Raw genomic sequence first — 144,179 nt, 5'->3', positions numbered from 1 at the left:
CTCCCCCGGTTGTCTGTTTTCTGTGTCCATTTGCTGCGTCTTGTTTCTTTGTCCCCTTCTGTTGTCGTCAGCAGCACGGGAAGTGTGGGCGGCGCCATTCCTCGGCAGGCTGCTCCCTCCTTCGCGCTGGGCGGCTCTCCTTATGGGCGCACTCCTTGCGCGTGGGGCTCCCCTACGCGGGGGACACCCCTGTGTAGCACAGCACTCCTTGCGCGCATCAGCACTGCGCATGGGCCAGCTCCACATGGGTCAAGGAGGCCCGGGGCTTGAACCGCGGACCTCCCAAGTGGTAGACGGACGCCCTAACCACTGGGCCAAAGTCCGTTTCCCTAGGTACTGTTCTTAAATGCACAGATCACCTAATGGCACAAAACAAAAATTGCTGCTCTCATATATTCTAATGAGGGGTGACAGATAAAATTTATAACACAGATTAGATGTTGATACCATAAAACATAGAAGATCGGTACTAGAGAGTTGTCAGGAACCATCGATTTTCATTTAAAAGGATGGGCAAGGAAGATTTTACTGAGAATGTGACATCTGAACAAGGCCCTCAAGGAGAAGAGGGAGAGGTGGATATCAGGAGGATAAGTACTAGAAAAAAACAACAATATACACATGCACTTGTATACATAACAATTGAATAAATACACATCAGATTTGAAACACGTTTCATTAGAGTATACTCTTCCTATCCATAATTCAGCATATTTTCTACTCCATTCTATACTATAACATTCAATTTCAACTGATGTAGACACTTTTATACAAGTTATATGCAGATTGTGAGAATCTATATTAGTGTTTTCTCAAGTATTTTAACCTCAATTCATACTAAGAAATAGATTTAACTTCATATTCCAATATAAGACATTCAGTCATTAATTCAACTGACATGTTTTTGAAGAATTGCAGTGTGCCAACAAATTCCCAGCCTTGATAGAATTTATGTTCTAGAGTGGGAGTATAAAACAATAAATAAATATATTTGATATGCTAAATGATTAGTTCTTTGACGAAAAAGTAGGAAAGGGAGATAGTTACCTGAAGAATGATTATGTTTTTAATACATACTTAATTGATTAAAAATATTTTTCCATGAGACAAAATTTACCTCTATCTCTAATGCAGTTTCATATTGTCTATTTTATTTCTTTTAAAATAGTAGTCCTATTTCACTGAATTGACCTCAAAAACCCTTGATAGCCAAATATGATTACTTTTTTTTACTTTTTTGACCAGTACTTTATTTTTTTTCTTCATTTTCTTTTAAATGTTACATTAAAAAAATATGAGGTCCCCATATATCCCCCATCCCCCTCACCCCACTCCTCCTACATCAACAACCTCTTCCATCATCGTGGCTACACCAACTGGAAACATACAGGAAAGGGAACACTGGAAAATGTAGTTCAGCCTAGCCAAGGTGAAGATTACAAATGTAATCTTGTAGGCTGAACTACATTTTCCAGTGTTCCCTTTCCTGTATGTTTCCAGTCAGTGTAGACCATAAAAGAAATGCTTGTGTGAAATTTGGAGAGCATAAGTGATTCAGCAGCCATTTTGTAGCTAGCTCACACACATTGCCACTGACCCATTGACTCACCTTATTGGCATAAAACAGCACTACGACTGTGGCCTCTTCACCTGGATGCTTCAGCTTCTCCAACTCCTCCATCAGGTGTGTGTGTTTACCTCTGTGATCAAGGGCCCTGGCTTAAGTCAATTGGTTAGGGTCTTTGGAGGCCAGTTGATCTTTTCAGTGTTCATTCAGGTCTGCTTGACAGTGGGCTCAGTGTCTCCCCAAATCCCCCTGTGATTGCTCAATTCTGAAATTCATACATTGAACAGAAACATTAGAAATTAGCAGAATCCCCTAATTTGACCCCTGGAGGAACTAGAAAAAGGACAATAAACTAATCCCAAACCAAGCAGAAGAAAATAAACAATAAATATTAGGACAGAAATAAAATGGAGCATAAAAAACAAAAGAGTATTAACAAAACAAATTTAGTTCTTTGAGATCAACAAAATTGAAAAATCCTTAGCTAGCCTAACAGAAAAAAGAGGATGCACATAAATAAAATAAAAATTGAGAAGGGTCACATTAACACTGATCCAGCAGAAATGAAGATATCATAAGAGGATACTGTTAACAACTGTATGGCAACAAACTTGACAACATTGAAAAAAAATTAGAATCCCTCTATTGGATCCCTGGCCCATCAAATGGAGGGATTTTAGATATTAGGGCCACCATCAAGTTGTTGAAAAAGATGCAGCAGTGGTCATTCCTACCATATTCCCATTCAATTTGCCTTATTTAGCCAAGTCAGTAGGCAGGTGGATTTTGCAGAATGACAATGGATTGTCATAAAATTAGGTGCTGAATCTATTTGTAGTTGCCTTTCCAGGTGTGGGTTTTCTTGCTCTAGAAAACCAGTATTTCCTAGAGCACCTTGTGTGCAGCTATTTAATTACCAAATGTTTGTTTTAATTCTGTACTTGGGTGGCAAAACTCTCCCTGAACATTGGGTGGGAATATCCACCCTCTTCAGCTGCTGGGACAAATTTACCACTCATGTGAGTGGGGTTCCTCTTGGCCCAAGGTGATGTCTTAATTCCAGATCTCAGCCTCCATGGTTTTCCTGTTGAAGCTATTTCCCCTTCAGTCCCTCATTTCCATGTCCCTTTTAGTCCAAGATGACAGTGGTTTTGTTCATAACACTCTCACAAAAAGCTTGTTGGTTTAAAATGCAAGAAGCAGGGGGTCCAAGCCATCAAAAAGTAAGACTTTCCACAAGTCTTTCCTAGATAACTGCATCTTCAAATCCTGACTTACAAGTTCCAAGTTTAGTTAAGTCTTCAAATGGGGAACTATCTTCTGGGAGCTTGATTTCCAGAGGCTTGGAATTTCCAGAATCAGTTTCTGTTTCCTTTGTGCCCAACAGTTCAGTCCTTGGCATATTTCTCTCATCTAGCATTTTGCAATAAGCTGCAAGGAGAAGTCAAGCCACATTCTCCAAGTTTACTTTGGTAAGTTCTTCAGCTAAATGCTCAGGCTTGCCAATTTCACATTCTGCCTTCCATAAAACATCAAGAGTTAATCTTGCTAAGTTCTCTGCAACTTTAAAACATGGATCTCTTTTCCCCTAGTTTCCAATAATAGTTTCATCATTTACTTCTATGGCATCATTAAAAAGTCTCTTTAGTGTCCATATTCATACCAACAGTCCCTGCAAAGCAATCTCAGCTTTTCTATCAAGTGTGTCACAATTCCTCCCAAAACATACCCCTTATCCATTTATAAAGCTGTTCCAGCATTTTGGTAATTGCAAAAGCACTTCCCCACTCTCTGGTACCAAATTCTGTATTAGCCAAAGGGGTACTGATGCAAAAATACCAGAAATTGGTTGTCTTTTATAAAGGGTATTTATTTGGGGTAAAAGCTTACAGCTATACAGGGCCATAAAGCATAAGTTACTACCCTCATCAAAGTCCTTTGCCACATGTTGAAGCAAGATGGCTGCCTATGTCTTTCAGGGTTCAGGCTTCCTAGGTTCCTCTCTTCCCAGGGCTTGCTTCTCTCCAGGTTCAGCGTTCTTCTCTTCCTAGGGCTGGCTTCCCTCTGGGCTCAGGGTTCCTCTCTTCGTGGGGCTTGCCTCTCTTTCCTCACAAAGAAACTTTTCTGCTTACTTCCCAGGGCTCCAGCTCAAGACTCCAGCATCAAAAATTCCAACACCTAAACTCCAACTTTCCTTTGCCATGTCTTCCATCTGTTAGTGGGTGGGGACTCAACACCCTATTGATGTGGCCCAATCTAAGCCCTAATCATAATTTAATCACACCCAGGTACAGACCAGTTTACAAACATAATCCAGTATCTGTTTTGGGAATTCATAAACCATATCAAACTGCTACAATACCCATTACCAAAGACTATCACAACCAGTTTGTTTTCACCTGGCAAATCCAGCAGTACATCTTCACTGTCCTACTTCAGGCATATATCAACTCTCCAACCCTATATCATAGTCTAGTTTACAGAGATCTGGATTGCTTTTTTTTCTTCATATGTGTTGCTGTTCTGTTATATTTCACCTAAGCAGAGATTAAGTACTCAGGACACATTGATAAGACACTTGTGTGCCTGAGGGTGGAAAACATGTTCCATGAAAATTTAGAGGCCTGCCATCTTGGTGAAATTTCTTTGGTTCCAGTGGTCTGAGCCATGTCAAGATACTCCTTCAAAGGTGAAGGATAAGTTGCTGCATCTAGTCCTACCTGCTACTAAGATAGAGGGACAATGTCTAGTGGACCACCTTGAATTTTGGAGAAAACATATGCCTCATTTTGTCATGGTACTCTGAGACATTTACTGAACAATGAGAAAAGTTATCAGTTGTGAGTGAGATCCAGAAAGCTCTACAACAGGTCCAGGTTACCATTAGGTAGCCATTAGGACAATATGACCAAGTAGATTCAATGTTGCTTGAACTGTTTGGTTATAGCACCTTTGGCAGGCTTTACAGGTGAATTACTGCATATCTTTAAGATTTTTGAGAAAATTTTTGCTATCCTCTGCAGCCAATTATTCATTTAAAGGATCAACTTTTGCCTTCCTACTGGCCTTTGAAGAGACTGAACACTTAAACATATGCTACAAAGTAGCTATGAGATCTTAGCTGCTCATCATGAACTGAGTGTTGTCTGATCCATCATACTATACAGTTGGGTGTTTTCAGCAACACTTCATCATTATGTGGAAATGACATAAAAGATGGCTTAAATGGGTCCTGAGGTCACCAATGTGCCCATATCCCTCATTAGTGCTACATTACTTTCTCTCAACCCAGGTGTGTTCTCTATGACCAATTGGCTGAAGGAAAAAGAAAAAATCTTTAAAGAAGCCAGAGGGAAAAACAACTTTTAAAGAAATACAGATAGGAATTACATTAGACTTCTGGTCAGAAATCAGGCAAGAAGAGCTTGGAGTAAAATATTTAAAATGTTGAAGGAAAACAACTGCCAACTGATAATCCAGTAACATTATCCTTCAAAAGTAAAGGTGAAATAAAGACTTTCTCAGATGACCAAAACCTGAGTGCACTCATCACTGAGATGGCTGCACTGTAGAAACTGTAAAAAACAACATTCTCAGGGAGAAGGAAAATGACATATCAGAAACAACAGGTCTACAAATGGAAAGAAAGAGCACTTGAGGAGGACTATATGAATATAAAATAAAATATTTTTCTTATTCTTAATTGATCTAAGAGATAATTTTCCTTTTAAAACAATAATAGTAGCACTGTATTGAGAGTTTATTTCACATGAATGACAGCAATGTCACAAGGGACAGCAGAGAGGAATTGGGAATACTCTTAAAAGGTACCTTCTCTGTACATGAAACAGTATAGAATTATTTAAAAGTTGATGTAGATTAGTTGTAAGTATACATTGAAAATTGTAGGGAAAGCAGTAATTTTTAAAGAAGTATAATTGATATGCTAAGAGAGGAGAGAAAATGTAATAAATTTCTCAAAACTAGACAAGGCAGAAAAAGGGGAAAATATAAAGAAAGTGAAAAAAAAAAAACCAGTTACAAATATGGTAGATATTTATGCAACTATACCAAGAATCATTACAAGTTCAAATGGACTATATACACCAACTGAAAGAGACTGGCAGAATGTATAAAAAACAAGACCTAACTATATGTTTTCTACAAGAAACCCACTTTAGGAGGATTGTGGGAAGATGGTAGAGGAGGAAGCTCCAGGAAACAATCACTCCACCAGATCAACTGTTAGGCAGAACTGTATGAATCAACTATTTTGAAACTTTGGACTCCAGTAGAAGACTGCAGCATCAAAGAAAGAGCAGGAGGAACAGGCTGGTAAATCATAAACATCAGTAAATTGCTCTTACCATGTGGCATTCCTGGTGCCCATCGCCCATTCTTGCAACAAGCTGTGATAGGCTCTGGTGCCTGGTTTATCTTGCTGATGTCATAAAGTTACATAAAAATCTATTTCTTCAAGATCTGGGGTGGGCACAGACTGATTGTTGAGCATGGCTTTTAGTGATTTAAGATGACTTAGGGCTTGGCTTTGAGTGTAGCCATTGTTCTAATATATCCCAGACAAAGGAGGTGGAAGAGACTTATGATAAACTTCCTCTGGCTGTGGAGAATAGTTGAAAGGATGGGAGGGTCAGGAAGGGACAGCTTTCGGGAGCCATGGAAGAAGCTCCTGGTTCCCATTCTGGCCCCTCCCTTATCCCCTCTCCTGGGAAGTTTGGAGCTGATCTGTCTTCTCTTTGTCAGTCTCTGGCCTATTTACTGCAGGAAAAAACTGACTTGGGAAATTCTTTTAGGTCATGCACCTTCTCTTAGAATTTGCCTTCTAAACAAAGGAAGCTTGAGAAAAAAAACCCACAAAAACCAAAAATAAACAAACATTATAAGAATTGTAAGAAACAATTGATGTGGATGGCCTGGGGCAAAAACTTACCTGCTTTAAATCTCAACATAAAAAACTGGGGAAAGGGAGAAGTTCTGTCTCTTGGAAAGTAGAGGGGATATTCAAACTACTGTAAACAGCAGAATGCCTAAGCATTCAAGAAAATCACTGTCATATCATTAGTTGTATACAAACTCAAGAAACAGACATCTCAGGGAATAAATCCCAGAGTTAACATTTGAAAATATTTGAATGTATAGTGTGCACCAAAGACTACAAGACAAAGAAAAAACAGGAAATGATGTCCCATCCAAAGGAAGAGGATAAAAATCTGGAAACACCAACAAAGATGAAGATGTGGACATACTGAACACAGACATTTTAAAAATGATCCTCAATATACTCAAGAAGAAAGGAAAATACAGAGGAAGTGCTATAAAGAGTATCAGGAAAACAACGAATAAACAAGATAATTTCAGTAAAGAGATGGAGATTTTTCAAAAGGAACCAAACAGAACTACTAGAGATGAGGACCACAAGAACAGAATTGAAAAATTGTCTGGAGGGTTTAAAAGCACATTGCAGTTTACAAAATAAAGAATCACTGAACTCAAAGACAAGACAATTAAAATGAGTCAGGGGAAGCAATTCCCAGGGCCTCCTGGTGAAAGGCAAGCTGACCCAGGTGGCAAGCTGGCCTGAGCAGAGTGCTGGCCTGCACGTGGCCCTTGCAGGAGTGCTGGTCCACTCGTTGAGTTGGCACAGCAAGATGTTGCAACAAAAAGATACACAAAGGAGAGACAGTAAGAGACACAGCAGACCAGGTAGCTGAGGTGACAAAAGATTAAGCATCCCTCTCCCACTCTGAAAGTTCCCAGGATCAGTTCCTAAAGCCATCTTAAGGGAAGGCAAGCAGAAACAGAAGAACACACAAAGAGCAGACAGCTCAAAACACTGAGGTGGGGGGGAGGGGATAAATAAAATAAATCTTAAAAAAAATAAAGTTAGGGTGAGGACTAAAAAAGGAAAAGAATTATAGAAAGCAAACTTAGTCTGAGAGACCTCTGGGATACTATTAGGCATACCAGTATAGGCATTATGGGAATCACAGATCAAAGGGAAAGAAGTAATATTCAAAGAAATAATAGCAGAAAACTTCCCAAACTTAGCAAAAGTCATGAGTATGTGCATTGAAGTACCTCAAAGAACACCAATCAGGATAAACTTGAAGAAAAACACATGCTCTGTGGTGGTTTGAAGCTGTATATACACCAGAAAAACATGTTCTTAAGTTTATCCATTCCTATCCAATGGGTTTAAGAACCCATTGTAGGATGATGATGGACAATGCCCATCCCAAAGAACAGAGAGTGTCTGCAACTGCAAGCAAGAAAGCTCTATCCATCTACCTATGAGATCTAAGCCCCTTCTCCATTAGAAGCAAGTGGACAACACCATCCCCAAATCCTCAAGATTGGGGAATGAAAAAGGAACTAAAGTAGACATTATTATTCTGGAATAGATGTATTATTATTTTAGCAATGGAAGAACTCTTATCATTGATGTAAAGGCAGTGGCCACCAGAGGTTCTGAGGTATGAGAGAGGAAAAATAGGTGTAATACGGAGGTATTTTTAGAACATTGGATTTGTCCTGCATGACATTGCTGATAGATACAGACCATTGTATATTTTGTCATAACTTACAAAATTGTGTGGGACAAAGTGTAATCTATAATTTAACCATGAGAAGTCCATTGTTAGTAGCAATGCTTCAGTATGGGTTCATCAATTGTAACAAATGTGCCACACTAACGAAGGATGTTAATGGGGTAAAGTGTGCTAGGGAGAGGGAGTGGGGCATATGGGAACCCCTCGTTTCTTATGTAACATTTATGTAATCTAAAGCTTCTTTAAAAATAAAAGAATATATATATATATACTTAGGACTATTTTACTTAGGACCTTTTGATGAGGCTTCTTCACTAAAGGTGTGACCCACCTCATTCAGGATGAGTCTTAGTCTTATTACTTTAGTCCTTTATAAATGGAATATATATAGAGAGGAGAAAGCTATAGAAGCAAGAAGCTGAAATCAGTGAAGCCTGGAAGAGAAGGGAATGTCCCGTAGGTGCCACCATATGCCTTGCAAGGATTGTGAGCAGCTGATCTTTGAGAAGAAAGCATTGAGAAGAAAGATGATGCCAGAATTTGGATATTTTTCTGCCCTCAAATTCATTACATGGTATTTCTTTAAGCAGATTGGGAAATTAAAATATCTTGATACATATTATCTCTTGAAAACAAAGGATGGAGAGAGTTATTAAAACTGTAAAAGAAAAAAGCAACATATGTACAGGGGAATCCCAATTAGATTGAATGCTGATTTTTCATCAGAAATCATGGAGTTAAGAAGGCAGTGGGTAGAAATACTTAAAGTGTAATGAAAACAAATACCAATCAACAATTTTATATCTGGGTGAAACTGTCTTTTCAAAATGAGGGAGAGATCAAGATATTCCCAGATAAACAAGAGCTAAGGGAGTTCATCACCACTAGACCTTCCCTACAATCAATACAACTGGAAGTTTTCAGACAAAAAGGAAAGGACACTAGAGAGTATTTCAAAAGTAGCATAAAGAAATAGACTCCTGGGAAACGGACTTTGGCCCAGTGGTTAGGGCGTCCGTCTACCATATGGGAGGTCCGCGGTTCAAACCCCGGGCCTCCTTGACCCGTGTGGAGCTGGCCCATGCGCAGTGCTGATGCGCACAAGGAGTGCTGTGCCACACAGGGGTGTCCCCCGCGTAGGGGAGCCCCACGCGCAAGGAGTGCACCCGTAAGGAGAGCCGCCCAGCGCGAAGGAGGGAGCAGCCTGCCGAGGAATGGCGCCGCCCACACTTCCCATGCCACTGACGACAACAGAAGCGGACAAAGAAACAAGACGCAGCAAAAAGACCAGAAAACAGACAACCGGGGAGGGGAGGGGAATTAAAATAAAATAAAAATAAATCTTAAAAAAAAAAAAAAAAAGAGTTTGTTGGTTAATCTCCATATATTTAAAAAAAAAAAAAAAAGAAATAGACTCCTGGTAAAGGTAACCATATGAGTAATTATAAATGCCAGTACTATTGTATTGAATTTTTTGGTGTATAATCCACATCCCACTTCCTGTGGGCACTAATATGCAAATGTGTAAAGAGCAGCAATAAATCAATGGTTTTGGACATACAATATGCAAATTGAAATAACTTAAAAATTAAAGAAAAGTTGCAAAAATAGTACAAAAATAATACATATAATAGAACTCCAACAAACCCCTTGTACATTGTAGGAGTTTGTATTGTTTATGAATTCCAAAAATAGATACTGGATTGTGTTTGTAAACTCATCTGTTCCTCTGGGCATATTAGATTGTATTAGATTCAGAGGTTTCTCTTTTACTTTATTAAATCATGAACTCATATTGAAGCATTCCTACTTAGCATGATCTATAGTTTGCATTATGGTTTATACTTTGCACCACACAATTTTATAGGTTTTGGCAAAATATATAATGGCTTGTATCCATCATTGCAATATCATGCAGGACAATTCCAATGTCTTAAAAATGCCCCTTCTCGTACCTATTCTTCCCTCTCCCTCCCCTCATAAAATCTGGTGACCACTGTTTCTATATCATTGTTATAAGTTCTTCCATTACTATCATAATAATGTCTACTTTAGTCCGTAGTTGCATTCCCCCCTTAGGTTTGTTCATTCCTCTATTTTGAGGATTTTGGAATGGTGATGCCCACTTTGCTTCTGATTGTGAGGGGATTTAGATCCCATGGGGCAGATGGATGGAACTGTCTTGCAGTTGTAGATACTCTTGCTTACTGGTCATTGTCGATCATCATCCTTTTGATAGTTGTCCTTGGTGAGTCTGATGAACTTGAGAGTAGGTGTTGGCTGCAACTCTGCTGAGAGTCAGGCCTCACCCAGTATATGAACAGCCAGAAGACTTAAGTCTCTGGGACATATATTTATTGGGTATAATATTAATTACAGGTTCAAATAAATAGGGCAGAAGAACCATGTATAGGAAAATTATAAATGAGTCTATGAAACCTTGGCAGAGATGGGTTATCATATATTCCAAGGTAAGGCACATTAATGGGGTGCTGATTTCATGGGGTTGTCTGTTATGCCTACAATGTCCAGGCATCTCTAAAGGCTCCAGGAGCACCCCTACTTGAGGCAGAGTTTAGTGCAGCAGACAGTGAGATTCTCCTGAGAAATGCATAAGCATAACCTCTGGAATGACCTCTCAACTCACTTTGAAATCTCTTAGCCATAAAAACTAATTTGCATTTAATATTTCCCCTTCCTGTCTAGGTCTTTCCCTAAATGCATTGTTAGTTGGTGCTTGGTATTAATCCCTTTGTGTCAGGGAGGCTTATCCCTGGTAATGATGTCCCATGTCTGGTGGAAGGCAGTGAATTTATATGCTGAGCTTGGCTTAGAGAGAGTCCACGTTTGAGCAAGAAAGAGACCTTCAGGAGATAACACTTAAGCAACATATATTACCAGGCCAAATTTTCATTTCACAAGGACAAGGTTCATAAGTACAAGCATCTGGAAAGTGGACTTGGCTCAGTGGTTAGGGCATCTGTCTACCACACAGGAGGTCCGCAGTTCAAACCCTGGGCCTCCTTGACCCCTGTGGAGCTGGCCCATGCACAGTGCTGATGTGCGCCAGGAGTGCCATGCAGGGGTGTCCCCCGTGTAGGGGAGCCCCATGCGCAAGGAGTGTGCCCCATAAGGAGAGCCGCCCAGTGCAAAAGAAAGTTCAGCCTGCCCAGGAATGGCACCGCACACATGGAGAACTGAAGCAGCAAGATGATGCAACAAAAAGAAACACAGATTCCCATGCCACTGACAAGAACAGAAGCAGACAAAGAAGAACACACAGCAAAATGGACACAGAGAACACACAACTGGGGGGGGAGGGGAGAGAAATAAATAAAAAAATAAAAATCTTTAAAATAAAAAAAAAAGTACAAGCATCAGTATCAAAGGTATGGTGCTTTGGTCCACCTTTCTTTGCTAGGCACTGCCCATGTACTCCAGAGATTTGCACCACTATATGAAAGAATGTGGCAGGACTCACCAGGATGGAAGTTCAATATTCCTTCAGTTATTTTTTGGGTCTTCACCCACTAAGACAACACTCCATGACTGTATGAATACACTCACACTCCATAGAGTCATGCCTCAGGCACATCCCCCACACACACACATCCCCTCCATTACTGACACCCTGGATGAATGATCCTACCTTACCACAGCAGCAACCCTTCTGCAACCCAAAGCCTTCCCCAAAACAAAGGCAACAAAAAATAATAACTTTTTTCATTAAAAAATAAAGGTTCTTTTTTTGCATTGTGTCCTTATCCCCATAAGATCTGTTATCTTTTATATATAGTGACTGTTTCTTCTGTATGCTCGAAATCCATCACACTCAGGAACACAAATTCCAAAGTGGGGCCTACTGACAAGGCACTGAATCCAGAGCCAACTGCCATGACCAAAGAAACTGTGTCTCCATAGCCCTCAGGAGCACCAGTACCTAGGGTTGTATATACTCTGGCTGTCTCTGGAATCCAGTTGAGGTGTGCATAAGTGCGACCCCTCTGATGACCTCCTAACTCTTTTTTGAAGACTCTTAGCCATTTAAATTCATTCATCTTTACCATTTCCCCCTTTTATTCAAGGTCTTTTTCTAGTTGCATCACTAGTTAGCGATTGGTAATAATCCCTCAGTGCCAGGGAGGCTCATACCTGGGAGTCCTGTCCCATGGTGGGGGGAGGGTAATGCATTTACATGCATTAGTCTGACTTAGAGAGTGGCCACATTTGAGCAACATGGAGCCTCTCAGGAGGTAACTCTTAGGCACCCTGCAGCTCTCAGCATAGTTCAAATTTCAGGCATACAAGCTCATAAGCATAGTCATCAGTATCAAGGGTTCATTATTGGACCATCCTTCTTCACTGGTCTTGGGGGATTGTTGCTGTTCAATTGGGGAATGTGACAGAGCTCCCCTGGCTAGGAAAATAGCACTACCTCAGTTGATGTTTGTAACTGTACCTACTATGAAAATAACCAATGAATATCTGAACATTTTTATATACCCTATATATACATGCCCTGGAGAACTCCTCCCCAACCATGTGTCCCCATTCAATAACACCCCACACCAGATTCCTCCCCTGCCATCATTGAGCACTTCTGTGGTCCAAAATTTCTTCAAAAATGAAGTCTATTATATTGCCAAATTCAATTAATAGCAAAATGAAATAGTAATGATAATTTTGAAGATCAGAAATAGAATACATATTAATTTAGAAAAACTAAAATTAAAAATAAATTGGGGTATTAAAAAATGAAAAATATAATAAAATTTCATTTTTGACATTTTGCCTTTCATCACTGTAATAGGTGTTGCCCTGTATGTACAATGACAAGACAATTTATTTTATTTCTTCCTCAGTGTCTACATACTTTTTTTTCTTCAAATTTTTTATTTTGTCTTCAAAATAAGTTTTAGATCACAGTAAAGTCGCATATACAATATAAGCGACTCCCATATATCCAACATCAAACCCTTTCCCCCTTCCCCAGGAATGATCTTTTCACATGTTCATCTTATATTTGCTGCAGCTGATGTACAGATATTGAAAGAGCTATCAAACATGGTTCCATTTTGGTTTACATTATGGTTTATATTTCAGACTACAATTCTCTAAAACTTTAGTTACATTATGGTTTACGTTATGGTTTATATTTTAGCCTATTGACTTTTATACATTTTTGGTGAAATTTAACATGTCTTATATCCATCATTGCATGATCTTGTGGAACACTTCCATTGCCCCCCAGTTACCCTGCTTTCATCTATTCTATTCCTCTCTCCCCCTCCCTTCAGGGCCCACAGTGACACCCAAGCTTCACTGCTTGAAGGACCAGATTCACAGATACTTGCAACAATGCTGAGGGCTTGACACGCACTTGTCCTCCCCCATTGGGAGCCACCAATTCTCTGGAGAGACACAATTCCCTCTGTTTGAGAACATCAGGTCTCCCCAGGATGTGGGTATACCTCCCCACTCATTGTATGGGTCTCCACCCAATGATAAAACACACTATGACAACATGAGCACTCACACACTCCCTAGAAGCCTGTCCCTGTGCCAGGTGACCCCCCTTATGCACCTTAAACAGGAAGGACTTATTATATTTTCTAAAGAGTTTACATTATAGTTTCAACTACATACCAGACAATCTCCCATGTTCAACTGTTCCCCAAACCCTTTCCCCAATTCCTTGGGCCATCTGACTCATCATCCCCACCCTATCCCCCTCAAGCCTGCAAAGCCCTGCCCGATAGTATCCCTATGCCCTCATCTTATCCCTTCCCTGTACAAATACTTACCTCCACTTTATCATAGATTTTGTATTCTTCTTGAGTGGAGTTGGATCATTCTCCAAGAGAGACTATATCATAAATCACAAAACAAACTTTGATAAATTCAAGAATATTGAAATCATGCAATGTATCTTCTCTGACCAAAGTGGAATGCAAATAAAAATCAGAAACAGGAAGAAATGGAAAATTCAAAAATGTGGAAATTAAACAACAATTTCATAAGCAACCAATGGTTTAAATAGGAAATTTGGAAATATCTTGAGGAAAATGGAAATATAACTTACCAAAACTTATAGAATGCTTAGATTTATTCCTAGATATTTGATTCTTTGTGTTGCTATTGTGCTATTGCACTCTGGCAGTGCTCAGAGGCAAATAAATAACTCTAAAACCTTGCATTGAATAATAAGAAAAATTTAAAATCAGAGAACCTAAAAACTGGAAGGACTAGAATAAGAGCAAACTATACCTGAAGTAAGGGGAAGGAAGATAATCTATGAACTATAGATGGTGGTAGTATTGTGACATATTATCTGAAGATTAGAGTGGAGATAGATGAAATAAAGAATACAAAATCAGTACAGAAGATCAACAAATCCAAGAGTTAGTTCCTTAAAAAAATTGATAAGATCTACAAACTTAGCTAGTCTTACGAAGACAGAAAGAGGACACAAATGACTAAATTCAGAAAATGAAAAGGGGCATTACTACCAATCACAATGAAATAAATTCAGAAAATGAAAAGGGGCATTACTACCAACCACAATGAAATAAAAAGAACTATAAGAGGATACTCTGAGCAACTATACAACAACAACAAATTAGATAACCTAGATAGAATTGGACAAACACCTAGAAACAAACTACCTACATTTACTCAAGAAGAAATAGAAGATCTCAGCAAACCAATAACTATTAAATGATTGAGTCAGTAATAAAAAAGAAAAAAATCCCAACAAAGAAAAGCCTAGGACCAGATGGCTTTACAGGTGAATTTTAGCACACATTAAAAGAATTAACAGTAATACTCCTCAAATTCTTCCAAATTATTGAATAGGAAGGAACTCACCCTAATTCCTTATATGAAGCCAACATCTCCCCCATACCAAAGCTAGATAAAGATACCACAAGAAAAGAAAGTTAGAGACCAACATTTCTTATGAATATAGCTGAAAAAATTCTCAACGCAATACTAGCAAACCTAATCCAACAGCATATGAAAAGAATTATACAATATGATCTAGTGGAACTTACCCCAGGTATACAAAGATGGGTCAACATAAGAATATCAGTTGTTATACTCCATATAAACAGAATGAAAGGACAAAACACATGATCATATCAATTGATACAGAAAAGTAATTTGATAAAATCCAGCACCCTTTCTTGATATAAACAATTACAAAACCTAGGGACAGAAGGAAATTTTCTAAATATGAGAAAAGTAAGATATGAAAAATTCACAGTTGACACCATACTTGTGAAAAATGAAATCTTCCCCTCTAGGATCAGGAACAATATGAGGATGCTCACTGTCACCACTGCTATTCATCAATATACTGAATGTTCTTGCCAGAGCAGTTAGGCAAGAAAAAAATAGAAGACATCCAAATTGGAAAGGAAGAAATAAAACTTTCCTATTTTCAGATGATATGATCCCTTATGGCGGAAATCATGAAAAATCCACAAAGCACCTAGAGCTAATAAATGAGCTCAGCATAGTGGCAGGGTACAAGATCAACATGCAGAACCTATAGTGTTTCTATACTCAAACAATGGACATTTGGAAGAAGAAATTTTAAAAAAGAATTACATTCACAATAGCAACACAAAGAATCAAATATCTAGGAATAAATCTAAGCAAGGGTGTAAAGGACTTATACTGAGAAAACTACAAAGCATTGCTAAAAGTAATCAAAGAAGACAAATAAATGGAAGGACATTCAGTGCTCATGGATTGGAAGATTAAATATTGTTAAGATGTCAGTTCTACCCAAGGCAATTTATAGATTCAATACAATCCCAAATCAAAATTCCAACAATCTTTGCAGAAATGGAAAAGCAGTCATCATTTTTTGATGTTTTAATTTATTTTATTTATATTTTTATTTGAGAAGTTGTGAGTTTAGAAAGCAATCATGCATACTATTCAGGATTTCCATACTCTACCCTACCACCAAGACCTTACATTGTTATGGCACATTTGTTATTAATATAACTGATGCAAAACCATAGTCACAGTACTACAGCTGTTTATATGCCATAGCTTATATTTGGTGCATTATTCCCACAAATCATATTAACAACATGTATTATTATATATTTGTTATAATCCAGGAGAAAACATGCTCATATTTATACTGTTAACCACAATCCCTCATTTCAGTAGGTGTTGACTTTGTTATATGACCCCCTGCCTTGTACAATCCATCGAAAGTGTATCCTTCATGGCTCTCAGTTTCATCAGAGTTGTGCTGTCATCATCTCAGTTCACTTAAGAGTGTTTTCAGTTCCAGTGCATGTAGATGACTATGGTTATCACGGAGACAGTCTTGACGGAGGAGCTTGATGAGGAAGAGCAGCTATTGGGAAGGCATCTCAAAGAGAAGGAGCTGGAGACCAAAATTCACGGTATGAAGAATGTTGTTCCCAAGAATTACAAAAAGCAGGGAAGCGGACTTGGCCCAGTGGTTAGGGCATCCGTCTACCACATGGGAGGTCTGCAGTTCAAACCCCGGGCCTCCTTGACCCGTGTGCAGCTGGCCCATTCGCAGTGCTGATGCGCGCAAGGAGTGCCGTGCCACACAGGGGTGTCCCCCACATAGGGGAGCCCCATGCGCAAGGAGTGCGCCCTGTAAGGACAGCCACCCAGCGTGAAAGAAAGTGCAGCCTGCCCAGGAATGGTGCTGCACACATGGAGAGCTGACACAAGAAGATGACGCAACAAAAGAAACACAGATTCCTGTGCCGCTGACAACAACAGAAGCAGACAAGAAGAACACGTGGCAAATAGACACAGAGAACAGACAACTGGGGTGGGGGGAAAGGGGAGATAGATAAATAAATAAATAAATAAATATTTTTAAAAAAGGAATTACAAAAAGCGGAGGAAGCCATTCATTGAATATGTTGCTAAATTGGAAGCAGAAATGGAACAAAAACATAAAGAGGAATTGGAACATTTGAAGCTGACTACTAAGAATTAGATTCTGTTGCTGTTAACATTTCAAACTTGGTTCTTAAGAGTCAGCAGCCTCGGATATCAAAAGCACAAAAGAGATAGGGGAAAAAGCTGCACTGGAAAACAGCGGAAAGAAAAGATAGCAGAAGCTGAAATTAGGAACTTATCAGGAGCCAGACATGCTGAAAGTAAAAACCTTGCTCAAATATTGGCAGCTAGACAGTTGGAAATTAAACAGATTCCATCTGATGGCCTCTGTATGTATAGAGCTATTGAAGATCAACTGAAAGAACAGGACTGCACTCTGACTGTAGTAGCTTTAAGAAGTCAAACTGCTAAGTACATGCAAAGCCATGTGGAAGACTCTGCCATTTTTAACAAACCCTAGTACAGGAGATATGTATACTTCAGAAGAGTTTGGAAAGCACTGTAATGATATTGTAAACATAGTTGCATGGGGAGGTCAGCTTGAGCTAAGAGCACTGTTTCATGTTTTACAAACATCAATAGAAGTAATATAGGCAGATACTCCTCCTTTCATAGTTGGTGAAGAATATCCCCCAAACCAACTAATACTTGTATATATGAGACATGAATATGGCTTAGGAGAAAACTAAAATTCTGTTATGCACAGAAAATACCAAACAGCTACTGAAAATTGCTACTAGCTTGTAAAACATCGAACAATTATATTTTAGTACACTGTGTGATCTGAGTATTCATACCAAGTGTTGGATTGTTTCAAACATTACTGAAAAACACAACTATGCTCATTCAGTTTTATGGCAGAGCTACTAACAGGTTTTTGAGAAATATGTCATATAAACTTTAAAACCAGTGTCCCTTTTTTTTTTTTATTATTATTATCTTTCTTTTAAAAAAAAACACATAAATCACACAAAATGTTACAATAAAAAATATAAGAGGGTCCCATATACCCCACTCCCCACACCCCCCACTCCTCCCACATTGACATCTTTCATTAGTACGGTACATTCATTGCATTTGATGAATATCTTTTGGAGCACTGCTACACTGCATGGATTATAGTTTATGTCATAGTTTACACTCTCTCCCAGTCCATTCAGGGGGTTATTGCAGGATATATAATGTCCTACATCTGTCCCTGCAATATCATTTAGGACAACGCCAAGTCCTGAAAATGCCCCAATATCACACCTCTTTTTCCCTGTCCCTGCCTTCAGCAACTCCTGTGGCCACCATCTCCACATCAATGACATAATTTCTTCCATTGTTAGATTCACAATAATTCTATACTAGAATACTTGTAAGTCCACTCTAATCCATATTTTATTCCTCTATCCTAAGGACCATGGGATGGTGATGTCCATTCCACCTCTAAATGGAGAGGGGGCTTAGATCCCACATGGCTGTGGATGGAATTCTCCTGCTTGTAGCTGTAGACTCTCTCAGTTCCCTGGTGTGGTGGTTGACCATTCTCACCTCCCTGTTAGCTGACCTGGGTAAGTCCAGTGAACTGGAGAGTAGGTGTTGCAACTCTGCTGAGGCTCAGGGCCCAGCTGGCACATAGACAGACCAGAGATTCAAGTCTCCTGAGCATACACCAACCCTAGCACCCACCACAGGTTCAGTAAAAAAGGCTTGCATAGAGAGGTCACATCTGAGTCCAACTCCATCATACTCAAGAGCACAAATTCCAAAGTAGGGTCCACTGGCAATGCACTGAATTCCAGAGCCATCTGTCATGACCATAGGATCTGGGTGTCTCCATAGCCTTCAGGAGCTCCACTACCTGGGGTTGTATCTACTTTTACTGTCTCTGAGATCCTGCTGAGATATGCATAAGTGTGACCCCTCTGATGACGTCCTGACTCATTTTGAAGTCTCTTAGCCATATAAACTCATTTGTCTTTACCACTTCCCCCTTTTATTCTAAGTCTGTTTTTATTTGCTTCACCAGTTGGTTCTTGGCAGTAATCCCTTGGCATCAGGGAGGCTCATTCCTGGGAGTCCTGTCCCATGTTGAGGGGAAGGTAATGCATTTACATGCTGAGTTTGGCTTAGGGATTGGCCACATTTGAGCAACATCAAGGTTCTCAGGAGGAAACTGTTAGGCACCTGCAGTGGTAGCTATTTTTTAATAAACATGCTGAGTAGAATTTTCTTGTTTATAGATGTATTTTTAAATTTTTATTAATATTCTTAAATGATCAATATGGTTGTGGTCAAGAAGGTTTGTGTAGTGCTTCTCTTATCTCATTAAACTTCAGATAAACATCACTTTAAATGTAAACTAAAATTGAAGTCTTTGAAAAATTGGCAACTGTTAATTTAAAAGCAGCATATACTAATTTAGTTTGTTGTGTGATGGTCTAATGGAAGTTTCATAAGCTTTCTTTGTCCTAACTCATCGAACTATATGCTAGAGTTTTAGAATATGTCTTTAAACAAAAATTTATCCACTTTAACATGTTTACAACTTGCAAAATGTAAAAGAACATGTGTAATTATAGTGAGCAATATAGTTTTTCTTATATTATCTGATGTTTGAGAAAATAAAAGATGAATTAATTAAATTAAAAAAAGAACATTTTCATTACTTCAACAGGAAAAATCCCATACCCCTTTATACACTCCCATTATTGGCCCTTAATTAGCATTGATATATTATACTACCTTCTTTGCCATTGCTGTAAAAAGATTTTAATATTACTGTTAACTATAGTTTATACATTTTTTCCATGTATCTACATATTCCTAACACTTTTTTTGTGATAGAGGAAAATCCTTGTGTTTATATTGTTAACCACAATCACATCTACCACTGAAATCACTGTTATACAGTCCCTAGATTATCCTCTAGTTCTCTTTCAATCGACATTAACCTCCCTAGACTACCAATAATACTCACTATACTGTATTACCATGAACTCTATCCATTTTCCCACATTTACAATACATCTTATTAAACATTCTATGTTCATTAAACATTCTGCATACATTCTGCATCAGCTGCCCCTTCTCAGTCCACATTCTGTTTCCTAGTAACCTAGTAACCTAAACTTCATGAGTTTAGTCATCATATTTAGTTCATGTTAGTGAAACTATACAATATTTGTCCTTTTGCATCTGGCATCTTTCATTCAACATAATGCCCTCAAAGTTGATCCATGTTGTCATATGCAGACTGACTTCCTTTCTTCTTACAGCTGAATAATATTCCATTGTATGTACATTACCACTTTTTTTATCCACTCATCAGTTGATGGACACTTGAGTTGTTTTGATTTTTTAGCAATTGTAAATAATGCCACTATGAAGATTCATGTGCAAGTGTCTGTTTAAGGCCTTGCTTTCACTTCTGACTATATTCCTAATAGCAGGATTGCTGGTTCATATGACATTTCTATGTATATCTTCCTGACAAACTGCAAAACTGTCCACAAAGAGGACAAAGACTGCACCTTTTACATTCCCACCAACCGTGAAGGAATGTTCTCCAGTACTTGTGTTTTTCTTTTTCTTTTCTTTTCTTCTTTTTTTAATAAAGCCCATTCTGTAAGGTGTGAAATGACATCTCTTTGTAGTTTTGATCTGCGTTTCCCTAATAACTAGTAATGTTCATAATATTTTCTTGTGCTTTTTTGCCATTTGTATATTTTGAAAAAATGTCTGTTCAAGTATTTTGCTCACTTTTTACTTGGGTCTCTTGTCCTTTTGTCATTGAGTTGTATGTTCTCTTTATATAACAGGGAGATCAAACTCTTACTGATCTCTGAAAATTTTCTCCCATTTAATAGACTACATTTCCACATTCTTTTTTTTTTTTAAATTAACAACTTTATTTCAAATTCACAAAAATAAAAGAACAAAAAGGCAGCTCAACAACTTAAGGAAATATTACTTATAAATTCTTTTTAAGGCACTTTTGTCTCATCTAATTCCAACTGCTAACTTAGTTGTTCCTCTGGTGTTGAGAAAGATACACAGATGAACACAGATTATTTAAATGATATATTCAAGGTCTTCTTATTAAAGAAAAAAATGAAGAGAAAAAAATTCTTAGTCTTATTTATATCTCACAAAATCAAACCTCATATTCTTTTTTCACCTTTAAGAATTGATATAGTATCAACTTTGCCTTTGCTACAAAAATATTGCAATGCGGTTGTTAACTATAACACATAAATCATGTTAGTTATATTTTTCTCATGTATAATTACATTTTTAACATGCAGTAGAATATTCCTGAATTTATATTACCAACCACAATCCTTTTGTGCATGTGTGTTTTACAATTGGCCTGTCTTTTAACCCTTTCAATTCCTGTTACTTATGTTCTTCATTTCTATACTCTTCTCCAGGGCACTCACCCTTGTCCCTTAATTTTTTATTTTTGTTTTTAAAGAAGCTTTAAATTACATAAATCTTACATAAAAAATATAAGGGATTTCCGTATGTTCTACTCCCTCCTTGTAGCAATTTGATATGGTTCATGAATTCGAAAAATAGATATTGGATTATATTTATAAACTGGCCTATACATGGGTGTGATTAAATTATGATTAGGGCTTTGAGTGGGCCACATTAGTAGGGTGTTGAGTCCACATCCCTTGGTGGGTGGGTCTCACAGACAAAAGACATGGCAAAGGACAGAGTTTGAGTGTTTGATGCTGGAGTTTTGAGCTGGGGCTGGGAAGTGAACACACAGGAGAAGAACACAGAGGTATAGAGATGGCTCCTTAGACATGGCTGAAGCCCTGGGGAGAGAGACAGAGCCAGTCGCCTAATAGTCTATGGCTGTACTTACAGAGAGACAAAGCCTAAAGAGCCTCATAGTCTATCACTGACCTTGTGGAGAAAACAGAGGAACTAAGCCCAGAGAGAAATGAACCCTAGGAAGAGAGGGACCCAGGAAGTCTAAACCCTGGCAGACATTGGCAGCCATCTTGCTCCAACACGTGGCAAAGGACTTTGGTGAGGGAAATAACTTATGCTTTATGGCCTGGTAACTGTAAGCTTCTACACCAAATAAATACCCTTTATAAAAACCAACTGATTTCTGGTATTTTTAATCAGCACCCCACTGGCTAATACACTCCCCCTCCCACACTTTCCCACATTAACAACAACCTTCATTAGTGTGACACATTTGTTAAAATTGATGAGCACATATTGAAGCATTGCTACTAACCATGGACTACAGTTTACAATTTAGTTTACACTCTGTGCCACACAATTTTGTAGGATATGACAAAATACACAAAATCTATGATGGCTTGTACCCGTCACTGCAGTGTCATGCAGGACCACTCCAATGTCCCAAAAATGCCCCCACATTACACCTATTCTTCCCTCTCCCAAACTTCAGAACCTCTGTTGGCCATTGCCTTTATAGCAATAAGAGTTCTTCCATTGCCAGAATATCAGTAAGTCTATAATACAGTAATAAGAAATCTACTTTAGTCCATTATTCCTTCCCCAATCTTTAGGATTTGGGAATGGTGATGCCCACTCAGTTTCTAATTGAGAGGGGGCCTAGGTCACATGGGGCAGATGGATAGAACTATCTTACTTGCAGCTGTAGACACTCTTTGTTCCTTGGAATGGGTATTGTCCATTATCATCTCCACGTTAGTTCTCCTAGGTGAGTCCAGTAAACTGGAGAATAGGTGTTGCAACTCTGCTGAGATTCAGGACTCAACTGGCACATGAATGGCCCAAAGATTTAACTCTCTGGGAAATATATTTAACACGTATAATGCTAATTATAGGTTCAAATAAAAGTGACAGAAGAGCCATGTAGAGAGAATTTATAAATCAATCTAAGTCTGTTACACTATGGAGCATAAATTCCAGAGTAAGGCTCACTGCCAGGGTGCCAAATTCCTGAGCTTATCTGTCTTGCTTATACTGTCTGGGTGTCTCTAGAGCCCTTAGGAGCCCCAATGTTTGAGGCACGATTTACTGTGACACTCCATGAGGTACTGCTGAGCTGTGTATTAGTGTAACCTCTGGAATGACCTCCTGACTCACTTTGAAATCTCTTAGCCATAACAATTCATTTGTATTTAATACTAACCCCTTTAGGTCAAGGTCTGATTCCAGATGCATTGCTAGTTGGTGCTTGGTAATAATCCCTTGGTGTCAGGGAGGATCATCCCTGGAAGTCATTTCCCACACTGGGTGGGGAAGGTAGTGTATTTATATGCTGGATTTGGCTTACAGAGAGGTCACATTTGACCAACAGGGAAGCTTTCAGGAGGTAACTTTTAGGCAGTATATAATACTAGACTAAGTTTCAATTTCACAAAAAAAGTTCAATGTCAATAGTATGACATAGTGGTCTGCCTTCCTTCACTAGACACTGCCTTTGTGCTCAGAGGATTCTTGCTGTTCTATCAGAGAATGTAGCAGGAATCCCCAGGATGGGAATTCAATTTTCTTTTGGTAATTGTGCACATCTCTACCCATTGAGACAAAGCCCCATGAACCCTCGAACATATTCATATGCCGTACAGGCACGCCCCAAGTGCACCCCTCCCTACACATCCCCCCACCATCAACACCCTGCACCAGTGATCCTCCCCTGCCACAGTTGTGACCATTTTGTGTTCCTAAACCTCTCCAAAAATGAAGCCAATGAAATAACCAAATAAAATTAGTAAGAAATGAAATAATAATAGTTTTTAAAATAATTTAAAATAACAAATAAAATACAAAATGTTTAAAAATTGAAATATTATTTTAAAAATTTTGGCATTGTGTCTTTTATCACTGAAAGATCTGTTGACTTGTATGTACAATAACAATTTCATATATCTCCCCAGTGTCTTATTTTTTTCCATTTTATTTTCAAAGGATTATGTTAGTCAATAGAAATTATAGGGGATTCCCATTTAACCCCATGTCCTCCCACTTTTCCACTCTCCCCTAATAACAATTTTTTATGAAAAAAAGGAATTTAATGCTCAAAAGTTCTGTAACAAAAGATACCACATTCTTTAAAAAGTGTGTAAAACACTAATATGACACTTATTTTACTATGAGATAAAAGCAAAACTGTATTCTTTGAAATACATCAGCTATTGACCCGTTTATTTTATGTTCTGTTAATGTGACTCAATTTGAGACATGAATAATGTCATTGAACAAATAAAACAGCCGGCAGAAAAACCCACAAAGGGCGAGTCCCAGGGCCCCGCGCCGGCACCCGCCCTGCCCCAGCCCGGCTGGCGCCTGGAGGGCAGCTCCCGCCGCTTTTCCCGGTTTCTTGGACACAGGCATAGGCTTTTCTTCTCCATTAGTTTCCAAACCACTCTCGTGCTAGATAGGCTCGCGTTAGGAAGCATGCGCACCTCATCTTTCCGCTGGTGTGTGCGTGTTTAAGTACTGTAACTCGAGCCTTTCTTGGGGCTAGGCGTTCCTTTTGTTTCGATATTTCCACATTCTTTTTCCTGCTTTTAACAAAACTTATCAGCAGCTTCTGTTACGTCAGTCGAAGCGAGACGCGGCCGCCCTGGAGGAAGCGGCCGAGGCTCCTGCCTGCGGGGGTCAGGGGCAGGGCGCGAGCTTTCTCCTCTCTTCCATCCGCCGGCCCACAGCCCCGGCCAGCGCCCGCCGGAAGCCCTCGACGGTGACGCACGGCGCCTGCGCCCAGAGCGCGTGCGCGAGGACGGCAGCTTCCGCAGGGCCCGCCCGCCGAGGCCCTCGCGCTTCCGGGCTATTTCACTTAGAAGGACACTCAACTTGGATACGTTGTTTTCGATGAAGCCAGTCATCTCCAGCTCCCGAAGCGTGAGCAGCTGCCGCCGAGGGTGTGTTATCTGACACTTCATTAGTTCTTCCGACAGGAGCGAGATTTTGAAGATGGCTGCCGCCGAGGGGGCGCCTATTGCTGCCTGATGTCGGCTCTGTCCACGAAGGCCGCGTCGATCCTCTCGGTGATGTTGGACGTGGCGAGTATCACCACGTTCGAGTGCCTTTTAACCTGGTCGATCTGGGTCAGGACGGCACTGACCACGCGGATGGCGTCCGAGGGCTCCGTGCCGGCCCCGCAGGCGTTGCGGGCTGCCGTGAGCCTTTCCGCCCCGTCGATCAGCACAAACACCAGAGCATCTTCGTCGTCAGTCGAGTCCTGGATCTTCTGGAACATCTTAGTCACCAGCTTGCCGCTTTCGGAAAACCACTTGGAAAAGAGGCCGTGACTGTTTATTTCAATTAACTGGCCAAATCGGTACCTGCTTGACAGTCTAATGGTCAGTTTCTGGGCCAATGCTTTACACAGGGATGTTTTTCCAGTTCCTGGAGGACCGTGCAGCAACAGAACTCGGTTCCAGGTTATCAAGTTGCTGTCAACGTTTCTGTCTGAAAACAGTAAGGTTGCCGTCACGTAATCGAGGAGGTGTGATTTAACCTCCACGTCATATACCAGGCTGTCCCAGAGACCATGGAATCCAGCCGCCGGCAGAACCCAGTGATTTGCTGCAATGACATTTTCTGTCTCTTCCTCCAAGTTTTCACTGCTGGGGCCATCCTCGTTGAGTTGGAAGATGTTAAGTGCGAGAGTACATGTGCTCAAATCAATGGGCTGTGGTTCTTTAGCTTTTAACTCTGTGTCAACGATAGACACAGATTGCACATTTCTGGCCAGAAAATGATCATCAAACTCAAGTCTATGTGTAATCACCAAACACAATGTTGTGTCTATTTAGCAGCATCCTAATGCTCAGCTTTATATCTTCTCTTTTCGCGGTGCTGCTGCTGAGCTGATGCACCTGCACGTGGATGGACAGCGACTCGGTCAGGCAGGGCAGCGCCTGCTTCAGGTCGCCCAGGACCTCGTCCATGGCGCCACCGCTGCAAGCAGCGGGGACCCGGCCGGAGCGTGCCTGCCGCCGCCTATTAATAACATTTTATGGGAGGATAGTACATTTGTTACAATTGGTGTACAAATTGCTACTAACCGTGGTCAATGTTTTACATTATGGTTTACATTTTGCACCATATACTTTTATAGGTTTCGATGAAATTTAAAATGCCCTTTATCTATTATTGCAAGATCATTCAGAACAATTCTAATGCCCTAACAATACCCTATGTTCCATCTATTCTATACTTCCCTCGCCCCCTCCTTGGACTATGGTAACCACTAACTTTCAAATTTTGAAGAATAAGATTCATATTTACTTGCAATAACATTGAGGGTTTGATATATTGGTCTGTTTTCTTTTATCAGGTACTGCCTATGTTCTTGAGGGATTCTTGTCCCTCTAATTCATAATGTGGCAGGATCCCCAAGGATGGGAGTTTAATATTTTCTTGTTTCTTATTTGGATCTCCATTCACTGAAATAACACACTATGACAAGATGAACACATACATATTCCATGGGAGCACACCCTAGGTGCGTCCTATCCCGTGTAACCCTCTCACCCCATGCCCTAAACCAATAATCATCCCCTGCTGTATTTGCTAAAAGAACATTCCCGAAATTGTAGTTTTAATCCCCAGAGTTTACCTGCTCCTTCCAACAACCTTCTCCCCAGTTCCATGGATAGTCCAGCATAATCCACCCCCAACCCCTCTCACAGATGAACACTGCTAACCCGCTGATCCCAATAACATCACCACACCACTCCCATGCCCATACATTGCCCAAACACACCCTTCTACTTTATCATAGATTTTGACCATATGAACCTTGTCTCAACACTCTCTACTCCCTCTCTGTTTCCTGTGACCCTCTCTTCTAGACTCTAGCTCTGTAAATCTGCTCAATTTGCTTAATTCATATCAGTGAGATCATGTAATATTTGTCCTTCGGTGCCTGGCTACTTCACTTAACATAAGGTCTTCAAGATTCATCAATGTTGTTTCATCTATTAATACTGCATTCTTTCATACAATTGAGTAACATTCCATTGTATGTATATACCACAGTTTGTTTACCCATTCATCTGTTGATGGACATTTTGGTTGCTTCCAACTTTTGGCAACAGTGAATAAAACCACTATGAACATTAGTGTGCGTATATCTGTTTGTGTCCCTGTTTTCAGTTCTTCTGGTTATATACCCATTAGTGGGATTACTGGATTATATGGCAGTTCTATAGTTAGTCCTGAGGAACAACCAGATTGTCCACAATGCCTGCACAATTCTGCATTCCCACCAGCAGTTGATAAGGGTTCCCATTCCTCCACATCTTCTCTAACACTTGTAGTACTCTGTATTTCTTAATAGCTGCCTGTCTAATGGTTATAGGTTGCTATCTCATTGTTATTCAATTTGCATTTCCCTAATAGCTAGTGATGTTGAGGATCTTTTCATGGGCTTTTAAACCATTTGTATTTCTTCTTTGGAGAAATGTCTATTCAAATCTCTTGCCCATTTTTTAAATTGGCTGTTTGTCTTTTTATTTTAGAGATGTAAGCTTTCTTTATATATGCTGGATATTAGGCCCTTATCAGATATATGGTTACCAAATATTTTCTCCCAGTGGGTAAGCTGCCTTTTCACTTTCTTGACAAACTCATTTGAAGTGCAAAATTTTTAAAATTTTACAGAAGTCTCATTTATCTATTTTTTTTTTTCATTGCTGGTAATTTGGGTGTAAAGTTTATGAAACCATTTCCTACTGCAAGATCTTGTAGATGCTTCTCTACATTATCGTCTAGGAGGGTTATGGTCTTGGCTTTTATATTTATCTTGAGGTAATTTTTGTATAGGGTGTGAGATGGTGATCCTCTCATTCTTTTAAATATGGATATCTAGTTCTCCAATCACCATTTGTTGAAGAGGCCATTCTATCACAATTGAGTGGGTTGGTGGCCTTTTTGACCATATGTGTGAGGATCTACATCAGAACTCTCATTTCTTTTCCATAGGTCAGTATTTCTATCCTAGAGCCAATACTATGCAGTTTTGACCACTGTGGCTTTGGAGTATGTTTTAAGTCAGGTACTGTGATACCTCCAATTTTGTTTTTCTTTTTCAATATGTCTTTGGCTATTCAGGGCCCCTTGCCCTTCCAAATAAATTTCATAATTAGCTTTTCCAATTCAATAAAATGCTGCTTTAATTTTTGGGGGGGGATTGCATTAAATCTTTAAATAAGTTTGGGTAGGACAGACATCTTAATGATGTTTAGTCTTCCAATCCATGAACAGGAATATTCTTCCATTTATTTAAGTCTTCTTTGATTTTCTTTAACAATGTTGTGCAGTTTTCTGTGTACAAGTCCTTTATAAATTTACTTATATTTATTCCTAGGTATTTGATCCTTTTAGTTGCTATTGTAAATAGAATATTTTCTTGTTTTCCTCCTCACATTGCTGATTATTGGTGTACAGAAATGCTATTGAGTTTTGCGTGTTGATCTTATATCCTGCCACTTTACTAAACTCATCAGTTCTAGAAGCTTTGTTGTGGATTTCTATGGGCTTTCTATCTATAGGATCATGCCATCTGCAAAAAGTGGAATTTTTACCTCTTCCTTTCCAATTTGGACATTTTATATCATTTTTTTGCCTAAGTGCTTGAGCAAGTACTTCTAACAGGATGTTAAATAATAGTGGTGACAGTGGGCATGCTTGTCTTGGTCCAGATGTTAGAGGGAACACCTTCAGCATTTCACCATTGAATATGACATTAGCTGTGGGTTTTTCATATATGCCCTTTATCATGTTGAGGAAGCTTCCTTCTATATCTATCCTTTGAAGTTTTTAAAGTTTTTTTTTTAATCAGGAAAGGCTGCTGTATTTTTTTCAAATGCTTTTTCTGCATCAATAGAGATGATCAGGTTATTTTTTTCCTTCCGATCTGTTTATGATGTGTATTACATTGATTTTCTTAAGTTCAACCATCCTTGTATATCAGGGATGAAACCCACTTGACCATGCTGTATAATTCACTCAGTATGTTGTAGAATATGATTAGCAAGTGTTTTCTTGAGAATTTTAGCATCTATGTTCATTAGGGAGATTGTGCTACAGCTTTCCTTTCTTGTGGCATCTTTATGTGGCTTTAGTATTAGGGTGTTTGGCACTATAGAATGAGGTGGGCAATATCCCTCCACTTATATTTTTTGTAAGAGTTTTAGCAGGATTTGGTTTTAGTTCTTTCCAAAATGTTTGGTTGAATTCACCTGTGAAGTCATCTGGTCCTGAACTATTAAATGGGAGGTTTTTGATGACAAATTCTATCTCATTACTTGTGATTGGTCTATTGCGTTCATCAATTTCTTCTTTTGTCAATGTATGCTGCATGTGTGATTCTAGAAATTTGCCCATTTCACCTAAGTTATCCATCTTGTTGGCATACAACAAGTATCCATCAAAGTATCCTTTTATGGTACTCTATTTCTTTGGGATCAGTAGTGGTACCCCCTTCCTCATTTCTTATTTTATGTATTTGCATCCTTTCTCTTTTTCTTTTTGTTAATCTAGATAAGGGTTTGCAATTTCATTAGTCTTCTCAGCCAGCTTTTTGTTTTGTTAATTTTTTCTAGTGCCTTCGAATTTTCAATTTCATGTAGCTTTGCTCTAATCTTTGGTATTTCCTTCTTTCTAGGTAGTTTTGGATTGGTTTGTTTTCTTTTTCTAATTCCTGCAGGTATGCAATTAGTTCTTTGATTTTAGGTCTTTCTTCTTACTTAAAATATGCATTTATGGCTATAAATTTCCCTGCCAGCACTACTTTTGCTGAATCCCATAGGTTTTGAAAAATTGTGTTGTTTTCATTCTTTTCAAGGTAGTTACTGATTTCTTTTGCAATTTCCTCCTTGACCCACTGCTTGTCTAAGAGTATGTTGTTTAACTTCCCTATCTTTGTGCCTAATCTGGTTTCTCTGTCCCTTACTGATTTCCAGCTTCATTTCATTGTGGCCAGAGAAATTACTTTGTGTAATATCAGACTTTCTGAATTCTTTGAGAGTTATTCTGTGGCCTAGCATGTTGTCTATCCTGGAGAACAATCCATGTGTGTTCAAGAAGAATCTATATCCCACTGTATTTGTGTGTAATGTTCTGTATATGGTTATTAGGTCTAAATTCTGTAACATATTATTTAAGGTCTCTGTTTCTATATTGACCCTGTGTCAAGGTATTCTAACTAATGGTGATAATGGTGTATTAAAATCCCCAGGTATAATGTAGAGGCATCTATCTCTCCACTTATTTTTTCCAATGTTTGCCTCACATATTTTGAGGAGCCCTGGTTAGGTGCATAAATGTTTTTTGATTGTTCTTCTTGATATATTATCCATTTTTATTACTATATAGTGTTCTTCCTTGTCTCTTACAATACCTTTGTGTTTAAAGTCTATCTTATCTGTTATTAGTATATCTACTCCATCCCTTTTTTGGTTATTGTGTATAAAATTGTTTTCCAACCCTTTATTTGTGACTTCCTTGTGTCTCTGGGTCTTAGGTGAATACCTTGTAGATAGCATATAAATGAATTATATTTCTTTGTCCATTTTGCCACTCTGTGTCTCTTGATTGGAGAGTTTAATTCATTAACATTCAAATGTTATTACTGTCAAAGCTTTACTAACTTCAGCCATATTTTCTTTAGGTTTATGTATCATGTTTTTTGTCCCCCTCTTTTTATATTTTTAATTATTCTTAGCAATAACCTTCTTTCCTATGCTCCCCTCAAACCCTGTCTCTCCTGTTCTTTTCTTTCAACCTGCAGAACTCCCTTCAGCATTTCTTGAAAGGCAGTTTTCTTTTTGACAAACTTCCTTAATTCCTGTTTATCTGTGAATATTTTTAACTCTCCCTCATTTTTTAATGCGAATTTTGCTGGATAAATATTCTTAACTGACAGTTTTTTCTTTTTTTTTTTTTTACCTTATCTATGTCATACCACTATTTCAAATGAGAAATCTGCACTTAATCTTATCAAATTTCCCTTTTATGTGATGGATCTCTCTCTCTCTCTCTTTTTTTTTTTGGCTGCTTTTTGTATTCTCTCTTTGTCTTGAATATTAGACAATTTGATAAGTATATATCTTGTCATAGGCCTGTTAAGTTTTATAGTGTTTGGGGTATTCTGCCTTTCCTGAAGATGTACATCCATTTCCCTCAAAAGAGTTGGGAAATTTTCTGCCATTATTTCCTCCAACACTACCTCTGCCCCTTTCCCTTCTCTTCTCTTTCTGGGATGCTGATAATGTGTACGTGTGTATGTTTCATGTTGTCCCTCAAATCCCTGAGTCCTTGTTGGATTTTTTCTTTTTGTCTATCTTTTATACTATCTGATCTCAGATGTACTGTCTTTGACATCACTGGTTCTCTCCTCTGCCTTTTCAAGTCTGCTGTTATGTGCTTCCAGGGTATTTTTGATTTCTTACATTGTGCCATTCATCACCAACAGATCCATGTATTTTTATGTATGTTTGCAATGTATGTTTCTCCCAGTATCTTCTTAATATTCTTTATCTCTTTCTCCACTTCATTAAATTGATTTATGATATTTGTTTGGACACCCATGATTAGTTGTTTCACATTCTGCATCTCCTCTTGTTTTTTAGTTTGTTCATTAAAATGGACCATGTATTCCTGTTTCTTAGTGTGGTCTGTAATTTTTTGTTAGTGTCTAGGCATCTGTTTACCTGGATGGGTTTATTTGGTTGGTTAGCTGCTCTTTCTACTCTAAGATTTTATTTTGTTGTTGTTTTTTTGTGTGAGGTAAGTTTCCTTTTTTACACTTGTTTTCTCTTTTTCTATATTCTTGCAGTTGTCTGTGTTTGCTTGAAAAAAAATTATGACCAAAGGAAAGGAAACATAAAAGATACAAAGGAAAAAGAATATAAAAGTGGAATAGAAAAAATGAAAGAAAAAATAGAATAAATTAAAAGACTGGAAAATTGAGATGAGAAGAGAAGAGAATTTAAAAAGAGTGTGAGGAAAAGAAAAAATGAAGACCAAACAAGAAGAGATGGAATGAAAGAAAAGCAACAGAAAACAGAAAATGGAAAAATGAAGGAAATGAAAGAAATAAAGTAGGTAACAAAAATAAGTAAAAGAAATAAGAAACATAGAAAAGACAACAATTTGATGACAGTTTTAATCTTTTTCTTGTGATTGATTTGTTGAGGTCTTCTATTTCTTCCATGGTTAGTGTAAGTTATTTATGTGTTCCTAGAAATTTGTCTAATTCATCTACATTGTCTAGCTTTTTATGCACAGTTGTTTATAGTATCCTCCTTTGATCTCTCTTGTTTGTTTGGGTTCAGTGGTGATGTCCCCCCTCTCATTTCTGATTTTATTTGTATCAGCTCTCTTTTTTCTTTGTCAGTCTAGCTTAGTGTTTGTCGAGTTTGTTGATCTTGAATAACCAACTTTTGGTTTTGTTGATTCTGCATGTTTTTTTTTGTTTTCAATTTAATTGTTTCTTCTCTGATCTTTTAATTTCTTTCCTTTGGCTTGGTTTGGAATTAGTTTGCTGTTCTTTTTCTAGTTTCTCCTGCTGTGCATTTATGTCATTGACTTTGGCTTTTTCTTCTTTTTTTAAAGTAAGAATGAGGGCTATAAAGTTCTCTCTCAGCACTGCCTCTGCTGTATTCCATGTTTTTGATAAGTTATTTTTTCATTTTTATTTCTCTTGAGATATTTACTGATTTCTCTTGTACTTCCTTCTTTGACCCACTGATTATTTAAGAATGTGTTGTTTAATCTCCATATAGTTGTGAATTTTCCCCTTTTGCTGTTCGTTATTTCTCTTCAGCTTCCTTCCATTATGATCATAGAAAGTGCTGTGTATAATTTCAATCTTTACAAATTTATTAAGAGCTGTTTGTGACCCAACATATATTTTATCCTGGAGAAGGATCCATGAAATAAGAAGAACGTACATCCTGCTCTTTTGGGGTGTAATGCTTTATAAATGTTTGTTAGTTCTAACTCATTTATCATATTATTCAAGATCTCTGTTTCCTTATTTATCCTCTGTCCAGATGTTCTATCCAATGCTGAGAGTAGTGTATAGAAGTCTCCAGCTATTATGTAGAGACATCTATTTCTCTCTTCAGTTTTGTCAGTGTGTGCCTCATGTTTCTTGAGGCAAGCAGGTGTATAAACATTTGTTATAGTTATTTCTTCTTGCTGAATTGCCCTTTTAAAATATATATATAATGACCCTTTTCATGTCTTATAACAGTATTGCATTTAAAATCCATTTTGTCCCATATTAGTATCTCTGTTCCAGATCTTTTCTGGTTTCTATTTGCAACTTTTTCCAACATTTTACTTTCAACCTAATTGTGCCCTTATATTAAGACGAGTCTCATATAGACAACATATAGTGGCTCATATTTTTTTGTTCCATTCTGTCAGTCTATTTCTTTTGATTAGAGAGTTCAGTCTATTAACAGTCAATGTGCTTACTGTAAAAGCATAACTTAATTCATCTATTTTATACTTTGATTTTCCTTTGTCATATCTTACTGTTAAGAAATAAAAAGCATAACCTTGCAGAAAAAATATCTAATGAGCCACTCCTGCCCCTGCTGCTGTAAATCAGCCTATAAGAAAGTGGCCTTGCAGGGGAATATCAAATGAATGACTCCTGCCCCCCACTTCCGTAATCTAACATACCACTCCTGCCCCCCACTTCTGTAAATCAGCCCACAAAAGCATGGACTTGCACCTGCATTCTGCTTCTGTAACCTGGCTTGCAAAATTTTGCCTAGCAATGCATTGGCCAATGAGCAGAAGTCATGCTGATCCCACATAAAATCCTATGAAAACTGAAAACGGGGCTCAGAATTTGGAGAATGACTCTCCTCTGGGCCGGCGTGTAATAAATCTGTTCCTCCACCTCTCTGAGTGCCGTGTTGTGTTTCTTCTGCCGTTCAGAACTCCTGGCTTTGCTGCAACGTTACTATTGTCTATCGTTTTATGCTTTAATTTACCCTTCCTAATAACCTTTATTTGTACACTCTTCTCTAAGTGTTTGCTTTTTTTTTCCTTCCAGGCTTTAGCATTCCCTTTATCTTTTAAAATCTGTCTTTTGATAACATAATCTCAGTTTTTGTTTGTTTGTGAAGATTTTAAACTCAACCTCATTTTTGAAGGGAGTTTTACTGGATAAAGAATTCTTGGCTGGCAGCTTTTCTCTTTCAGTACCTTAAACACATCATATCACTGCCTTCTTTCCTCCATTGTTTCTGATGAGAAATTGGCACTTAGTCTTATTGAGCTTCCCTTGTATATGACGCTTTGCCTTTCTCTTGCTTCTTTCAGAATACTCTGTCTCTAGTATTTGTCTTTTTGAATAGCAGGTGTCTCAGTAGTTTTACTCTCTTTGGTTTGCCTTTTCCTTCTCAGATATTAATATTTATGTCTTTCATAAGGTTTGGGAAATTTTCGGCCATTATTTCCTCAAGTGGGACACCTGTAACACCTATGTTTGTGCATTTCATGATGTCATTCAATTCCCTGAGACCCTGTTCAATTTTTTCCCATTTTTTTTTGGTCTGTTCTTGTTTTTTCAAGTTCAAGTATTCGCTCCTTGATTTCACTTATTACTTCCCTTGCCATTTCAAATCTGTCCTTATATGCCGCTAATGTATTTTTTAAAATAAAATTCTATTGAATTGTATCATTCTTGCATGAACATAAAGAATAAATGTATAGTAAAATTTGTGAATTTAAAAAACAAACACGCCTGTCATCATACAAGGCTCCCTTACATCTCCCCACCACCAATACTTGCGTTGTTATGAAATATTTGCTACAAACTATGAAACAGATTGTCAAAATATTACTACCATCTCTACCCTATATCTTACATTTGTTGTATTTTTTACCCAACCTTCCCAATTATTAACAACCCATATTAGTACTATATATTTGTTATGTTTCAGAAGAAAACGTTCTTATATTTTATGCCATGCACTGTCAAGCGTGTTTTCTTATTAAATGAATGTCCAGTGGACAAAAGAATGAAATTAGTGATATGACCAGGGGAAAAGACATGGTACAATGTAAATGGAACATAGACGGCATTTGGAAAGTAATTTTATGAGCGAATTCTGCAAAGTAAGTGTGCATTAAGAGAAATCATCAGGGAAAAAAATTAACAGAAAGATGTATGTAAGTTGGATACAATTTACTTCAGAAAAGAATGAACAGAACTTGGGGTGATTATGCTAAATCTAACAACTCCCCAAGGAACTGGAAATCACGGACCTTTTTGCCAAGGTGGTCGGCAGGAAGGGCGCGGGCGACGTAGCCTGCATCCTCCAGCACCGGGCGCGGGAGCCTCGCCGGGTCTTCTGCGCATGCGCGCGCCCCCCCCCCCGCGCCCCCCGCGGGCGCGCCCCCCCGCGCCCCCCCGCGCCCCCCGCGGCCGCGCCCCCCCGCGCCCCCCGCGGCCGCGCCCCTCCGCGCCGCTCCGTTTTGGCTTCTGTGTGAGGACCCGTTGGAGACTCCCGGGAGGCCTGCACGTCTCAGGCCCTGGGGCTGGTGGCTGGACGCGGCCGGTGAGTCCCGTAAGTTGGGGCGAAGGCCGAGGGGTGAGGGTGGGAGGAGGAGGCAGGAACCGGTGGGGGCCGGGGGCCCGCAGGGTAGGCGGGGCCGGCCTTACCGCCTGAATTAGGGTAGAACCTTGCTTGTTTCTTAACCGGGTGAGAACTAGCACGTACCAGCGCTTGCTACCAGGGACAGTGGTCAGTATTACCCGACTCCCGTGATCCTGGGAAACAACGAACTGGAAGAAATCTCCTCGACCCTTGTGTTACGGAAACGCCTTAGTGCAGAGACTCGAGGTTGCCCCGTGTTGATGTATGACGAGGCCAAGCGCAGACCCTCCACATTCCCATTCTTTGTCCCATAAATGATTAACTGAACTGCTTGCCCCTACTGATCAATCGGAAGTAAATGCTTGTTAACCAAACTTTGGTGAAGCATCTCTCCTTCCTCCAGGCTCCTTAACTTTAAAAGGACCCCACCCAGAAAATAGGCTGCTGCAGCATAAAACATTCTCAGTTCTACTATCTGATCACGCCAACCCTTCATTCCACTTCCCCACACCTTGTTTTTAATCCTATTTATTGAAGTAAAACTTCATGTAGCCTAATCCTTGAGACTCCTGCAGACCTTATGGCCAGAGCATTCTCCCTGCCGCAGTGGTTCCCTCCCTCTATTGCAGTAGTCCTTTCCCCCTTTCACTATAATCTTTTAGAATAAACTTTTTTCCTTACCAAGTCTGAATTTGTTTTTCATTTGACACAAGTGAAGTCTAATTTTCTCGTCTCTTACTTTAGGGGTCGTGTGAGGCTTAGATATCCACTCCCCCCCCCCCCCAAGGAAACTGGCCTCTTTGTGGGCTCTCAATAGATGTTTGCTTCTCTCCTCAGGAAAGAACCTGAGAGAATAGAATCCTGCTTAATCCTCCCAACCACTTGTAGTCATTCTTGGGTTCCATGTTTTAACAGTGAAATCCATGCTCAGAGAGGTGACAGAAACCTTCAGCGAGTCAAAGGAGCAAGGGCTGATTTTATGCATTATTCTAAATCTCAGATCTTCACTAAAGGCAAGCAAGTGCCTCTTACAGCAGTTGCAACTTCATGACCCTAACACCTAAAGGAAATAATTTTGCAGTGAGTATGGCTTTGGATTTGGGGGACTTCTTGTCTCCAACACAAATGGAGGCTTCTAGATCCCTCCAACATTGTCTGGCCTTGACTGTGTCTCGGTAGCACCAGTTTGCATTTACAAAAGGTCTAGCTTGTGTTTTATAGAGACAAGACAAGAGCTTTAGATCCTAAATGAAGAGCCAAACAAAAAGGCTTAGCTCCAGCTTTTTGGAAACCAAAGAACATCTTGTGAGGTAAAGAGACTCCAGGAGCAAGAATCTCTTCTTAGAAGGGCTCTCAGCTAGCTGGCCCCAGAACTCAGCAAAATGCAGAACCAAGGTAGAAGGTCTTGGCTTGCACAGCCAAGACTTGATTTGCACAGCCAGAAGGATATATTCCTGCCCAAAATGAGTGAGATCTCATTGATGTCACCATATCCAAAATCCCTTCCAAACTGAGTGATGGCAGAGGCTTTGGGCCAGCTCTGAGGAGAGGGAGGTAAGCTGTGACTAGGAGAAGAGAACAAGGGTGAGTAAACAGAAACTACTGCATCCTAGGGAGTTCTGAAGGCATCATCTGGGAGTAGGAGCATACCAGTCACAGATGAGGAAAGTATTTTCCCCATCCCTTTCTTTACACACTTTTTTTCTTGTCAATTTTTTTGTCTTTATTTTTTTAATGTTACATTCAAAAAATATGAGGTTCCCCATATACCCCCCATCCCCTCACCCTACTTCTCCCCCCATAATACACACTCTTTTCTAAATTCTGAGCTGCTCTGAACATGATGGAACAACTAAAGATGATATAGATGCTTCTGATCTTATAGAATGTGTTAGGAAGAGCTTTAAGCTTTATTCATTTCTGCTTTATTTAAAAGATGTGGTGGGAGTGGGGATAGGAATGGGCAGGAAATGGGCCTAAAAGGTTAAGGGACTGGTTTTGCTGTGCAGAGTTAAAAGCAGACATTAAGTCTCTTGATTACTCAGGCCAGTGTCTTCTGTGTTGACAACACAAATGAGTCAAAACCAGTTTTGTTTTTTTTAAAAAAGAACCTGAACCCAAATTAGAACAAACTTTTTTCCCAGGAAAATGTTAGAATAGAGCATATGTTGTCAATAAAGCAGTAGAAAACAAATGCTTTTATTTGCATGATGAAAACTAGCATGTCCAATCAAAGTCACATGTGGACATGGAGGTGTTCTCTCCTTCACTCTCTTCCATTCTGCCCCATATCAAGAAAATTCCCTTTAGAGGCATTTCTTCAGGTGCTTTGTAGGACTTTTTAGGCAGGTGAGTCCAGGAGCTATAAGGGAGGCCACAGCTCTCATGGTCTTTCCTTCTTTCTCAGCTATACTTTCACAGTTCTCTTCACTCTTCCAAGACTAGAAAAAAATGATCACAGCCCAGGTGAGTTGTTTATTTATTCACCATTTTGCTTAACAGTAATGTGAGGTTTGTAAAGTGTCTATACATTCATATAAAATAGTGGATGTTTAAGTTAACATCAGAGAAAATATAGAGCAAAGGTCAGCAAACTATAGTTCATGGACCAAATCCAGTTCATTTGCCTGCCTTTTTATGACCTGCAAGCTAAAAATAGTTTTTGAATTTTTAAATGGTTAAGAAAAAATCAATATTGTTTTATGCTGTGAAGATTACATGAAATTCAAATTCAGTGTCTATAAATAAAGTTTTATTGGGACACAGCCATAGATAGTCATTTATGTATTGGCTGTAGATGCTTTTGCTCTCTAAGGGAAGAGTTGTATAGATAAGACAGACTGTATGGCCCACAAACCTAAAATATTTACTCCTGGGCCCTTTATGGAAAATGTTTGCCAACCCCTTGTACAAAGCCGTAGGGTAAAGATGCCATATACATAAATGTGGATCTTGTGATACCACTGAGATATCAAAGTTGAACATAAAAATTTTTTTTATGGGTTTCATTTAGGTGACATTGTAAACTTTCCATTGGCCATTCTGCAGAAGTCCAGTTCATTATGTTGGTTGTAATTTTTTTTTTTTTTTAGGGAAGCAGAGGGAATAAGGCCAAAGCAGAACTCAGCTTAGCTTTTCAAGGAACCAATTTATTGTCATAAATTTCTAGTAGATAGTCTTCCTATAATCTTCTTGATCTAGGGTTAGAACCAAGAATACTTGAAGAATAAATGTATGGCATGTATTTAGAACAGCTCTCAGACAGGCTGTGTGCTCTGGTGGCACAGCACACAGTGCACATCTATAGTCCCACATACGTTTCTTCTCTTCCCATTCTCTTTCCTGGCTCTTTCCACCTGCCTGGGCCAGTGCTGCATATGATTTCCTTACAGTTTGCATCACTTTGGACTCTTGGCCTGTGCTGCACTTGGAACCACTACACATACCTTCCTTCTGGAAAGTCAACTCAAGCAGTTTCTCTGACCTCATTTCTTCTAATGCTTACGATTTCTTTCCCTCTTGCCCCTTAACTTAGCTTGTCCCTATGTTTCTGTCGTTGGCCCACTGTTCTTATATATCCACTCATTCTCCCTAACTCAGTGTATATTATATATATAGTTTTTTTTTGTTTCAAATTTTATTTTGTTGTTTTTTCATTAATGTCCTTTTTCTCTTCCTGGATACAGTCTGGGACACCATACTGCATTTAGTCATCATGTTTCTTTAGACCTCTCTAGGCTGTACAGTTGTCTGTATGTTTCTGATGATTTTGAGAGTTTTGAGGAGGTATTTTGTAAGAAATACCGCAGTTTCAGTTTGTCTGATATTTTTCTCATGATTAAACTGGGGTTACGGGTTTTTGGAAAAAATACTACAAGTTAAAGTGCCATTATCATATCACATCAGAGAGTATATGACATCACTTGTGATGATAACCTTGACTATTTGGTTCCATGAATATCTATATATTTTAAACAAATCAATTTTATTAATACATATATTAATAAAACACACAATCCATCCAAAGTATATAATTGATGATAGTTGGTATAATCACATAGTTGTGCATTCATCACTTCAATCATTATTAGAGCATGTCTTCCAGGTTCATCCATGTTGTCATATGCTTTATGACTTCATTTCTTTTTACATGTTGTTGTATGCTTTATGACTTCATTTCTTTTTATAGCTGCATAATGTTCCATTGTGTGTGTATAGTTTGTTTATCCATTCATTGGTTGATGGACACCTGGGTTGTTTCCATATTTTGACAATTGTGAATAATGGTGCTCTGAACGTTGGTGTGCAGATGTCTGTTCATGTCATTGCTCTAATTCTTCTGGGTTTATATCTAATGGTGATATTGCCTAGTCACAAGGCAAGTCTATATTAAACTTCCTTGGGAACTGCAAAACAGTCCTCCACAGTGGTTGTACCATTCTACATTCCCACCAACAGTGAATAAGCATTCCTCTCTCTCCACATCCTCTCCCACATTGTAGTTTTCTCACTTTTTAATGGTGGCCAGTCTAATATGTGTGAAATGGTATCTCATTGTAGTTTTGTTTTGCATTTTTCTCATCACTAGCAATATTGATTTTTTTTTTTAAGATTTATTTATTTATTTTAATTCCACCCCTCCCCCGGTTGTCTATTCTCTGTGTCTATTTGCTGCGTCTTGTTTCTTTGTCCGCTTCTGTTGTCTTCAGCCACACGGGAAGTGTGGGCGGCGCCATTCCTGGGAAGGCTGCACTCTCTTTCGCGCTGGGCGGCTCTCCTTACGGGTGCACTCCTTGTGCATGGGGCTCCCCTATGCAGGGGACACCCCCGTGTGGGGCGGCACTCCTTGCGCGCATCAGCACTGCGCATGGGCCAGCTCCACATGGGTCAAGGAGGCCCGGGGTTTGAACCACGGACCTCCCATGTGGTAGACGGATGCCCTAACCACTGGGCCAAGTCCGTTTCCCAATATTGATTTTTTCCTTTATTTTTTTGCCATTTGTATTTCTTCTTTGGACAAATGTCTATTTAAATCTTTTGCCCATTTTTAAATCGAATTATGTGTTTGTCTTTTTATTATTGAGTTGTATGTCTTTATATATCATGGATATTAAACCCTTATTGGATATGTGATTTCCAAATATTTTCTCTCATTGAGTCGGTTGCCTTGTCAACCTTTTGACAAAGTCTTCGAGGTGCAAAAGTGTTTAATTTTTAGGAAGTCCCTTCATAAATTCTTTCTTTTGTTGCTCGTGCTTTGGGTGTGAGATCCAAGAAACCATCACCTATCACAAGATCTTGGAGATGTTTCCCTGCATTTTCTTGTAATAGTTTTATGGTCCTGGTGACCTGTTCTGTGGATATAAGTTGACCTTTTACCCACCCACTCCTGTCATTGCCCAGTGGGCTCATGAACAAAGTGGCCATGGTGTAGGGATGAAAATTATGCATGGGCTCAGCAACATGGACTTCCCTTCACCAAGGCCACCTTGGCTACAGTCAGTACTGAATGCCCAATCTGTTAGCAGCAGAGACTTAGGCTTTTCATGCAGTGTGGCACCATTCCCCAAGGAGATCATCCTTCAGCCTGGTGGCAGGTTGATTACATTGGACCACTTCCATATGGAAGGGGCAGCCATTTGTTTTACCTGAAATTGACATGTATTCTGGAAATGGGTTTTCCTTCTCTGCATGCAATGATTCTGCCAAAACTACCATCCTTGGACTTGCAGAATGTCTTATCCACCATCATTTTATTCCACACAACATTGCTTTTGATCAAGGAATCCTCTTCACAGTAACTGATGTGCGGAGATAGACATATGCTCATGGAATTCACTAGTCTTAACCCTGTTCCCTATCATCCTGAAGCAGCTGGATTGATAGAATGGTGGAATGGCTTTTTGAATATTCAATTATGGTACCAGCCCAGTGGTGGTACCAGCCCAGTGGCAGTACCTTGCAGGCCTGGGGCATTGTTTTCCAGGAGGTTTTGTATGCTCTAAATCAGCAGTCACTCTATGGTGATGGTTCTCCCATAGCTAGAATTCATGGGTTCAGGAATTGAGTGGTGGAAACCAAAGTAACACCACTTACTATTGCCCCTAGTCATCCACTAGGAAAATTTGTGCTTCCTGTCCCTGCAGCCTTAACCTATGCTGGTCTTACAGGTCTTAGTTCCAAAAGCAGGTGTGCTTCTACCAAGAGATGCAATGATTCCATTGAACCTGATTTTTTTGGGCTCCTCATGCCTTTGAATCAATAGGCAAGGAAGGCTATTACTGTACTGGCTGGGCTGATTGAGCCTGACTATCAAGGGGAAATGGGACTGCACTACACACTGCAGATAAAGAAGAGTTTGCCTGGAATTCAGGAGATCCTTTAGGATGTCTTTTAGTACTATTGTTGTAGAATTTGAGAGAGGTTCAGTTATTTGTGTATAGAGAGGCCAGGACTCAGGAATGATTTTGAGAAGGAAAAATGGTTTATTGATGGCCAGCTGGACTCGGGAGCTTTCTGTTTCAATCCCGAGCCCTGAACAAGACTTTCGAGTTTCTTTTATACAGAGAGGAAAGGTTAAATGGTCCCTTTGTTTCAGTTCTCAATAGGCTTGAATTAGCATATATATCTTCCACATCTTAGGTAAGCTTTTAGCGTGGACTTCATACACATTCTAGGTAAGTTTTTAGCATATTTGGTTTGCATTTCCCCTGAATACTTAAAGTTTATAGACCTTGCATTATTAAACTCTTTCCTGGGACTGGACTCGTTGCCATGGTCACCAAGGGCAGGACTGCAGCCTCTTACTGTCTCACACCAACAAGTCAGACAGCTTAGGATATCTCTGAAGAGACAAAGAGCCTCCCACCCATAGCCCACATCACTATCATGCCCTGTGATTAAAGTCAATGTAAAACTGCAACGGCCCCATCAAGGCAGGACTAAGAATGGCCCAGAAACTTCAAAAATGAAGGTTTGAGTCATCCTACCAAGCAAAGAGTCATGGCAGCTGAGGGGATTCCTGAGGGTAAAGATAACATGGAATGGGTAGTCAAAGGATGTAATGTTAACTATGAACTGTGACCACTTGACCAGTTATAGAAAGGAGGACTGTAATGGTCATGAATATTTCTTTCTTGTTTTCTTATATTTTTGTATGTACCTAAAACAAATATCTTTGTTTTCTTCTCTATGTTATCCCCATATCATGTGACATAATTTGTGTTGGTTTCATGTTATAGTATTTTAGTTACAGAAAGTCAAGTTTGGAGTGAATGTTACCCAAGGACTTACATCCTGTTCTTGGGGGATTTAGTGCATTTCCAGTTTTACACAGGACATTTGAGTATTAAATATGGTTTAAGGTGATTTATGTCTGCCAAATCGTCAAGGGGTGGATTGTGATGGTTAGGCTCATGTGTCAACTTGGCCAGGTAATGGTGCCCAGTTGTTTCGTCAAGCAAGCACTGGACAAATTCTACTCCAAGGTCAGTTCATGGACTTAAATCATCATTGAGTTGATTGCATGTATGGCCTCTTACATGTACAATCAACTGAGGAGATTGCCATCAGCAATTAGAGACGTCATCCATTCAGTTGAAGGCCTTAAAAGGAGAAGCAATTTCAGCAGTCAGAGAATTCCTATCTCTCCTCACAGACAGCTTTTCCTGGCTGGGGGAACATGTTGAGGACCTTCGCTGGAGTTCCTGAATTGCAGCCTGCCCTGTGGAATTTGGACTCATGCATCCCCACAGTCACGTGTGACAATTTTATAAAATCTCATAATATTTGCAGATATCTCTTGTCAATTCCATTTTCCTAGAGAAACTGAGTAATACAGATTCCCTCAGTTTGGTTTTGTATGATGTTTCCTGATGATTGAACTCGAATTATACGTTTCTGGCAGGAAAACCAGACTGATGCTGTGTTCCTTTAAATTCATAATAACAGGATGTACATGTCATCGATTTGTCCTATCACTGGTTAAGATGATGACTATAGGGACCTTTAAATCTAGTTAAAAGATTTTGTACTCATCAATTCATAAATAATTATTACATGTTTTGTAGGGTGATATTTTGAGATTATCCTTTTCTCAGTCTTTCACCTACTAGTTTAGCCTTCATTGATGATTCTTGCCAGAATCAGTTATTATTATAATCATTGTCAGATGATGATTTTCTAATTTTATCTTTCTTTCTACATTTATTAGATGGATTCCATTGTAAAATAATTTTCCTCCTCCTCTGTATACTCATTTACTGATTTCAGTATGAACTCATAGATTTTTATTTTATTCATTTATTTATTTCAGTGCTTAAATTGTCCAACAATTAACCTTTGGGGCCCATCAAGCTGGTTTCTTTGTCATCTTGATGAATACCGATACATTTTAAAAAAATTTTTATAATATGGTAGAATACACAAAACAAAAAATTTACTATTTTAACCATTTTACAGTATAGAATTCAGTGGCATTTACTATATTCCTAGTGCTTGACCATCACCTCTGTCTAGTTCCAAAACATTTGCCTAACCCCAAAGGAAACCCCATGCAAATTAAGCAGTCACTCTCCATTTATTCTACCACTAGTCCCTGGCAACCACTAATTGGCTTTCTGCCTCTACAGATTGGCCTATTCATATAATTGGAACATTTTATATAAATGGAATCATAATTCTTGAGTTTCACTTCTTTGACCTATGTTTTCAAGTTTCATGTTATAGCATGTATCAGTACTGTATTCCTTTTTATAGCTGAATAACATTCCTTCTCATGTATATTTCACCTGAGATTTATCCATTCATCAGTTATGGACATTTGAGTTGTTTCTGTCTTTTGACTATAGTTAATAGTGCTGCTATAAAGATTTGTGTACAATCATTTGTTTGAGTACCTGTATTCAGTCCTTAAGGGTATATGCCCTAGGAGTGGAATTGCATGGTCATAAGGTAATTCTATGTTTACCTTATTGAGAAACTGCCAAACTGTTTTTTCATAGTGCTACACCATTTTACGTTCCCAGCAGCATTGTCTGAGAGTTGCAGTTTTCCTACATCCTCACCGACACGTTATTTTCTGCTTTTTTTCCTCCCAATAATAGCCATCCTGGTTAGTATGAAGTTGTATACCATATTTTCTTTCTTTTTTCTTTTCTTTTTTGTCTTTAAACTTTTTATTTTGAAATACTGTCTGAATTACAGGACAGTCACAAAAATAGTAAACACTCCATACAGAGAACTCTAACAAACCCTTTTCCCCCTAGATACCCAGAACCACCAATTTTAACATTTTGCCACATTTGACATTATCATTCAATTTGTCTAGATTATTTAGTTTATTGGCATATATTTGTATATAATATTCTTTTGTAATCTTTTTATTTCTTTAATGTCAGTAGCATTGACTTGCATTTCTGATATTATTTTTGTGTTCTCTTTTTCTGTGTCTAAACAAAGGTTTTCCAATTATACTGATCTTTTCTAACAGCCAACACTTGGTTTTGTTGATTCTATTGTTTTTCTATTCTGTTTTACATTTCTCTCTTCTAACCTTTATTATTTCCCTCCTTCTGGTAACTTTGAGTTTGGTTTGCTATTTTTTCTACATCTCAAGCCTTAACACTTAGTTATTCATTTGAAATCTTATGTTTTAATAAAGTTGCTTACAGCTATAAATGGCCCTGTGTGCACTCCCTTTGCTGTATTCCATAAACATTGGTATGTTGTGCTTTGTTTTCATTAATCTATATGTAATTTCTGATTTTCCTTGTTATTTCTTCTTTGATCTATTGGTAGAGAGTGTGTTGTTTATTTTCCACATATTTGTGAATTTTTCACCTTTCTTTCTGTTATTGATTTCTAGCTTCATTCCATTGTGATCAGAGGTGACACTGTATGATTTCAATCTTTTAAAATTTACTGAGACTTTTTTCAGAAAATCATCCATGTACACTGGAGAAGAGCATATATTCTGCTGTTGTTGGGTGAGTTGTTCTATATATGTGTTTTAGGTCTGTTCAGATGATCTGTTTCCTTATTGGTCTTCTGTCTGCTTGTTCAATGCAGGTTTTTTTTTTCAGAAGGTACTGGGGATTGAATCCAGGACCTTGTACGTGAAAAGCTGGTGCTCAACCACTGAGCTACATTGGCTCCCCAGTGAAAGTTTTTTCATTTGTTTCTTTTGTTTTTAGGAGGTAACAGGGATCAAACCTGGGACCTCATATAGGGGAAACAGGCACTCAACCACTCAAGCTACATCCACTCCCTACAATACAATATTGAAAGAGTGCCTTTGAAATCACCTAGTGTTGTAGATCTGCTTATTTCTCCCTTCAATTCTGTCAGTGTTTGCTTCATGTGTTTCGGGACTCTGTTGTTAGGTGCATATAACAATATGCAATGTCTTTCTTTGTCTCATATAAGAGTATTTGACTTAAAATCTGTTTTGTCAGTGAAAATTGGATTGTGTGATTGGGACTCAGGTATGTATTTCCAGTTCACCATTGGCTTCCTGTTACTCATAGCAGTGATCTCCAGGTGAAGGGTAGTGGTAGAAAATTATACGCCGGATGAGTGCGCAAGATAATCCTGTATTCTACCATTTACTCTAGATTCTTTAAGGTGTCAGAAGAAAATACAGGCATGTCTCTTTACCTTTTTTATGTAAAAAAAGAACAGAATTAGCCTTTGCTGATTTGTGGATTGACATTTTATTTAATTTATAAATAAATGTAAATGAAATTGATGGTTCAAAAATATTTTACTGACTTAGGTGAGTGATTAAATATTTTAGAGATCACTAATAGGTTTAAAGCCAAAATATTTCCCAGTCTTCTTTACCCAATCCCAGTGCTTCTGCAACCTTTAGCCCGTTACTAGGTTCAGATTTAATTCCTGTTTTTTGCACAGTTCCATTGACTTGCCACATGTTTTTTTCAGGTCTTAATTTTTTTTATGGTTTTGCCGCATATTTGCAGAAAAACTACTCTTCATACTTAAGCAATGAATGTTTTATCCCCTCAGTGAAATCCAAGGTGCTAGCACACTCTCACATGATCTTGCACTGAATCCTTTTTTGATCCCTATTTGAAGTGCACATATTTGTAGTGTGGGTCCTTTAAGTCATGTAGTAGGTCCTTCAAGTCATATAGTAGGTACATTTTTGTATTTATGTGCCCTATGAGAGAATAAACTCCTTGAGACCAGGAAGAGTATTTTATTCCACTTGGTACACTCAGAAACTGAGGCAGATCCAAGTACATGTGAACACTCAGATACTTTTGCAGTAATAAAGTAATTCATTGACAAGGTATTTCTTTTTTACCCACAAAGTATAACACAAAACAAGGTATATAGTAGAGATCGTTTGGAATATATTCCGATCAACTTTCAATAGTAAAAATGGTAAGAATTAGACCTTAAATACCTTTTTCGCATCACCTGATGCTGACCGCTTCATACTGAGCAGAAATGTGCTGTTCCAGGGATCACTGTCCTTCAAGGACGTGACTGTGGGCCTCACCCAGGAGGAGTGGCAGCACCTGGACCCTGCTCAGAGGACCCTGGACAGGGACGTGATGCTGGAGAACTACAGCCACCTCGTCTCAGTGGGTAGGCATTGTTTTCCCATGTAAACTACCAGTATGTATGTCCTTTCTTATTTAAAGAAACTTGTGGAATCTTTATAGAATATAATATTTAGGTTTGGGATTCAGAAATCAAAGAAAATTTATCCTTTTTTTGCATCATAAAGAATATGTTTTCCTCTGCCCCATGATGTGATTAAATGGGTCTTTTTAATTGTGCCCTGCGTGAGGTATATTCTCTTCCTTTATTTTATTTTTTTAAAAGATGTTTTTATTTATTTCTTCCCTCTCCCCTCTATGCTCTCTCTGTCCATTTGCTGTGCATTCTTCTGTGTCTGCTTGTCCTCTCTTTAGGCGGAACCGATCCTGGAGCCTTCCAGAGTGGAGGAAATGTGCTCAATTTCTTGCACTACCTTGGCTCCTTGGTCTGCTGTGTCTCTTATTGTCTCCCCTCTGTGTGTCTTTTCATTGCATCATCTTGCTGCGCCAACTCTCCACTCAGGCCAGCTTGCCATGTGGGCCAGCACTCCTGAGCAGGCCAGCACTCTGCGCAGGCCAGCTTACCTTTGCCAGGAGGCCCTGGGAATCAAACCCTGGACCTCCCATATGGTAGACAGGAGCTCAGTTGCTTGAGCCACATCCACTTCCTCTTCTTATCCTTTGGAGGCCTAGAAACACGTCCAGCTTGTCCCAAGTCATATAATTCTCATTCACAGGGTATTGTACCTGTAAACCAGAAGTGATCCTCAAGTTGGAACAAGGAGAAGAGCCTTGGTATTAGAGGAAGAATTGCCAGGCCAGAGCTATCCAGGTGAGTTAGTGACTATGAGCCAGATGAAATTTAGGATAAAATTAGACCACAAAGGCTTAGTTCAGAGATTAAGAATCTTGATATGCTCTTCAGAAATAATTTTTAAAGGCTTCAGACCTTTGAAAGTGGCATGTTGCTATGACTATAATACCCAGTATTACTCAATAAACCAATATCTTCCAGTTTTGCACAGAAGTACTGTCCTTTTTTGAGATATCAGTTATACATAGTTGAGTACACAAATCTTAAGTGTACAGTTTAATAAGATTTTGCATATATTTTATGGACACCCTTGTGCCCATCATTGAATTGAAGATACAGAGAATTATCAGCACCCCTAGGCTTGTTGATATCCTCTTCCCAAAACAAACGCTGTCCCTCATTCCCTGCGAAGCTGGCTACTATTTTAACTTCAGTGGCCATAGGTTGTTTATGTGTTTTTGAACTTAAGATAAATGGAAATGTGGTATATATTCTTTTGTCTAATTTCTGTGGCTCAGCATTATATCTGTGACATTTATGTCGTATGTTGTTCATTGTTTCATATTACTGTATAGCAACTATACCAAAGATTATCTAATATTGAAAGATATTTGAATGGTTTTGAGTTTTTGGGTATTTGGGGAAAATGTTATAGATGTTGTTGTGTATATCTTTTGGAGGACATAAACTCTCATTTCTGTTAGGTATATGACCAGAAAGAGTGACATGTTTAGCTTTAGTAATATTTAAACAGTTTTACACAGTAGTGGTACTAAATTATGCTATTTCCAGCAATGTATGAGAGTTCTAATTGCATTACATCTTGACAACACTTAGTATTGTCAGCCCACATAATTTAGCCATTCTTGTTATTGGTCTATGGTATCTTAGTTCTATTTCACTGGCAACTAATGATGTTGAATATCTTGTCATATATTTGTTGGCTATTTTGATATCTCTTTTTGTGAAATAGCAGTTCAGGTCTTAAATCCATATTCTATTGTTGGGTTATCAGTCTTTTTCTTATTGATTTGTAGTTTTACTTCTTTTGTCAGTTGTATTTATTGAAAATGTGTTTTCTCAATTTGTGCCTTATCACTCTCTGAATAGTATATTTTGATGAACAGAAGTTTATTAAAAAGATTATCCTTTCTCCCACTGACTTGTGGTGTTATCATTTTCATTTATCTTTTATTTGATTAAGTTTCTGGCCTCTCCATTTTGTTTTATTAGTTGATTTCTCTATCCTTATGACAATACCACTTTCTTTTTAATTATCTTATAACTTAATCAACGTTTTTGACATTTGACAGTGTCAGCTTTCTAGCGTTGTTGTTTTAAAGAATGCCTTGGCTGCTCTTTAGCACGAAGGCATAATGTTGCCAAGGACATCTTTTTTTCTAATTTATTAATTAATTTACTTAAACATTTATTTTAATTAGGAAAGTTGTATGATCACAGAAAAATCATGTAAACAATACAGCATTCCTATATACTCCCCATATTTGGATAAGTGTAGTATATTTGTTATAATTCATGAGAAAGCATTTTTATAATTTTACTGTTAACTGTAGTCCATCATTTACAGCAGAGTTCACTGTATCGCACAGTTCCATGTTTTAGCTTTTAGTTTTTATTCTACCGTTTATACAACCTAAAATTTTCCCTTTTAACCATATTCATATGTATAATACAGTTTTGTTAATTACCCTCACAGTGATGTGAAAAATTTTACAATCAAGCCAAACAGAAGTTTTGTGCAAATTAAGCCTTAAGTCCCCTTCCCATATCCCTAACCCAGTTCTGGGTAACCTACATTCTAGAGTCTAACTTTATGAATTTGCTTATTCTAATTTCATATCAGTGATATCATACCATATTTGTTTTTTAGTGTCTGGCTTGTTTCACGCAACATAATCTCTTCAAGGTTCATCCATGTTGTCACATGAACCAGAACTTCTTCCTTTATATGACTGAAAAATATTCCATTGTATGTATATACCACATTGTATTCATCTGTCCATTCATTGGTTGATGCACATTTGGGTTGCTTTCATCTTTTGGCAATTGTGAATAATGCTACTATGAGCATCAGTAAACAAATATCTGTTCAAGTTCCTGCTTTCATTTCTCTTGGATATATATCTAGTAGAGGGATTGCCAGGTCATTTTTTTTTTCTTTATTAGAGAAGTTGTGGTTCACAAAACAATCATGCATAAAATATTGTATTCCCATGTACTACCTAAACAACAAAAACTTGTATTGGTGTGGAACATTAGTGTAGCCACTCCAGCTCTCTTTTGGTTACTTTTTTTTCCCATCCTTAAACCCTCAGCTTAACTTTTATCTGTGACTTTAATGTGAATCTCTTGGGTCATGGCTTTTTTATTGGTTCTGCTAGTCTCTGCCTTTTGATTGGAGAGCTTAATCCATTTGGCATTTAAAGTCACTACTGATAGAACAGAACTTTCTTCTGCCATTTCGTTATTTTGCCTTTGTAAATCTTATACATTTTTCATCCCTCACTTCCATTTATGCCTACTTTTATATTTATTTGCATTTTTGTGCTGTACTGTATTGTGTGCCTTCTCATTTCTATCTGGATATATTTTTCATTTATTTTCCTTGTGGTGTCCAGGGGGTTAAAATTTAACATCCTAAATATATAATAATCACATTTGTTTTGATACCAACTTAACTTCAGTAGCATGAACATATAATTTTCCTTTTCCCCTTTGTCCCTCACCATTTCTTTTGTTCTTGTTACCACTTATATCTTTATACATTATACATTGTCTGTCCAAAATCATAGATTTATCATTACTTTTTATGTATTTGATTTTAGCACCTGTGGGAAGTAAGAATTGGAATAAGATTCTAAACAATACAATAATTTGACATTTATAATTACCCAAATACTTACTTTTACTGCAAGTCTTTCTCTTTTTAAAAATTATTTTTAAACAAGCTTTAGGTTTTATAAATATTACATAAAAAATATAGGGGATTCCCATATGCCTCACTCCTTCCCCCTCCAACACTTTCCCACAGTAACAATATCCATCTTTAGTATGGTGCATTTGTTACAATTGGTGAACATATATTGACGAATGACTACTACCATGGAGTAGTTTACATTATAGTTTACACTCTGTCCTGTGCAATTTTGTAAGTTATGAGAAAATATATGATGGCCTCTATCCATCATTGCAATGTCATGCAAGACAATTCCAGCATCCTGAAAATGCCCTCATATTGCACCTATTCTTTCCTCTCCCTTCCCTTTGAACCTCTGGTGGCCACTACCTTTATATCATTGATAAAAGTTCTTCCGTTGCTAGAATAATAATAAGTCAATAATAGAATAATAATAAATCTACTTTAGTCCATTGTTCCTTCCCTAATCTTGAGGATTTGGAGATGGTGATGCACACTGTGTCTCTAATTGAGAGGGGGCTTAGATCCCATGGGGCAGATGGATCTATCTTGCTTACAGTTGCAGATGCTCTCCGTTCCTTAGGATGGACTCCGTTATCATCTCCTTGTTAGTTGTCCTGGATGAGTCCAGTGAACTGGAGAGTAGGTGTTGCAACTCTGCTGAGATTCAGTGCTTAACTGGCACATGGACGGACCACAGATTTAAGTCTTTGGGAAATATATTTAACAAGTACAGTGCTAATTATAGGTTCAAATAAAAGGGGCAGTGGAGCCATATTTAGAGAACTTAAATGATTCTAGCTCTGTTACTCTGGGGAGCATAAAATCCAAAGTAAGGCCCACTGACAGGGTGCCACATTCCTGAGTTTGTCTGCAATGTTGATAGTGCCTGGATGTCTCTAGAGCCCTCAGAAGCCCCACTACTTGAGACACACTATTTACTGTGGCAGTCAATGAGATCCTGCTGAGACATGCATAAGCCTAACCTCTGGAATGACCTCTCGACTCACTTTGAAATCTTTAGCCATAAAAACTCATTTATGTTTACCATTTCCCCCTTTTGGTCAAGGTCTTTTTCCAGATGCATTGCTAGTTGGTACTGAGTAATAATCCCTCAGTGCTGGGGAGGCTTATCCCCAGGAGTCATGTCCCATGCCTGAGTGAAAGGTAGTACATTTATATACCGAGCTTGGCTTCGAGAAAAGCGACATTTGAGCAAGAAGGAGATTTTTAGGAGGTAACTCTTAGGTAATATATAATACTAGGCTAAGTTTCAGTTTCACAAGAAAGATTTCATAAGTACTGTATTGATATCAATGGCCTGGCTTAGTGGTCTGTCTTCCTTCATTAGGCACAGCCCTTGTACTTGGGGTATCCTTGCTGTCCTATTAGAAAATATAGCAGGACTCCCCAGGATACAAATACAGTGTTCTTTCAGTTGTTGTGTGGGTCTCCACCCACCAAGACAATGCCCCATGAACACTTGAACATATTCATATGGCTTAGAGGCATGCCCCAGGTGCACCCCTCTCCACATATCCCACCATCACTCCTTTAGCTTTGCTTATGGGGTAGTTCTAGTGGTGATGAAGTCCTTTAGGTTTTGATTATCTGAGAATATTTTAATCTCTCCCTCATTTTTGAAAGAGTCTCTCAAGATACAAAATCCTAGAGTGGCAGTTGTTTTCTTTCAGCACTTTAGTGTTTCAACATTCTGCCTTCTTGCCTCCATGTTTTCTGATAAGAAATGGGCACTCAGTTTACTTGGGGACTTCATTTTATGTATCACATTGCTTTTCTCTTGCAGCTTTAAGAACTCCCTTTTTGTCCTTTGCCTCTAATTGTGTAATCAATATATGATGGGGTGTATTTTCTTTATATATCATGTTTGGTTAAAGTTCTTTGAGCTTTGGATGTGCATATTCTTTTGTTACATTTGGGAACTCTTCAGTCATTATTTCTTTGACTATTCCCTCTGCCCCTTTCTCTATTTCTTCTCCTTCTGGTGTGGGCTACCCCTGGGGCCATTAGCTATACGGCTGGCCGGGCCGCTAGCTAGATGGCTTTCGCCTCGGTGAGGCGAACTTCTCGAACGGGTTGTGAGTGACGACGGGGCCCCGGTAACACATAGCCAGGTTAAACACACAGTAACCACCCCGGAGACGCAGGCTCCTGGTGCAGGTCTGGTTTATTGGGGAAGGGGCACAGCTTATATAGGCAGGGGTGGGGGCTTGAGGTGACGCGTCAATTACAGATGGGCTAAGGGGATTGGGATAATATGAAGCAGCTACTTGATGGGATGAGGCAGTTTTGAAGTTGGCGCGCGCAGGCTTCTCTGGCGGGAAGCTGGCCAGGAAGAAGGAAGGTGCCTTTTGTGATAGCCATTGTGTATGCTTAGCGGCCATTCTGGCTACATGTTGTTTGCCAGCAAGCTCACCAACATTCTGGGACTCCCATAATGTGTATATTGGTGCATTTGATGGTGTGATCTGTAGCCATCTTATGTTTTTTTTACTTTGAATATATCTTTTTTCTTTCTGCTCCTTAGTCTGACTCATTTCAATTACCATGTGTTTAGGTTCATTGATACTTTCTTATGCCAACTCCAGTGTACTTTTGAAACCTTCCTGGGGATTTTTCAGTTCAATTACTGTGGTCTTCAACTCCAGTAGTTTTGTTTGGTCCCTTTTTTTTTTTTTTCTCCTCTTTTTTTTTTTTTTAAATGTCACATTCAAAAAATATGAGGTCCCTAAATGCCCCCACCCCCCTCACCCCACTCCTCCTTTTAAAAATTTCCATTTCTACACTTAGTGTGGCAGTTTGATATTATTCATGTATTCCAAAAAGAGATGTTGATTATGTCTGTAAATGGTCTGTTGCTCTGGGCATGATACCCTTTGATTGATTTAAATTCAAGGGCTTTCCATTTACTTGATTCAATCAAGATTAGGGCTGTGATTTGACCATGTCATTAGGGTGACTCATTTTGAGTCCCCACCCTCTTTGTGTGCTCTACGAATGGATGTTCAATCAAGAAGACAGGAGAAGGTACACAGAGTAAGGGAGCTCCATAGATACAGAAGAAGATCCTGTGGACCCTGGAAGAGAGATGAGCCATTGGCCTAATAGTTTGCAACTGACCTTGTGAAGGGACCAGAGCAGCTGAGCCTAGGAAAAAAAACAGCCTTCAAGACCGTAGCTGAGATCAGAAGGAGCTGGAACTATGGAGCCTGAGGAGGAAAGAGGAAGGCTGAACCCTCACAAATGTAACCTGCCATCTTGCTTCAATATGTGGCAACAGTTTGGTGAAGAAGTACCTTGAGTTGGACTCCTTAGGGCCTTGTAACTGTAAGCTTCTACCCCAGATAAGTACCCTTTATTAAAGCCAACAGATTTCTGATACTTTGCATCAGCACCCCCTTTGGCTGACTAGTACATTTAGAATGTCATATTGTTCATTCATTGTTTTCCTGATATCCTGTAGGTCCTTCTTTGTACTTTCTGTTATCTCCTTGAGCATTTTTACATTTAAAAAAAAAATTTAAGAATGTTTAATAACAATTACCTAAATTCATAAAGAAATTAATTTGGGCAAATGTGTTTTGCTCTGCAATCCATTAAATGCATTTTCACTGTGAGTACTTCATACTTACATTCATTCAGACTCACAAAATGCCACTTATAGCTTTAATATCAAACATAGCTGTTAAAATTAGTTCACAAAAAGAGCCTAAAGTGCAAAGTTTCCATTTCCAAAGGTCCTAAGACTATCTTCAAGCAGTGGAGAGTAGATGTTACCACAACCACTGCACACGCCACTTTTTGCAACATACCTTTGTATGTAAAGCAAGGTATGTATCTGAAAATTTTATATATTTGCTCTGATTACATATTGTAGTTATGAAGTAGTCTTAACATATAGGAAAAGATATACTTCAAACAATTAGTCCCTTAGAGTAGAGACAGTTTTGTAAAAAGTCTGTAGGAGAACAATGTCTATAAAATTCATTGAGAATCCCAGTCTGGCGGAGACCTCTCTTTGATCAGCTGGAGTGATGGTACTCAGGCGAAGCCTGTCTGAAAGGTTCCAAATTAATTTCAAGGTAACGGAGCCAAGAGAGGGACTCTGGCTGGCCAAGCCTTGGCAGCCATCACCTGTGTGCAGGAATCAGTTACACACTAGTCCCAGAGTTAAAGAGCCAGGGAAGGTTCAGATCCCAGCCCTGCAGCCTCCATTATTACATTCAGGCTCGCATAAGTAAATGAACTGGGGAGAAAATTTATTACATGGCTGAGAGATTCCATAAATGGATTAGTGACAGTTTTTATAAAACCTGTATTTGTCAACAAAGCTTTGCCCCACAACAGAACATCTTCAATCCATAATTAATGTTTTAGATTCTCCTCAGAGGGACAGGCAAAGAGTTTTCCCAAAACTTGTTAAATGGATTAACATACCTTAAATATGTTCATCAAACTGCTTACTTTATAATAATATAATCATAAAGGAGAGAAAATTTTTCTTTTCCTAAAAAGCAACAATAAATCAAACTGTAAAACAAGAGTTATTGACTAAGTTATCACTTAGTTACATTTGTGTATCCTAAATCCAGTTCCTCCTGGGACTCAATCTTCAGTAAATTCTAACCAGAGCGAAATTCTGATAATCGTGCTGAGTAAACACCATGACCTAACTCTTAGATATCAATTTTCTACTTCTCTGCATTATTGAAAATCAGATTCCTGATTGCATGTCATTTAATGAAAGAAGTACTCATTTCTGTTAAATCTGAAAATATCAAAACCTGCAGAATCACCTATTCAAGTTATTTTCTGACTCATTAACCCAACTGCAGGGACATATAAAAAAAAGTAGAATTTAGTTCATTATTTTTTTCAGTATATTTTTAATTTATTTTTAAAAGATACTTAGATTACATAAAATGTTACATAAAAAAATGTAAGGGATTCCCACATGCCCCAATCCCCACACCTCCCACTTTCCATCACATTAACAACTTCTTTTATTACGTGATGCATTCATTGCAATTGATGAACACATTTTGGAGCATTGCTATATAGCGTGGATTATACTTTACATTGCAGCTTACTCTTTCACTCAATTTTATAGGTTATGGCAGGATATATAATGACCTGTATCTGTAATTGCAATGTCATTCAGGACAATTCCAACTCCCAAAAAATACCCCCATATCCTCTTTTTCCGTCTCCTTGCCTTCAGCATCTCCAGTGGCCACTATCTCATCAGTGATGTAATTTCTTCCATTGCTGGAATACCAATAAGTCCACTCTAGTCCATATTTTATTCCCCAATCCTGAGGATTCTGAGATGGTGATGCCCACTCCACTTCTCATTGAGTAGGAGCATCAATCCCATATGGCTGATGGATGGAACTCTCTTGCTTGCAGTTGTAGACTCTCTCAGTTCCTTGGTATAGTGGTTGTCCATCCTCACCTCCTTGTTAGTGTTCTGGGTGAATACAGTGAACTGGAGAGTAGGTGTTGCACTCCACTGAGGCTCAGGGCCCAACTGGCACAAGATTCAAGTCTCTTGGATGTACACCTACCAACCCCAGCACCAACTATAGGTCCAAGTAGAAGGGACAGAAGAGGCACGTGGAGAGAAGTCACATCTGAGTCCAATTCTGTCACACTCAAGAGCAGAAACTCTGAGGTAGGACCCATTTTTGAGGCACCTAGAGCTATCTGCCATTACTGTAGGACCTGGGTGTCTCCAGAGCCTTCAGGAGCCCCACTATTTGGGGTAGTATCTAATTTAGCATTCTATGATGTGATGTGAGATGTGCATAAGCATTATCTCTGGGATGACCTCCCGACTCACTTTGAAATCTCTTAGCCATATGAAGTCATTTGTCTTTACCTTTTCCCCCTTTTATTCAATGTCTTTTTTTCCCCGTTGCAGTTGTTCAGTGGTATTAGATGGTAGTCCCTCAGTACCAGGGAGACTCATCCCTGGGAGTCTTGTCCCATGCTGGGGAAAAGGTAATGCATTTATATGCTGAGTTTGGCTTAGAGAGAGGTGGTATTTGAGCAACGTGGAGGCTCTCAAGAAGTAACTCTTAAGTACCTACAGCACTAGGCTAAGTGCAGTTTCAAGAGCAAAGGATTATAAGCATGGTAATCAATATCAAGGGCCCATCAACAGACAGTCCTCCACTAGTCATTGTCCTGCACTTGGGGGATTGTTGTTATTCCATTAGACAACGTGGCAGAGCTCCCCAGCATGGGAATTTAATATATTTTCAGTTATTGTGTGAATCTCCACCCACTGTGACAATGCCCCATGAACATTTGAACATATTCATGTACCTTATATGTATGCCCAAGTGAACTTCATCCCATGCATCCCCCCATCAGTGACACCCCACACCAGTGATCCTCCCCTGCCGCAGTTGTAACCCCACTGTGGCCCAAAACTTCTTCAAAGATAAAGCCAAGGGTATCACCAAGTACAATTAATAGAAAATGAAATAATAGTGATAGGTTTAAACATAAGAAATAAAATACTTAATTTAGAAAAACTAAAATAAAATTTTTAAATTGGGATGTAAAAAAATGAAAAATATTAAAAATTTTTTTTACATTTTGCCTTTCATCACTAATATCTGTTGTCCTTTATGTACAGTGACATTTTCTTCCATTTCTTCCCCAGTGTCTTACTTTTTTGCATTTTGTCTTGAAAGTAGTTTAGGTCACAGTAAAGTCACATGCAGAACACAGGGGACACCTAGATCCACCATCCTCCCCCTTTTTCTCCTTCATGTATCAATAAACTTTTTATATGTGGATGGTACATTTGTTACAACTGATGTAAAAATATTGAAACATAACCCCTGAACATGGTCAAAGGTTTACATTATGGTCTACTCTCAAGAATATACACTTTTATAAATTTTTGATGAAATTCAGCATGTCCTGTATCCATGATTGCAAGATCACGCAGACTCCTTCCATTGCCCCTTAAATACACCCTCTTCCATCTACTCTAATTCCTCCCTCCCCCACCCCTTGGGGCCCATGGCAACCATTAGGATTCACTCCTTGAAGGATAAGGTTCATAGTTTCTTGCAACAACCACTGAGGGCTTGACTCACTGATCTGACCGTCCAAATTAGGAGCCGCTCTTCCTCTCTAGAGACACCCCTCTTTCAGAACATATCTGGCCTCCCCATAATGGGAGTCCGACACTTTCCCACTCATTATGTGGGTCTCCACCCACTGATACAACACACTATGACAAAATGATCCCTTGCACATTCTCTAGAAGCCTCCCCCAAGTGTCCCTGTCCCAAATTCCCCCTATCCAATATCCTAAACCAGTAACCCTTCATTGTCATATTGTAAAAAGAGCTTTCACAACTTTTTAGTTTCAACCATACACCTGCCAATCCCCAGTGTTAATCTGCTCCCTCTCCAATCTTACCCCAGTTCCTTGAACCATCCAACACACCCTCCTCATCCTACCCACCTGTCAAACTTGCATCAACCAAACCAAAAGTATCTCCACACCCCTGTCATATCCCTTCAGTATACAACTACCCACACCTTATCATAGATTTCTCCCATATAGACAATATTCTTCCATTTATTTAATCCTTCTTTCATTTCCGTTACAGTATTGTGTAGTTTTCTATGTATAATTCATTTACATCTTCAGTTAAATTTATTCCTAGGTATCGATTCTTTTAGTTGCTATTGTAAATGGAACTTTTTCTTGATTTCCTCCTATGATTGTTCATTTTTGGTGTACAGAAGTGCTGCTGATTTTTGTGGATTGGTCTCAATAACCTGCGACTTTACCAAACTCACTTATAAGCTCTAGAAGCTTTATTGTAGATTTCTCAGGGCTTTCTACGTATAGGATCCTGTCATCTGCAAATAGTGAAATTTTAATTTCTTCCTTTCCTATTTGGATGCCTTTTATATCTTTTACTTGCCTCATTGTTTAAGCAAGTACTTCTAACACAATGTTAAATAGGAGCTGTGGTAGTGGGCATTCTTTTCTTGTCCCCAATCTTAGAGGGAAAGCTTTTAGGATTTGACCATTGTATATGATGATAGCTGTGGGTTTTTTATGTATCCCCTTTATCATGTTGAGGAAGTTTCTTCCTATTCCTTTGCTTTGCAGTGTTTTTATCAGGAAAGGGTGCTGTAGTTTATAGAATGCTTTTTCTGTGTATGTAGAGATAATCATGTAAATTTTCTTCTTTTGATCTGTTTATGTGGTGTATTACATTGATTGATTTTCTTTTGTTGAACTATCCTTCCATGCCGTGGATGAAACCCATGTGGTCATGGTGTATAATTCATTTGATTTGTTGTTGAATACGATTAGCAAGTATTTTGTTGAAGATTTTATCATGTTTTAATTAAAGAGATTTTCTGTAATTTTGCTTTCTTCTGCTGTCTTTGTTTAACTTTGGTATTAGGGTAATGTTGGCATCCTAGAATCTGAGTTAGACAATGTTCTTTCTACTTCTGTTTTTTGGAAGACTTTAAGCAGAATTGGTGATAGTTCTTTCCAGAATGTTTGGTAGAATTCACCTGTGAAACTGTCTGGTTCTGGGATTTTCTTAGTTGGGAGTTTTTTCATGACTAAATCTCATTATTTGTGATTTCTCATTACTCGTCTGTTGATTTCATCAATTTCTTCTTACATCAATATAGGCTGCTTGTGTGTTTCTAGAAATTTGTCCATTTTCTCTAAGTTGTCATTCTTGTTAACATATATTTTTTTTTTACTTTTTTTGTCTTTATTTATTTTTTAATGTTACATTTAAAAAAATGAGGTCCCCATATACCCCCCACCCACCTCACCCCACTTCTCCCCCCATAACAACAACCTCCTCCATCATCATGAGACATTCATTGCACTTGGTGAATACATCTCTGAGCACCGCTGCACCTCATGGTCAGTGGTCCACACCATAGCCCACACTCTCCCACAGTCCACCCAATGGGCCATGGGAGGACATACAATGTCCGGTAACTGTCCCTGCAGCAACACCCAGGACAACTCCACCCCCCAAAAATGCCACCACATCACATCTCTTCCTCCCATTCCCTACCCTCAGCAGCCACCATGGCCACTTTCTCCACACCAATGCCACATTTTCTTCGATTACTAATCACAATAGTTCATGAATAGAATATCAGTAAGTCCACTCTAGTCCATACTCTATTCCTCTGTCCTATGGACCTTAGAATGGTTGTGCCCACTCCACATCTATGTCAAGAGGGGGCTTAGATTCCACGTGGATGCTGGATGCAATTCTCCTGCTTTCAGTTGTAGGCACTCTTGGCTCCCTGGTGTGGTGGTTGACCTTCTTCACCTCCATGTTAGCTGCGTGGGGCAAGTCCAATAAACCAGAGTGTAGGAGTTGCAAGTCTGTTGAGGCTCAGGGCCTGGCTATCACATGGTCAGTCCAGAGATTCAGGACCCCAGGGTATACACTAAACCCCAGCACAAACTACAGATCCAGTAAAAGTAACAGGAGAGGCTTGTGGACAAAGATCACATCTGAGTCCAGCTCCTTCACACAGAAACAAAAACTCCAAAGTAGGGGCAACTGACATGGCACTGAACTCGATCTGCCATGACCATGGAACCTGTGGGTCTCTGTAGCTCTCAGAAGAACCAATACCTGGGTTTGTATCTACTTTATCTGTCTCTAGGACTCTGCTGAGTTGTGCATAAAAGCGACCCCTCTGATAACCTCCCAGTTCTTTTTGGAGACTCATAGCCATATACACTCATTAGTCCTTTCCATTTCTCCCTTTTATTAGGTCAAAAAGCATTTTTAACTCCTGATATTATATGTAGACTGAGATATTCTGCTAGTCCAAGTTGACCCTTTTATTCAAGGCCATTTTCTAGTTACATCATCAGCTCGTACTTGATAGTAATCCCTCGGCGCCGGAGGCTCATCCCCGGGAGTCATGTCCCACACTGGGGGGAATGTCACACATTTACATGCTGAGTTTGGCTTCGAGACTGGCTGCATTTGAGCAACACAGAGGCTCTCAGGAGGTAACTCTTAGGCATTTTCAAAGCATCCTCTTATTTCTGTGGGGTCAGTAGTGATATCCCCTTCATTGTTTCTTGTTTTTGTGTATTTCTACCTTTTCTCTTCTTTTTCTTTATTAGTGTATCTAAGGGTTTGTCAATTTTATTGATCTTCTTGAAGAACCAGCTTTGGCTTTGGTTTTTTTAGTGCTTTCTTATTTTCTATTTCATTTAGTTCTGCTCTAATCTTTGTTATTTCCTTCTTTCTACTTCCTTTGGGATTATTTTGTTGTTCATTTTCTAATTCCTCTAAGTGTGCAGTTAGGTCTTTGATTTTAGCTCTTCTTTTTTGATATTTGAATTTATGACTGAATTTTCCTCTCAATATAGCTTTTTCTGTATCCCATAGGTTTTGATATATTGTGTTGTCATTTTGATTTGTTTCAAGATAGTTACTGATTTCTCTTGTAACTTCCTTCTTGACCCACTGTTTGTCTAAGAGTGTGTGGTTAAACTTCCATACCTTTTTTCCTAATATGGTCCCCTGGCTCTTACTGATTTCTAGCTTCATTCAATTGTGGTCAGAGAAATTAGTTTGTATAATTTCAGTCTTTCTATTTGATTGAGATTTGTTCCATGGCCTATCATGTGGTCTATCCTAGAGAATAATCCATGTGCCCATGAGAAGAAAGTATATTCCACTGTATTTGGGAGTAGTGTTCTGTATGTCTATTAGTTCCAGATTCTCTGATGTACTATTAAAAGTCTTTGTTTCTTTATTGATTCTCTGTCAAGATATTCTATCTAATGGGGATAATGGCCTATTAAAGTCCCCCAGTATAAGTGCAGAGACGTCTTTTTCTCCACTTAGTGTTTCCAGTATTTGCCTAATGTATTTTTAGATGCCCTGGTTAGGTGCATAAACATTCGTGATTGTTCTTTCCTCTTTAAAGATTATATCTTTTACTAATATAGAGTGTCCATCATTGTCTTTTAAAATAGTTTTGCATTTAAAGTCTATTTTGTCTGATACTAGTATAGCTACTCCCACCCTTTTTTGTTTGTCGTTTGCTTGCAAAATTGTTTTCCAGCAAGTCACTTTCAGCATCCTTGACTCCCTTGGTATAAGGTGATTTTCCTGTAGACAGCATGTGGATGGGTCATATTTCCTTATCCATTCTGCCAATCTGTGTCTTTTGAGCACTGAGTTTAATCCATTAACATTCAATATTGTTACTCTCAAGGAATTACATACATTATCTCTATTTTCTTTGGGTTTATGTATGTCATATGTTGTTTTTATTTCTCTTTTTGTCCTTTTAGTTGTTCTTACACTGTCCTCCAACCCTCTGTCTCCTGTTTTTTCCTTTCAACCTGTATAACTCCCTTGTGTATTCCTTGAAGAGCAGGTTTCTTATTGGCATACTCTCTTAATTTCTTTTTATCTGAGTATTTTGAACTTTCCATCATTTTTGAGTGCCAGCTTTGCTGGATAGAGCATTCTTGGCTGGCAGTTTTTTCTTTTAGCACCTTAACTATGTCATACCAGTGTCTTCTCACCTCCATGGTTTCAAATGATAAATCAGCACTTAATCTTATTGAGCTTCCCTCATATGTTCTCTTCTCTCTTGCTGCCTTCAGTATTTTCTCTTTGTCTTGAGCATTGGACAATTAGACAGGAGTTGTGGAGTAGGTCTGTTGGGATTTACACTGTTTGGGGTGCCCTGCACTTCCTGGACATGTACTTCCATCTTCCTCAGTAGGGTTGAGATGTTTTCAGCCATTATTTTTTCCAACACTCCTTCTGTCCCCTTTCCTTTCTCTTTTCCCTGTGGGATGTCTATAATGTGTATATTTCTGCATTTTGTGTTGAATCCATAAGTTCCTGCTGGATTTTTTTCTATCATTTTATTTATCCATTCTTCTATCTGATTTCAGCTGTATTGTCTTCCACATTGGTAATTCTTTCCTCTGCCTGTTCACATCTGGTGTTATGTGCTTCCAGTGTCTTTTTGATTTCTTGGATTGTGCCATTTGTCACAATCATATCCATTATCTCTTTATGTATGTTTACAATTTCTTCAGTATGTTCTCCCAATGTCTTCTTAATATCCTTAATCTCTTCCTACACTTCATTAAATTAGTCGATGATATTTGTTTGTACAAGTTTGATTAGTTGTTCGATGTTCTGCCTCTCCTCCTGTTTTTAAATTTGTTCATTGGACTGGGCCATGTCGTCCTGTTTCTTGGTATGGTTTGTAATATTTTGTTGCTGTGTGGTCATCTCTTTTTCTTGATGGGTTTATTCAGTTGGTTAGCTGCTCTCTCTACTCTAGGATTTTATTTAGTTGTTTTTGTATGTGTGTTAAGTTTTCTGTTTGACACTTTGTTCTTCTTATTCTGTTTCTTCGTTTGTTGTTTATGTTCCTTGGAGGAAAAATATTAATGCCAGAGAAAGCAAAAGAGGTAAGAAAAGAAAAAGGATAATAGTAATAATAATATTGAAAGTTAGAAAAGAAACCATATAAGACCTAGGAAAATGAATATTTAACTCATATAAGCAGTGTAGAGTAATAGGAATAAAAAAATGGAGTACCTACAATGAAATGGGAAACCAAATAGAGAAAGATATGTAGCATGAATTAAAAGGCCAGAATCATGAGGATAGAGGGAAAGAGAAAAAAAGGAGAAAAAGAAAAAAGTTAATAAAAGAAAAAAAACAGAATAGATGATATAGAAATAAAAACCAGAACAACTGAGGACTAAACAGAGAGAGGTGGAATGTAAGAAGACAACAGAAAGTGAAGATAGAACAATGAAGGAAGGAAAAGAGATAGCACTGGTAGAGAAAATTGGCATACACAGAAAAAGGGAAATCAAGGAAGAGGAAATATGCAACAAGAAACAAGCCAGCAGCACCTAATTTAAAAAAAGGGGGGGGGGGAGATAGGGGGAAGAAAGAGGAAAGAAAAACAAGAAAACAAAAATAAACAAACCCACAAGCAAGCAGTCAAACAAAAACTAAGAACAGCCTTCCCTCTTAGGCCCCTGTGGAGCTTCTCAGACTGCCGGTGTTCATCAATCAGTTTCCTTGCAGCCTTCCTTCTGCAGGTTTTGAAGTGGGTTTTAGCAAGTAAACTACATTAAATTTTTTTAAAATAACCTTTTTTTTTAGGAAAAACAAGAGATCCAATAGAAGCTAATACAAGAATAATGTCTATGTTTTCCCTGTCCTAAATATCAGCTGGATGTTTGATATCCCAGTGGATCATTACTCTAATAGGAGTTGGGAATCAGACTAGGGACCTTGTATATTCAAGGCCATTGGGTCAGTTAGTTCTTCAGAAAGCTATCCAGTCACTTTCCTTTGAGCACAGTTTGACTCTTTACAGTTGGATAGATTCCTGCTGATGAGGAGTGTGTCCTGCCCCCTTTCTATTCTTATTGCTTTTTCTCCCAGGGCAGCAGGATGCAATAACCTGTGTGAGGGGATCCTCCTTCACCTCTCCTGGTCAGGTTGAGTTCCCTTTTGAAATTCAAATGGGACCCTGGTGACTGAACTCACCACAGAAAAATGACTCTCAGCCCTCTCCCAGACCACGCCCTCCTCCCAGGGGACTCTAAATAGGCTCTGGGAAGCTTATTAAGTGCTTCCTACTGTCCACCTCCCTTAGGGGAGTTAAAATTTTGATCGTTTTCAGCATAGAACTAGTCAATTGCCTGACATTGCCCTTTCCCAGGCCAAGTTTCTGTATCCCAGGATGGTTAAGTAAATCAGATTCACCTGCCTCTCCCCTCTTCCTGGTTCCACTTTGCTCCTCAAAGCTCAGTGGGAGTCCAGGCAACAAAACCCACAGAAAGAAAACCCCTCTCCATCCTTTGCCACAACCCTCCCACTCTCTAAGAACGTTCCTACCTGCTGGGTGGTTGGCAGGAGTTGGGGCTGGCAGGGGCTTTTTGCCTCGAGGGTAGGGCTTAGCCTTCCTGCGTTTTCCAGCCTCAGGAGCAAGAAACTCAGGGTTTTACCTTTAGTAGTTTCTCTTTGTTCAGCTTCTAGATGCCCTGAAGCTTCCTGCTCTTTGGATTCCCAAAACAGCTGACTTGGGCAAGATCTTGCCACCACTCAGCCATATTTTGCGAGAGAGATGGTGAGTGCACACTTAAACTGATGCCATCTTGCCACCTTCCCCCATTATTTTTTTAAGGCTATTCATGGATAGTCAATTACAAAAGAAAGACTCAGTAGTAAGTCTCAGATTCTATTTATTAGCACTCAATTATATAACTAACAAAACTGGCTTTTTATGAAAAACACACAACTGGTATTTATATTCAGTCAGGCTACAGTATAAACTGTCAACTCTAAAAGATACCTATTTGTAACTATTTTTTTTTAAGAAAATGTAAATGTAATATACCAAAATACTAATAATGGCTGAGGTTGGGCAATAGAAATACAGGTTACATTTTTTTCTTTTTCAATCTTTCTGCAGTTTCCAATTTTTCTTTAAAGAGCATACTTACATAAATATGAATAACAACATAAAATGAGTGGGTATACTCCTATTCTCTATATTTACTATCCTAAGGTGATAAGCTATAGTGATTTCTGCCCAAATATACCCATTCCATACTTCTTTGTCAGCTCTCATTTCATTGGAATCAGTCTCTAGAAGAGCATTCTGGTTTTCATATCAAGAGCATTCATTGTGACATCTTAAATTCATCATTTGTCTTGGAAAAGAGGGGTAGAAATATCTCTGTAAGCCTGGCCTCTCACTTCACAAACTATTCAGATATACGCAAAGTCAAATTTTATCCATATTTCAGTTCCTTTTTGAAGGCAAGGTCAAAGCCTTGGAGACCCAAGTTGGGGGTCACCAGGGATGCCAGGGAACAAGTCCATTATCCTTATTTGTAGAAATGGCCTGTCTTTGACTGTTGAGGTAAAACATCCTTCACTGAGGAACCCTCAAGTCAGAAAATAAACCTTAAACACACAATATGCCTATACTCCCTTTCTCTATATCTGTGTTTCCACATTGACAAATGGGCTGAAATATACCAGACCTCTCATTATGAGGCATTTTTATACCATGGAAGAGATGAGACCAGAATCCATGCCTGGTAAGGGCGACCTGAAGTGATGACTGACTGATATATCCCTTTAAAAAACACTAGACTTTACATCCGACTTTACATCCAAAGGATTTGTGGACTGAAAGCATTTTTTAAATTCTGTTCCATAAACCAATTAGGTCTCACTGAGGCACATTAGAGGTCCCAAATATATTTAGTTCAAATATCATTTTTAAAATACATTTTTTTAAACTATAATACAGTATACTCCTTCAATACCAAATGTTTTTACCTTAGAAACCACCAATTAAATTGTATTTTCCCTTCTTTATCTAGCAACTGTTATAAATTTAACCTTAAAATAGACTAAGCTAATAAAATACAATCTATATCACACATTTTTGTTCCATGATGATTTCTTACTGCCAACAGAGTCCTGCTGCTAAAATAATTTGAAAATCACAGAAGTAGAATCAAGTCAGTTATTTTTAAATTTGAAATTTAGTTCCTTATTGGGTTTTGTGCCTTGGATCCTGTGTAGTTTCTAACAGGTGTAAGATTCTTGGGCATGCCAAAAACTGCTTCTACCCTGTTGTGGAATTTAAGAGAAGTTCAATTATTTGAGTATAGAGAGGCCAGGACTCAGGAATGATTTTGAGAAGGAAAAATGGTTTATTGACGACCGGCTGGACTCGGGAGCTTTCAGTTTGAATCCCGAGCCCTGAACAAGATTTTCAAACGTCTTTTATACAGAGAGGAAAGGCCAAATGGTCCCTTTGTTTCAGTTCTCAATAGGCTTCAATTAGCATATATCTTCCACATCTTAGGTAAGCTTTTAGCATGGACTCCAGACATTCTAGATAAGCCTTTAGCATATTTGGTTTTTGCATTTCCCCTAAATACTTAAAGTTTATAGCCCTTGCATTGTTAAACATTTCCTGGGACTGGAGCCGCTGCCAGTCCCTAAGGGCAGGACTGCAGCCTCTTACTGTTCCACACCCACAAGTCAAACAACTTAGTTATCTCTGAAGAGACAAAGAGCCTTCCACCCATAGCCCACATCATTCCCCCCCTTTTGCCAAAGTTTACTTGCTAAGCTTTGGCATAATTATTGTTGGAGCTATGAGGTGGATGGCTGTTTGTTGTCTTGATTGATTATTTATCAGTCTTTAGTACAGCATCCAGGACTGTTTTTAGAAGTTTAGAACTTTTCATTCTGGACAGCAGAATCTTGGGCAGGGGCCTCCCGCAGTTATTCTGCTGCCACTGGCACTCACGTGGATTTCCAGTCAGGTTCCAGATCCATCTATTACTTTTATTTTACTCTTAAAGAGTTTACACCTTTAATTTAAAAGGGGTGCTGAAGGGAGACGATCTCTTTTCTGTAACTGCTTCCTGCTGGCCATGGGCTGTAGTCATTGCCTAATAAGGTGTAAAACTCTTTAATTTATTCTAACTGGAGGAAGATGGATCTGGCATTCTGTACGAAGTGGGATGAAGTTTTCATATGGTTAATAAGATGTTCACTCTGAAAGAAACAAACTTAATTAAAAATTTGGAATACCTGTTTTTAAAAGAGGACACATTGGATTACAGAGGTAGACAAGGTTAGGTGCCTATAAAGATGGCATTCCTTAAAAGCTGGTGGGAACACCATATATATTATTTTTTAAGTTATCCATCTTTAGAGAAAAATTGCAACAGACACTTAGCTTTGTCTGAAGACACATTCCAAGCTGTTCAATGATTGACACTCATTCGCTCTGTCAGATGCTCCTGGTGAACTGGCACTCCTTGGGCAACTGGCTTCACTCAGGATTAGAACACTAATTTGGAAATACTCTTAGTTTTCACCTGTGGGAGTGATCAGAACTACAGAATAAAGATTTTTACACCTTGGTTTTCATTGTACAATTTCTAGCAATTTTGACTTGTTCAATAGGTGACTCACTATCAGCAAGCAAGCCTCACTTTTGCTAACTGAGACTGGCTGAGACTGCCACCTTATTCTATAGACATGTTATTAACTGTTTAGAAAATGATTTTACCAGGAATTTAACATGTCTAATATACTTCTGCACTTGATCCAAAATAGAAAAGATAACATTACAATTATTAGGCATATATTTAGTACAGGATAAAAGTGCAGCACTTAATATTAGCTAATGTATTACTTAATGCATAAGGATTCAGAGTTGCAATTATTAGTTTTGAGTTTCAGGTTTGTAATACTTTACATGTTATCTCTCCATGAGAGCAGGCCATAATGCCAATTGTGTTTAAGTTTCACTTACACTATCCTGGTATCATGGCTCCACTTAGCATGTTCTTCAACGCAGTGAGCAAGTTGCAGCATCCTTCATCTTAGAGAGATTTTCCAGTATTCTACTAGCCTGGTGCATAGTGCTCTCTGGCACCATGGAACAGTGCCAGTCTGGAAGCGATATCCATTGTACACTTGGCTGTACTGAGTCATTATTGGCTGCAGGAGCTTGAAACTGCAATATAGTTTCCATCAACTTCAGGAGCAGAACCAGAGACTGATATAGCACATATTTTTAATTGAGGGGTCAGTGACCAGCCTAGCCAATAACTCACATGAAGAGGCCACCTGTAATGTATACAAGGCCTGGTTCGAATGCACAAGAGTTTGACAATGTTAAAGTTTATTCCTTGTTTTATATATATTTTAAACAACTTAACACAATACATATATCAAATGACTATTTACTTACACATTTTACTATGAAGATAACAGTAGGTACTTTACTTTAGTAATAGAGGAAAAATATTATTTTTCATTGTTAGAATGAAAACAGAATATTTCCAATAGAATCAAGACAACTTTTTATTACCATTTACTTAAATGTGTATTTTGCAGTGGCCTTCAGACAGGTTTATTATCATGAAGTTATTTCTGCTACCAATACCAATCTAAGTTTCTTTAGTTAACAATGACTTCTACAACTAGAACTATTTAAACATTTTCAGTTTGGAAGATGTTTTACAAACTCTTTATAATTGACTATAACCACATTGACTAGCCACCTCATGTTTAAATAAACTTACTAAATTACAATTACCAATGAAAGAAATTTACTCTTTATTTAAGAGAGCATATCTACAATCTTTTTCCTTTAGCCTAATTTCACCAATGTGAACTTACAATTTTCATTACTGTAAAGATTTTGTACATATAATGTTAATTTAGTTTATAAATTAACTATGGGAGATTACACTCAAGTTAAATAAAATTGAAACCATAATAGTTTATGCAAGGAATGTTCTCTTTTTCCCTTACAGGAAGCTAAAAACTTCTTTTCTTTAAGTTATGAAAATTATTAAATTAAAAGCATACTGACTACCAGGTTTTAAAACACATTACACAATTACTTAATTTTTTTAAAGTCATAACCCAGGAAAGATCTCTCCATAGTTTTTATGGACTTTCCTTTACTTACTGAAATTTGTTAATAGAGCCACTAATTACCTTTATTTCGTTGGAAAGAAATCTTCTGGAAGAATTAAGGCTCACCAGATTGTGGAGAAGAAAATAATTTATTCTCAATCTTGCAAGAAGGGGTGCAGAGCCAGATATGGCTGGTGCCACGAACAAAGAAAAATGACACAATTTATACCCCTAAACCTAGCATGCAAGCTCTTCCTGTTTTTCCATAGATTGGATACTTCAGAAGTTACAGCTTATCTGAGATTTAACTTTCCCACGCAAAAGTTTGATTTAACTGCTTCTTCTATCACATTCCAACCATTTTAGTTTTTACCTGCTCCCCGCTTTGTCAAATAAGGAACAGAATTTAGTGCTGAAATGGCACCGACTTAGTTAGCTCCTTCTTGGGCATCCTTCCACTGCCCATAGGACTGGCCTAAACTGGTCTCCTCCACTGCTGTCCAACCCGGGAGTGGGAGACTGAGGCAGCAGGCCGCCGGGTTACATCAACATTTTTCTTATGTGAAAATTAACCTAATCTTTGTTGTTGTTTTTTTTTTTTTTTTTTTTTGCAATTTATGGCTGACAAAGGTTTAAACTGGGAAATTACCAGGCAAACTGATTCTTAATTCCCTAGCCTAGTAGATAGGTTTAATCTGCCACACCTAGTCTTGCCTTAAAAGCTCTTGCAAAGAGGAGGCCCTTTTCCAATTGTTTCCATAATCAGATTTCTATGACTTTTTCATCCTGCTTAGTTTAATTTGGGCTTTAAGAATATTTATAAATATAACTGCATATTTAATTTTTAACAATTTGAATAGACCTCTTAAGAATTTTTATTTGTTAATTTGATATTATCCTGATGTATGAAGACATACATTGAGCTTTTTTTTTTAAATGGGCAGACACAAAGAGTTAGACACAAACACAACTCATTGATATTACTTATAATTTGCATTATTTTATATACTGTTTAGCTTAATTAATTAGGGGTCCAGAAATACATATTACTTATATAACTGCATATTTAACCTCAACAATTTGAGCAAATAGGCAGACATGAATAGTTTGACACAACAACATGACTTTAGTTACTTTAAACTTTTCAAAGACTTTTGAAACTCTTCTTAATTTGCACTATGACCATGCAGTTTACCACAAGAATTTTCTTTCTTACTTAATGGATTGTAATAACCAAAATGTTCTCAATGCCTTAGCACCATTTTGTTTTAGAACTTTATATTTTACTTTGAAATTAGCAGAATTTTGGATAAGCAACAAGATTAATTTTATATATATTTACTGAGGCTATTTGAAGCCTCAGGGAGACAGACTGCTTTCTCTCATGAATTGCCACTCTTAGGAACACTGACCGTCAAGGCAGGAGACTTCTCCCCCTCCACCCCCCTTTTTGATTTTGGAGATAATAAAACTCCAGTGGCCATTTAACCTTATTCTATCAGGCAGCAATTTATTTAGTTTACACTTGAATTCATGAGAGAAAGGGTTACTAATACCAGGAGAGGAGACAGTGATGTCCCAGCTCTTCTCAATTATGAAATAACCATAGGCAAAGGCAAAGGGTGAGGTTAGGCTTGAAGTAACCATAAACAAAGGAAAGGTTAGTGTAGAATTTACACTTAAATAATAGTTTCAGGCTAAATTCACCCAGCTATAATCTCAGTTATTGTCTTTCCACTGTTTTATAATATAAATGCATTTATAAATGATTTTAACTCTTAGTTACAGTTTTTATTAATTTTTTTAAAACCTATTAATTTTATAACACCTTTAAATACCTTTCATTCAACTTATAACATATTAAATGAACTTAACCATTACTTTAATTTTTCCTTTAAAGTAAAAGAATAAATCTCTTGCAGTTAGTTTGAAATAAAAGGCTACTTTTCAGGATTTGATTTCTAGAACATAAAATGTTCTTTTAAAAGAGGTAAGACTCTTCTTCAAACATTGAGGATATGATGAGGTTAAAGCACAAGAAGCTATTGATAAAAGATTTTCTTTGTATATTGATCTTACTCAATTTAATCATAAAAATTTTCCTTCCACAAACCTTCTACACTTTCAGTATTCATTCAGGTTCTGTCCCACACTCTACTCTTTCCAATAATCAATCATTTTATCTTAGGATAAAATCATCTTCTGTTTCCTTAACAATAAAAACACACTCCATATATCCCACATACTAAGTTACCAGGCAAACTTCTTACAACATATAATTGCCATTAATACTAAACAAGTTTGTTAAAATAATGAACTTTTCTTCACTTTAAATACTTAGTAGCATGTAATACCAGAAACAGTTTTTTTGGAAGCAAATTGGCAGGGGAGATTGGCTGCCGAATAAGTTTGTTATAAAATTGCCTTTTATTATTATTATTATTAATTCAGTTTTGTTAAATAATGACTTTCTGCAATTAGCCACTTAAATACCTTAAACAATGCTTTGTAAAACTTTTATATTTATACCCTTAAGACAAATTTTACCTTCACAGAACACATTCTCTTACTTAAGGTTACTACAATACCTTCTAAGAACCTGAGCAGAATGCAAACGTATTTTGGCTTTGACACCCTAAGGAGGGAACTTTACCGCATTTATTCTGATTCTGCTTTTCACCCTCTTCACTTCCCCCCCCCCCCCCTTCCAGGCAGTCAGGCGCACAACAAACAGGAATGCGGCTTATGAATAGAAGGGTGGACTCACTGGAAAGGGGCAAGCCGCTCCCCCCTTTCCAGCTTTCAGCCAAAATGGGCAGACAGAACCTACTCAAATTTGGCAACTCTCCCAGGGACCCAGCCACCCTGACTGGGACATCCCCAACAAACTTGGGTGCGTGGCGTGGACACAGATGGCCTCCAAGCCCCGGCAAAGGGCCAGACCAGAGACAAGACAGCAGAGCATGCACAAACATCTAGACTCCGCAAACATCCAGACTCCTCAGCTTTTGCCCCAGAATCATTTCACTCCCTTGCCAATGGCAAGGGAGGGCTCCAGCTCAGCTGTAATTCCACTTTACATAAGGACACAACTCCAACACTAGCCTTGAGCTGACACAGACAGAAGCACAAAGGTCACTAATCTGACCCACAAGTTTATATATTTATTTTCACCTTGGCTGCCCCCACAGCCATCACAAACCTCAGAACACTTAACATTTGGTATAAAGCGAATTCATTCACAAATTAGCACCATAACAAAAGATTTCAGCTAGACTTTCCACTGTTTAAACTTTACACCCAGACCAAGCTCCACCAGAAAAGCTGATCCATTTTCCTGTAACCAAGTTTTGTTTCCCTTAATCTAGACCAATTTCCAGGACATTAGGACTTGAACCTATAAATAGCCCTTCCTATTAAAATCGAGACTCCACTCCTTTAGTGGATATAAGACCAGTACCACATTCTAACATGCAGTTAGACAAACCCAAAACACCAGGGCTTTTCCCCGGTTTTCCTCCTTTTCCCAAGCCTAGAGAGAACGGCTTCCCCCCAGCCTTCTGGGGCTACTAGGGTTCTCTCGGGAGGTGATCAGCCTCCCCTTCCTAGCAATTAAAACTAGGGCCTTCCAGACTGTGCTCACCCGGGGAGTCTTACCTTCTTCCATGTTCAGAGTTCTTTTTCGTTCCCAGAATCTTTCTCTTCAGACCTTCCATTGCCCTTGATTTTTGTTGGGAAGATTCTGGTGGAGCCCACATCTTTTCTGGATTAAATTTAATCCAGGGGCGCCCAGATTTGGGGTTCACCCGAGTCCTCCCGGCTTCCTCGGGGATTTGGAAGGGGCAGCAAAATGCTACCGTCTCTGGCCTTCTTTTGTAGTCCTGGTGGAGTCGCCAAAAATGTTGTGGAATTTAAGAGAAGTTCAATTATTTGAGTATAGAGAGGCCAGGACTCAGGAATGATTTTGAGAAGGAAAAATGGTTTATTGACGGCCGGCCGGACTCGGGAGCTTTCAGTTTGAATCCCGAGCCCTGAACAAGATTTTCAAACGTCTTTTATACAGAGAGGAAAGGCCAAATGGTCCCTTTGTTTCAGTTCTCAATAGGCTTCAATTAGCATATATCTTCCACATCTTAGGTAAGCTTTTAGCATGGACTCCAGACATTCTAGATAAGCCTTTAGCATATTTGGTTTTTGCATTTCCCCTAAATACTTAAAGTTTATAGCCCTTGCATTGTTAAACATTTCCTGGGACTGGAGCCGCTGCCAGTCCCTAAGGGCAGGACTGCAGCCTCTTACTGTTCCACACCCACAAGTCAAACAACTTAGTTATCTCTGAAGAGACAAAGAGCCTTCCACCCATAGCCCACATCAACCCAACTCTTTCTTAGGACACTGACATAATTTCTGTCCCCATAGGAAGGACATGACTGTCCTGCTCTCTCCCCAAAGGGACTATTACAAAGCAGAAAATGCCTGAGTTAAAATGAATGTCCCTGAGGGCGATAAATAATTCCCACCTCACTCCTTGCAGAGTTTTGGAATCTTTGAGTCAGCCCAGCAAAGAGAAGATTTGTTGTTGCCATTGTCTCTTTAGGTTAGAAAAACTCAGAAACAGCCAATTTTCCCTGCTGCACAAACACCATCAGTCAGTCAATGTGTCATTATTGCCAGCACTTGAGTAAATTGAGCATCAGATGCTCTGGGAAATGACAGGAAGTACTTTGTACTGTGAGAATGTACAGCCTTATTCTCACAGTAATATTAGAGAAAGAAGAGGTGAGATTCTTGAAGGTAATTCCAGAATAGTGTAATAATATATAGGCGGCTTCAAACAAGCCAGTATCTGAAAAAACTCCATGTTTGCTCCAAATTCTGAACCAAAAACCCTGCTGTGATTGTAATGAGCCCTTTGACAATCTTATTAAGGTCCAGCAGTAGGAAGTATGGGTCATTATATTGAATGTTCAGACTATAACTATTCTTCTCTGTGTATTTCACACTACAGAGCTGGAAAGTCTGGGGAGAGGTTTAGAAGATATCCACATTTAAATATTGTGCTCATCTTCAAGAGTGGATTAAAGTGGAGTATAGTTTTTGGCATAGAGGGTTTTTCTCATTAGCTTAACCCTCATCTGAAATCAAGGCTCCATCTCTCAACAGAGGTAACAGAAGGATTCACAAATGGATGTAAAACCTGGGTTGGTTGAGAGTTGGCAGGTGTCAAACTAGCCTCCTTAGCCACAAGACCTGTGTATGATTCATTTGTTTGGTTTTGTTTATGTTCAGTGTCTGTTATCTTCCACCAGAGAGAGGATTATGTTTGTCTTGAAGCTCTGTCAATAGTAGCATTCACACCAAGAGTACCTGGGAATGGCATGGTGTAGAGTAGCAAACTCTCTCCAGAGAGACAGGTATTGTGCCACATAGGGTCACTCAGAGGGACCACTTGTCTGCTTCTGAAACTGACACTGAGAAAGATGTGCCTGGTGCCCCCAAACCTTTTACTTTCCATTTCTGGGTCTGGCAAAGACTTGCTGTTCCCCATGCACAGTGGAATCCTGGTGGCCCACACATACTTGTTAAAGCCCATGGGAATTGAAGTTTAAAATTACAGACCCCCCCCCAACCGCTCCCCTCTCTGTGAATCCTTCTGGCTGTCTTTGCTACAAATGAAGCCCAGAGAGTGAAGAAAAATAAGTAACAAACACAGCCACCTTCTTGCCATCATGTGATCTTGACTGATGACTTTTTGTTGGCATAAGGAGGTACATGTAAGTAATACTGATGAAGGCCCAGTGAGAAGTGGGAATATGACAGGGCTTTGCTCAGGGATCTGTGAGGCAGCCTCAAATTAGGCAAGCATATGCAGCCCAAGTAGGCAGCAATGCAGAAGAGAATTTGTCACATAGAGGTTAGGGAAGTAGAAGGATGACAACAGCTCACAGAAGTCCTGATTACTGATCTAGCAGAAGAGTACAGGAGTCCACCAGAGGCCCGAGAAGAGGCCCAGCTTAAACGCATGCGCATTGTCACACCAGGCTTCCCCTCTCAGTCTTGGCTGCTCTACTGTCTTCTTGAGTTTCCCTCATCTCTTCAGCTGTGCTCATCTCTTCAACTTTGAGCTGCACTGTGGGCCCAGCCTCTTGGGGGCCTCTGTGCCTCTGTGATCTGCGGGTTCCAGACTCGAGGACCTTTCTTTCAGCCTCTCAGGGCTTCTTTGTTTTCCTGAAATTCTTTCTCTGACATGGCCAGATCAAATACTGCAACTTTCTCTTATACTCTGTGTTAAGATCATATTTTTTTACAGTTCTGTTTTTTTTTAAAAAACAATGTCCACATCCTCATCTTCTGTATTGGTGTTTTCTGTATTTTTATGCTCTTCTTTGAGTGGACCATCATTTCCTAAGTGTCTTGTACTCTTTTGTTTCACACTGTGAAATGTTATCTGGGATTTATTCCTTCAGATGTCTGTTTCTTGATTTTTTACATCAGCTGGTAGTAAAACTGAGACTGTTTTGAGCATCAGCCCTTCCATCTGGAAGGTCTGCCCAAGCTGAATGTAGTGTGCTGGGTTTTCCCTTACTTTCCAGGCCTCTGCCTTGTCCTGGCCTTTCCCTGTTAGTTGTTTTGGAGTTTCCCACTTTACAGGAGTTTGGTTGTCCCCTCTCTTTCTTAGGAGAAAGATTTCCCTTTCCCATGTGTTTGCAGCCAACAGGCCTTTGTCCCAGACTGTCTACGTATATAGTTTTTCACACTCCTTTTGTTTTCTCTACCTGCTTTTGGCTTGAGGGACAATTCTGAGAGGAATGTCTGCCCAGAAAGGACTTTCTCAAGTCAGTATTTCCCAGCCACAACAGAGCCAGGAACCTACAAAGGGCAGGCATACCACCTCCAAAGTGTCCTGATGTGAGGATTAGAAAGGTCGACAAAAGCTTCTCTGACTGGTCCCTGAAGATGAGCTTTCCTGGACTGTCCAGAAAATGCATCCCTTCAGCTAACTGTCCACCCCCAGTCCTGAATATGTGCTATATATTTAAATCTGCACTGCCTCCACCCCTGTCCAGGTGGATTGAAGTAATGGCTGCCACTACATTTTGTGAACTGGGGTTGAAAAAATGCCTTCTGCCACCTTTGTTCAGGGTGGCTTGAAACAATTAGCTGCCCTTAGAGTGGGCTTTCCAAATTCGCTGATCAAATAAATAAATAAATAAATAAAAGCAAAACAAAAAGATAAAAATAGCAAGAAGAAACAAATAAAAAAGGTGTGATCAGTGATTGGCCTTGCCCATGCCTGGCCTTGGGGAGGAGGACTTTTACATCCCTTTCTGTCATTAGTGAGCTAGTCAGTAGCTGGACCACACAGCAGTGAGAAATGAGCTCAGTTATCTGCTACACTGAGAGCAATTTACTGTAATTTATCAGCCTTTTCCTTCCACTCTTGCCTGAATGTTGTAGTGTTCACATAGCCTCTGGAGTTACAAAAATTTACTTATCACAGTCTTGCCTGTTTAATATGTGTATTGGTAGAAAACTTAGTAACATAGTTCACTAGTCTGCCATCTTTCCATAATTTCAATAGTTTTTAATTTTGATGAGATCTCATTTATCTCTTTTGTTCTATGTTGCTTGATCTTTGAATATAAAATCTAAGAAACCAGACATCCAGGATGGTGGCATAGGGAATGCATGCTGCACTCTTCAACTACAAACTGTAGGCAGGTAGGTAGGCTTGCCAGGAATAAGGAAGCTGGGGTGTCACAGGGGTGAAAAGAAAGGGCAGCTGGAGTAAGGGGTACTATCTGGGCACCAGGGAAACAGAGAGCCACCCACCTGGCCCTGGAGTAGAGGGAGCATACCTGCAACCCAGAAGGAGAGGAAAGCTGTGCAGCCGGTCCTGGGGGAAGGGCAGCCACAGAGCTGGCTTTTGAGGAGAGGGGAGCTGCTGAAGAACAGTCTCACAGGCTGGTCTGTGCCCAGCCTGCTTACGGGTGGGGGAGCAGGGCAAGGTACAGAGATTGCTGAGGGAATTTAGTGGGAGGATTTTTTCTTTCTTTCTCTTATTTTTTCCTGTTTCCATTTTTTTTTTCCATCTTCAACTGGGTAGTGGAGAAGAGACAAACAGAAGGGAAATAAACAAGAAAGATTAGAGCATATTCAGATGTCTAGACATCAGCGAAAAATTACAAGCTATACTGGGAAACAGAAAATGATCACCCAGCCAATAGAACAAACCAAATATCCTGAAGGGATATAGGATTTAAGACAATCAGTAACAATTACACTACTCTCCCAAATCAATTCAAAGAATTTAAAGAAAATATGATTAAAGAGATAAATGATAGTAAGACGACACTGGGTGAGCATAAGGAACAGTTTGAAAGCCTGCAAAGATAAGTAGCAGACCTTATGGGAGTGAAAGACAAAATGGATGAGATTAAAAATATGTTAGAGGGAAGCAGATGTCGCTCTACTGATAGAGTGTCAGTCCACCATATGGAGGGTCCAGGGTTCGATCCCCAAGGCCTCCTAACCCATGTGGTGAGCTGGCCCACACGCAGTGCTGATGCGCACAAGGAGTGCCATGCCTCACAAGGGTGTCCCCAGCGTAGGGGAGTCCCATGTGCAAGGAGTGTGCCCTGCAAGTAGAGCCCCGCATGAAGAAAGCACAGCCTGCCCAGGAGTGGCGCCGCACACATGGAGAGCTGATGCAGCAAGATGATGCAACAAAAAAGAGATGCAGTTTCCCAGTGCCACCAGATAATGCAAGCAGACACAGACGAACACATAGCAAATGGATACAGGTAGCAGACAATGGGGGGAGAGGTAACAGGAGAAAAATAAATAAAATAAATCTTAAAAAAAAATACATTAGAGGCACATAAGAGAAGATTTGAATAGCTCAAAGACAAAGTTAGTGATTTGGGGAAGGATAGGAAAACAGAAAGAGAAGATAGTGGGGAAAATGGAACAGAGTCTCAGGGAATTAAATGACAATGTGAAACACCTGAACATTCACGTTATCAGTGTCCTGGAAAGAGAAGAAAATGGAAAAGAGGCAGAAAGAATATTTGAGGAAATAAACTGAAAACTTCCCAAATGTTATGGAAGCCATAAATATCAGTATCCAAGAAGGACAATGCACCACAATAGAAGGAAAGCAAATGGACTGACCCCGAGACATCTGCTATTCAGGATGACAAATAATAGAGATAAAGAGAGGATTCTGAAAGCAGGAAGAAGAAAACAAAGCATCACATATAAGGGAAACAAGATAAGATTAAGTGCAGGCCACTCATCAGAAACCATGGAGGAAAGAAGAAAGTGCTTTGATATATTTACAGTTCTGAAAGAGATGAACTTCCAGCCAACCATTCTGTATCCCACAAAAATGCCCTTCAAAATAAGTGTGAGTCCAAAGTCTTCACAAACAAAAACTGATAAAAATATGTTACCAAAAGACCAGAATTATAGGAGATAACTAAAGAGAGTGTTGCTGCCCGAAAAGAAAAAACAAGGGTGAGACATTTGAAGAGGAGTGTAGAAATGAAGATTATTAGGAAAGATAGACTAAAGAGGAAAAAAGAGAAAATCGAAAGATATGAAAACCCAGAGCCAAAAGACAAAATATATGAAGGAAATAAGGTTTTTACAGTGATAACACTGACTGTTAATAGCTTGAACTCCCCAAACAAAAAAATATAAACTCAGAATGGATAAAAAATATGAGCCATCTCTATTGTTTACAAGAGAACCACCTCAGACATAATGACACAAGCAGGTTAAAATTGAAAGGTTGGAAGAAGATACTCCATGCAAATAGTAACCAAAAAAGAGCTGGAATAAGTGATAATAATGGACAAAATGGATCTTAAATGCAAAAGTGTTACAAGGACTGAAGAAGGTCATTATATACTAATAAAAGAGGCAAATCAACAAGAAGAAATAATTATACTAAATATTTATCCACCTAACCTGTGTACCCCAAGATACAGAAAGCATACACTGGCCAAACTGAAGAGAGAAATAGATATCTATACAATAATAGTTTGAGATTTCAATACACCACTCTCAATATTGGATAGAAAACATCTGGACATTGGATAAATAATGTAAAAGAACATGAATACTATGATAAGTGATCTAGATCTAACAGATTTCTATAGAGCATTGTACCCTAAAACAGCAGTATATACATGTATATATATAGTATGTACATGTATATACAATTCTTTTCAAGTGCTCATGGATCCTTTTCCAAGAAAATCATATGTTAGGATACAAGACAAGTCTAAATAAATTTTAAAAAATTGAAGTATGCAATCTGGTTATAACAGAATGAAGCTGGAAATCAATAATGACATAAAAAAGGGAACCTTCTTATATATATGATGATTAAACAGCACCTCTTAAGTAATCAGTTGGTTAAAGAAAAATTGCAAGAGAATTCAGCAAATATCTTGAGAAGACTAAAAACAAGAACACAACATATCAAAACCTATGGGAGGGAAGCGCACTTGGCCCAATGGATAGGGCATCCGCCTACCACACGGAAGGTCCGCGGTTCAAACCCCGGACCTCTTTGACCCGTGTGGAGCTGGCCTATGCACAGTGCTGATGCGTGCAAGGAGTGCTGTGCCGCTCAGGGGTGTCCCCCACGTAGGGGAGCCCCACGTGCAAGGATTGTGCCCATTAAGTAGAGCTGCCCAGTGCAAAAAAATGTGCAGCCTGCCCAAGAATGGCGCCGCACACACGGAGAGCTGACACAACAAGATGACACAACAAAAAGAAACACAGATTCCCGGTACCGCTGATAAGGATAGAAGCAGTCACAGAAGAACACACAGTGAATGGACACAGAGAGCAGACAACTGGGGGGTGAGGGGAAGGGGAGAGAAATAAAAATTTTAAAAATAAAAAAGATTACTGGTTGTTTGAAAAAAAAAGCTATGGGATACAGAAAAGGCAGTGCTGAGAGGAAAATTTATAACTCTGAATGTTTACATTAAAAAACACAAAAGATGACCATGAGGTGCAGCGATGCTCAGAGATGTATTCACCAAATGCAGTGAATGTCTCATGATGATGGAGGAGAATGTTACTATGGGGGGAGTAGTGGGGTGAGGGGGGTGGGGGTTATATGGGGACCTCATATTTTTTTAATGTAATATTAAAAAATGAATAAAGACAAAAAAATAGTATCAAACTGCTAAAAACACACACACAAAAGAGCTAAAATTGAAGATCTAACTACATACCTGGAGAAAATGGAAAAAACAAACTAATCCCAAACCAAACTGAAGGAAAGAAATGCTAGAGATCTGAGCACAAATAAATTAAATCAAGAATGAAAAAACAATAGAATCAACAAAACTAATAATTGGTTCATTGAGAATATTAAAAATTGAGAAACCATTAGCTACACTGACAAAAGAAAAAAAGAAAAGATGGAAATAAATAACATCAGAAATGAGAGAGGTGGTGTTACGACTGACCCCATAGAAATAAGAGAGATCATCAGAGGATACAATGTTTAAGGACTCTCACTTCCTGACTTTAAAGCCGTTTACCGCTTAGCCACAGTGGTAAAAAAGAGCATGGTTCTGGCCTAAATACAGACACGTTGACCAATGGAACTGAATCGAGAACTCAGAAATAGACCCTCGTATATACTGTCAAGTGATTTTTGACAAGGCATTCAAGCCTCCCACAGCTGGGCCAGAACAGTCTGTTCAAAAAATGGTGTTGGGAGAACTGGATAGCCATGCCAAAAACAAAGAAAAGGAACCCTGTCTCACACCTTATTAACACACAGTGGATCAAGAACCTAAATATATAAGTGACAACCATAAAAGTCCTAGAAGAAAATGTAGGAAAACATCTTCAAGATCTTGTGGTAGGTGGTAGTACCTTAAATCTCACACCCAAAGCATGAACAGCAAAAGAAAAATTAGATAAATGGGACCTCCTCAAGATTAAACACTTTGCACCTCAAAGGACTTTGTTGAAAGTGTGAAAAGACAGCTGTCTCAATGGGAAAAAATATTTGGCAATCATGTATCAGATAAATGTTTAGTATCATATAACTCAACAATAAAAGGACAAACTACCTTGTTAAAAAATGGGTAAAGGACTTGAAAAGACAACTGTCCAAAGAAAAAATACAAATGCCTAAGAAATACCCACATCCTGGTGAGGATCAGTGTTCTCAAACAGAGGGAATTGTATCTCTCAAGAGAATTGGTGGCTCCCAGTGAGTTAGGGCAGTCAAGTATGTCAAGCCCTCAACATTGTTGCAAGTATCTCTGAATATGGTCCTTTAAGTAATAAAGATTGATTGCCATGGTGGGCCCTGAGGGGAGGGGCAATGAGGTGTTGAATACATGGAATCAGTGTAACTGTGGGGCAATGGAAGTGTTCCACAAGATCATGCAATGATGGATATAGGACATGTTAAATTACACCAAAAATGTATTGGGGTCTATAGGCTAAAATGTAAATCATAATGTATAACATAAGATAACTAAAAATTTAGAAAATTGTATAGTCTAAAATATAAACCATAATGTAAACCCAAATGGAACCATGTTTGAAAGCTATTGTTTCAATATCTGTAAAAAAAGAAAGGATGTAGACAATGAGGAAGAAATGAAAGAAATTGCCTTGACACTGTACATACAGGGCAGCACCTATAGCTGTGATGAAAGGTAAAATGTCAAAAAAAAGCTTTTTCATTTTTTGAGACCCCAATTTATTTTTCCTTTAATTTTTCTAAGTTACTATGTATTCTATTTCTAATCTTTAAACCCATCACTATATTCCATTTTACTTTTAATGAAACCTGGCAATATATTGGGCTTCTTTTTTTGAAGAAGTTTTGGACCACAGACAGGTTCAACTATGGTGGGGGAGGAGCACTCGTGTGGGGTGTTATTGGTGGGGGTCACATGGTTGGGAGGGAGTTCTCCAGGGCATGTATACATGGTACATAGAAAGGTTTGGATATTTTCATATTGGTTTCAGTTGGAAATGACAGCTGAGAGAGTGCTGAATTCCTGGCCAGGGGAGCTCTATCACATTCCTCAATGGAACAGCAACAATCCCCCAAGTGCAATGGCAAAGACCAACAAAGATGGATGGTTCAACGATGAGCCCTTGATACTGATACCTCCGATTATGTGCCTGTGTACCTGAAATATGAACTAGGCCTAGAGCTGCAGGGTGCCTAAGAGTTACCTCCTGAGAGCCTCTATGTTGCTGAAATGTGGCCACTCTCTAAGCCAAACTCAGAATGTAAATGCATTGCCTTCCCCCCAGCATGGGACATGGCTCCCAAGAATGAGCCACCCTGGTGCCAAGGGATTATTACCAAGTACCAGCTGATGATATAACTAGAAAAAGACCTTTAATAAAGGGGTCAACTCAGACTGGCAGAATATCTCAGGCTGAATGTAATATCAGGTGTTAAAAACTGCTTTTTGACTTTGTATTAAAGGGGGAAATGGAAAGGACAAGTGAGTTTATATGGCTATGAGTCTCCAAAAAAGAGTTGGGAAGTCATCAGAGGGGTGATGCTTATGCATGCCTCAGCAGGGTACCAGAGACAGCCAAGGTAGATGGATACCCAGGTGCTGGTTCTCCTGAGGGCTGCAGAGACCCACATGTTCTATGATAATAGAGATGGCTCTGGAGTTCAGGGCCATGTCAGTTGGCCCTACTTTGGAGTTTGTGTTCCTGAGTGTGATGGAGTTGGACTCAGATATGACCTTTCTACACATGCCTCTTCTCTTACTTTAACCAGACCTGTGGTTGGCATTTGGGTAGGTGTGTACTCAGGAGATCTGAATCTCTGGACTGTCCATGTGACGGCCAGGCCCTGGGCCTCAGTAGACTTGCGGCTCCTACCCTCTGGTTTGTTGGACTTACCCTGGCCAGCTGACAGGGAGGTAAAGAGGGTCAACCACCACACCAGGGAGCCAAGAGGGTCTACAGCTGCAAGCAGGAGAATTGCATCCATCATCCATGTGGAATCTAAGGCTCCTCTTTATGTAGAGGGGGACTGGACATAACCATCCACGGTCCACAGGATGGAGGAATAGTGTATAGATTAGAGTGGACTTACTGGTGTTCTGCTGGGGAACTATTGTGATTAGTAAGGGAAGAAATTGTAGTAGTGATGTGGAGAGGGTGGCCACAGTAGCTGCTGATGGTAGGGAGACTGAAGAAGAGACATGGTGTGGGGACATTTTGAGGATTTGGAGTTGTCCTGGGCAGTGCTGCAGGGGTGGATGCTAGACGTTGTGTGTCCTGCCATGGCCCACTGGGTGGACTGGGGGAGAGTGGACTGCAATGTGGACCACTGTCCATGTGGTGCAGTGGTGCTGCAGAATGTATTCGCCAGTTGCAATGGATGTCCCACAGTGATGAAAGTGATTGTTGATGTGGGAGAGTTGGGGTGGGTGGGTTGGGGGGGCTTATGGGGACCTCGTATTTTTTGAATGTAACATTTAAAAGAAAAAAAAAATACATGAAAAAATATTCAACCTCACTAGCAATTAGAGAAATGCAAATCAAAACTACAGGATATCATTTCACAGCTATCAGATGGGCTGCTATTAAAAATTTGGGAAACTAAATATTGGAGAGGATGTGGAGGGATAGGAAAGCTTACTCACTGTTGGTGGGATCTCTAGAATGGTACAGCCACTGTGGAGGACTGTTTGTGAGTTTCTAAGGAATTATAATATAGACTTGCCATGTGACCCATCAATACCACAATCAGGTATATACCCAGAAGAACTGAGAGCAAAGACACGAACAGACATCTACATACTGATGCTCAGAGTGGTGTTATCTCTTATTGCGATTGCAAAAAGATGGAAGCTAGCCAAGTGTCCATAAACAGGTGAATGGATAATCAAAATGTGGTATATACATGTGAATATTCCTCAGCCCTAAGGAGGAATGAGGTATTGACCACATGCGACAACATGGATAAATCTTGAATACTTTATGTTGAGTGAAGTAAGCCAGTCACTAAAGGACAAATATTGCGTGATCTCACTAATGTGAACTAAGGTGGTCTGGAAGATAGTTTACTAGGATACAGAAAGGGAGTAGAGAATGATGAACCAGTGCCCAATCTGGGAAGAATATATGACCAGGTTGATGGGGCTGGTTTGGCAGTGGTGGCAGTAATGGTGGTACAGCAATATGAGTGGGGTTGATGAAGCTGGAGTGAGTGGGAATGGGATTGGAATGGTTGAGTTGGGCTGTTGGCCTCCGCTGCGGCGCTGCAGGCAGGTTGCTGCAGGCGAGTCGCTGCCGGGGATCGGGCCTACGCCTCAAGGCTTGGGGGACGCGCGGTTCGATGGAGGAAAAACCACGGAGACGAGGTCTATGCGCAGGTCTGATTTTATTCGGGAAGTACATGGGGTTTTATAGTGTCATGGAGGCAGGGAGGTTGTGGGAGGGGCATGTCCGCGGGGCAGCTGAGGATTGGCTGCAGAGGCAAGGGTGGACCTGCGGTTTATGACGTAAGCCATTGATGGCAGAGGGGGTTGTTTCCGAGGTTGTGCCGGGGCGGATACGGGATGAGGGCGGTTGAAATGAGGCGGGGAGAACAGCGATCGGCTGGGAGGGGGAAGATAACAGTGGCTGGGAGGAGGGGCGGAGGGAGGCAGCAGCACAAACTGCTGCTGAGAAGGGCCATAATACAGGGAGGTTACGAGGAACAGGCGGGCAAAGTGTAAGGAAGCGAAAGGCAGGGTGGGAGCAGGGGACAATTGCTCCCTCTTTCAAAAATAAGAACGCACAGGTTTTGTGGGATTGACATTTTGTAGGGAGGAGAGATGAGGGGGGTGAGAGGAGGGGAAATAGGAGAGAAAGGAACGAGGAGGGGCTACCGGCAGGGGGCGTGGGGGCACGAGGGGGGCGTGAGCAGAGGGGAGGGCGGCTGAAATGCCCGATTTCCCATGCGGAGGGCAGAGAACCCGTACCCGCAGCTCGAGGCGACCACGATGGGCCCTATCGATGGCCGCCTCCTGCCACCTCCGTGAGCCACACCTGGGCGTGCCGGGCCTCCTCGGGAAGGGGATGGCTTTGGGAGAGGACTAGGACAGCTGTGCGAGGGGAATAGGGATGGAGACATTTGGCAACGACGAGGAGACAGGAAGGGCGAGGGGGTCGCAGCTTTCTGGGAGGAAGTCGCAGTTGGGGGAGTACATGGTGGGGAAGGTGGGGGAGTGAGGGGAGAGAAAGAGGAAACCAGGCGGTTGAAGAAGGGCGGCCCAAAGGGGCATGGCCTGGGCTGAGGAGGCTAAGGAGAGCATAATGATGAGAAGGTGTAGGGGGGGGTGGTAGGAGGGCGCGGGGCAGGGGAGGCGCGAGCACGACGGAGAAGCTGGAGAATTTGCTGCTCGATGGAGGCATCTTCGAGGGAGAGACGGCTCAAGCGACGGACAAGAAGACGACGTCGACGTCGCTCGCGGCGGGAGAGAGCTGGCGTGGTCCCTGCGGGTGATGGCGCAGGAGGGGCAGACTCAGGCGGGCTCGACTGGGCGACTGGAGGCATCATCTGCAATGACAAGAGGAGAAAAACCTCACAGGGGGGTGAGGTGTGGAGAGGGGCCATCATTATGGCAGGGGGGAATCATCAGGGGGAAGGGGGTCGGGAGGTGGAAGGTCGGCAGGGCCGTGTGGAGTGAAGGGCTTAACAAGACGAGCAGGGATCCAGACAGGCTGGGGTGCAGATTCCGGGAAGACGCAGGCAAATCCTCGCCCTTGGGTGAGAAGGGGCGCTGGTCCGGTCCACTTGCTAGTGAGCGGGTCGCGCCAGAGGACGAGAGGGGCCGGAGTGGGCCGGTAAGAGGGCCCCCAGTGCTTGTGGACGGGCGAAAGCCCCTCAGAGTCAAAGGTCATCAGGTTGTGCTGGATGAGCACTTGCGTGACTGTTTCACGTGGGGTGAGGCGGGGTTGAGTCTCTCTAGTCTTCTGGATGAGGATCTTGAGGGTTTGGTGAATTCTTTCAACAAGTCCTTGGCCTTGCGGGTTGTATGCGATGCCGAAGTGGTGGGTGATGTTGTAGAGCTTCACAAACTCGGCAAAGGCGGCGCTGCGGTAGGTGGGGCCATTATCTGTCTTTATGTCCCAAGGGACTCCCATGAAGAGGATGGCTTCCCGGAGCGCTTGAGTGGCATACTTGGCAGACTCTCCCGGGAGGGCGACGGCGTAGCAGAGGTGCGAAAACGTATCGATGGCAACATGAAGGAACTTCCATTGGCCAAAGGAAGCGACATGTGTGACATCTAATTGCCATCTAGAGTTGGGCCGCAATCCGCGCGGGTTGACACCCTGGGGCTGGAGTGGCCCCAGGGGCAGCAAAGGTGCGCAGGAGCGGCACGCACGCACCAGATGTTTGCATGTCTCGATGGGAAGTTCTGGGAGGAGTCGATGGAGGGCGGGCGCACCAAGATGGAAGCGCGCATGCAAGGTCTTTGCCTGGTTGATAATGTCTCCTACGGCAGCTGCGGGGCTGAGGGCATTGATGGAAGCACCTTGGGCGGCCTGGTCAGCAAGATGGTTGCCGTGAGCCAAGGGGCCTGGGAGGCCTGAGTGGCTCCTAACATGGGCAATGAACCAGGGTTGTCGCCGCCTCTCTAAGAGGAGTTGAAGGTCAGCTAAGGCCAGGTTGATGTCCCAGTTGCCGATGCTAGCAGGCGGCAGGAAGGCCGCAAAGGCAAGGATACGAGAGACCTGCAGGCAGTAGAGACTGTCCGTGAAGATATTTACTGGCTGGTCCTGGAGGTATTGGAGAGCCAGAGTGACGGCTTTCAATTCGGCCACTTGGACAGAGCTGCTATGTCGGCGGGTGTGGCAGAGGGGTTGTGTGGAGTTGGGCTTGTAGAGGACTATAGCAAGGCAGTGCTTGGAGGCGTCAGTGAAGGCGATGGCGGCGTTGGGGAGTGGCTTGGAGGACGGGAACGGGAAATGGTCAGGAGCTGCGACGGGGAGCGTGCTGAGGCCTTGTATGAGGCGGTGCTGGGGGAAGTGATTATTGAATGGGCCGGAGAATAGGAGGAACAGTGCCTGCATATCTATGGAGTCCTTTAGCAAGTGAGTGACCTGCTGAGTTGTAAGGGGCCAAATGATGACATCTGGATGATGCCCGTAATGGTGGGTGGAGCGCTCAACAAGGGCGATGGCGAGCTGCGCGAACAGGACGGATTGGGGGGTGATTTTGCGAAGCTTGCTTTTGGCTAAATGGACCCACAGGAGTGGACCGTCCTGCCAGATGAGGCCAGTGGGGGTCCCACAGGTGGGAAGGACAAGTCCTGCGAATGGCTTGTCTGGGTCTATTCGCTGGAGCAAGCAGTCCATTAGGGCAGAGTTGACACAGCTCAGGGCGCACTCTGCTTCATACGACAGGGTGACCCTCTTTGTGGGTGCCTGTGATGGTGGGCCAGTGGTCTGAAGGAGCTGGAACAGAGGCTGCAGCTGATGTGTGGTGACTGGCAGCGACAGGCGCAGCCAGTTGAGCTGGCCACAAAGCTGTTGGAGATCATGGAGCGTCATGGTTTTGGGGACGTTTATAAGCGGCGCCATGGGCGTGACTGTTTCCGAGATTTCAAAGCCCAAGAATTGAAACGGTGGGTGGAAAACGGCTTTCTCTATGTTGATCTGAAGACCGATATCTTTCAGATTGGAGAGAAGACTGGCAACTATAGCTTGTAGTTTTGGCTCGCTCGGATGGGCTACAAGGATGTCATCCATGTAATGCATGATAGTGGCCTCGGAGGTTAAGGGCTCAATAGCAGTAGCCACAAACAGCTGGCAGATGGCAGGGCTGTTCTTCATGCCTTGGGGGAGGACTTTCCACTGATACCGTTTGGCAGGCCGGTGGTGGTTGGGCTGGGGAACAGTAAAGGCGAACCGTGGGCGGTCCTCCGGATGCAGGGGGATAGAGAAGAAGCAGTCCTTGATGTCGAGGACTGCCACATACCAATCTCGCGGAAAGGCTGACGGGTGAGGCATGCCGGGCTGAGGAGAGCCCATGGGTTTGATGTGCTTGTTAACCTCTCGCAGGTCGTGGAGGAGGCGTGGCTTGCCAGATTTTTTGATGATGAAAAAAATGGGAGTATTGTATGGACTGGTGGAGGGCTCAACATGGCCAGCACGGAGCTGCTCTTCCACGAGGTCCTGAAGAATAGCTAGTTTCGGGGCAGTCATAGGCCATTGCTCCACCCAAATGGGTTCCTCTGTGTCCCATTGCAGAGGAACGGGTGCTGGAGGTCGAACGCGAGCAACGGCCAAAACTATTGGGGGGGCAGCGATGGCTGCGAAGTAAAAAGAACGGCGCCTGACTGGTGAAGAATGTCGCGCCCCCAAAGGACTTGCTTGATATCCCTGAGAACCAGGGGACGGAAGAACCCTGACCGTCCATCGGTGTTATGCCAGGCAAGATCTTCAGCCGCCTGTTGCGAGGAGGACTGGCCTGTGGTGCCTACGATGACGGGTCTGGCTGTGAGTGGGAAGTCACGAGCTTGGGAGAGTGGGATGCAGGAGATTTCGGCACCGGTGTCAAGAAGGCCGTCCATCCACTTTCCATTGACCTTGATGGTGAGGCGCGGCTGCGAAGCGGGCGACACGGGAACGGACCAGTGGATGCCTATGGGCGGGGCTGGCGCAGGGCGATTGGAGCCTCTTGGTGGCGGGGCTGAGGCTTGCCCCGCTGCCCGTTTAAAGGCTGTCTCGGAACACGGCAATTGCAAGCCCAATGATACCCTTTTCCACAGCGCGGGCAGGGGGTGGAGGGTGGCCGGGCGGCAGGAACAGGGCGCGGTGGTGGCACCATAGGCTGGACTACGGGTTGCGGCGGAGCCGGAAGGTTGGGGCACTCCCGAGCGAAGTGGCCCAATTCACCGCAGCGGAAGCAGGTGTTGGTTGTTTGGACTGCCGCGACAAAAGCCGCTGCAAGCGCAGATGCTTGCCCAGAAACTCCGGAGCATGCGAGGACCCAGTCTTGGAGCGGCTTGTCACGAAGGGGACGAATGATGGCTTTGCAAGCTGGGTTAGCCCCCTCCTGCAGGATGTCCTTAACGAAGGACTCGCGGGCTGCATTGCCGACAACTCGCCTCTCTGCAGCGGCCTGCACACGAGCTACGAACTCATTAAACGGCTCCTCGGGTTTTTGGAAAAGCTTCACGAGGGGCTCTGGGGCGGCCGCGGCGCACGAACGGAAGGCTCGAAAAACACAGTCACGGAGCTGGATGAAAAACCCAGGCGGGGTGGCAGTGTAGGCGCTGGGATCGCCGTAAGGGCCGAACCCGAGAAATGCGTTTGCAGGGTAATGCACACCCTGACGAGCATTGTCGGCAATCTGATTGTCGATCAGGACACCGAGATGGGCTCGCCAGTCAATGAATTGCCCGGGGGAGAGAACCGCTCGGGCTAGAGAGATCCAATCGTAAGGGATGCAGCGAGGGATGGTCATACGCTCGAGAAGGTCTTGGGCATGAGGGCTGGCAAGGCCATCCTCTTTTATCGCGTTGCGGAGCATTTGGATGTCTTTGGGAGAAAAGGGCACCCACGCTTGTGGGCTCTGCGGAGTGCGAGCGGGATTGAGGGGGAACATCTGAGCCAGAGGCGGAGTGGGGGAGGTGAGAAAGGCGGTGTCGTACGCTGGTGGAGGAGGATTCCCGATGCTCCCGCTATTGCTGGGGCAGGCGGGATGCGAAGCGGGCCATGGAGGTGAGGCATTGGCGGTGCCACCGGGCGCCGGCCAGGAGGGCGCGGCGGCAACGGTGTTCCTGATTGGCCAAGATGGCGGCACGGTGACGTCACGCCTGACATCACTTCTGGCCTCGGGCCAAGATGGTGGAGTGGCCACGTCATTTCCAGGTACAGGCCAAGATGGCACCGGAGGCTCTGCCGGTTTAGCCGAAAATGGTGATCGGCAGGCATCCGGGACGGGACCGGATGGCGGCGAGACAGGAAGAGGTGGGTAAGGGCAGGAAGAGGGCGCCGAGGAAGAAGAAGGAGGAGGTGCGCCATGTTGGCATTGTTTGCAGGACGCGGTGGGGGGGGGAGAAGGCGGGGCGTCGCCATGTTGGTTGGGGTCCGGATCGGAGGCTGTGGGGGGATCCAGTTCGAGCGCGGCCTCTAGCTGGGCGGACAGAGAACGAGTATCGTCGTCTCCATCAGGATCGCAGGTGAGAGGGTGGCTAGGCTCACAGGCGAGAGCGGAGGCAGGGGAGGGCACACCTTGGAGACAGGCGCGGATAGCGACGAGGGTCGGGATAAGGCCGGGGGGAAACTGCTTGCGATCGTGCTCCATAGCGGACGTCACCCGCTGAATTAAACGTTCATAGGTCTCTGGGCTCCAGAGAGCACAGGTGACGAGCCAAGGGTTAAAGGGTAGGAGAAGGTCCCAATACCGCTGTAGCTGACGGAGAGAGACCTTCACGTGGTGAGTCTCTAAGAGGGCAGCGAGCAGGCGGACTTGAGGAACCTGACGGGATGAGAGGGAGGCCCCCATCGCAGCAGAGGGCTCAGGAGGGGGGTGAAGGGAGCAACGCCGGAGAGTCCCTACCTTGAGCGGCGGCACGGGAGGACGGCGATGGGTCCCGTGCGAGGGGTCAGCAGCGGGCTGGCCAGACAAGGGGCCGTAGCTGGGGTCCCTGTTCGGGCGCCACCTGTTGGCCTCCGCTGCGGCGCTGCAGGCAGGTTGCTGCAGGCGAGTCGCTGCCGGGGATCGGGCCTACGCCACGGCCGGACCGGGGCGGCAGCGGGCGGCTCAAGGCTTGGGGGACGCGCGGTTCGATGGAGGAAAAACCACGGAGACGAGGTCTATGCGCAGGTCTGATTTTATTCGGGAAGTACATGGGGTTTTATAGTGTCATGGAGGCGGGGAGGTTGTGGGAGGGGCATGTCCACGGGGCAGCTGAGGATTGGCTGCAGAGGCAAGGGCGGACCTGCGGTTTATGACGTAAGCCATTGATGGCAGAGGGGGTTGTTTCCGAGGTTGTGCCGGGGCGGATACGGGATGAGGGCGGTTGAAATGAGGCGGGGAGAACAGCGATCGGCTGGGAGGGGGAAGATAACAGTGGCTGGGAGGAGGGGCGGAGGGAGGCAGCAGCACAAACTGCTGCTGAGAAGGGCCATAATACAGGGAGGTTACGAGGAACAGGCGGGCAAAGTGTAAGGAAGCGAAAGGCAGGGTGGGAGCAGGGGACATTGGGCTATCCATGGAGCTGGGGCAAGGGCTGGAGGAAGGAATAGTTGAACTCTGGGGAGGTTGAGGACTGTGAGAATACAATTGTGGAAGTGTTCTTTTGGCAACTATGGCAGGAAAATATCACTGATGCAGGGTGTCAGTGGTGCGGGGATATTTGGGGAAGAGTGCACCTGCGGCATGCCTTTATGGAATATGAATGTGTTCATGTTGTCATAGAGTGTTATTTCAGTGGGTGGAGACCCACAAAATAGCCAACTAATTATTAAATTCTCATCCTGGGGAGTCCAAATATCTAGAGTACATAAAAAGTGCCTAATAAAAGAAAGCAGACCAATAGGCCATGCCCTCCATATTAATGCTTGTAATCATGAACCTTATTTTTGTAAAATTGAAACTTAGCCTAATATCTATTGTCTCAGAGTTACCCCCTGAAAACCTCCTTGTTATTCAAATGTGACCTCTCCCTAAGCCAAGCTCAGCAAATAAACTCATTACCTTCTCCCTGGTGTGGTGTACAGTGCTCCTGGGGTTGAGCCTCCCTGGCACTGAGGGATTATTACAAATGAGCGATGCCTTTGGAAAAAGACCTTGCCCTAAAGGGTGGAAATTAAATACAATTATGGCTGAGATTTCAAAGTTAGGTGGGAGGTCATTCCAGAGGTTATGCTTATACATGCCTCAGGTGGCTGTCACTAAATTCCACAGTAAATAAAGCCTCAAATAAGAGTGCTCCTAAGAGTTCTAGAGACATCTGGACACTCTAGGCAAGGCACACAACCCCATGAAATCAGCCCACATTGGTGGGCATTACCTTGGAATATATGATAACCTATTTCCACAGTGTAACAGAGTTAGACTCATTTATAATTTCCCTACGCATGATTTTTCTACTCTTTTTATTTGAACCTATAGTTAGCACTATAACCATTAAATACAGAGACTTAAATCTTCAGTCTGTTCATGTGCCAGTTGAGCTGTGAATCTCAGCAGAGTTGCAGCTAACACCTCTCCATTTCATCAGACTTGACAGGGCAACTAACAAAATGGTGATGGACAACACCCATCCCAAAAAGCAAAGAGTGTTTATGGCCGCAAGGAAAACAGTTCCTTCCATCTGCCCCATAAGATCTAAGCCCTTCTCAATCTGAAGCAGAGCAGGCATCACCATCCAAAAATCCCCAAGATTGAGGAATGAACAAATGTAAGGGGGAAATGCAACCATGAACCAAAGTAGACTTGTTATTATAGTAATGGAACATTTTGTAACATTGATATAAAGATAGTTGTTACTAGAAGTTCTGAGGGGTAGGGGAGGGAAGACTAGGTGGAACATAGGGCATTTTGGGAACTTTGGAATTGTTCTGCATTGTATTGCAATGAGAGATACAAGCTGTTATACATTTTGTCAAAACCTATAAAATCATATGTTGCAAACTGTAAGCCATAATGTAAACAGACCATGGTTAATAACATGCTTCAATAAGTGTTTATCAATTGTGACAAATGTACCACCCTATATAAGATGTTATCAATAGGGGGAAGTGTGAGGGGGGTAGATATATGTGAATCCCCTACTTTTCTGATGTTACTTTTCTGTAGTCTAAAACTTACTTAAAAATAAATCTTAAAAAATTTTAAAAAAACAAGGCCGTTCACCCAGATTTGGTCTGTTCAGGTCAAATTTAGCTGATATTCTAAGGATTGTAAATTCCTACAAGCTTCAAAATAGTAGGGTTTCCCATAGTAATGGTTTACTTTCCTATAAAAGGGATGAGTTTGAAGTACTTTAAAATAACACAAAAGCAAACCAGCAAGATGGCAGAGTAAGGAGCCCCTAGAGTCAGCTCCTGCTGCAGGGCAGTTAGCAAACACCCAAAGTTCTTGAGCTAGCTGAAGCACTTGATTGGGGGCTCCAGGAGGCCAGAAGAGCATCCTGCGACATCCTTGGGGGAATGAAAGGAAGAGACTGCTCGTATGCAGAGAAGACTCGTAAGTAGAGGGCTCCACGCCATGGAGACCTGTGCCCATCCTCCACTGGAGGCACAAGCCGCCTCGGGAGCTGTTTCCCAGCTGGAATTGAAAGCTCCTCTTCCCCAAAATGGGGGAGGAAGGGATGGTTGGGCACCAATTTCAGCTATGATGAGGAAATTCAGTGGGCTACAGTATAATCCTGACAACAGCTAAGGTTTGAGCCTGTTCAGGTCAGAAAGAGACCTGGAGCAGCCATCTTAACTCCACACCTGGCACCAGGGGAAGCGGGGCAGACTGAAAATCCCAGTGCTGGTGGGGACCAGCTTCTTCCCATCCAGATCATATTGCAGGTCTAGCCTAGGCCCCAGTGCCACCTCCAGCAGGAAGGAAGCTGCAGGGACCTATATGAGCCTCTCCAAGAAATTACCAGCCGTGGAGGCCAGTTATTATCCTACTCTGGCGGCACAAGCCACCCTAGGAGGTGTTCTATGATGGGAATTGGAAGCTCCTTTTCCCAGAAATGGGAGGAGAAGATGGTTGGCTGCCGATTTCAGCTACTGATTGGGAGACTTGGCTAGCTAAGAGATAACCGTGGGAACAGCAGGGGTGAGAACCAGCCCAATTCAGAAAATGGCCAGTAGCCACCATTCTGACTCCACCTCCAGCCTGAGGGGAAGCCAGGCTGACAGTGTCTTTCACATAGATCAGCCTGCAGCCCGCCTAGGCTTCAGCCCCACCTTTGGTGGGGAGGAGACTGAGGAGCCCTACACCAGCCTATACAGATAATTGCAGGGAACTTTGGCTGGCATTGAATGAAAATCAGAAGTCTTCATAGATTGCTGCCCACACCTGCAGCTCCATCCCTGCCCCAGGTAGGGGAGAAAGGGATGTGAAGCTTCATCAGTCTCTCTGGGCAACTACAGTATAGGCCTGCACAAGGATTATTCCACATAGCTTTGACTGTCCCTACCCCTGGCAAAGGAGAAAGTTGAAGAAGCTTCATTGGTCCCTGGTGCAATGAGGGCAGCTTGAGCCTCCACAGCTTACAGCACCAACTACATGCTTGGCTCCTACTGCATAACCAGCAAGGGAGAAATGATAGGAAGCCCTAAACTAGAGAGAAAAACTGCACCCAGAAAAAATATTCTAGTAAGCCAGATGAAAAGACACCAACAAAAAATTACAATCCACACCAAGAAATAGGAAGCGATGGCCTAGTTAAGGAACAAGATAAGCCTCCAGATGACATAAAGGAGTCAAGACAACTAATTATAGATGTTCAAATAAATCTCCTTAATAAATTCAGTGAGATGACTAAAGAGATTAAAGATATTAAGAAGACATTGGGTGAGCACAAAGAAGAATTTGAAAGCATACATAGAAAAATAGATCCTATGGGAATGAAAGGTGCAATCAATGAAATTTAAAAAACATTGGAATCATATAATGGTAGATTTGAGGAGGCAGAAGAAAGGATTGGTGAGCTTGAAGAAATGGCCTCTGAAAGTGAACATACGAAAGAACAGATCAAGAAAAGAATGGAAAAAAATTGAACGAGGTCTCAGGGAACTAAATGACAGCAAAAGGCATGCAAACATATGTGTCATGTGTCCCAGAAGGAGAAGAGAAGGGAAAAGGGGCAGAAGGAATATTTAAAGAAATAATGGTAGAAAATTTCCCAACCCTATTGACAGACATAGATATTCCTGTCTAAGAAGCACAATGTGCTCCCATCCAAAAAAATCCAAATAGACCAACTCAAAGACACATACTCATCAGAATGTCAAAGGCCAAAGACAAAGAGAGAATTCTGAGAGCAGCTAGAGAAAAGAAATGCATAACATATAAGGGATATCCAATAAGATTAAGTTTCTCACCAGAAACAATGGAGGCAAAAAGACAGTGGTCTGATACATTTAAGATACTACAAGAGAAAAACTTCCAGCCAAGAATCTTATATTTAGCAAGACTGTCTTTCAAAAATGAGGGCAAAATTAGAATATTCACAGACAAACAGCCAAAGTTCCTGCAGTTATCTGCTTAGAAACAGAATTTCTAAGCAAGGGACCAGATTTTCAGGAAATACTAAATGTTGTGCTAAAACCTGAAAAGACAGGAGAGAGGGGCCTGGAAGAGAGTCTAGAAATGAAGATTATATAATAAAAGTAACTAAAAGTGTCAAAAGAGTGCTGAAAATAAAATATGACAGATAAAACTAAAATAGTCAGGAATAAATGTAACCAATGAGGTAAAGCACTTGTATTCAGAAAACTGCAACTCAATGTTAAAACAAATCAAAAAAGCCCTAAATAACTGGAAGAACATGGAATCATGCTCATGGATTGGAAGACTAAATATCATTAAGATGTCAATTCTACTCAAATTGAAATACAAATTTAATGCAATCCTGATAAAAATTCCATCAGCATTAAAGAAAATTTGAAAACACGATCATTAAATTTATTTGGAAGGGTAAGGAGTCCTGAATAGCCAGAAACATCATAAAAAGGAAAAGTGAACCCTCATCTCCAGACTTTAAATCATTACCTAACTATAGTGGTAAAACAGCATGGTACTGGCCTAAAGACAGACACAATAGACCAATGGAACCAAATTTATGGTTCAGAAACAGACCCTCACAGGTATGGTCAAGTGATTTTGACTGGCCTTTCAAACTCGCACAGCTCAGGCAGAACAATCCATTCAAAAATGGTGCTGAAAGAATTGGATATCCATAGCCAAAAGAAGGAAAGAGTACTTCTATCTCACACCTTATCCAAAAATTAACTCAAAATGGATCAAAAACCTAAAAATAAAAGCAAGAAACATAAAACTTCTAGAAGAAATTTTCGGAAAATATCTTGAAGACCTGGTGGTAGGTGGTAGATTTTTAAAGGAGATAAGAGGAGGTCTGAGTGGACTACTGATGTTTAATGTATGTAGAAGTTTTAATTAGCTTTACTGTAAAAGTGTGGAAATGTATAGAGTGGATGGTAACACACAGTGAGTAACAGCTAGTTTATAAATGGGGATGTGACTGAAAATGGTAGTCTAGTTATGTAAATGCCACTTGACAGAATGCTTGAGAATAATCTAGGAAATGGATAACACAGTAAACCAAGAGGTGGGTGAGAACTGTGGTTGATGGCACAGACACAAGAGTGTCCTTTGTTAGCTAGAACAAATGTATATCACTACTGCCAGGTGTTGGGAATGTGGAGAAGCATGGGAAAACTACAGCTGAAGTGACCTATATGGATTGCGGTTAGTAGTAATAATATAATACTCTTGCATCTATGCAAAAGATGTGCTGTGTTGATACTGTGGCAGTATGGAGAATGCCAGCCAAATGTACACTATGGACATGGCAATAATCAGATGATATTATTTTATCTGTAGCAAATGACACACCACATTGTAGTGTGTTGATGGAGGGGTGTTGTTTGGGAATTCTGCACATGTGCATGATTGTTTAAGTTTACAACTTCTGTCATAAAAAATATATTTAAAAAATAATAATAGGGTGGGTTGGGGAAAAAACACACCAAATGTAAGATAAGAACTATGATTACTAGTAAGATTTTGACAATGTCCTTTCATTGTTTATAACGAATGTCTCATGACAGTGGAAGGTGTTGGTGGAGGGTTGATGTATGGGACCCCTGTATGATGTTATGCAGGTTTGCTTTGTAAGTTCACAACTTTTACTCTACACTTAATTGTTTATGTATGTTCATATATAAATGATATAAAGATAATAATCATATTGGTTAGGGGAAAAATACTTTGTTTAGTAGTAATATTTTGACAATACTTTTTAACCACTAGTTAAAAAGGTTTACACTGGCCATGTGGTGCAGCAGTGCTCCAGAATATATTCTCTAGGTGCAGTGGATGTGCCACAATGATGGAAGAGGTTGTAGATGTGGGAGGTGGGCGCGGTGGGGGGTTAATGGGGACTTCATATTTTTTGAATGTAACATTTAAAAGATAATAAAGAAGGAAAAAACTATAAAATGTGACTCAAAAAAAAGGTTTAAAAATAATGCAAGTTATTGGTAGTAGGGTGAGATGTTATACATGTTTAATGTTATATATGTTTGTTTTGTAAGTTCACAACTATTATACATTTATTGTTTATGTTTATGTATGAATGATATAATTAAATAAATTTTTAAAATTAAAGTGTGTTTTGCTCATTTGGTGTGTGTTTACTTTGTATGCATGAAGTCCTGGGTTCAATCCCTGGTTACTCTTTAAAAAAATAAGGAGTAGGGAAGCGAATGTGGCTCAAGTGATTGGGCTCCTGTGTGCCATATAGGAGGTCCAGGTTTCAATTCCCTGGGCCTCCTGGTGAAGCCAAGCTGGCCCTCACGGCAAGCTAGCCCGAGCAGAGAGCTGGCCTGTGCAGAGTGCTGGCCCACGGGGAGTGCTGGCCCACGCAGCAGTGCCCGCACAAAGTGGTGGCCCATGCGGAGACCTGGCATAGCAAGATGACACAACAGAAAGAGACATAGAGAAGAGACAATAAGAAACACAGCAGACAGGGGGGTTGAGGTGGTGCAAGAGATTGAGAACCTCTCTTTCATGCCAGAAGGTCCCAGGATTGGTTCTCGGTGCTGCCCAAATAGAAGACAAGCAGACACAGAAGAACACACAGTGAATGGACACAGAAAGCAGACAGTGAGTGCAAAACAATGGGGCGGTGGGGGGAGAGGGGGGTGGTGATAAATGAATAAATAAATCTTAAAAATAAGGAATGCATCCTTGAAAAAAAGAAGTTGTTAATGGGGGAAAGTGGGCAAGAAGGAGGGAGTGGTGTATATCAGTGTCCCCTGTACTTTTGATTTGACATTTATTTAATCTAAAGCTTCTTTAAAAATAAAAAAATAACTATTGAAAGGTGGAAAGTTTTTGGACATATCTTCACATGGAGTATTAAATTATTTCTGAAGCAAAATTAAATAATATATTTTTATTTTAAGTTCACGCATTTGCATTTGATTCCAAAGGAATATTTAGTGGTTTTTTTCCCCTTAACACAATCTTCTGTAAAATAATACATACATACATACATGCATACATATATATATATATGTAGTCTATGTTCTTTTAGTAGCACGCTTTTTAGGTAATCAGATACTCAATTTTCAAGGTTCTCTTATGTGTTCCTGTGTATTTTTAGCCAAGGTACACTGCAATATTATTGAGACAACTGATGATCTCCTTTGTTAGAAGTGACTATATATTGCCAGGCCTGACCCATGGAGTGGAGTTATACTGGCAAATATAACAGACAGTTTGTCAGGTCCAGTGCACTATAAAGGCTAGTTTAGAAGAAAGAATTTAAAGGAAAAAAGCCTACAAGAGTAATTGGTATACATAATCCTTAAGGAATTAATTTGTGGAGATGGAAAAGCTCTTTTGAAAAGTACTGTTAATTTCTTAATAAAATAGTTGGGCAAAGTCTTAAATTACTGGTAGAAATAGAAATAGTTTTAGATATTTCTTCAGGATGAAGAACCATATACCCCTGAGACATCACAGTACCTGCTGTGCCCCAGGAATAAAGCAAAATTAACTAAACTTGATTTTTTTTTCTCAAGTATTTTTGAGCAGAGATGATGTGCCAGGTGTTGTGCTAGTTTGTGCACATGGAATTGTGAAAAAAAACCTGCAGTCTTTGACCTTAATGATTTGAAATCTAAACAAATTGTGTTAGTATGTGAATCTAATATGTGGGATTTTAGAAGTTAACCATTTTATATTTGATTGAGAACAGTGTGGTCTAAAAAAGCCTCTCTGGGGAAGCAGACTTGGCCCAAAGGATAGTGCATCCGCCTACCACATGGGAGGTCTGCGGTTTAAACCCCGGGCCTCCTTGACCCATGTGGAGCTGGCCCATGTGCAGTGCTGATGTGCGTGAGGAGTGCCCTGACACTCAGGAGTGTCCCCCGCGTAGGGAAGCCCCATGTGCAAGGAGTGTGTCCCGTAAGGAGAGCCGCCCAGTGCGAAAGAAAGTGCAGCCTGCCCAGGAATGATGCCGCACACACGGAGAGCTGACACAACAAGATGACGCAACAAAAAGAAACACAGATTCCCGGTGCCACTGGTAAGAATAGAAGTGGTCACAGAAGAACACACAGTGAATGGACACAGAGAGCAGACAACTGGGGGGAGGAGGGGAAGGGAAGAGAAATAAATAAAAAATAAATCTTTAAAAAAGCCTTTCTGAGGAACTGGTATTAAAAATTGATCAGTACTGATATTGTGGAGCTATCCACAGAGGCCATGGCACTGCTTCTCTCCAGCGGCCCAGTGTTCCCACTATACCTGCTACCTCAAGTGGTGCCAGGCTGGCCAGAAGGAGTCAGTTCTCATGGGAAGGTTACAGCAGAATTCATAGAAGTAAAGAATTTTTAAAGAAGGTAACAAAAAAAGAAGGAAAATGCTGAAACCAATCAACATAAGAGTAACTAAGTGGATTCTGAGCTGTAATATGATACTGAGCACAGTACAATTAGGCAAACAACTTTTGACTCAGCGGGAAAACAGTTCATTTATGTGAAGTCTGGTTTTTGGGCTGTGTTATGTGGATTGCAAGTGTTATTCTTGGCTTAAACTAAATAAAAAAGTGATACAGCTTGTTAAAACAGACAATCCTTTACAGTTCAAGTTTAGAGTCTAAATTTTTTCCTGAAGTTGTTTCTGAGGAATTAATTCAAGAAATAACCTACAGACTTTTCTTTTTGCAAGTGAAACCATCTTAAATCATGAGATATATTGCCCACCAGAAACTGCAGTTCTTGCGACGTCCAATGCTGTCCTAGCCAAGTATGGAGAGTATAATAAAAAGATTTATAAACCAAGCTACTTAATGATAGACTCTTAATCCAACATGTTTTGGAACAACACAAACTGACAAAGGAACAGTGGGAAGAGAGAATACAGAATGGGCATGAAGAACATAGAAAATACTAAAGGAAGGTGATTGAATACCTGAAGTTTGTACAAGATCTAGAAATGTATGGAGTCAACTATTTAGAAATAAAAAATAAAAAGAACTGAATTGTGAATAGGTGTTGATGGGTTGGGTGTGAATATTTATGAGCATGATGACACCTATGTTGGTTTTTCCAGGACAGAAATCAGAAATATTTCATTTAGTGACAAAAAATAATTGTTATAAAGCCAATCAGCAAAAAGGCAACTGATTTTGTTTTTTAATGCACGTCACCTGAGAATCAATAAGCAGATTTTGACTTTGTGTATGGGAAACCATGGACTATATAAATGCAAAGATGGAAGCAAGCCTGATACTACTGAAGTACAAGATGAAAGTACAGGATTGGAGAAGAAACATCAGAAGCAGTTGGAAAGGACAGAATTAAAGAATGAAAAGAAGAGAAATAGCAGAAAAAGGAAAGAAGAGAATGTGAAAAGGAAGAACTAATGGAATGTCTAGGGCAAATGGAAGGACAATGAAAGGCCAGAAAGAACTAGAAGAACAAGCTTACAAAGCTCTTGAGTAGGACCAGGAATGGAAATAAGCAAAAGAAGCAGCAGAAGGGCCTGAAAAGGAGCATTGAGCTGTTGAAGTGGCCAAGTCTACTGTAGCAAAAAAGGTTTTTGATCAGATGAAGAATCAGAAACAGCTAATAGCAGAACTTGCTGAATTTACTACCAAGATTTCATTTCTTGAAGAAGCCAAGACAAAAAGGAATAGAAAGCTGCTAAGTGGCAACCCAAAGCGTTTGCAGCCTAGGAGGACTTGGAAAAGACCAAAGAAGAGTTAAAAACTGTTTGATCAGCCCCACCCCACCACCCCACCACGTCATTCCTCTAACAGAAAACAAGGATGTTAAACATGAGAATAATGCACAGGTTAGTGCTGAATTATCAAAGGGGTGTATTAGCCAAAGAGATGCTGATGCAAAGTACCAGAATTCTGTTGACTTTTATAAAGGGTATTTATTTGGGGTAGAAGCTTACAGTTACCAGCCCCTAAAGAGTTATAACTTAAGGAATCATAAGAGATACTTATAAGAGGTCAATCATAACTTCCCACCTTTCATTTCTGATTTTTATTTATTTGCATCTTCTCTCTTTTTACCTTTGTTAGTCTAGCTCTAAGGGTTTGTCAATTTGGTTGATTTTCTCAAAGAATCAGCTTTCGGTGGTGTTGATTTTCTCTGTTCCTTTTTTGTTGTTCACAGTTTCATTAATTTCTGCTCTAATCTTTATTATTTAGTTTGGATTTATTTGCAGTTCTTTTTCTTTATTCTCCAGTTGTTCAGTTAGATCTTTGATTTTAACTCTGCCTTTTTAAATATAGGCATTTAGGGTTATAAATTTCCCTCTCAGCACTGCCTTTGCTGCATCCTGTAAGTTTTGATAAGTTGTGTTCTCATTTTTGTTCTTCTCAATATATTTACTAATTTCTCTTAGTTTCTTCTTTGACCCGCTGATTGTTTAGGAGTGTGCCTCCACACATTTGCAAATTTTCCCCTTTCCCATCTATTCTTAATTTCCAGTTTCATTCCTTTATTACCTGAGAAGGTGCTTTAAAATTTCAATCTTTTCATAGTTATTGATACCTGCCTTGGGACCCAATATATTGTCTACCTTAGAAAGATCCATAAGCACTTAAGAAGAAGGTATAACCCACTGATTTGGTATGCAACGTTATGTATATGTCAGGTGTTGCGTGTTTGTCATGTTGTTCAGTTTCTCTGTTATCTTGTTGATCTTCTGTCTAGCTTTTCTAATTATGTGAGTGGTGTGTTGAAGTCTGCAACTGTTATTGTAGAGATGTCTGTTGTCTTTTTCTCCTTTCATATTTTCCAGAGTTGGCCTTGTGTATTTTGGGGCATCCTGATTAGGTGCATAGATATTTGTGACTGTTATTTCTTTCTGGTGGAGTTTCCCTTTTATTAATATATAGTGACCTTCTGTATTACTTGTAACGTTTTTGCATTTACAGTCTGTTTTGTCCAATATTAGTATAACTACTCCTGTTCTTTTTTGGTTACTGTTTGTATGATTCATCTTTTCCCAACCTTTTGATTTGAGCTGATATCCCTGGTCTTAGGTGAGTCTTTTGTAGGCAGCATATAGATGGCTCATACATTTTTTAATTCATTCTCTCAGCCTATATCTTTTGATTGGGAAGTTTAATCCATTCACATTCACATATATTACTTTAAATGCATTATTTACTTCCACCATTTTATCCTTTGGTTTTCATATGTCATATCTTATTTTTGCCTTTTTCCTTTTGTTACCCTTTCTACTAGTCTTGCGTTCTACACTCACTCTCCTCCAAACAACATTCTCCTGTCTTTTTTTTTTTCGGACTGTAAGGTTCCCTTTAATACTTCCTGCAAGGGTGTATTCTTTTTTATGAACTCTCTTAGTTTCTGTTTGTAAATGTTTTAAACTAACCTTCATATATAAAGGACAGTTTTTCCTGATAAAGAATTCTTGGCTGGCAATTTTTCTCTTTCAGTATCCTAATCATATCTCACCACTGTCTTTTTGCCTTTGTCATTTCTGATAAGAAATCTACAATAAGTCTTATTGGACATTCCTTGTATGTGATGGTTTGCTTCTCACTTGCTGCTCCAGAATTTTCTCTTTATCTTTGACGTTTGACATTCTGAGTAGTATGTGTCATGGAGTAGGTCTATTCACATTTATATCTATTAGTATACACTGTACTTCTTGGGCATGTAAATTCATTTCTTTCATGAGACTTGGGGAATTTTCAGCCATTATTTTCTCAAGTACTCTTTCTGCCCCTTTTCCCTTCTCATCTCCTTCCGGAACTCCCAGGACATGTATGCTGTTGTGCTTATCATTCAACTCCCTCTACCATCCTTTTCTCTCTCTGTTCCTCTCTCTCATCAATTTCAGCTGTTCTGTCTTCTACATCCCTTATTCTTTCTTGTCAGTTTGAGTCTGCTGTTGTAAATGTCTCTGTGTTTTTTTAAATATATTTATTAGAGAAGTTGTGAACTTACAAAATAATCATGCACATTTGTGAAATTGCCATATAATATACCACTCATTTGTTATAGATTGAGATAATCATCAGACTATTACCACTAACTATTGTCTAAAGCATACATTTGGTATATATTTTTCCATATCCCCCAATCCAATGTGCTTTTGATCTCACCTATTGTGTATTTCATCCCCATAAGCTCTGTTGTTTTTCTATTCTGGTTCTCAAATTCTTCTTTGTGCTCACTCAGTGTCTTCTTGATATATATATGCATGTCTTTTAAATTTTATTTTATTTATTTCCCCCCTCCCTCATGGTTTGCACTTGCTGCCTGTTCTTTTTTAGAAGGCACCAAACCCGGGGCTTCCCATGGGGGAGGGAGGTGCCTAATTGCTTGAGCCACCTCCGCTTAATTTGTTGTGTCTCTATTTGTGTTTCCTGACTGTCTTTTGGTTATGTCATATCACTACATCATCTTGTTGCATTAGCTTGCTGCACCAGCACATCATGACAGTTCTGTCTTGTGCATCTTCTTTAGGAGGCACTGGAACCCAAACCTGTGGTAGTTGAACCCAGCTGCTTGAGCCACATCCACTTCTGTATTCTTTTTTTTTTTTTTTGCCATATTCAATTGATTTAATTTTTTTAACACATCAATTTTGTTAATACAAATTAGTAAAGTATAAACCCAACCGTAGTGTACAATCAGTGGTATTTGATATAATCACACAGTTGTGCATTCTTCAGTCATTTTTAGAGCAATTTTTATTATTTCAGAAGTAATAATGATGTGGGCTATGGGTGGCAGGCTCTTTGTCTCTTCAGAAATAACCTAAACTATCTGTGACTTGTAGGTGTGGGATGATGAAAGGTTGCAGTCCTGCCCTTGGTGAGCAGGAAACAGTTTAACAATGCAAGGTCTATAAACTTTAAGTATTCAGGGGAAATGCAAAGCAAATATGCTAAAAGCTTATCAAATGCCTGAAGTCCATGCTAAAGCTTACTAAGATATGGAAATATATGCTAATTCAAGCCCATTGAGAACTGAAACAAAAGGACCATTTGGCCTTTCCTCTCTCTATAAAAGGGACTAAAAAGTCTTGTTCGGGGCTCGGGATTCAAACAGAAAGTTCCTGAGTCCGGCCGGCCATCAATAAACCATTTTTCCTTCTCAAACTCATTCCTGAGTCCTGGCCTCTCTATACTCAAGTAATTGAACTTCTCAAATTCTACAACATTTTTGGCGACCGCGGCAGAACAACAAACGAAGGCCAGAGACGGTAACATTTTACTGCCCCTTCCAAATCCCCGAGGAAGCCAGGAGGACTCGGGTGAACCCCAAATCTGGGCACCCCTGGATTAAATTTAATCCAGAAAAGATGTGGGCTCCACCAGAATCTTCCCGACAAAAATCGAGGGCAATGGAAGGTCTGAAGAGAAAGATTCTGGGAATGAAAAAGAACTCCAAACATGGAAGAAGGTAAGACTCCCCGGGTGAGCACAGTCTGGAAGGCCCTAGCTTTAATTGCTAGGAAGGGGAGGCTGATCACCTCCCGAGAGAACCCTAGTAGCCCCATAAAATTGGGGGGAAGCCGTTCTCTCTAGGCTTGGGAAAAGGAGAAAATCCGGGGAAAAGCCTTGGTGTTTTAGGTTTGTCTAACTGCATATTAGAATCTGGTACTGGTCTTACATCCACTAAAGGAGTGGAGTCTTGATTTTAATAGGAAGGGTTGTTTATAGGTTCGAGTCCTAATGTCCTGGAGAAAAACCGAGAAAAAGTCCTGGTGTTTTGGGTTTGTCTAACTGCATGTTAGAATCTGGTACTGGTCTTATATCCACTAAAGGAGTGGAGTCTTGATTTTAGTAAAAAGGGCTATTTATCGGTTCAAGTCCTAATGTTCTAGAAATTGGTCTAGATTAAAAAAAAACAAAACTTGGTTACAGGAAAATGGATCGGCTTTTCTGGTGGAGCTTGGTCTGGGTGTAAAGTTTAAACAGTGGAAAATGTCTAGCTGAAATCTTTTGTTATGGTGCTAAATTGTGAATGAATTCGCTTTATACCAAATGTTAAGTGTTCTGAGGTTTGTGATGGCTGTGGGGGCAGCCATGGTGAAAATATATATAAATTTGTGGGTCAAATTAGTGACCTTTGTGCTTCTGTCTGTGTCAGCTCAATGCTAGTGTTGGAGTTGTGTCCTTATGTAAAGTAGAATTACAGCTGAGCTGGAGCCCTCCCTTGCCATTGGCAAGGGGGTGAAATGATTATGGGGCAAAACTGAGGAGTCTGGATGTTTGCAGAGTCTAGATGTTTGTGCATGCTCTGCTGTCTTGTCTCTGGTCTGGCCCTGTGCCGGGGCTTGGAGGCCATCTGTGTCCGCGCCATGCACCCAAGTTTGTTGGGGCTGCCCCAGTCAGGGTGGCTGAGTCCCCTGGAGAGTTGCTGAATTTGAGTAGGTTCTGTCTGCCCATTTTGGCCTGAAAGCTAGAAAGGGGAGAGCGGCTTGCCCCTTTCCAGTGAGTCCACACCTTCTATTCATAAGCTGCATTCCTGTTTGATTGTTGTGTACCCGACTGCCTTGAAGGAGGTAAAAACCAGAATCAGAATAAATGCAGTAAAGTTCCCTCCCTAGGGTGTCAAAGCCAAAATACCTTTGCTTTCTGCCCAGGTTCTTAAAAGGTATTGTAGTAACTTTAAGTAAGAGAATGTGTTCTGTGAAGGTAAAATTTGTCTTAAGGGTATAAATAATTATAAAAGTTTTACAAAGCATTGTTTAAATTAAGGTATTTAAATGGCTAATTGCAGAAAGTCATTATTTAACAAAAACTGGGTTGATAATAATAATAATAAAAGGCAATTTTATACCAAACTTATTCGGCAGCCAGTCTCCCCTGCCAACTTGCTTCCAAAAAAACTCTTTCTGGTATTACATGCTACTAAGTATTTAAAGTGAAGAAAAGTTCATTACTTTAACAAGCTTGTTTAGTATTAATGGCAATTATATGTTGTAAGAACTTTGCCTGGTAACTTAGTATGTGGGATATATGGAGTGTGTTTTTATTGTTAAAGAAACAGAAGATGATTTTGTCCTAAGATAAAATAATTGATTATTAGAAAGAGTAGAGTGTGGGACAAAACCTAAATGAATACTGAAAGTGTAGAAGGTTTGTGGAAGGAAAATTTTTATGATTAAAATTGAGTAAGATCAATATACAAAGAAAATCTTTTATCAAAATAGCTTCTTGTGCTTTAACCTCATCATTTCCTCAGTGTTTGAAGAAGTCTTACCTCTTTTAAAAGAATATTTATGTTCTAGAAATCAAATCCTGAAAAGTAGCTTTTTATTTCAAACTAACTGCAAGAGATTTATTCTTTTACTTTAAAGGAAAAATTAAAGTAATGGTTAAGTTCATTTAATATGTTATAAGTCGAATGAAAGGTATTTAAAGGTGTTATAAAATTAATAGGTTTTTAAAAAAATTAATAAAAACTGTAAGAGTTAAAATCATTTATAAATGCATTTATATTATAAAACAGTGGAAAGATAATAACTGAAATTATAGCTGGGTGAATTTAGCCTGAAACTATTATTTAAGTGTAAATTCTATACTAACCTTTCCTTTGTTTATGGTGACTTCAAGCCTAACCTCACCCTTTGCCTTTGCCTATGGTTATTTCATAATTGAGAAGAGCTGGGACATCACTGTCTCCTCTCCTGGTATTAGTAACCCTTTCTCTCATGAATTCAAGTGTAAACTAAATAAATTGCTGCCTGATGGAATAAGGTTAAATGACCACTGGAGTTTTATTATCTCCAAAATCAAAAAGGGGGGTGGAGGGGGAGAAGTCTCCTGCCTTAACGGTCAGTGTTCCTAAGAGTGGCAATTCATGAGAGAAACCAGTCTGTCTCCCTGAGGCTTCAAATAGCCTCAGTAAATATATATAAAATTAATCTTGTTGCTTATCCAAAATTCTGCTAAATTCAAAGTAAAGTATAAAGTTCTGAAACAAAAAAAATAGTGCTAAAGCATTGAGAACATTTTGGTTACAATCCATTAAGAAAGAAAATTCTTGTGTAAAACTGCATAATCATAGTATAAAACTGCACAGTCATAGTGCAAATTAAGAAGAGTTTCAAGAGTCTTTGAAATGTTTTGCAGTCACACTTGTTTTGTAAGAATTAGAAGTTTAAAGTAACTAAAGTTATGTTGTTGTGTCAAACTATTCATGTCTGCCTATTTGCTCAAATTGTTGATGTTAAATATGCAGTTATAAGTAATATATATTTCGGGACCCCAAATTAAGCTAAACAATATATAAAATAATGCAAATTATAAATAATATCAATGAGTTTTGTTTCTGTGTCTAACTCTTTGTGTCTGCCCATTTGCTCAGTGTATGTCTTCATACATCAGGATAATAATACCAAATTAACAAGTGAAAATTCTTAAAAGAGCTCTATTCAAATTGTTAATTAAATATGCAGTTATATATGTAAATAAATATTCTTAAAGCCCAAATTAAACTAAGCAGGATGAAAAAGTCATAGAAATCTGATTATAGAAACAATTGGGAAAGGGCCTCCTCTTTGCAAGAGCTTTAAAGGCAAAACTAGGTGTAGCAGATTAAACCTATCTACTAGGCTAGGGAATTAAGAATCAGTTTGCTTGGTAATTTCCCAGTTTATACCTTTTGTCAGCCATAAAATGTAAAAAAACAAAGATTAGGTTAATTTTCACATAAGAAAAATGTTGATGTAACCTGGCAGCCTGCTGCCTCAGTCTCCCACTCCCAGGTTAGACAGCAGTGGAGGAGACCAGTTTAGGCCAGTCCTATGGGCAGTGGAAGGATGCCCAAGAAGGAGCTAAGTCGGTGCCATTTCAGCACTAAATTCTATTCCTTATTGGACAAAGGGGAGCAGGTAAAAACTAAAATGGCTGGAATGTGATAGAGGAAGCAGTTAAATCACAAACTTTTGCATGGGAAAGTTAAATCTCAGAGAAGATGTAACTTCTGAAGTATCCAATCTATGGAAAAACAGGAAAAGCTTGCATGCTAGGCTTAGGGGTATAAATTGTGTCATTTTTCTTTGTTCGGGGCTCCAGCCGTATCTGGCTCTGCGCCCCTTCTTGCAAGACTGAGAATAAATTCTTTTCTTCTCCACAATCTAGTAAGCCTTATTTTCTTCCAGAAGATTTCTTTCCAACAAAATAAAGGTAATTAGTGGCTCTATTAACAAATTTCAGTAAGTAAAGGAAAGTCCATAAAAACTATGGAAAAATCTTTCCTGGGTTATGAGTTAAAAATTAAGTAATTGTGTAATGTGTTTTAAAACCTGGTAGTCAGTATACTTTTAAATTATTAATTTTCATAACTTAAAGAAGTTTTTAGCTTCCTGTAAGGGAAAAAGAGAACATTCCTTGCATAAACTATTATGGTTTTCAATTTTATTTAACTTGAGTGTAATCTCCCATAGTTAATTTATAAACTAAATTAACATTATATATACAAAATCTTTAGAGTAATGAAAATTGTAAGTTCACATTAGTGAAATTAGGCTAAAGGAAAAAGACGTAGATATGCTCTCTTAAATAAATAGAGTAAATTTCTTTGGGAATTGTAATTAATAAGTTTATTTAAACATAAGGTGTCTAGTCAATGTCGTTATAGTCAATTATAAGGCAGTTGTAAAACATCTGCCAAACTGAAAATGTTTAAATAGTTCTAGTTCTAGAAGTCATTGTTAACTAAAACTTAGATTGGTATTGGTAGCAGAAATAACTTAATGATAATAAAACCTGTCTGAAGGCCACCGCAAAGTACATATTTAAGTAAATGGTAATAAAAAGTTATCTTGATTCTATTGGAAATCTTCTGTTTTCATTCTAACAATGAAAAATAATATTTTTCCTCTATTACTAAAGTACCTACTGTTATCTTCATAGTAAAATTGTGTAAGTAAACAGTCATTTGATATATGTGTTGCATTAAGTTGTTTAAAATATATATAAAAACAAGGAATAAACTTTAACATTGTCAAACTCTTGTGCATTCAAACCAGGCCTTGAATACATTACAGGTGGCCTCTCCATGTGAGTTATTGGCTAGGCTGGTCACTGACCCCTCAATTAAAATATGTGCTATATCAGTCTCTGGTTCTGCTCCTGAAGTCGGTGGAAACTATATTGCAGTTTCAAGCTCCTGCAGCAGCCAATAATGACTCGGTACAGCCAAGTGTACAATTGATATCGCCTCCAGATATCATAGTGCCAGAGAGCACTATGCACCAGGCTAGTAGAATACTGGAAATTCTCTCTAAGATCAAGGATGCTGTGACTTGCTCACTGCATTGAAAAACATGCTAAGTGGAGCCATGATACCAGGATACAGTAAGTGAAACTTAAACACAATTGGCATTATGGCCTGCTCTCATGGAGAGATAACATGTAAAGTATTACAAACCTGAAACTCAAAACTAATAATTGCAACTCTGAATCCTTATGCTTTAAGTAATACATTAGTTAATATTAAGTGCTGTACTTTTATCCTGTACTAAATATATGCCTAATAATTATAACGTTATCTTTTCTATTTTGGTTCAAGTGCAGAAGTATATTAGACATGTTAAATTCCTGGTAAAATCATTTTCTAAACAGTTAATAAACATGTCTATAGAATAAGGTGGCATTCTCAGCCAGTCTCAGTCAACTTCTATCTTCTACTGTACTCTGCTGTGTAGCAAAGGTGAGGCTTGCTTGCTGATGGTGAGTCACCTATTGAACAAGTCAAAATTGCTAGAAATTGTACAATTAAAACCAAGGTGTAAAAAAAGCCTTTATTCTGTAGTTCTGATCACTCCCACAGGTGAAAACGAAGAGAATTTCCAACTTAGTGTTCTAATCCTGAGTGAAGCCAGTTGCCCAAGGAGTGCCAGTTCACCAAGAGCATCTGACAGAGCGAATGAGTGCCAATCATTGAACAGCTTGGAATGTGTCTTCAGACAAAGCTAAGTGTCTGTTGCAATTTCTCTCTAAAGATGAATAACTTAAAAAAGAATATACATGCTGTTCCCACCAGCTTTTAAGGAGTGCCATCTTTATAGGCACCTAACCTTGTCTACCTCTGTAATCCAATGTGTCCTCTTTTAAAAATGGGTATTCCAAATTTTTAATTAAGTTTGTTTCTTTCAGAGTAAACATCTTATTAACCATATAAAAAGTTTATCCAACTTCATACAGAATGCCAGATCCATCTTCCTCCAGTTAGAAAAAATTAAGAGTTTTACACCTTATTAGGCAATGACTACAGCCCATGGCCAGCAAGAAGCAGTTACAGAAAAGAGATCCGTCTCCCTTCAGCACCCCTTTTAAATTAAAGGTGTAAACTCTTCAAGGGTAAAATAAAATTAATAGATGGATCTGAAACCTGACTGAAAATCCATGTGAGCACCAGTGGCCGCAGAATAACTGCAGGAGGCCCCCGCCCCAGGATTCTGCTGTCCAGAATGAAAACTTCTAAACTCTTAAAAACAGTCCTGGATGCTACACTAAAGATTAATAAATAATCAATCAAAACAACAAACAGCCATCCACCTCAAAGCTCCAACAATAATTATGACAAAGCTTAGCAAGTTAAACTTTGGCAAAGGGGGGAAATGATGTGGGCTATGGGTGGCAGGCTCTTTGTCTCTCCAGAGATAACCTAAACTATCTGTGACTTGTGGGTGTGGGATGATAAAAGGCTGCATTCCTGCCCTTGGTGAGCAGGAAACAGTTTAACAATGCAAGGTCTATAAACTTTAAGTATTCAGGGGAAATGCAAACCAAATATGCTAAAAGCTTATCTAGAATGTCTGGAGTCCATGCTAAAAGCTTACTAAGATGTGGAAATATATGCTAATTCAAGCCTATTGAGAACTGAAACAAAAGGACCTTTTGACCTTTCCTCTCTGTATAAAAGGGACTGAAAAATCTTGTTCGGGGCTCGGGATTCAAACAGAAAGTTCCTGAGTCCGGCCGGCCATCAATAAACCATTTTTCCTTCTCAAACTCATTCCTGAGTCCTGGCCTCTCTATACTCAAGTAATTGAACTTCTCTCAAATTCTACAACAGTAATACTAAAAAAACAACCAATGAAACAAACAAAACTCATCACCTCTCAGTCTCTCTATGCTTCCCCTATCGTACAGTTGCTATTCTGTTTCCTCTTCTCTAGTTATTTTGTATTTATATTTTGTAAAAACAGTCGTATATATATGCATATTATCCATATCATGTTTTCCATGAGGTTTTATTATCTTATGTAGTCTCATTTTACAGATTTCAGCTTTCCTTCCAGTAATATACATGACCTTACACTTTCCCTTTCAACCACTGTCATACCCATATAATAGCTCTGCTAGTTACAAACACTATGATGTGCTTTCACCATTTCTATTCATTTCCAAAGATTTACAAACAACCTTTTTACCAGTTCTGCACAGATTGACCCTCAGCTTTCCATTTTTTACCCTCCTATTTTTGAGTGACCTATATTCTAATTATTAATTCCATGAGTTTATATAATATATTTAGTTCATAATAGCACAATCATACAGTATTTGTACTTTTGTGTCTGGCTTGCTTCACTCAACATAATGCCCTCCAGGTTCATTCATGTTGTCATAGGCTTCACAACTTCATTTCTTCTTACTGCTACATAATATTCCATCATGTTTATTTGTTTATCCATTCATCCATTGATGGACACCTGGGTTGTTTCCAACTTTCGGCAATTGTGAATTATGCCAGCATGAACATTGGTATACAGATATCTCTTTGTGCCACTGCTTTAGTTCTTCTGGGTATATACCTAGTAATGGTATTTCTGAGACCCATTGAAAGTCTATATTCATCTTCCTTGGGAACTACCAAACAATCCTACACAGTGGCTGTACCATTATACATTCCCACCAATGTGAATAAGCATTCCTATCTCTCCACATCCTCTCTGTTTAGTTTTCCAACTTTTTAATGGTGCCCAGTATAATAGATGTGAAATGATACCTCATTGTAGTTTTGATTTGCATTTCCCTAATTGCTAGTGATGTTGAACATTTTTTCATGCGTTTCTTCACCATTTGTATTTTTTCTTTGGACAATTATCTTTTCAAGTCTTTTGCCCATTTTTTACTAGGGTAATTTGTCTTTTTTGTTGAGTTGTATGATCTTATATATCATGGATGTTGTCCTAAATTATATTACAGGGACAAATGCTGGACATTATATATCCTGCCATAACCCACTAAATGTACTGTATACTACAATGTAAACTATAATCCATGCAGTACAGCAGTGCTCCAAAATGTATTCACCAAATGCAATGAATGTGCCGCAATGATGAAATAGGTTGTTGATGAGGGAGGAGTGGGGTGGGGTATGTGGGAACTTCTCATATTTTTTAATGTAACATTTTTTGTGATCTCTGTATCTTCAAAAATTTACAATAAAAAATAAAACCTTTATCAGATATGTGCTTGCAACCTTTTCACCATTTGACAAAGTCCTTTGAGGTGCAAAAGTGTTTATTTTTGAGGAGTTCCCATTTATCTGTTTTTCCTTTTGTTGCTCATGCTTTGAGTGTAAGGGTTAAGAAACTACTGCCTACCACAAGATCTGGAAGATGTTTCCCTACACTTTCTTCTAGGAGTTTTATGGTTTTTGTTTTTATATTTAGGTCCTTGACCCATTTTGAGCTAATTTTTGTATAAGGTGTGAGATATGGGTCTTTCTTTTTTTGGATATGGCTGTCCAGTTCTTCCAGCACCATTTATTGAATAGACTGGCTCAGCTGGGAGGGCTTAACAGCCTTGTCAAAAAATCACTTGACTGTAGATGTGATGGTCTGAGTTTTCACTTTGGTTCCATTGGTCAGTATGTCTGTCTTTATGCCAGTACCATGCTGTTTTTGCCACTGTAGCTAAGTAATATGCTTTAAAGTTAGGAAATGAGAGTCCTCCAACTTCATTCTTCTTTTTTAAGGTCTTTTTGGTATTTGAGGCCCTTTACCCTTCCAAATACTAATAAATTTGGTAATTGGCTTTTCCACTTCTGCAAAAAATTGGCTGTTGGGATTTTTTTGTGATTGTCTTGAATCTGTATATCAGTTTGGTTAGAAATGGCATCTTAACAATATTTAGCCTTCTAAATCATGAACACAGACTGTCCTTCCATTTATTTAAGTCTTCTTTAGTTGTTTTTAGGAATGTTTAGTAGTTTTCTGAATACAAGTCCTTTGTGTCCTTGGTTAAGTTTATTCCTAAATATGTGATTTAGTCACTATTATAAATAGAGGGTTTTTTTCCTAATTTTCTCCTCATATTGCACATCAGTAGTGTATAGAAACGCTATTGATTTTTGCATATTAATCTTGTATCCCGCCTCTTTGCTGAACCTGTATAGTAATTCTGGTAGCTTTGTTGTGACTTTTTCAGGGTTTTCTAGATATAGGACCATATCATCAGAGAATATTGAAAGTTTTACTTTTTCCTTTCCTATTTCAGTGCCTTTTATTTCATTATCTATCCGCTATATTTTTAATGTAACTTTTCTGTAACCTAAACTTCTTTAAACATGGATTTTATTATATGAAAAAAATCTAAGAAACTATTGCCAAAAATCCTGAAGGCACTTCCGTCATTGTCTTCTAGGGAATTTATACTCGTGATTTTTTTTTTAGGTCTTGATCCATTTTATGTTAATTTTTGCATATGGTATGAGATAAGCGTTCTCCTTCTTTCTTTTGTATATGGTTATCCAGTTCCCCCAGCACCATTTGTTGAAGATGTTGTTCTTTCCCAATTGAGTGGACTAGCCAGCATAGTGAAAAATCAATTGGCCATAGCTGGAGGATAAAATACAGAATATGTAACAATGATTTCGGCAGATTAGGATTGTGGCTAATAAAAACAATATAGGAATGTTCTTCTACAAAGCATTAAGAATGTGGTGATACATGGGAAAAATATAACTTAAGTAATTTATAAACATTTAACCACTGCATTGTAATGTAGCAAAAGTGAAGTTGGTATAATATTAATGCTAAAGGTCAGAAAAAATGTTGAATTTGTTTTTGTGAGATGTGAATGATTAATCATTTTTTTCTTTTTTTCCCCACTAATTAGGAGACATTGACTTTGTCATTTGACTAATCTGTGTTCATCTGTATCTTTTTAAACACTAGAGGAATAAATGAGTTTTAGTAGTTGAAATTAATTGAGATAAAAGTGCCTATACTTTTTGGTAGTAATGTTTCCATCACTTGTTTAGCTGCATTTTCTGTTATTTTTTTATCTCGAAATAAAATTATTAAAAAATTTAGAAATCAATTGGCCATAGATGTGATGGTCTATTTCTGAACTCTCATTTCAATTCTATTTTTCTATATAGCTGTTCTTGTGCCAGTGCCATGCCATTTTGAGCACTTAGGTCTTGTAATAAGCGTTAAAGTCAGAAATCATGCAAACCTCCAACTTCATTCTTCTTTTCTATGATGTTTTTCACTATTTGGGGCCCCTTTCCATTTCCTCTTCAGATCGCTCACTATTAAGTGTATAGAAACACTAATGATTTTTGTGTGTTGACCTTATATACCATCACTTTGCTGAATTTGTTTATTAGCCCTAGGAGCTTTGCTGTAGATTTTTCAGGACTTTCCATAAAAAGAATCATGTTATCTTCAAATAGTTAAAATTTTACTTCTTTTTTCTAGTTTTGATGAATTTTATTTCTTTTTCTTGCCTGACTGCTCTGGCTTGAGCTTCCAGTACAGCGTTGCATAACAGTGCTTACAGTGGGCATCCTTGCTTCATCATTGAGTATGATGTTCACTTGGGTTTTCATATATGCCTTTCATCATTTTGAGGAAGCTTCCATTTATTCCTATTTTCCTAAGTATTCTAATCAAGAAAAGATGTTGGATTTTGTTAAGTGCTTTTTCTGCCTCAATCTAGTTGATCATTTGTTTTTTCTTCACTTTTTTTTTTAATGTGGTATATTACATTAATTGATTTTCTTATGTTGAACATAAGAATTCTTCCTTTACCTTTTGAAGTATAAATAAATCACTCCAGGGGAAATATAAGGCCATTTTCTCCAGCTTTATTGTTTAGGGATGTCTCCTTTCCCCGTTCTTAGCCTCCCCTTCACCCCACCTTGAGATAAAAAATAATACTGCTGGGAGGTAAGCATCTCTGTAAATTTTTTCCCTATGTAATCACTTATAAATTGCTTTCCGAAGTTTGTTTGTTTGTTTGTTTGTTTGTTTTTGCTTAGGTCTCAAGTTTCATTAACTTTGCTCAGAATTTTCTGACTGCAGAAATATAAAATTTTATTCTCTACAGCCCCAAAATGCCATTCTTTTTTAGGTGGCATCTGCCTAATTTTTCTATTGATGTGCTGTTCCTTGTTCACTTAGTTTTATTCTTTAACCATAAAGGTCTATTTAGAAAGCCAGGTGCATCCTCCTTAAGTTTTTATATTAACCATTTTGCCTTGACCTGCAAGAAATAAGTGAAGGGCACATTTTGCCATCCATATAACTCTGGCCTAAATGACGCTGATCTGAATACCTGCCAGGCTGAGATGTGGTTATGAATCACTTCAGCTAAAGCCAGGGACAAATTCCATACTGAGTTTGTAGTGGAATAACCCTACTTACCGTATACATTCTGAGATCTGTTATACTTCTGGGAATATTTTTTCAGACACTTCATTGTTTCTGACTAATCACCAAACACTTAAATCACCAGTTAACGCTTTTCATGCATATAGAAGCACAATCCCAGAGGGAAAAGAGTTTACAATTGTTAGGGGCCCCACATTGGGGCATTAATTATTAGTCTAGCAGCATAGGTTTCTGCTGTCTCCAGTGTGAACTCCTACTGGCTTGTAAGCTTTAGATCCTCCATTTCCCCACCATTTCCAGTCTGAAAATTCAGTTCTGGAGACGTTCCACAAGAAAGTGTAGGAACTGTCTCCTAGTTAGAGGTCAGGCGGAATGGTCGAAGCAGCTGCCAGTTTGAAAACAAAGAATAAATCTCTTTTCCCAGTTGGGTTATGCAGCACAGGTAGCAGTTTGAGAGAGTAGCAGGGCATTTTCCTTCTGGGAGGAGGGATCCAAGGGAAGTCCACAAAGACCAGGATAATTAACAACCCTCCTCCCCTATGCCTCTATTAAAATAAAATATAGATTTTTTTTAGTGGAGTTTATTTAAGTGTTTTACAAGTCATGAATTGGGCAGGATCTTAACTACCCATGGAAAGGAGCTCTGCCTAGAGTGGAAAGGGGAAGCTTATATAGAATAAGTGCAGAAGCAAGCAAGGAAATATTCCCATTGACTGATGTTAAGTTTCCATTTTACATAGGGAGGTCTCACAAAGGGGGAAGTAGGCATAAATTGATTAGTATGGTATTTTTGTCCATTCTGATAACCTGTCTCTACTAGACTGAAACTGATTTATCTCCAGATGTTTCTTATCTGAAGTTCTTTAGGGTACGTTCTGTTGTTCCATTTTCTTGGAAAGCCCTGCAGGTAAATTGTTTTTGTCTTCTGGATAATCCTTTCTTGGAAAGGAGTACCTCTTGGAAATGCCCAATGTAGGTGACCATTTTATTTTACTTCAACACCTTTTGGTCTGAAGGTTCACTTCCTCAGATGCCAGTGTCTGCTTTCTCTCCATTGTTGCAAAATCTGTATGTCCCCTTGGTAAATGTAACTCAATGTTTTTTTCTAATAGTCTTCTACTCACCCAGACCCTTTATCTGGAAGGGCCAGTGCAAGAGAAACCAAAACTTTTTCTACAGAAAAATTAATATAATTTGAACAGAAAGAAGTCTGAATCACCTGAACAAAGCATTCTTAAACCTTGAATTTAAATTAAAAAACAAACATTCTTGTGGGGACATGTTGGAGTGGGCATGATATATTTATTAAATAGTACATAGTATAGTGTGGCCTTAGTCAGAGGTCCATGGTTTTCACCTGACTGGCAAAGGGGTCAGTGGAATAAAAAAGGTTAGGAACCCCTGACCTAAATCCTCTCTGCAAAGCTTGTTTGGAATTGCTGTTAGGAGGAGGATACATCAAGCCCAGGGGTTGATTCACTTTTCCAGATGGAGCAGAGCTTTGCTCACTGCTATTCATCCAGAATCATAAGCCAAGAATCTGCTGTCTGTGTTCTGAGGTTTTTTCATCAGAACAAACCCTTTCAGTGTAAATGAATGACAGCTCATCCAGCATCCATGTTGTTTCTTCAAAATGCACAGCCCAACAGAGGTGTCTTTCAACAGTGTCATAGTTCTCTACTCAGTAGGGTGATCACACACCTTTCAGCATCACATAGCTGAAGGCCACAGCAGAAAACATGCTCTGTGGGAACTTCTGGCTCCAAGCACTGGAGCCTATGTACTTTCTGGCCAGCAAGGCCTTTCTTGCAGGATATACTTATTAAAAATCCTTGTCCATTGTCAATGATAGATACCAAATTGATCCACTCAAAAATGTATTCCTTAAAATTTTCATGGTATACTGAGATGTTGAAACCGATATAAATGCAGTATTGAGAATTAATATTATAATAGAGGAATCTTATTTGAAGAAAAGCCAGAAAATATCAAAACAGGGAATAAGAGGATTTGATGGCCAGGAATGGTTCACTGTGTTGAACAACTCTGGAATACGAGAAACTCCACAACCAGAATAGACCATGTATCTGATCCTGTGGCAAAAATGGTTTGTCCCTTCATTGATTTTATTTATTTTGTATATTTTCCCATTCCTAGTGAATTATAGCTAGAAATAGGCTTAGAGTCTGGACTAAAGGACTATTCCTTTATGAAGTAGAACTCTCAGAGATTTAATTTATTGTTGCTATGAAGAATTGAAAAGAGAAATGAGACCAGAGGTGTGCATGCTATTGTCGTAAGTCATAACCTAGGCTTGAGGGGATAATGGCCTTAACTGATCTGTTCCTCCAAACCTAATGCAAAGTCTGTTTTTCTTAAATATCCTTGTCAACTAGGATAACTGACAGGGAGCTATCCTTGTCAACTAATCTTCCTTCTTACTCTACTTATGTTTCAGAATTAATTCATAATAATAGAAACTACTCAAGAAAGAAGTTTAATGAGTTTAACAAAGGTAGAAAATTGCTCCATGATAATCAAGAAATAGCTCACTCTGAAGAAAAAACTTATGAATATAATAAAAATGGTAGAGTCCTATGTCTTAATGAAGATCTTGTTCAGCATAAGAAACTACAACATTTTAAGCAGCCTTTTGAATACAGTGACTATGGGAAGCTTTCCATGAGAATTCACTCTACTTTTTACACAAAAGAAGTTCACCAGGAGAGAAAACCTGTGAAAATAATGGATATGAGAAAATCTTCTATGATATGTCATCTCTCATTGTTCATCAGGAAACAGATCCAAGAGAAAATCATTGTGAATTTAATAAATGTGGAGAAAATTTCTTTCAGGAGTCCTTTCCCTTTGCACATCACAGTGTTCACCTTTTCAGCCAAAAATCAAACTTCATTCACATTCAGAGAACCCAAAAAAGAGATAGTAAAATTGAATATAATGAATGTGGAAACTTTTTTAGTGAAAAGTTAGTCCTTGGTATACATCAGCAAACATATCTACATGAACAACCATATGAATATCATGAATGTGGAAAAGCCTTCAACCAGAAGTCATCCCTCACAAGACAGAGAGTACACACAGGGGGAAAATCCTATGAATGTCATGAATGTGGGAAAGCCTTCTACAAGAATTCAGACCTTGTTACACATCAGAGAATTCACACGGGAGAAACCTAATGAATGTCATGAATGTGAGAAATCCTTCAGTGAAAAGTCAACCCTCACTCAACATCAGAGGACACATACTGGGGAGAAACCATATGAATGTCATGAATGTGGCAAAGCGTTTTCTTTTAAGTCAGTCCTTAGAGTACATCAGAAAACACACAGGGGAGAAGCCCTATGAATGCTGTGAATGCGATAAGGGATTTCTGAGAAAATCAGACCTTAGTAAACATCAGAGAATTCACACGGGAAAAACCTTATGAATGTAACAAATGTGGGAAATCCTTCTCTGAGAAGACAGCTCTCACCAAACATTTCAGAACTCACACAGGTGAAAAACCGTATGAATGTATTGAATGTGGAAAATTTTTCCACTACTACTCAAGTTTCACAGAACATCTGAGAATACACACAGGGGAGAAACCTTTTGGTTGTAACAAGTGTGGGAAAACCTTCCGTCAGAAGTCAGCTCTAATTGCTCATCGGAGAACACACAGAAGACAGAAACTTTATGAATGTAGTGAATGTGGAAAATCATTCTGTGTGAACTCAAAACTTATTGCACATCACAGAACACACATGGGGAAAAACCCTATGAATGTAACATTTGTGGAAAGTCATTCTATGTGAAGTCAAAACTCACTGTACATCAGAAAACACATATGGGGAGAAACCCTATAAATGTAATAAATGTGGAAAATTATTCTGATGAAGTCAAAACTTGGTAGAACAGAGACCACAAAGGGGGAGATGAGTCTATTGTAATAAATTTGAGAAAACCTTTGTTCTAAAATCAGTTCTTACAGTACATCAGATGATTTAGATAGGGGAGGAAACAAAAATGAAACTATTGAATGTAGGAGAACATTTTATTGGAATTTGGTACCATATATTATATCACAAAGCTCAGAGTGAAGCAAACCTATTGATGAACAAATATAGGGAAACCTTTGCCCAAAGCCATACCTTGCTAAACATCAGAAACTAAATGTTTCAAAACCTCTTACAACATCTGAGGATAATAGTGATATTTTTTAGGGGAATCAAAGGATAATTTAGTATTCAAAAATCAATTTGGCCTTCTTCCATCCCCATTCCCTCTTTCCCATTACCTGCCTTCCCTTCCAGTGCAGTGGAGTCAGAAATGGTCTATCTGCTCAGACCCAAGGAGATAGAGTGCTGAGGGGTGGGGTGTAGAAGTGGCAGGTTGGGAAAATAACATGGTTAAGAAATTGGTTACATTGCACAAGTAATATGTTGAAGAAGTGGGAGCTGTGTTTCTTGTTGGAGAAGTTATTTATAAAAATGGAAAGGGAGAAAGCTAGAAAGAACCCTGTAGTGTTAGACTGGAAGAGAACTTGTGTTTTTGAAATATGTATAAATAGTTATAAATGTGAATGCACATATAGTTTCTGGCTCTGGTTGCTAAGAGGACCTAAAATGCGATGACACCCAATAGCAGTGAGCACACCAAGTATCCAATTATTAATTTCTAAGTGCTGTCCTACAACAAAAGGAATCAGGACTGATTCCAGGTCAGGGTGAGGGAGAAATACAAGATGGGCCTGGACCATCTTATGTACCAGACAATAAGAAAATGCTTAAAGAATTATGGAGAAGTATGGGAGTGGATGTGGCTCAAGTGGTTGAGCTCCCAACTCCCACATGGGAGGTCTTAGGTTCAGTTCCTGGTGCCTCCTGAAAAATCAAAAGTAAAGCAAATGAAAAAAGTAACTTGGGAAGCCAGTGAGGCTGAGTGGTTAAGCACTGGCTTCCCAAATATGAGGTCCTGAGTTCAATTCCCTGCCCCCAGTACTTAAAAAAAAAAAAAAAAGGAATTATGTAGACATATGAAAGTGGATATGGCCATTGTTTTGGTGCTGTTTAGTCAATAAGGAATTCCAATACTGTGTTTATAAAGTTTTTACATGCCTCAGCGTTCACTATTGTGTGTAATGAAAATATCAGTTACACAAAATATGCAAAATTAAGTTAAAGCAGTTAAGAATACTGTATTTGAACTCAATACATTTTTGCATTATATCAAGAAAATAATCCCTATTATTTTCCTGATATGCTTAAATGAGTAGTCTACTTAAATCAGTAGTCTACTGATATGAGTTGCATAACCCATGGAAAACAGGAACTGTGTATATTTGTACTATAATATATGTCATATATTCTTTTCCCTTCCTAATACAGATTTAAGAGTGAAGACTTTGATACGTGACTGCCTCGGTTCAAACCCTAGCTCTGTCACTAGATTTGTGAAAAGTCAGTCTGGTACTCAGGCCTTTATCTGTAAAATGGCACGAATAACATCTACTTCATCAGGTTGTTATGAGAAAATAAATGTGAATTGGTCAGAATAACCCATGTCATTTAGAGTTATATGTATTATTTCTTGAATTACTTTTCAAAAAATTGGTAGGTTCTTACAGACTTTATAGCCATTGCCATTTTTTTCCTTGATATTTTTCTTCCATAACCTCGAAGAGCAGAGCATGGAAAATATATTCTCAGTAGGGATTTGTGGAGGATGGAGGCGTGTCCTAGTTCTGGCTAGATTTGTTTGTGGAAGTGTTCTGGGAACTTCGGAGAACAATATTTTTTGTGCTGCTAAAAATGTTACTTGCTGCAAAAGCTTCCTGACTCCAATGTAAGTCAAGAATTTCTATTCAAATCAGACTTTCAGGAAGCTCTTGAATGTCTGATAGTCACCAAATCCCACCTCACTGATCTTCAATCTTCCTGACGGTGAGTAGCTTGTTGCTGTTTAGGAGAAAACACAGTGGTGTCAGAAACCTCATATGGGGTCTTTTGCAAAGTATGGGCTCAGAGATTGTCATGATTCTTAAGTGCCCATGGGGGCAAAGCTATGTGGGAGTCTTCCTGAGGAAACTGGGCTATCCCCTTAGTACAAAAGGACAGCCTTTTTTTTTTTTTTTAATCTCACAGCCTTTCCTTCAGAACTGAGATACAGGACACAGATGTCAATTTCTTTTGTACTTTCTTGGTAAGTACCTCTTTGAGAGTATGGGGTGACTGTCATTGCTAAAACCCTGCCTTGAAGTTTCAATTCATCAACTTACATAATAGGTCGTGGCCACTGCATCACTTCTGTCCACTCTGTTGCACTCTGTAAACTATAGCCATCATGAACCTTGTGCCTCCGTTCATTTCCCCTTCTTCAAACACAGTTACCTTTCCCTCAGCTTCTGATCCCGCCTCTGGGGAAAGTCTAACCAGACTATGGTGCTCTGTCTCATGAGTCATCACACATGTCACAAGTCTGGCCCAAGACACCATCACAGGCGCACAGGTTTGCCTGGGTCAGCCTGAGACATACCCCAAGAAGTTTAAAAGGGGCCAAACCCTCCCCAGAATTAAAAGTATATATAGTGCCCCTGCTTCTTTCTCCTAAGAGTAGGCACTATGAACAAATCCAAACATCTGAGACACCTGCCTTCAGGGCCTCTGAATCTACTTTTCAAGAAGCTCTGCAGGAAACAAATCTATTTCCAGGGGCTATCTCCTTATTTAGGTATTTATTTTACTTTAGTTTTGCCTTTTTTGTTCTTTTGCCTTCTGTAATTGTGAAATTATGAATGTTTATATTCTTAATGAATTTCAGTCAATTAAACCCATTTTTATGCTAAAATTGTTACATCTTTGGCCAATGGAAGCCCATTCATGTTTGTCCTTCTGCTAATTTCTCATGACCCATTAGTCTTTGCTTCCTTGCATTCTGGTACAAGATATCCAAAGCTGATCTGTGTATTTCCTCCCAAACTGAGAACAAGTCATGCAGTCAAAGGACCCTCATTTCTTTTGCTGGGGAAATGTTACTTAAACACCACAATCTGGGCATTAGATATGCTTATTTGCTCTAGGGTCTATGTTGCTTCTAATCCTCTTCAGAGAGCTCAAGAAATACATTTTTCTCTAAAATACGATTTAAGTTAAAAATATGTCATTTTATACCTGTATGTCTTTTCTCTTCCACTGAGAAAGCTTTGATCCCAATCACATTAACATAATTACTTACTCATATTAGCCTACGATATCTATACTTTTTACGAAATCAATTATTTTTTTGATTTACTGATTGTTATTTTATTGATTTACTGATTATTTCTTCTGGTGGATTGCCCCTTTTATTAATACATAAGTCCTTTATCTTTTATAACACTTTCTCATTTAAAGTCTATTTTGTCCATTATTAGTATGGCTATCTTACTCTTTTTTGGTTCCTGTTTTCATGGAATATCTTTTTCCATCCTTTTTTTTTTTTTTCTTCATCAATATTCTTTAATAACACATTGAAAGTACAGTTAGTGAAAGGGAGAAAATCACAGGCCTCTTAAATGTTTGCTTTTATGCTTTTCCTACTTGCTGTGCAAAATGCATTCACCCTTCTCTGATTTTAGTTGTTTTATCAACAGTTGAGTTGCACATGAAGCTGATAATGAATTTGATTTCACAAAAGAAACAATCAGTGGTTTGCTAAATAAACTGTTTATCTGGTACACAAGGTTCAGAAATGTACGGACACAAAACATGTAGGCTGAGACGTCTCTGTCCAGCTGTTCCTTCCCAGAGGCACGCAGACCAACCCTGGCCGCTGACATCTAACAATGAGAACAGATGACACACAGCCTCTCTAACTGTTATCACGTATTTCTGCGTTAAGCTCTAATAACGAGCATTGCCTTCACCTGATCGGCCGCCTCCTTGCCACTCAGCGCCTCCACAATAGCAAGAGCAAACTCAAAGCTGGTTCCAGGGCCACGGCTGGTAAGAATGAGGCCATCCTTCTCCACGCGGTTGTCAGAGGAGCTGTAGTGATTTCCATTCATCATTTTGTCTTTAGCAAGTGGGTGTGTTGTAACTTTGCTTCCAAAACCTATTTCATGAGCCAACAGAGCTGTAGGACCTGCACAGGTAGCACCTATGAGCCCTTTCCTCTTTTCTTGTTCCTTCAGTATCTCTTTCACAGCACCAGACAGCTAAATTCTGTGCACCAAGATTTCCTCCTGGCAGAACCACCACATCATATGGTCCCTCTTATTTAGCATCTTCAAGACTGGCGTCAGGACAAATGACAACATCTCGACTACACTGTACTGGCTCTTTTCCAGCCAGACCCGCAACAGTGACCTTAATTCCAGCTCGTCTCATGATATCTACAGGGATGACCGTCTCCATCTCCTCTGCTCCTTTAGCCAGGATGACCAGAGCTCTTTTGGAAGCCATTTTGTTGTAATTTTTTAAAGGCTTAATAGAACCCTGAGCCTCGCGTCCGTTCCTTTTCCATCCTTTCACTAGTGTATTTGTATCTTTGCATCCAAGGTGAGTGTCTTGTAGATAACATGTAAATGGGTCATTTTTAAATCCAATTTGCATCTTTTGGAGAGTTTATTAATATTCAGTGTTGTTACTGGAAAGGCAGTACTTACTTCAACCATTTTATTCTTTGATTTTTATATGTCATATCTTATTTTTGTCTCTTTTTATACCCTTTTTGATAATCTTCATTTCTACACTCTTCTACAAGCCTTTCTCTCTTGTCTTTTCCTTTCCACCTGCAGAAATCACTTTACTATTTCTTGTAGGGCAGGGCTCTTGGTGACAAACGCTCTCATTTTCTGTTTATCTGTGAATATTATAAACTCTTCCCTAATTTTTGAATGACAGTTTTGCTGGAAAGAGAATTCTTGGCTGGCAGTTTTTCTCTGCCTTATTGCCTCCATTGTTTCTGATGAGAAACTGGCACATACTCTTTTGAGGACTCCTTGTATATGACAATTTGCTTTTTCTTGCTGCTGTCAGGATTCTATCTTTGGCATTTGACTTTTTTTTTAATTGGAGAAGTTCTGAGCTTACAATCATGCATAATATACAGAATTCCCAAGCATCAACAGTCCATCAACACCTTACACTGTTGTGGAACATTTTTTGCAGATTATGAAAGAACATGATCTGACTGTTACCACTATGGTCTATAGTGTACACCTGTTACCTTTTTTTCTATACACCCCTGTGTTGGTATGTTTTTTCAGTACACCCTGTGATAAGCTAATATGTCAACTCAAGTAATGGTGCCCAGTTTGGTCAAGCAAGCACTGGGCTAAATGTAATAGAAAGATTTTTCATGGACTTTAATCATCAGTGAATTGATTGCATAGATGCCTGATTATATCTACAGCAACTGAGGAGATTGTCATCAGCAATGAGTGAAATTTCATCCAATCAGTTGAAGACATTAAAAGGGGAAGTGATTTCAGTATTCGAAAAGAGAATACCCATCTCTACTTTAGACAGCCAGAGTGTCCTGACAACTCACCAAGGACCTTCACTGGAGTCCCTGGTTTGCAGCCTGCCCTACAGAATTTGGATTTGTGTAACCCCATGGTCATGTGAGACAATCATAAAATCTCATAAAATTTACAGATATCTCCTATTGGTTCTGTTTCCATAGAGTACCCTAATATAACTCTGTAGCAGTTTGATATAGTTGTGAATTCCAAAAATAGATATTGAATTATTTTGTAAACTGGTCTGTACCTGGGCATGATTAAGTTATGATTAGGGCTTTGATTGGGCCACGTCATTAGGGTGTTCAGTCCCACCCTTTAGTAGGTGGGCAATTTCAGTTAAAAGGCATGGCATATTGATGTGGAGAAAGTGGCCATGGTAGCTGCTGATGGTAAGGAGAGGGAAGAGGAGATTTGATATGGGCACATTTTCAGGATTTGGAGTTGTCCTGGGTGGTGCTGCAGGGACAGATGCTGGACACTGTGTCCTGCCATGGCCCACTGGGTGAACTGGGGGAGAGTGTAGGCTACAATGAAAACCACTGTCCATGTGGTGCAGCAGTACTCCAAAATGTATTCACCAGGTGCAGTGAATGTGCCACGATGATGGAAGATGTTGATGTGGGAGGAGTGGGGTAGGGGGGCTAGGGGTATATGGGGACCTCATCATTTTTTAATGTAACATTTAAAAGAAAATGAAGAAAAAAGATACTAAAAACAAAACAAGGTGTGGCAAAGGACAGTTGCGGATTTTTGATGTTGGAGTCTTGATATTGGAGTTTGAATGCTGAAGCCTTAAGCTGGAGCCCTGGGAAGTAAACTCACAGAGGAAAAAGAAGCCAGCCCCAGGAGAAGAAGAACCCTGAGCCCAGGAAGAAGAAAGCTCCAGGAAGAAAGGATCCTTGAACCCAGAAAGTAGCAAGACCCTGGAAGGGAGGAACCCAGGAAGCCTGAACCCTTGCAGCCGTTGGCAGCCATCATGCTCCAACACATGAAAATAGACTTTGGTGAGGGAAGTAACATGTTTTATGGCCTGGTATCTGTAAGCTCCTACCCCAAATAAATACCCTTTATAAAAACCAACCAATTTCTGGTATTTTGCATCAGCACCTCTTTGGCTGACTAATACAAACTCCTATTATTAACACTATGTACTGTACATTTGTTATAGTTAATGAGAGAACATTTTCATATTTGTACTGTTAATCACAGTCCACCTTCCACCACATGGTTTGCTGTTTTATGTAGAGCCATGCCTTTTACATTCTACCCAAAGTGTACACTCAGTGGCTATCACTTTCATCACAGATTTGTGCATTCATTGCTTCAGTAAACCTTTTACATTTTCCATAGTTCAAAAGAAAAAATCCCAAAGCCCCCATGTTTGAAATTTAGTATTGATACAGTATTTTTGTTAACATTAATGCAAGAATATAACTGTAGCCTATGTTACATTAATTGTATTTTTCCAATACTTCACTATCTTCTTATTAACTTGTAATAGTGATATACATTTGTTCTAATTCATAGAACATTTTTGTATTTGTGTTTACTAAAATCAACATCCACCTCTGGGTTCACTATGTTATTCAGTCCCTAGATTATTCTCTTTCTTTCAATGGACATTTATATCCCTCGACTACCACTTTCAGTCACAATCCTGTTTACAAACTAACTCAGTTGTAATCACTGTAATGTGTTACCATCAACTCTACCCATTTCCACACATTTACAGTCAAGCTAACTAAAATTTTTACCTACAATAAGCATCACTACCCATCTTCAGTCCTCATCCTATCTCCTTGTAAGCTACAGTCTAGGTTTTAACTCCATATATTCTTCGTGTTTAGTTCACATTAGTGAGACCATACAATATTTGTCCTTTCAGGTATGGTTTATTTCACTCAGCACAATGTCCTCAAGGTTCATCCATATGTGTCCCAATTTCATTTCTTCTTACAGCAGCATAGTATTCCATCATAGGTATATACCACATTTGTTTATCCATTCATCTGTTGATGGACACTTGGGTTGTTTCCATCTTTTGGCAATTGAGTAATGCTGCTATGAACGTCAATATGAAAATGTCTGTCTGCTTCATTCTGGGATACCCCAGAATGTACATATGTTTGTCTTTTGATGTCATTTAGTTCCCTGAAGCCCTATTCAATTTTTTCCATTCTTTTCTTTATCTGTTCTTTTGTATGTTCATGTTCAGAGGTCCTGTCTTCAAGCTCATTGATCCTTCTGCCTCTTCAAAATATGCCTCCAATAAATGGAATTAAAATGCACTTTAATGTATGACTTCAAATTCTTTGGGGTCACCCAGTTTTTTTGTTTTTTTAATGTCTCTCCCGAGTTGGCTTCCTCTTCTCTTTGCTCATTGTTTTTGCTCATCATCTGCTTTGTTTTTAGCTCATTGCCTGTTTTCATAAGGAGGCACCAGGAACTTGGGACCTCTGATGTGGGAGGCAGGACGCTCAACTGCTTGAGCTCCATCTGCTCCCTGCTCATTTGTTTTTGCTCATTGTCTTCTTATTTGCTCATTGTTTGCTCATTGTTTTTGCTTGTCTTTTTTTCTTGTTCACTCATTGTTTTTGCTCAGTATTTGCTCATTGTCTGCTCACTGTTTATTTTCTTTAGGAAGCACTAGGAATCAAACCTGGGACCTCCCATGCAGGAGGCAGATGCTCAACTGCTTGAGCCACATCCAAAAAAAATTTATATACCAATATCTCTAATGAATACAGATGCAAAAATCCTCAACAAAATACTTGCAAACTGAATCCAGAAGCACAAAAGAGTTATACACCAAAATCAATGGGTTTTATCTCAGTTATGCAAGCTTGGCTCAACACAAGAAAATCAATTAGTGCACATTTGAAAACCCTACAGCTAGCAATGTACTCACTGGTGAAAGACTGAAAACTTTCCCACTGAGATTGGGAAGAAGACAAGAATGCCCAATGTCACCATTGTTATTCAATATTGTGCTAGAGGTTCTAGCTAGAGCAGTTAGGCTAGAGAAGAAAAGAAAAGGCACCCCAATAGGAAAAGAAGTAGTAAAACTTTCACTATACACTGATGATACACTCCTATATCTAGAATCTCCTTAAAAATCCAAGCAAAGCTACTAAAATTAATAGGTGAAGTCAGCAAAGTGACAGGATAGAAAATTAATATGCAAACATCAATAGCACTTGTACAATCTGAGAAGGAAATCAGAAAAAATTCCATTGACAATCGCAAATAAACCAATGAAATATTTAGGAATAAATTTACCATGGAAATAAAGGATCTGTATTCAGGAAACTACAAAACATTGCTGAAAGAAAACAAAGAAGACTTAAATAAATGGAAGGACATTCTTTGTTCATCAATTGGAAGACTATCATTAAGATGTCAACTCTCCTCAAACTGACTTACAGATTCAATGCAATCCCAATAAAAATCCCAACAGCCATTTTTACAGAAATGGAAAGACCAATTAGCAAATTTTAATTTTTTTTGTTTTTAAAGAAGTTTTAGATTATATGAAAGTTACATAAAAAATATAGGGGATTCCAATATGGCCCACTCTTCCCCCCTCACCACCACACTTTCCCACATGAACATCTTACATCAACATGGTACTTATGTTACAATTGATGAAAACATTGACACATTGCTACTAACCATGGACTATAGTTTACATTATAATTTACACTCTGCCCTCTGCAATTTTATAGGTTTTGATAAAATGTAAATGGCCTGCATTCATCATTGCAATGTCGTGCAGAACAGTTCCAATGTCCCAAAATGCCCCCATGTTATACCTATTTTTCCCTTTCCCTCCCCTCTGAACCTCTGGTGGCCACTCCATTTATATCAATGATATAAGTTCTTCAATAGCTAGGGTAATAATATAGTTATACCCTATAATTATAGGGTATAATAGAATCCCCAATCTTGAGGATTTTGGGATGGTGATAACCAATTTGTTTCTGAGAGGGGGCTTAGATTCCAAGGGGCAGATGGATGGAACTGTCTTGCTTGCAGTTGCAAATGCTCTGTTCCTTGAAATGGGCATTGTCCCTCATCATCTTCTTGGTTATCCTGACTTTGCAACTCTGTTGAGATTCATGGCTCAACCAGCACATGAACAGACAAAAGATTTAATTCTCTGTTATATATAATAATTATAATGCTCATTATTGACTCAAAGAAAAGGGCAGAAGAGCCATGTGTAGGGAAACTAAATGTGTCTACCTCTGTTACACTGTAATCAAATTTCTTTGGAAGGCTAAGGAGCCCCAAATAGCCAAAAGAAATATTAGAAAAATGAAATTGGAGGACTCTTACTTCTGGGCTTTAAAGTGTATTACTTTCCTGCATTGGCAAAAGCATGGTAATGGCATATAGACAGACAAATTGACAATGGAACTGAATTGAGCAAACAGATGTAGACCTCATATCTACAGTCAAGTGATTTTTTATAAGGCTGTCAAGCACTACCAGCTGGGCCAGAACAATCTATGCAACAAATGGGGTTGGGAGACCTGGATTGACACATACAAGAGGAAAGAGGACCCCTATCTCACAACTTATACAAAAATTAGCTCAAAAGATACCAGCGACCTAAATATAAAATGATAACCATAAAACTAGAATAAAATTCAGGAAAACATCTTCAAGATTTTGTGCTTTTTGGTAGTTTTTTTAAACCTTACACCCAAAGCATGAGCAACAAAAGAAAAAGTAGAAAAATGGGACCCCCTCAAAATTCAACACTTTTGTACCTCAAAGGAGTTTTTCATAAGGGTGAAAAGGCAGCTGACTCAATGTGAAAAAATATTTGGCAATCACATATCTGATAATGGTTTAATATCCATGACATTCAAAGAGATCCCACATCTCAACAATAAAAAGACAAACTACCTAAATAAGAAGTGGTAAAAGATATGATAAGACAATAGTTCAAAGAAGAAATACTAGTGGCAAAGAAACACATGAAAAAGTGTTCAGCATCACTAGTGATTGGGAAATTCAAATAGCTACAATGACATTATTTCACACTTAAGAGAATGACTGCTATTAAAAAGTTGGAAAACTAAATGTTGGAGAGGATGTGGAGAGATTGAAATGCTTATTCACTTTCAGTGGGGGTGTGGAATGGTAAAGCCACTGTGGTGGATTTTTGGCAGTTCCTAAGAAAGTTGAATATAGATGCCATGTGACCTGGCATACCATTACAAGGCAGACAGAAGATGTGAAAGCAAAGACACAAACAGACATCTGCACACCAGTGTTCATAGCAGTAATATGCAAGTTTACCAAAAGTTGGAAACAACCAAGCTGCCTATCACCTGAAGATAAACAAATTGTGGTGTATACCTGTGAATGTTTAGGCTATTGTGTTAACTCAGTGAGGTAATTGTGCCCAGTTGTTTGGTCAAGGACGCACTGGGCTAACTGTAATCTAAGGGCACTTATGGGCTTTAGTCACCATTGACTTTACTGCAGTGGTAAATCATAGACAGCTGGTTACTATTACATCAGTCAGGGAGATTGTCATCAGCAATGAATGATGCTTAATCCAATCAGTTGAATGCCTTAAAAGGGGAAGTGATTCCAGCACTGCGTGAGAATTTCCCAGCTCATCTTTGGACAGCCAATATCTCTCAGAACTCAAGAATCTTCATTGGACTTTCATCAGCGCTCCTGGTTGCAGCTTGCCTGTGGAACCTTGACTTGTGCATCCCCACAGCTGCATGAGAGACTCTGATAAATCTCTTACTACCAACAGATATTCCTTGTTGATTCTGTTTCCCTAGAGAACCCTGACAAATACAATACCTTTGATGGAATATTATGCAGCATAAACAGAAATGAAGTTGTGAAGCCTATGACAACATAGATGAACCTGAAGTACATCATGTTGAGTGAAGCAAGTCAGACACAAAAGTACAAATACTGTATGACTGCTCTACTATGAACTAAATATACTGTGAAACTCATGTAGTTAATAACTAGAATATAGATTACCAGAAAATAGGGTGAGGATACAGAATGGAAAGGTGAGGGTTAATCTGTGCAGAATTGGTAAAATTGTCATTTGTAAATCTTTGGAAATGAATAGAAATGGTGAAAGCATATTATGGTGAGTTTAATAGAAATATCAGTATGACAATGGTTTAAAAAGGAAGTATAAGGTCATGTAAATTACTGGAAGGAACTGTTGAAGATAGTAAAACCTCATGTAAAACATGAATATGATATTGATAAGACTGTACGAAATATAAATACAAATGTACTGGAGAGAGGAAAAAGAATAGCAGCTATAAATGGTAAGGGAAGCATACAGAGATTGAGAGGTGAGTTTTGTTTATTATTATTACTGGAGTATTGAAAGTGCTGTAAGAATGACTGAAGTGATAAATTCATAAATATGTGATTGCACCACATACCATTAATTATACTCTTAGGATGAATTTAAGCTTTATTAATATGTATCGATAAAATTGATTTTAAAAAAAGAAATACTAAAGGGAGTTCTGTAGTTTTAAAGAAAAAAACAGAAGAAGTTTGGAGGAAAGTGAAGAAAGGAAAATCATTAGTTAGAATAATGAAAAACACAAAAAAAGATATAAAAAACACAATATGACATATATAAACCTAAAGAAAAATGACTAATGTAAGTACTGCCTTAACAGTAATAACTTTGAATGTTAATGGATTAAGCTCTCATTAAAAGATACAGATTGGCAGAATGGATAAGGAAATATGACCCATCTATATGCTTTCTACAAGAAACTCATTTAAACACATGGACACAATTTGGTTGCAAGTAAATGGTTTGAAAAAGATTTTACATGCAAACAAAAAGCAAAAAAGTGCAGGAGTAGCTATGCTAACATCAGACAAAATAGACATCAAATACAAAACTATTGTAAGAGACTAAAAAGGACACTATATATCTATAAAATGAATAAAATGGCTAACTTATCAAGAAGAAAGAACAGCCAAACATTTATGCACTTAACCAGGGTGTCCCAAAATGCATGATGCAAACTGTTGTGGGAAAATAGTAGGAACATGGTTTAAAGTTGAAATGTTTCCATAACAGACAAAAAGTGCAGGCTTAGGAACACTGGGTCTTGACTAGATGGAACACAGTTTGGTCAGCATGAAAAAATGTTTTAAAAAAATGTTTGCATCAGGAGGTGTTTGAACTCTGTATGACCTGTTCCTTATTATTATAAATGTTGCACCTGGTTGTTATTACTATAAATAATAAACAGCTGCTTTTTAGTTCCTAAATAAATACAATGTGGAAAATAGGGTCAGGCTCTCAGTTCCAGAAGCTGTGAGTCCCCTGGCTCCATCTTTATTTCCTCTCTTGAATCTTTTTCTCTGTCTTTAAGTTCTGCATCATCTTCCCTTTGAGGTAACCAATTGCTAAGCTAGCACAGCATCAAACATTGGGAAAAATAAGTGGAGAAATAGATGCTTTTACAATTATAGTGGGGGACATTAATGCACCATTATCACCATTAGAACATCTTGATGGAGGGCAAATAAGGAAACCAAGACCTTGAATAATACATTAAAGGATAAACACCTAATAGACATATCAGAACATTACACACAAATACAGCAGGATTTAATTCTTCTTGAGCACTCATGGATCATTCTCCATGATAGAACACATACTAGGACACAGAGCAACTTAACAAGTTAAGAAAGATTGTATTTTCTCTGACTACAATGGAATGAAGCTGGAAAATATTAAGGGACAGAGAACCAGAATAGGTACAAAGGTATGGAAGTTAAATAACACACTCTTAAAAAATCAGTGTGTCAAGGAGGAAATTGCAAAAGAAATCAGTAACTATGTTGAAATGAATATAAATGAAAATGAGAACACAATTAGATGCAGCAAAAACAGTGATGAGAGGGAAATTTATCATCATAAATGCCAATATCAAAAAAGAAGAGAGAACTAAACCAAAGACCTAACTGCATGCCTGGAGGAACTGGTAAAGAAAAAATTAACACCACAACAAGCAGAAAAAAGAGAAATGGACTTGGCCTAGTGGTTAGGGCATCCATCTACCACATGGGAGGTCCACAGTTCAAACCCCGGGCCTCCTTAACCTGTGTGGACATGTGCAGTACTGATGCGCACAAGGAGTGCCGTGCCACAGAGGGGTGTCCCCCACATAGGGGAGCCCCATGCGCAAGGAATGCGCCCTGTAAGGAGAGCCACCCAGTGCGAAAGTGCAGCCTAAGAATGGCGCCACCCACACGGAGAGCTGACACAAGACAACGCAACAAAAAGAGACACAGATTCCCATGCTGCTGACAACAACAGAAGTGGACAAAGAAGATGCAAGAAACAGACACAGAGAACAGACAACCAGGTGGGGGGGAGGGGAGAGAAATTAAAAATAAATAAATCTTTTTTAAAAAAAAACAAGCAGAAAAGAGGAAATAACAAAAATTAGAGCAGAGCTTATTAACAACACCAAAAGCTGGTTCTTTGAGAAGATTAATAAAATTTACAAAACCTTAGGTAGACTAATAAAAAGAGAGAGAAGGTGCAAATAAATAAAATAATGTGGAAGGGGATATCACAATTGTTCCCATATAATAGAGTATAATTAGAGGACACTATGGAAAATTGTATGCCAACAAAATGTCTGTCCTACCCAAATGGATTTAAAGATTTAATGGAATTCCAATAAAAATTGCATCAGTGTTTTTACAGAATTGGAAACGCTAATTATGAAATTTATTTGGAAGGGCAAGGGAAACCAAATAGCCAAAAACATATTGAAATAGAAAAACAAAATTGAAGGAATTGTTACCTGATGTTAAAGCTTACTACAAAGCTACAGTGGTCAAAACTGCATGGTATTGGCACAAGGATAGACATACTAACCAAGGGAATTAAATTGAGAATCCTGATATGATCCTTACATATACAGTCAATGGATATTTGAAAAGATACAAAGCCCATTTACCAGAATGGTCTCTTCAACAAATGGTGCTTCAAGAACTGTCTATCCATATCCAGAAGAATGAGATAGAATCACCATCTCATGACAAAAAAAAAAATTAAAGATGTATCAAATATCTAAATATAAGGGCCAAGATCATAAAGCTCATAGAAGATAATGTAGGGAAACATTTATGAGATCTTGTGGTAGGAAATGGATTCATAAATTTTACACACAAGAGGAGGTGGGCAAGCCGCGGCAGCTGGGGTAGCCGAGCCAAGCCGCGGCGGCCAGGAGAGCTGAGTCGAGCCCGGCAGCAGAGTTTCTGGTCTTTGTTTTTTTTTTGGAGGCTCTGCAGTACTGGGGAGTTTGTGGGCCCTGGGCGGCCTATTGGGGGGTTGGTGGGAAGGGAGGTGCTTGCAGACCCATTTGGGCAGACAGATGGGGGTTTTAGGGCAAAGCGGGGGGAATTTGTGATTGTGGACACAATAGCGTTTCCGCCTAGAGCCACGCCCCCCCCCAAAGCCTGGCTGCTGACCTACAGCAGTCTTAAAGTGATAGCAACAAAGAGACGCTACCAGACATTTGGAAGCTGAGACATTTGGAAGCTGATTAGGGGAATATTTTGTGAAGCATGGGAATTTCGGGTTTGGACTCTGTTATTAGCGTTTCTGGCTGGAGCCCCTCCCCTGGACCTGGATATTGATCTGAGTCATTAAATTGGCTGCAGCCTAGAGGAGCCCCCAGGTGGACATTCCCAGGGACCACAGGGTGGGAGGGTTCCTGAAGTCAATTGGTGATATATCCACACAATAGACCCTAGTAAGTGAATGAATTGTAGGACACAGAACACAGGGTAGAGCTTGTGGGTGAGACCTCACCCATAGGGCTTGCACCCAGCTGCGGGGATCCCTGAAGGCTGTGATGCACTGTGGTACTCCCAGGCTTCCTGTTAACTGGACTCGAGTTCCCTGGACTCTGGTGGCCCACATGCTAGAGACTCACACCTCTTGAGGCCTCAATACCTCAGACTGTCCATCCCTGAATCCACCATGCCCTGAGGTTCATCTGAGGCCCTTGAATGTCCTAGCTCAATGTTTGCATTTTTTCTTCTTTGTTTTTTTATTTTTATTCTATTTCTATTTTTTATTCTAGTTTTTTAATGTTCTGATTCCTGGCATTGCATTATCCCCTAGTCTTTTCTCCCAGCATATCCCCCAAAGTCTCTTTTTCTTCTTTTCTTTTTTTTATCCTCCCTTTCTTGTCCCCGATCTTCTTCTTATTCTATTTTATCTTAACAATACAATAGGTCCTGCAGGAAACACCTCACATTTGCTGGGTTTCCTCATCCTCCACTACCTCATTTCTCTGTGAATAGATTTAGGCTATCTACACTATCCCCTTTCCCCTACAACTTGATATCCTCCACCATCTGCTATCTCTCCTATATTCCGCCTCCCTTTCTTTGATCCACAAAGTGTCTAACTCTTAATTCTAATACTGTTGTTTAGTTTTCCATCTGGTATCCGCCCTTGAAACTATTACCTTTCTTTTCTCTTTCCCTGTCTCACAAAAACAATAGCTTCTTAGTACGTACCATATTCCTCCCATATTCAGTCATCTACCTCATTATAGGTACTTTCCTACTACTATAACTCTACACAATTTACATGATCTAACCTCTATCCTCCCAGAACTCATATTGTTGCTTTGTTAACATATATCACCAATACTACTTTACACTTTTTCCTTCCTTACACAATTGCCTTTCCCCAGCACTAATACTTTCCTTTAAAGTGAACTTAACCAGCAATAAGAAATTGGAATAAGAAGAACAAAGTGACAAAGAGAAGATATAACACTTACACAAAAACAACAGCTAATTAATCTCCAAAACTAGACAAAGAAGCTAAGTAACTGATTAAACCCATCAAGAAAAAATGATGACAAGACAGCAACAAAAATCTACAAACCAAACCAGTAATCAGGAAAACATGGCTGAATCCATTCAACAAACTAAAAATCAGGAAGGGGAGCAGAACTTCGCACAAGCAATGAAAGATCTCAGAACATTTATCACCGACAAATTTGATGAAGTAATGAAAGAGGTTAACAACATGAAGACAACACTTGGAGGGGAAATTGCAGGCATGCGCAAAAAAATAACAGATATGATGGAAATGAACACCACAATTCAAGAAATCAAAAATACACTTGCAGCAAATGTCAGCAGACTAGAGGAGGCAGAGCAGAGAATTAGTGATGTGGAAGACAGTGCATTGGAAATCAAACAGATAGTAGAAGTGGTCAATAAAAAGATAGAAAAAAATCCAGATAGGACTTAGGGACCTGAATGATAATGCAAAATGCTCAAACATACGTATTATAGGCATTCCAGAAGGAGAAGAGAAGGGAAAGGGGTCAGAAGGAGTGTTGCAGGAAATAATGAATGAAAACTTCCCAAATCTACTGAGAGAGACAGATGTACATATCCAAGAAGCACAGCATACTCCACTGGTCATAAACCCCAACAGGCCCACCCCAAGACATATACTTGTCAAATTATCCAATGCTCAAGACAAAGAGAAAATTCTAAAAGCAGCAAGAGAAAAGAAAACCATCACATACAAGGGAAGCTCCATAAGATTAAGTGCTGATTTCTCATCTGAAACGATGGAGGCAAGAAGGCAGTGGTATGATATAGTCAAGGTACTAAAGGAAAAAAAAATTTCAACCAAGAATACTCTATCCAGCTAAACTAGCATTCAAACATGATGGAGAGTTCAAAATATTCACAGATAAACAGAAACTGAAAGAGTATATCAACAAGAAACCTCCCTTCAAGAAATTCTTAAGGGAGTTCTGCAGGAAGAAAGGAAAAAACAGGACAGTCAGAGATGGAGGAGAGTGTAAGAGCAACAAAAAAGACAAAAATAGAAGGGGAAAATAAAATAATACAAACAAAATATAACAAACACAAATCCAACCAAAATATGGCTACCACAAATAATTGTCTGAACGTAATAACACTGAATGTCAATGGATTAAACTCACCTATCAAAAGATTCAGACTGGGACACTGAATAAGGAAATATGACCCATCTATATACTGTCTACAAGAGACACATCTTAGACCCAGAAACGCATGGAGATTGAAAGTGAATGGCTGGAAAACAATCATACAAGCAAAAAACAACCAAAAAAAGGCAGGAGTAGCTATATTAATATCAGACAAAATAGACTTTAAATGCGAAACAATTGTGAGAGACAAAGAAGGATACTACATTTTAGTGAAAGGGACAATCTGTCAAGAAGATCGGACGATCATAAATATTTATGCTCCTAACAAGGGTGCCTCTAAATATGTGAGACAAGCGCTGGAAAAACTAAGTGAAAAAATAGATGCATCTACAATTATAGTGGGGGATTTTAATACACCACTATCAACTCTGGACAGAACATCTCAAAAGAGAATCACTAAAGAAACAGAACATTTGAACAGTATATTAGAAGAGCTGGATCTAATAGACACATATAGATCAGTACACCCAAACACAGCAGGATATACATTTTTCTCAAGCGCACATGGAACATTCTCCAAGATAGACCATATGCTAGGCCACAAAGAAAGGCTGAATGAATTCAGAAAGATCAAAATCATACAAAACAATATCTCTGACCACAGTGGAGTGAAGCTGGAAATTTGCAAGGGACAGAGGCCCAGACTTCACACCACAATTTGGAATTAAACAGCACACTCTTAGAAAAACAGTAGGTCAAAGAGGAAATCTCAAAGAAATCAATGACTACCTTGAAACAAATGATAATGATAACACAACATACCAAAATTTATGGGATGCAGCAAAAGCAGTACTGAGAGGGAAATTTATAGCCATAAATTCACATAACAAAAAAGAGGAAAGAGCAAAAATTGAAGAACTAACTGCACTTTTGACAGAATTAGAAAAACAACAACAAAGTAACCCAACAGGAAGAAGAAGGAAGGAAATAACAAAGATAAGAGCAGAACTAAATGAAATAGAAAATAAGAAAGCACTTGAAAAGATAAACAAGACCAAGAAGTGGTTTTTTGAGAAGATCAACAAAATTGACAAACCTTTAGCGAGACTAACAAAGAAAAAAAGAGAAAAGATGCAAATACACAAAATAAGAAATGAGAAAGGTGATATCACCACTGACCCCACAGAAATAAAGACTATCATAAGAGGATACTTTGAAGAACTATATTCCAACAAAAATGACAATTTAGAGGAAATGGACAAATTCCTAGAAACACATAAGCAGCTCATACTGACGAAAGAAGAAATTGATGATCTTAACAAACCAATCACAAGCAAAGAGATAGAATCAGTCATTAAAAATCTCCCAACTAAGAAGAGCCCAGGGCCAGACGGCTTCACAGGTGAATTCTACAAAACATTCCGGAAAGAACTAACACCAATCCTGTTGAAACTATTCCAAAAAATTGAAACAGAAGGAACATTGCCGAACTCCTCCTATGATGCCAACATTACCCTAGTACCAAAGCCAAACAAAGACACCACAAGAAAGGAAAATTACAGACCAATTTCTCTAATGAAACTAGACGCAAAAATACTTAACAAAATACTTGCTAATCGTATTCAACAACACATTAAACGAATTATACACCATGACCAAGTGGGATTTATTCCAGGTATGCAAGGATGGTTCAACATAAGAAAATCAATCAATGTGATACACCATATAACGGATTGAAGGAAAAAAATCACGATTATATCTATAGATGCAGAAAAGGCATTTGACAAAATACAGCACCCCTTCTTGATAAAAACATTCCAAAAGATCGGAATACAAGGAAACTTTTTGAACATGATAAAGAGTATATATGAAAAACCTACAGCCAACATTGTTTACAATGGCAAAATCCTGAAATCCTTCCCTCTAAACTCAGGAACAAGACAAGGATGCCCATTGTCTCCGCTCCTATTTAACATTGTCTTGGAAGTACTTGCTCGAGCACTGAGGCAAGAACCAGATATAAAAGGCATTCAAATTGGAAGGGAAGAAGTCAAAATTTCATTATTTGCAGATGACATGATCCTATACATAGAAAACCCTGAAAGATCTACAACAAAGCTTCTAGAACTCATAAATGAGTTCAGCAAAGTTGCAGGTTATAAGATCAATGCGCAAAAATCAGTAGCATTTCTGTACACCAATAATGAGCAAGATCAGGAGGAAATCAAGAAACAAATACCATTCACAATAGTAAATAAAAAAATCAAATACTTAGGAATAAATTTAACTAAAGAGGTAAAAACTTATACACCAAGAACTATACAAGACTGTTCAAGGAAATCAAAGAAGACCTAAATAAATGGAAGAATATTCCTTGTTCATGGATAGGAAGACTGAATATTATTAAGATGTCTATCCTACCAAAACTGATCTACACATTCAATGCAATCCCAATAAAAATCAACACAGCCTTCTTTAAGGAACTAGAAAAACTAACTATGAAATTTATTTGGAAAGGAAAGAGGCCCCAAATAGCCAAAGACATATTGAAAAAGAAAAACGAAATAGGAGGAATCACACTTCCTGACTTCAAAACATACTACAAAGCTACAGTAGTGAAAACAGCATGGTATTGGCATAAGGAGAGACACACAGACCAATGGAATTGAATTGAAAATTCAGATATAGAACCTCATGTATATAGCCATATAATATTCGATAAAGCCACCAAACCCTCTCAACTGGGAGAGAATGGCCTATTCAACAAATGGTGCCTGGAGAACTGGATAGCCATATGTAGAAGAATGAAAGAGGATTACCATCTCACACCTTATACCAAGATCAACTCAAGATGGATCAAAGACCTAAATATAAGAGCCAAGACCATTAAAACCTTGGAAAGCAGTATAGGGAAACATCTACAGGACCTTGTAATAGGAAATGGCTTCATGAATATCACACCAAAAGCACGAGCAGCAAAAGAACAAATAGATAAATGGGACTTCCTCAAAATTAAAGCCTTCTGCACCTCAAAGGAGTTTGTCAAGAAAGTGAAAAGGGAACCCACACAATGGGAGAAAATATTTGGCAACAATATATCTGATAAGAGACTTATAACTTGCATATATAAAGAACTCATATATCTTGAAAACAAAAAGATAAACAACCCATTTAAAAAATGGGAAAAAGATTTAAACAGACACTTCTCCAAAGAAGAAATACAAATGGCTAAAAAGCACATGAAAAAAATGCTCCAAATCTCTAGCTATCAGGGAAATGCAAATCAAAACTACAATGAGATACCATCTTACTCCCATAAGATTGGCAGCTATGAAAAAAACAGAAGAATACAAATGCTGGAGAGGATGTGAAGAAAGGGGAACACTCATCCACTGCTGGTGGGAATGCAGAAGGATCCAACCATTCTGGAGGACAGTTTGGCGGTTTCTCAAAAAACTAACCATAGATTTGCCATATGACCCAGCAATACCACTGCTGGGTATATACCCATCAGAACTGAAAACAAGGACACAAACCGATATATGTACACCAATGTTCATAGCAGCATTTAGTGAACAATGCCAAAAGTTGGAATCAATCCAAATGCCCATCAACAGACGAGTGGATCAATAAAATGTGGTATATACACACAATGGAATACTACTCGGCTGTAAGAACAAATACACTACAATCACACGTGATAACATGGATGAACCTTGAAAACCTTATGTTGAGTGAAGCAACCCAGGCATTGAAGGACAAATACTACATGACCTCAATGATATGAAATAAGCCAACTGCCTCAGAGAGCTAGAGTCTGGAAAAAGGCTTACAGGAAATCAGGGGGTGGAGGAAGGATGTGAGTTAATGTCTGCAGGGGTGGAATCTGTGATGAGCTGACGGTAAGTATGAGCACAAAGAAGGGACAAAATGGGGGCAAGGGGTTGCCTTCGTGTGGGGCTTTGTGGGTTTAAGGGGGGATGGGGATGGGCAGAGGGGTAATATTGTCCAAAAATTGGGGGGAGGGAGGGGCAACATATGAACATGGGAGAGTGTCAGGTGTTCGTTGAGAACAAAATGTTGAGAAAATCATATCAAAGTATAAGTAGGAGGGTTACCTATTTAGGATGCTCAGGGGGTATGGTCTGATGCGGGATGGACTCCGGGGGAATAGCTGAAGGCTCATTTTGCCAAGGTGGGTTGTACCATTGGGAAGAGACCCAAGAAGTGAGAGTTGGGGTGGACCCACATCCTGGGGAGGACTAATGCCATCAAATAGAGAGAACTGTATCTCTCGTGAGAAAGGATGGCTCCCAGGGCATTAGGACAGTTGAGAAAGTCAGGCCCTGAATACTGCTGCAAGTATCTCTGGACATGGCTTCTTGGGAAATGGAGATTGGCTGGCATTGTGGGCCCCAAGGGGAGGTGAAAATGGATGTGGAATGGATGAAACCAAGGTAAATATGGGGGCAAGAGAGGAGTTTTGTGAGAGTACATGAGGATGAATATAAAACATGTAATATTACACCAACAACATATAGGGGACGACAGACTAATAATGTAAACCATAAGGCAAAACACAGGATAACTAAAAAATTTAGAAAACTGTACAACCTAAAGTATGGACCACATAGTAAGCACAGATGTCACCTTGTTTGAAAGCTATTGTCTTGGAATCTGTACATCAGTTTCAGGAAATATGATATGAATAAGTTAAAAGATTATTGCTGTGAAAGGGAAAATGTTTTATGGTGGATCTGGGGAAGTACTATATATTGTATATATGAATTTCGGTGATCTAAGACTCTTGTGAAGCTGACATTATGTTGGGATTGACTTTACAGGAAGTTTTGGATCACAGAGTGGTTCAACAATGGCAGTGGAGGAATACTGATATAGGATGTTATTGACAGGATATATATGGTTGACAGGGAGTTATACAGGGCATATGCCCAGGGTATATAGTAATGTCTAGATATACTCATAGTGGAAACAATTAAAAACAACAGCTGGGGGGGTACTGGGCCCCTGGCCTGGGGGAGCAGCAGCAGTCCCCCAGGTGCAACGGCAAGAACCAGGAAGGAAGGAGGGCCCAACAGTGGGCTCCTGATACTAATGGCTATGCTTTTGAGCCTATACACATGCAATAAGAACAAGGCCTAGAGTAGCATTTTGCCTGGGAGTTTCCTCCTGACAGACTTCATGTTACTCAAATGTGGCCACTCTCACAGCCAAACTCAGCATGTAGATGCAGTGCATTCCCCCCAGCGTGGGACATGACACCCAGGGATGAGCCTCCCTGGCACCGAGGGATCACTACCACATACCAGCTGAAGATGCAACTAGAAAATGACCTTGAATTAAAGGTTCAATACGGATCAGCAGAATATCCCTGTCTACATATAATAACATGACTTCAAAATGCTGTTTGACCTAATGTAAGGGGGAAATGGAAAGGAGAAATGAGATTATAAGGCTATGAGTCTCTAAAAAAGAGTCTGGAGGTTGTCAGAAGGAATGCCCTTATGCACAACTGAGCAGAGTCTAAGAGACAGATAAAGTAGATACAACCCCAGGTATTGGTTCTTTTGAGGGATAAAGAGACCCACAGGTTCTATGGTCATGGCAGATGGGGTTCACTGCCATGGCAGATGGCCCTTCTTTGGAGCTGGTGTTTCTGCATGATGGAAATGGACTCAGAGGGGATCTCTTTTCACAAGACTTGCATGCTACTTTATTGGAATTGTAGTTGGTGCTGGGGTTTAAGATATATTTAGGGGATTTGAATCTCTGGACTGATAATATGACACCCAGGCCCAGAGCCTCAACAGACTTCAGCTCCTACACTTACCCCACTCAGCTAACATGGAGTTGAAGAAGGTCAACCACCACACCATGGAGCTTAGAGTGTCTACAACTGAAAGCAGGAGGAGTGCATCCAGTATCCATGTGGAATCTAAGCCCCCACTTGACTAGATGTGCAATGGACACAACCAATCCAATGTCCACAGAGAAAATGTGGAATGGGTGTGGGAAGGGTAGCCATGGTGGCTGCTGGGTTTGGGGAATCGGAGGAAGAGATGAGATGTGGAGGTGTTTTCTGGATGTGGAGTTGTCCTGCGTGGTGCTTCACAGACAATTACGGGACATTGTAGATCCCCCCAGGGCCCATGGATGGAACGTGGGAGAGTGTGGGCTATGATGTGGACCATTGACTATGGGGTGCAGTGATGCTCAGAGATGTACTTACCAGGTGCAATGGATGTGTCACGATGATGGGAGAGAGTGTTGCTGTGGGGGGAGTGGGGGGTGGGGGCGGT

General features: G+C 39.6%; 1 protein-coding gene and 4 pseudogenes across 1 annotated transcript; 3 read left to right on the top strand and 2 right to left on the bottom strand.

The window, feature by feature from the left end:
• Positions 1 to 16,465: 16,465 nt before the first annotated feature.
• Positions 16,466 to 17,783, top strand: LOC101444942 (deubiquitinase OTUD6B pseudogene; annotated as a pseudogene).
• Positions 17,784 to 24,529: 6,746 nt separating this feature from the next.
• Positions 24,530 to 26,003, bottom strand: TRIP13 (thyroid hormone receptor interactor 13). The gene is given in 4 exon segments (XM_058294957.2): positions 24,530 to 24,773; positions 24,776 to 24,994; positions 24,997 to 25,768; positions 25,770 to 26,003. Coding segments are annotated over 4 exon segments (1,290 nt in total). The 5' UTR covers positions 25,947 to 26,003; the 3' UTR covers positions 24,530 to 24,651.
• A 19,495-nt stretch (positions 26,004 to 45,498) lies between these two features.
• Positions 45,499 to 120,344, top strand: LOC139438855 (zinc finger protein 37A-like; annotated as a pseudogene).
• LOC101441384 (radixin pseudogene) lies at positions 88,931 to 101,733 on the top strand (annotated as a pseudogene).
• Positions 120,345 to 124,228: 3,884 nt separating the features above from the next.
• Positions 124,229 to 124,844, bottom strand: LOC101440952 (Parkinson disease protein 7 homolog pseudogene; annotated as a pseudogene).
• Between the last annotated feature and the right edge of the window lie 19,335 nt (positions 124,845 to 144,179).

This window comes from Dasypus novemcinctus, chromosome 4 (assembly GCF_030445035.2).
Source record: "Dasypus novemcinctus isolate mDasNov1 chromosome 4, mDasNov1.1.hap2, whole genome shotgun sequence".
In the NCBI taxonomy this organism is placed as follows: Eukaryota; Metazoa; Chordata; class Mammalia; order Cingulata; family Dasypodidae; genus Dasypus; species Dasypus novemcinctus.
The sequence above is the reverse complement of the archived record's forward strand: the minus strand, read 5'-3'. Positions and strand labels throughout refer to the sequence as shown.